We start from the raw sequence: 103,876 nt of genomic DNA on the forward strand, positions 1-103,876 counted from the left end.
ATTAACACAGAGATTATAGCAACAAATCACAAGGATCATGCACTATGACCAGGTGAGATTTATACCAGGAATGCAGGACTGGTTCAGTATTTGGAAAACTATCAGTATAAGTGACCATATCAATAACAAAACTAATGAAAACCATATGATTATCTCAATAGGTGCAAAAAGGCTTTTAACAAAATATAATACCCATTCCTCTATTAAAAACACCAGAGAGCATAGGAATAAATAAAACTTCCTTAAAATGATAAATAAAATCTATCTAAAACCATCAGCAAGCACAAGCTATAATAGGGAAAAACTAAAAGCCTTCCTAATAAGATAGGGGCTGAAACAAAGATGCCCATTATCACTTCTATTATTAAATATTATACTAGAAATACTAGCTATAGCAATAAGAGAAGAAAAAGAAAGTGAAGGAATTAGAATAGGCAATGAAGATACAAAATTATCACTCTTAACAGATGATATGATGATATACTTTGAGAATCCTAGAGAATCCACTAAAAAATTAGTTGAAACAATTAACCACTTAGCAAAGTTGAAGGATATAGAATAAACCAGCATAAATCATCAGCATTTCTATATATTACCAACAAAATGCAACAAGAGATAGAAAAAGAAATTCTGTTTAAATAAATGGTAAATAATATAAAATACAGTCTTGCATTCGTCATCATTGTGATTTAGAAACTGGGTTCCAAGGCAATCAGGAAACATGGATTAAAACATTATCTCTAATACTTAATTCCATGGACAATATTAGCTACATTATTAAATATTAAACCCAGGAAATATATGATCACAATTACAAAAGACATTTCACACAAATAAAGTCAGATTTAAACAAATGGAATAATATTAATTGCTCATAGGAAGGCAGAGGCAATATAATAAAAATGACAATTTTACCCAAATTAATTTATCAATTCAGTGCCATGCCAATCTAACTTCCAAAAAAATTATCTAATAGAGCTAGAAAAAATAATAACAGAATTCATGTGGAAGAACAAAAGGTCAAGAATATCAAGGGAATCAATGAAAAAAAATGAAGGTAGACTAGAAATACCAGATCCCAAACTGTATTGCAAAGCTTTGAGATCTGAGCCAGCAGTCCCTTAGAGGGGAGGGTTCTCTGCCTAAGAGTGACAGTCCAGTCGAATAATGGAGTGAGAGACACTAAATGCTCAATCCCACATGTGTAGGCATCACACAGTGTTCTGCCATGGCACAAGGTTGGTTTATTTTATAGGTTCAGTGAGTACATGCTTTTCTGGCACATAAATCAATTTTCTTCATATATGTTTCCATAGAACTTAACAACAGACATTAAGCCCAAGGAGAGAGTCAATGAAACATTGTTGCTACAACAGAGATGGAGATAAATGACATAAGTAGGGTGATTTGGAGCTTAATCCCTCTTGACCTAAGGAGAATTACTGTTACTTTTGGTCAGTTTTCACAATCAATCACAATTACTTAGGAGATAGGTAACAAAGCATTTCATAGCTAGGTACAGGTTTAGAAGGTAATTTGAGACAGACCAGATTTGGGGGTTTTCTCAATTTACAAGTTCTATTTTTCTTGTATTACTTTAAAGTGCTTGGCAATGTTGCCTGGTTTCTGTCTGCAGTAGAGTGTGTCTTGAAGGTGATTGATGTTCTTGGCTTGCCTGGCTTGTAATTGAAGTGAATGTGACTCTGTGGAGAGGGAAAGGAAGGGGGTAATGGGTAGTGATCTTTAGGTTTGAATTCTGTGAATGTAATCTTTTAGGGTAATAATCTGGGGAGATTAAGATGGGATATATGTTTATTTTATAAATCTTTGCTCTTATATCATTTCTTTTGTGTTGGAGAGAGAACAATAATCATCCATTAGTGAGGGAAGTTAAAGAGAGAGAAGTCACAGAGGGGGATCAGTGGAGGCCTCATTTCCCATTTCCCAAACTTTCACTTTGTCAGCCATTGGGGGTTTGATGGTTCCCAACAGTAATGGTTCCCAACAGATGGTTCCCAAAGCAGTAATCACTAGAAAAATCTGGTAGTGATTAAGAAACAGAGAGGTGGATCAACAGAATATATTAGCTACACAATACCTAATAATAAATTATCATAGTAATTTGGTTTCATAAATCAAAAGATCCAAGCTTCTGGGACAAGAACTCACTATTTGACAAAAACTATTGGGAAAATTGGAAAATAATATGGCAGACTGGGGATAGATCATATCTCATACAATATACCAAAATTAGATCAACATGGACATGATTTAGACATCAAGGGTACCATAAACAAATTCAGAGAACATGGAATAGTTTATCTGTCAGATCTATGAACAAGGTGTGAAATTGGAATCTTTTACCCTAAAAACTATGATTCCCAGGAAAACTACAATTCCCAGGAACCCACTCACTTCCTGTCCTTACATGCTGACCATAGACAGGAGATAAGTTAGGTGGAGTTCCCTGCCTAGCCCTCTTTCCTTCCTGTTGGCAGCTTTGGTGGAGCAGGGATTTTTGAACAGGTAGAAAACTTAGTCATGTGGTTCTATTTTGTCAGATAAAAAAAATTATAAAAATAATACTTGAAGTATTAGCTATTAATTTAACTCTTACAAAGGGAAGAATTTAGGATCAAATAAGAGAGATTATAGGATGTAAAATGGGTAATTTTGGTTATATTAAATTTAAAAGATTTTGTACAAATAAATCCAATGCAATCAAAATTAGAAGAAAGCTAGGTAAAATTCTTTTACAGGAAGTATCTCTGGCAAAGGTCTTATTTCTCAGGTATATAGAGAACTAAGTTAAATTTATAAAAATATGTTATTCTCCAATTGATAGTAAAAGAATATGAATAGGCAGTTTTGAGATGAAGGAATCAAAGCTATATAGTCATATAAAAATCATTTTTAAAAAAAACCCTTTATCTTTCATCTTAGAATCAATACTTATTGGTTGCAAGGCAGAAGAGCAGTAAGGGCTAGGCAATGGGGTTAAGGGACTTGCCCAGGGTTATACAACTAGAAAGTATCTGAGGCCAATTTTGAACCCAGGACCTTCTATCCCTCGGCCTGCCTTTCTAATCACTGCAGCCACCTAGCTGCCCCATATAAATCACTTTTTATTAGAGAAATGCAAATTAAAACAACTCTGTGATATGACCTCCCTCCTATCAAATTTTCCAGTATGCTAGTAAAGGAAAATGAGAAATTTGTAAGGGATGTGTGAAAATTGGAGCACTAAGGCAGTTGCTGATGGAGTTGAGATATGACCCAATCATTCTGGAAAGCAATTTGGAACAATTCTCAAAGGGCTCTGAAACTGTGCATATCCCTTGATCTAGCAATACCACTACTGAATCCCAAAGAGATTTTAAAAAGGGGAGGAAGGATATATTTGTACAAAAATATTTATTGCAGCTTTTTTTGTGTGATATCAAAGAATTGGAAGTTGAGAGATTGTCCATTAATTGAAGATGATTTCTGAAAAACCTGGAAAGACTTACACAAATTGATGCAAAGTTAAATGAGCAGCACCAGAACATTGTACACAGTAACAGCAATATTTTTTGATGAGCAACTGGGAATGACCTAATATATGACTGAAAATCTGTTACCCTAAAAAAAGAACTACATATCCCAAGAGCCCACTGACTTCCTGTCATTCTGGACTTCCTGTAGACAGAGGATAAAGGGAGTGGGCTTTGAAGTCTCCCTCTCTCTGATGTAGAATCAGCATTGATGGTGGTGAGTGGGGTTGACTAAAAAGTGGCTATAACCAGCCATGGGCAGTGGTCTTTATTTTGTATCTTCTTTATTCCTTGATTTCTAATGATCATTAATAAATCTCTTAAAATATAATATTGTTATTGGAGATTTAATTTTAACTTTTACACTAGTTAGTCTCAGCAATAGTGATCCAAGACAATCCCAGAGACTCATGATAAAAAATGCCATCTACCTTCAGAGAAAGAAGTGATGGAGTTTGAATGCAGATCAAAACATATATTTCACTTTCTTTTTTCCCCTCTTTTTTTTTAACATTTAAGATCTCTTCCACAAAATAATATGGAAAAATGTTTTATATGAAGGCATATGCAAAATCTATTTCATATTACTTACTGTCTCAGGGAGGGGGAGGGATGTAAGGAAATGAGGGAAAGTGGGAAGAAGGGAAAGAATTTGGAACAAATTGTTTTAAATGAATGATAAAAATTGTTTTTTATATGTAATTTGGGGAAAACAAGATAATACAAAAAAATAAATGGACGGACACATTGATGTGTGTTGGTGGAGTAATGAATTGTTATAGCAATCATGGAGAACAAGGTGTAACTATGCTTCCAAAGTTACTAAACTCTGTATGCCTTTCACCCAGCAATACTCTCTACTAAGTCTATACCTCCAAAAATAGCCCCCCAAAAGTGGAAAATCCACTATATATAAATATTTACTATAGCTCTTTTTATAGTGGTAAAGAACTAGAAACTGAGACAGGGCCCATCAGTTGGGAAATAGTTGATCAAATTATGGTATATAGATATGATGGAATGATATTGTGCTATAAGAGAAATGAAAAGACTTTCAGAGAAAACTGGGAGTATTTTTGTGAAATGATACCAAGTCAAGTAAGCAGCACAAGAACAATTTATATTATACCAACATCATAAAAATGAACAAGACTTTAAGAACTCTGATCAACATAATGATCAACTATGTATGATTCCAAAGGATCCATGATGCAACATGCTACCCAGCTCTGATAGAGGTGATGAATCAAATACATAGTATAAGACACATCTTTTTTGGACATGAACATAATGGACTTTTTTTGGACTATGTACATTTGGTTGTTTTTTTTAAATCTTTGCCTTGTCTTAGAATCATTACTAAGTATCTGATTCCAAAGCACTGTTATAATTAAAATTAATATATCTATCAGTTATTATGTTTCCTAAAGTTTATTAATAGAAAAGGTAGATAAGCACAGAATTAAATCTTTCTTACTCTAAGTTCTCAGACCACATGTTGCCTATTCTATAAGAATCTTTCTCTACTCTCTCTCAGAATCTGTCCCCCAAGTCCCCCAAAAGACCTTCCCCCTTTCTTTTATTGACATTCAGGATGTATTTGGTATTTGTGGTATGATGATCTACTAGTCAGCCCTTCAGGAGGGGGAGGGAATGAATTTCCCTCACCACAAATTTCCCTGTGATCCTTTCGGAGACCAGTATCCCCAATGGATCATTTAAACATAACCATCTTATATCACTATATATCTTCTAGCTAAAAGTACACACAATATTGCATTTTTCTAAGAGGAAGTTACAATAGTTAGAGATGAAAGGGAAATATGAGAAGAAAAATAAAAAAACTGATTGATAGACACATTGACAAAATGCCAATTAGAGGGCAGTCCCCATTGGTATAACAGTTTGCATTCAGAATAAGTATGTACAATCCCCTTCAGTTCAGTTCATTATATCCCAAAGTTCATTCTGGATCTTTTGATGCAGTATGTGGCTTCTGCAGGTATCTTTTTAGCACCTTCTCCAAATGAATCCACTTTCTTGATTTGGGATGTTGGCATTTTCTTTTTCTGAAATTTTTCCAAAAGGTTTTAAAGCTTGGATTTTAGGATAATTACAAACAGTATAAGAACAATGAGCCAGATAACCTTTAGTTATATAAGCATTATGTGACTTACCCAAAGTCACTCAGCTAGGAAGTATCTGAGGTCATATTTGAACCCAGGACCTTGTCTCCAGGTCTGGCTCTCTATCCATTAAGCTACCTACCTGCCTTTTGATTAAGCATATTTGTTATAGGGGCTTTCTTTTTTTTTTCCTCAGTGGGAAAGAGATAAGAAAAAAAATAAATGCCTGATAATGGGGAAAAGGGGTAATTTTTAAAGAAATAACAAAGGACTTTAAAATTTTATTTTTCCCAAATACTCATAAAAACCATTTTAAAATTTTTGAAAATTTTCAAGTCTCAAATTCTCTCTCTCCTTTCCTCCCTCTTCTTTCCCCTCCCTGAGATGGTAAACAACCTGATATAGTTTTTATATGTGCAATCATGTAAAACATTTTTCCATATTAGTCATTTTGTGGAAGAAAACCAAACAAAAAATAAAAACAAAAAAATGAAGGAAATGAAATATAGTGTGCTTTGATGTGGAATCTCATTTGGCTCAATTGGTACTTTCTCTGGAGGCAGATGGCATTTTTTATCACGAGACCTTTGGAATAGTATTAGATCACTGTATTGCTGAGAAAAGTTAAGTCCAGAGTTGATAATTGTACAATACTGCTGTTACTATATACAATATTTTCCTGGTTCTTCTCTCTTCGCTCTTCATCAGTTCATGTCTTTCCAGATGTTTCTAAAATCATCCTGCTTGTTATTTCTTATAGCACCATAGTATTCAGTTATAAGCATATATCACTACTTGTTCAGCCATTCCCCAAATGATAGCTATTCTCTCATAATTCTTTGCCACCACAAAAAGAGCTGCTATAAGTTTTTTTGTATAAATGTCATTTTTGTTTTTCATCTCTTTGGAATGCAGACTTAGTAGTGGCATTGCTGGGTCAGAGTATGCAGAGTTTCATGATCCTTTGGGCATAATTCCAAATTGCTTTCCAGAATGACTAAATTAATTCACAACTCCCCCAACAGAGCACTAGTGTCTCAATTTTCCTATATCCCCTCCATTTTCCTTTTCTGTAATAATAGCCAATTCATTAGGGGGGAAAGGTTTTGCTTTGCATTTCTCTAATCAATAAGTGATTTAGAGCATTTTTTTTATGACTATAAAAGAGCATTGATTACTTCATCTGAAAATGACATATTCATATCCTTTGACCATTTATCAGTTGGGGAATTATTTGTGTTCTTATACATTTGACTATTTTCTCTATGTGTTTGAGAAATATATTGTAAATTTTTTCATAGACATTACTTTGGTTTTCTTTCCATCCTTTTTACCCCCTTTATCTTATCCTTTCACCCTGTTCGTCCTAAAAAATGTTTTGCTTTAGACCACTGCCTCCCCCAATCTGCAATTCCTTCTGTTGAACCCCCTTATCTTATCCCCTTCCCTCCCAATGCAGTGTGTATACTATTCCTTCTTTGAGCCAACTCCAATGAGAGTAAGATTCAAGTGCTCTCCTCCCACATCTTCCCCTACACTGTAAAAGTTCTTTCATACTTCTTTTATGAAATAATTTAGCCCATTCTGCCTCTCCCTTCCCCCTTCTCAGTGCATTCCTCTTAATTTTTTTTTTTTAGTATCATACCATCATGTTCAACTCACACCCAATGCTCTCAATGAGTATTCCTTCTAACTGCCCTAACTTTTCAGGAGTTATAGGTTATCGTCTTCTATCCATAATGGAGTTGGTCACCCACTATGTTAGCCAGCACATACTGGCAGTTGGAGAGAAGCTGAGAAACAATTTCCTATTTCCTTTTACTGACTTGGATCTATCCAAACAGCCTTTATCTATTTCATTATTAAAGTTATCAATAAAAGTTGGCCCCATCTTAAATCCCTTGCTGATCTTTAGTGATCAACCTGTCCATAAAATCCTAATGGATCTCTGAGCTTACACTTATCCTTCATGGCAAATTTTGAAATATTTTAAAATATAAGCTTCTTTTAATTCTCATTAAGGAGAAAGCCCAAACAATTTTCCTTTTAACAACCTATACTCTAAACTATGGTAAAATGTATACTTAAAAGTAAGAATAACCCATATAAGGAATATATATTTGACCAAAAGCACAGATTTGTGGTTCTCCATTTTTTTCACCTGAAAACCATTTAGAGATGAAAACAAAGTTGGTATAGAGCCATTATCCATCCTACTTGCCTAGTCACCACCTGGCCTTTCACAAGCATCACCAGCAGCAGAATCTTAAAAGGGTCTTTGAGCTTACATTTACATCCTCTATGGCAAATCATATGTATGGGAGCAAAAGAATCATGTATAAAAATGTGCAAATCACATTGTTCACATAGTTAACTCAGGTTTGATTAAAAGCACATACAGATATTTTAGACATGACTTCCACAATAGAACTTCATACCACTTATAAGAAATTCAGCATAGACATTAGGTTCAAAATCCCAGCATGTAAAATAATTTTTATAACAAATCTCAAGAAATACGTGATACATAGCACATATAATAAAGTTGTTTACAGTGAAAAAATAGAGTATATGCATGACATTCGATATCTGAAGGGAAGGGGAAAAGAACAAGCACTTAAGCCCTACCAAAGTTTGGGAATGCAAAGGCAAAAAAAGTCCCTGCTACTCATTCATCCAGCGTCACTGGCCTCTAGGCTGTTGTCCCCTAGGACCAGAATGTTCTTTTCCCTGTTCTATCCAACTGACCTCTCAGTCTTTAAGACCCAACTAAAATCCAATCTTTTCCTGGAAGCCTTCCCCAACTCCTTTTAATTCTTGTACCTTCCCTCTATGAAGTATTTCCCATTTATCCAGTCCATAGCTTGATTTGTATATATTTGTTTACATGTCACCAGGATTAGATGGAAAGCTCCTTCAAGGTAGACTCTTGCTTCTTTTTTATCTTCAGTGCTGTCAGTGGACTGATGTAATCTCTCTATTGAGTTCCTTAAGTACAGATTCTGTTTCATTTTGCTATTACTTTCCCTCTATTATCCTCAATTTATCCAGTATATATCTTGTTTACACGCTGTCTCCCTCAATTAGACTGTGAGCTCTTTGAGGGCTAAGGGGGTATTTTTGCCTTTCCAACCTCATTTTATCGCAGTGTCCTACACATGGGAATAAGCACTTTAAAAAATGCTGGTTGAGTTAGAAATTAGCTCCTACCACTAAAGATCGAGAAGTGAAACTGATGGCTGGGGCAGCCTCAGCACAACTTCCCCCGCCTTCCCTGCCTCCCCTCACCACCACCCCCGTCTCCCACGCTGGGGATTTAAGTTTTTATCGGCTCCCCGGTACTGTTTCGTTTCCTAATTCAAAGGAAGTCTCCCCGGTAGAAACCCTTTCTCCTCATCTCCTCTTCGAGAGGGGAGGTAGAGGTTACAGGAAGATTCTGACGCCATCGCTGCCCGGCCAGATTAGCGCGTGCCCAAGCCCCGCCTCGCTTTACTCCCCTCCATCCCGAAACCCCTGCTAAAGAGCCTGGGAGGCCCTAACCCAAGCCGCTCAGCTGGCACGAAGGTGCCCGCCTACGCCAGGGAGCGTCCTTCCTCTGCCCCCTTCTCCTCCTGGCTACCCCTACCCGTAGAAACCCCAGCGAAGGAACCAAAGAAACCTTGACTCCCCGGGGCACGAAGGGGCTCCGCCCTTGCCTTAAGCGCACTCCCTTTCCTCCCCAGCCTCGGGCCGAAGACGAACCCAGGCCCCGGGCCCGAACACCCATGACAAGAGCGGGGCTACCCTCTCCGCTTCGGAGCGCGCACCGGGCCCCTCCGCGCCTGCCTCGGCCTTGGCTTCGGCTGGCTCGGAAGTTCGGACAGCCGTACGAGCGGGAAGAGGCCAAGAAGGAGAGGCCCAAGTTAGGCTGGGATGGCCGCAGCCGCAGCCGGAGCCCGAGGCGTCCGAGAGTGGGGCCTGTGGCTTCTCCGAGCGCCTCCGAAACCGATCTCATGACGGAACCCATTGTGATTTCGGATGACAGCGATGACGAGCCTGACGGGCCTGGCAGAATCGCCGCTGGCGGTGACCAAGCCTGCATGTCCCGGAAGACCCGACCCCAAAACGGACACGGGACCCGAGGAGCTGTTGCAGTGGTGAGTCCGTACCCCTTCCCCACCCGCTGGCTCACTTGCTTCCCTCCCTTGCCCCTTTTCCCTCCTCCTCCCTCCAGGCCACCCGTCCCCCTCCCTCCTCCCCCACTCCATCCTTTTTTCTTTTCTCCCTCCTCCCCACTTCATTTACCTCTCTCCTCCTCTTGCCCCTCCTTTTGCCTTTTCTGCCTCCTCCCCCTCCTCCACCCTCCCTCCTGTGTATATATTCTTTCCTCTAAGGGTTTTTGTGTCATTATGCTCTCTAGATCTCCCCTTACCTGTCTGGTCATTTATTCTCAGCCGCCTTTGCTGGATCATCTTTTATCACATTCTTATCAAACTGGCTTGCTAACCAAGTCCTTGTCCTGGGTCTTCTTCGCTATATTTTCTCTTCTAGTGACTCTAGTAGATTATTTTAATTGTCATTCCTATACATATGACTCCCAGATCATCATATCTTGCCTTGGTCTCTTTCCTGAGCTGCAGGCCCTCATCATCAGCTGCCTATTGGACATTTCTAATTGCCTGACTTGTAGGTATTTCAAATTAAGCATATCCAAATTTAGTTAATTCCAGGTTAATAGAAGGAATGATTTCTTGGTAGTTAAGAATAATACCAAATCTTTAATAAACTAGTTTTAAGGCAGTGAAGTGCGTGTTCTCTCACTGGATAGCTTCAGGAGACAGTTGGATGACCCCTTGTTTAGGCATACTATAAAAGGCATTCCTGCCTAGTCAATGATTAAATAACTTCTTAAACCTCACTCTCAACTGAACTGGTAAAAGAAGGAAGAACACACACACACACACACACACACACACACACACACACAGAGTATAGAAACACATTTCACTCATTGGGGAAATTGGAGGGAATGGATGGGAGAGGGAATTAAGAGGGAGGATAGATTAAGGGAGGGATTAGTCCTAAACAAAATAAGCTCTAAGGATATATAAAGAGAATTATAAGTTGTTGTTTTTTTGAGATGGCAAAAAATGGGAATCCAAAGGGGCTCCCCCCAGGTGGGGAATTAATAATGAAGGTATGTCATGTAAATGTGATCAAATACTATTGTACTATAAGAAATGATGAAAAGGATGGTTTCAGAGAAATGTAGGAAGATTTGTATGAAACTCACACCGTGAAATGAACAGAACCAGGAAAACTATATACAGTGTCAACAATGTGGTAAAGATAAACAACTATGAAAGAATTAGAAAATCTAACATAATGACCAACCAAAGTTACAGAAGACCAATGTTGAAACATGTTTGTCTCCTAATACAGAGCCAAGGACTCAGAGTAAAGAATGAGACATATTTTGTTTGGACATAGCCATTCTGGACATTTGTTTTGCTTGTCTATACACATTTACAACAGGGATTTTCAATTTTTTTCATTCTCAAATGGGGGGGGGTATTGGGGAGAGAGTAGGGTTGAGTTGGGAGGGGGGAAAGGATTTTTTGCTATTTAAAAATGTAAGATGTAACATATATATATGTGTGTGTGTGTATATATATATATTGTATATATACAAAATTCATCCTATTCTCTATGGGCACTCCATCCATTACCGCCTAGCTGCCTAGATAAATACAATGGGAGCATAATAAACTAGATTATGGATAACAGTATAGGTCAGAGAAAAAGGACTGCTCAACCAAAGAATTGATTTTTTTAAACCAGAAGACTTGATTTTTGCTCCCTTTGGAAGATCCAGACCAGTTGCTAGTTCTGTTTCCAAGGCCAAATCTTAGCCAACAAAATATCAGAATAAAGTAGCAACATTTTTTGTTTGACAGGTTTGGACATGATATTGTAGTGGAAGCTTTTCTGGGAACTATAAAATGAAGGGATTTGAACTACATACTCTTTTAGGTACCTTTTGCTCTAAATCTTCTTAACTTTTACTTCATCCCCTCTAATCTTCAACTTCCTAGCTAGTAGTTCCTTTCCTGCTGTCTACAAACCCAAAAAAGTTTCTCTCATCCTTAAAATAGAACACTAAATCTAACCATCCTCTGAGATTAGGTCTTATATCTATCTTCTCCCTTTCCCAACCAAATTCCTAGGAAAAACTGAGAATACACACTGGCCTCCAGTTCCTTTCCACTAACCTACTTTTCAATCCTTTGCAATAGGAGCCTCATCAACTCACCTACACCTGTTCCCTTCCAAAGAGCTCTTAAATGTTAAACCCAACCCTTTTCTCAGTTCTCAACCTTCTTGATTCCTCTGTAACTTCTGACACTTTAAGTATATCATGTTCCAGTTTCTGTCATCTCATTTTAATTTTTTTTTTAAAACCCTTACCTTCCATCTTGGAATCAATACTGTGTATTGGCTCCAAGGCAGAAGAGTGGTAAGGGCTGGGCAATGGGGGTCAAGTGACTTGCCCAGGGTCACACAGCTGGGAAGTGTCTGAGGCCAGATTTGAACCCAGGACCTCCCATCTCTAAGCCTGGCTCTCAATCCACTGAGCTACCCAGCTGTCCCTTCATTTTAATTTTTAGAATTTTATGTAATTAAAATTTATAGTTTTCTTCTTGTAGTTTTATGTTGCCTACTTATAAAATAATCTCTTCTGAAGTTTTGAAGTTTAATATTGATATATCTAGGTGAGTTGAATTTGAAGTTTCTTGCAAATTATGTTTATTTACAGTCTTTCCCCCTTTTTTCCATATCTCTGGGAAATTTTTCTAGATGATTTTGTAAAACATAATTATCAGATTCTTTTCTTCATTTTTTATGAAACCCAGAACTTAAATTTTCTTTCTTTTTTTACTTGTCAGATCTGCTAGTTTTGCCTACAAAAATTCCAAATGTTTTCCCAATTGTGTGATTTCCTGGTTTCCTTTTCTGATTTTTCTTTTTATACTATTATGCCCTCCATTTAATTAAATATTTTGAGTCTATTTGCCTTGTTTGTATTTTCCATGGATGTTTTCCAATCAAGTTTCATTGTCATTTTGTCTTGAGATTTCTTAATTGCCTACACTTTCTTCTTAATTTCATCTTATTGTGTTTTTGCAAATTTTATTTCCTTCATATTTTTCATTGTGTCCATTATCCAGGTGGCCTGATGAAATTCTAATTTCCTTTCTGATGCTTCAAGATTTAGAGCCAGATGGGACCTTATTTTTATACATTTTACATTTATACATACCAATACTAATTTTTTATACATTTTCCTAATAATACCCTTTACTCACATATTGTGTGTGTATGTGTGTGTGTGTGTGTGTGTGTGTTGGGCTCTTATTTTATTTTTTTTTTTTACACCCTTACCTTCCATCTTGGAATCAATACTCTGTATTGGCTCCAAGGCAGAAGAGTGGTAAGGGCTAGGCAATGGGGGTCAAGTGACTTGCCCAGGGTCACACAGCTGGGAAGTGTCTGAGGCCAGATTTGAACCTAGGCCCTCCCATCTCTAGGCCTGGCTCTCAATCCACTGAGCTACCCAGCTGCCCCCTGGGCTCTTATTTGATATAAGTTTTCTTTTACAACCTGACCAAAATGGAAATACATTTTGTATAATTATACATGTAATTAGAAACCTAGATCTAATTACTTACCATCTCGGGGAGGGAAGAGATAAAAGTGGGTGGAAGAGAATTTGCATCTCAAAATTTTGGAAAACATGTTTTTAAATATTATAATATGTAAATGTGGAAAATAAAATATATTTTTTAAAATATCCTTCACGCTTGTTCTTTGAAGTTCCTTATTGGTCATATATTACAGTCTGCCACCATATCCCTTCCTATATCTATGTAATACATGTTTTCAGTTCTTTGAAGACTGTATTATCTTCTATTTCTTGAAACCATTTAAGTATATTGGTTATTAGTAGTATATTGGTATTAATAATAAATAGGGATGGGGCATCTGGGTAGCACAGTGAATAGAGCTCCGGGCCTGGAGTCAGAAGGACCTGAGTTCAACTCTGGCCTCAGATATTTCCTAGCTGTATGAGCCTGGGTAATAGCTTAATCCCAGTTGCTGATAGCCCTTACTGCTCTTCCACCTCAGAATTGATTCTAAAACAGAAGGTAAGGGTTCAAAAAAGATAAGATTTTGTAGAAATTTAGTTATTAAAATGACACTATAATTCCTCAAGGGCAATCTATCCTATTATCTCTCATGTTTAATTCTAGTCCCAACTCAATGTCCATTTTGGCTTTTTTAATTTATCTAGGCAATTAATATTCTTCATCTACTTGTTTTTTTCCTATGTAGTTCATTAGGTTAAAACTTAAATAGTTATAGATCTCTTCCAGGAGGGTCTGCTGTGTTTTAATATTTTATACAACTGGTAGAATTTCATCCCCAAATTTATCATTTAATTACTAGAGGGATGATGGTAAGGTTAATTCAACAAACATTTTTAAAAGACCTATAATTCTGTGCAAGGCACTGTTATAAAAGGAACACAATAGTAGTAGTCAACATGGTGACTAAGAACTAATGTTCTTCACAAGGTAAGGTTTAGAATTATTAGTTTAGCTAATATTTCATTTCTCTTCTTCCCTCAACAGGATTTCATAGATTTAACCAAAGACACTGACCCAGTAGAGAAGACCTCCCCCAATGAACACAGTGTGATAGACCTGACAGGGATGGAGGAAGAGAAGACTCTCTTTAACTCAGCTTTTGTGAACAGTATGAATCTACATCTGGATCTCTTCTCTTGTTCCCAAAAGAAGCATCATTCCCTTTCTGTGGCAAATGACAACCATCCCATAAAATGTGAGGTGGCGCAACAGATTGAAGAAGGATATCAATTCCTGGAGGAGGAAGTGTGTAACAGCCTAATTTCTCAGGGCCCAGTTGACAGCACTGAATTTGAAGATGGCCTCTCTCCAGTATCCAGTGGTGAGGATTCTTTGTGTAGCTCAGAGAAGAACTGTAGTACAACTACCTTCAACAGTGATCTGGGCTCTTTGGCAAGTTTACAGATCTCCTCAGATGTTTTCTCACTCTCTCCAAACAGCAATAGCAGTGATAGCAATACCCAAAATGTATCAGTACCCTTCATCCTGGAAAGTTCATCTGACTCATGTTCTAGAGACTGGCAGAATAAAAATAACTCTATTGATAGAGCTAGTCTACTCCCAAAAGACTCTTCTCTCCTTTCACAGTCTTCCTCCTCAGAGCAAGTTACCAGGGTTCCTGTCCTAGAGACCCAAGACATGGCAGAGAAGCCCATGCCAGTGGCTGCAACCCCAGAGCTTGTAGCAAGAAACCCACCACTGGTGGACTTACCCAGTAAACCATGTCTGCCCAGATTAAGATTTTTCCTTAGACCTCCAGTGCATCACCTCTTCTTTCAGGCATTGATACAGGACAAAGACATCAAAGAGGTAACAGGGCAAATGTCCTTTTCTACCAATATAACCACTATGTGAGACTTATCAATTCCAAATGAAGAGGAATTGGGTATAGTGGCTGTAGCCTAACTTTGGGGTAGTATAACTATGAATTTTAGATTTATTTACCCCTTACATAACTGAAGTATTAGCAAGGTGGTGGGAAAAATGATATTTTCTGTTCTATATGGGCCTCTGTCCTTCGATGCACCTATTTCCACCTAAACCTTCATTATGCCTTTTAGTTGCACAAAACTACTGATGTTTTGACCTCTCTTAAAGCAAGATCTGAATTTTCAGAAGGATATTATAGTGGCTGAAAGCAAGTCACCTACAATAAGTTTCCATCTCTATAAAATAGAGATAATACTTTTTATGCTACTTCTCTTAAAAGGTTACTACTAAGAAAGTGATTGATAAACTTTAAAGGCAAGTTGCCACATTAGTTCCTTGACTCTGCTGGTCAAGGCAGACCAATTAGTAATAACCTTTTCCTCCTTGTCATTTTGGTCCCAAATACTTAGTACTTGGTGCACCTCTAAGGTACTTCCTATCTATCATTGTGTATAATAGTTATATGTATGTGTTTCCTGCTCTCTTCTAGACTATACCCTGTATGAAGGGTGGGGCCCTATCATGCCTAACCTTTCTTTGTCACCTTTCCCCTAGTATTAATGCCTTCACAGAATAAATACTTAATAATTGTGGGTAGAAACTTGTGGTGTATTGATGTGAGGTTGTTTCCATTCCCTCTACCAACTGATATCAGCATTCAGAAAAATGATAGAAAGTGACTTACTCAAATGGTCTGAAAATTCACTTCAACAAATGCTTATTTTTTTTTACCTTTATATGTTAACTCTGATCATAGTGACAAAGAAAAGCTAACAAGGTTTAAGCATCATGGTCTCTAAGACCTCTTCATCAATTAAAATGGCCCAGATCAGTGCAACTGAGCAAGAATAAGGAATTCATAATGATTCTCAGATATCTATTTTACCATTATCCCAGCTAACCTCAAATTCCACACCATCATTTATCTTTTCCTTTTACATGTCCTAACTCAATTTTGTTTCAGTCACCTGTAGCTTTCCATCTTGTAATACGACTGGCATTGGGAGCTTGGAGAAACCTTGAATCCTGAGAGGCTAGAGTTATGTGTGCATTGTAGATTTACAGGTGTGGGGGGAAGCTATCTGGGAAATTGGTAGGAAGAAATAGTCCATTTTCAGGGGTTTTGATGTAGACATTACTTGTGTTTTTCTTTTTTTTGTAACTTTTTAAAAATTGTTGATACTTTATACCAGTGATGGCAAACATATGGCATGAGTACCAAAGATGGCACACAGAGAGCTCTCTGTGGGTACATAGGCCACCCTCCCCCCTCTATCCAGTTCATTACTTAGAAAGGCAGAGGGACCCAGGTGGAGCTTCTCCCTTCCCCTCTCCATCAAGCTTGACAACATTTTTTTACATCATCCACCCCTCCAGCTAGCAGTCCTATGGGAACGCTTCCTCCCTCCCCTGTCTGGGACACAGTTTTGGCAGGGGGTGTGGGGGTGTGGTGTGGGATGAGGTGGGTCATGGCACTCAGTCTCTGGTGAGGAGGCTGGCACAACACTTGGTCTAGGGTGGTGGCAGGGCCTGGCACTCCATCTTTAAAAGGTTCACCATTACTGTTCCATAACTTTTATTTCCTACATAGATTCCTCCCCCTTATTCCACTCATTGAACCAACCATTTCTTGTAAGAGTTTTATTTAAAAAAAGACAGTTCAAACCAACTGACATATATTAGCCAAGTCTGACAGTATAAACAATATTCAACACCTATAAACCTCCATTTCTGCAACGGAATATACCAGTAAAAGCATTAAACACAGGGGCTACAAATAGAAAAATGAGACAATCCCTGCTCTCAAGCAACTCACCCTGTGATGTTGGTTAGCCACACAGAAGGCAGAATTCATGCATGGCAAATTGAAAAGGCAGGTGGTACTTAGGGTCTTACAGAGAAAGTAGCAGGAGAAATGGCAAGGCCTTAAGGACCTTGGCAAATAATGTCAAGGCAGATGATCTCTGATCAAGAGAATAATAGGTCTAAAAGTCATAGTGCAATGGAGTTCTTGGATACCTGTAGCCAAAGTTAGGGATGGAACAGTGAGCATCTAGTTATGGACACCCAGCTCCTGTTGAGTATTGGCCAATGGGACAATGAGTGTTGGAATGGGGAAGCAGAAGGTAAAATGCAAGGAAGAGAGGGAAGTGAAGTGCCATAAATAAGTCTTACTTTAAAGCTTCTAGCAATTTAGGCCTGATAATACTAGGAATCAAAAATATGGCTACCCCAGAGTGGCTTTCAAAAAATCTTCAAGATCTTAAAATCTTGCAAACATTTGTAAGCACCTAGTTATGTGCCAGGCACACTGTCTATTCTAAACAATCTAGATACAAAATGAAAAATAGTCTTTATCCTCATAGAAATTACCTTTCTACCTTTTTAAAGATAGGCCCACCATGCCCATTTTCTTGAGAGGTATCCTTGGCTTTATACTTCTACCTCCTCAGCTATGACCAGAAACCCTACTGCTTTTTACTAAATGTAACTTACTATAATTGATTTTAAAATAAAAATACTCTACATGATCCAAAAAAAATCCACTATAGAGGAGGAAGACTCACAGGTTCTCTAGTGTCTAGTGGTACTTATTCTTCCAGTAGTCTTTTAACCTTTGGTCCAGTTGCCCGAATCAGTCTTAGAATAATGAATGGGCTTTGCCTTGATTTTGTTTTTCAACAAGCCTAACATGTTACCTTCCATTTACTCTTGTCTCCTTTCATAGAAGAGCTCAGTTCAGTCAAAGAATATGAACTTAAGAAACACAACTCAGAACAGGGGAAAGAACATTGCCTTTAGAGCCAAAACACTTGAATTCCTAAGGTCATGACTTTGTGATTCAATATCTATGTTTTCTTGGGCCAGTACCTATGGTATCTTTATGAGCCTGTTCTCTCTTCTATAAAATTGGGATAGTAATTTATATTGTTTATATGATACTATGGGGAGAAAGGATTCTAAATTATATTATTTGTAGTCATAAATATTTGCTATTATTAATCTTTTCTGGCCCTCGTTTAATTTTTCCCTTAGGCACTGAATAATTCCTAGTTGACTCCATTTTTTTCTTCTTTATTAGAATCAATACTAAGTATCAGTTCTAAGGCAAAAGAACAATCATTTCTAGGCAGTTGAGATTAAATGACTTGCCCAAGGTTACACAGATAGTCCAAGGCCAGATTTGACCCCAGGTCCTCCCAACTCCAGGCCTGTTCGTCTATCCACCATGCCACCTACCTGCTTCTTTCCAGTTTAAATCACTTTTAGCATTAGTACAGGACTCATTTCCATTTATGGATAGGATATGGGTACAGAGAGATTTGGTGACACCACCATGGCTACATGGCTATACCAGAAATCAGAAGCAGAGCAAGACTTGCAATTGGGTATCTTGCTTGACAATATAGTCCAGTACTTTATATGGATGAAATAGAACTCTTTGACAACAGATACTATTTCATTTTTTGTTCACAGTGCCTGGAACATAAATGCTTAATAAATGCTTGTTGACTGATTGATCTCAGCTTAGTGTATTGAAAAGAACATTAAACTTGAGGAAGGAGACCTGGGTTTAATTTCTAGTTCTGCTACTTAGTAGCTGTGTGACTCTAGGTAAGGTACTCACCTTCTCAGCTTTTTCTCTTATTTTGTTTTTTAATTGTTTTATTATGAATGTAACAAGAATCAAATATGAACATTTTAATCAAAATATTTTTTTATCAAAGAACAGAAATAGAAGATTATAATATGAAATTTTGAATTCCTGTTGAACAGCTTTTTAGTGTATAGTTTAACAGAACTCTTCCCTGCTTGCCTCTAATCCATTCTGTTTTCTTCTGTGTGTTTTTTAAATAACTTTTTATGTCATTTTAATATCATTATAATTTACCTAGTATCCTTTCCATATAACAATAAATTTATTTTTAAAACCATTTACTTCTGTCAAGTATTGGTTCCAAAGCAGAAGAGCAATAAGGATTGGGGGTTCAGTGATTTTTTTCAGGGTCACACAGCTAGAAAGTATTTAAGGTCAAATTTGAATCTAGGACCTCCTGTTTCTAGGCTTGGCTATCTACTGAGCCAACTGGCTGCTCCCATATAACTATTTCTAAAGCCAAAGAAAAAGGGGGGAAATCAGCACAACTGATTTTTATACCAAAAAAGTCATAAAATATATATACGTTGTACCCACACTTATATAACTCTCACCTTTGGAAAGGGGTGGGATTATCATCTTATATCTCTTCTTTTGAGTCATGCTTGTTCCCAAACATTCATTTTTGTGTTTTGTGTATGTTGTTATATCTATTTACATTGTTATAGTTGTTATGTATATTATTTTCTTGTCTTTGCTTGCTTTACTCTTCATCAGTTCATCTAGATCTTCCCCTTCTTCTCTATATTCATCACATTTGCTATTTCTTATAACACAGTAATATTCCACTCCATTCATGTGCCACAAGTGATTAATCCATTTCCCAGTTAATCATCTCCTAATTTTTAAAGTACCTAGCACAGTGCCTGGCACATAATAGATGCTTAATAAGTGATTCTTTCCTTTTCTTCTGTAGATGCTTAGTAGGAGCTCTCAGGTGGCTAGAACCTACTGAACATTCATCTAAATATTAATCTACTCATCGTTAAAGTTACAGTATTCCTATTGGTTGTAGTACAGCTTGGGATTGGAAGAAGACACTTCTAAGTTGTTCTTTCTTCAGAATGTCCTGACTCTCTTGTTTTTGTCTGCCTTGGAAACTACCCACACTGTCATTTTCCATTGTCTCTACAGAAAAAAGAACAAAAGAGAGAACCTATTCCCCAACGAAGACTGCGAATGGTGTTTAGCACCATTGAAGAGAACGTCCCACAAGAGACTTTGCAATTCCTCATGGACTTTGTGTCCCCCCAACATTATCCTCCCAAGGAGATTGTGTCACATGTCATCAAGAATATCCTACTAGGTTCCAGAAGTATGACTGTCATGAAAGAGGCCTACATGCTTCTAATGAAAATTCAACAGTAGGAATTTTTGCAGATTACTTTGCATCTCTTCCAGGGGTCTAAATTTTGGTTCACTTGTCTTTGCATAGAATTTGTTGATATACCCATCCAAATAGTTAGCATAAATAGAGATGTAGTTTTAGATCCAGGGAGGAGGATAAGAGTTGGGGAAACAAAAAAGAAAGTGTTATTGGAGATTAATGGGAGAGCCCTGAGATTAAGTAGAAGAGCTGATTCTTTCCTCACAAAATCTTTTAGGTTTCTTCTGTTAAGAAAGTTTTCCAAAAATCTAATGAACATTAATTATGATTTTTAGGCTACATCCAGCCAATATTGCCTCTGTGGAGTGGGACTGGAAGCTGCTCACATATGTCATGGAAAAACAGGTACATGACAACTTATGTGGAAATATCTCAATACATAGAGCATTTGATGTAGAGTCAGAGACCCTTGGAGTCCTACCTTGGCCACTTATTATCTATTGTGCCCATAGGCATGTTATTTAATGTCACTAGGCTTTAGTTTTCCTCTTCTATAAAATGAGGGTATGGGACTAACTTGACTTCTAAGTTCCCTTTTGATTTTCTATTTTTCTCTGGTTAAACTATTCCCTGGTCCCTAAATTTCTTTGTTAGATTTTTGTCCTGCTACTGGGCTTCAATTACTCTGGAAGAGAAATTGAGGCCAATGATTTTTTGCAACTCTACCTCACTTAAATCCAATTAATGCTCCTGTCATAAGACATCACCAGTGTTGCCATTTTTATCCTCTTCTATTATGAAGGACAGTAACCAACTACAGAACTCTGAAATGAATCACAGAATTTCAGAGTTGAAAGAGATCTTTTAAGTTATTTCTTATGGCCTGTAGGCTTGGTTCTTGTCCTTTGTAGATACTGGGCCTGAAAATGAGTTTCCAACTCCTTATCAAGAGGCCCCTTTAATCTACCAGAATAAGGAGGATAATATACCATCCAAGTTTGAAATCAGGGTGGCCCACTAGAACAGCCTTGCCATTTACACAGTTGCATTCTTGTAAATCTGCACATTCCACACCATTGTTTACCTTTCCCACACAAGTCCTGGCATAGAGCCCCAAACTTAACAATAGCACCAGAATACAGAGTAGAGAGAGTTTAGCTATCAAGAACTGGGAGGGGTGAAATACTTAACTGGGAGGCAGAAATATTTAACAACTTCTTTTTTGTGAACAAGGAATGAATTTCTTAGAACTGTCTTACTGTAAATTGGGAGTCAGGGCATGTGGGTAGCTCAGTGGATTGAGAGCCAGGCCTAAAGACAGGAGGTCCTGGGTTCAAATCTAAACTCAGACACTTCCCAGCTATGTGACCCTAGACAAGTCACTTAACCCCCCTTGCCTAGCCCTCACCACCCCTCTGCCTTGGAACCAATACATTAGTATTGATTCTAAGACAGAAGGTAAAGGTTTAAAAAAAATAAAAAACATTTTTTTAAAAATAGGAGATCTTTAGCAGCAGTCCCACTGGTCTTTCTAATAAAGTTCTCCTTTGATGACATCTTATGAAAGGACCTTTGAACTCCAGTCTTTCCAAAGCTATGTCAATAGAAAAATTCTGGCCCATTTGTCAAGTCACAAAGGTACAGGCTCAGAGAAAGAGTAGTTTAAGTGAGGACCACCTTAGCTAAGTGAAAAAAAAGTACCAAGTGATCAGCAATTTAAGAAACTGTCAGCTAAAATGTGGAGATGCTATGATTTCTAGGGATGGAGGGAGTATTTAACACCAATTAAAATTAGAAGCTTTTTTTTTAATAGACAGGAAAATAAGTTCAGCTTTTTTTCCTTTTTCTATTAAAAAAAAAAGGCCCTGGTTGATAATTGTCCTCAACCAAGAGAAACTATATTCCTACTTTTGCCACACCAGGGCTCTGTGACCCAGCCAGATCACTTCTCAGTGCCCCCAGGCTGTAAGCAGCAGAAGTGATAGTCAGTCTGCATGGTGGAGGAAGACCCTCCCTGAAAGTTCCCTACATTGATGCCCAAATAAACCTGCTCAGCTAAAGACCTGGCTCTCCCACCTGGGTGAGATTTAGCTGATGATATCTTCTTTGTCTGCTTTATAAGCACCTTACCTGACCTCAGACATCTTGAAGCCCTGGCTTATGATTTGTTTTTTTTTTCATCTTATAAGCAAGGAATAGCTCTCATCCTACAAGTTCACCACAAGCTTTCCCTACAGGAGGAAGAGATGCCTGGCCGAATATTCTTTTTGCGCTATGTAGTGCAGACCTTGGAAGATGATTTTCAGCAGGTCCTGAGGCATCAACAGCATCACCTACAACAATCCATTGCATGTACTATGCTCTCCTGTGATAAGCAGCCCCAGAACATCAGGTAATTAGCCTCCTTTGTGATTCAGGAGTAGCCATTAGGAGGATAGGAGATGGGATATAGAAGAACAGCCACAGAGAGGGAACTTAATTCGTGGAGGCTTCTGAATCGTTCACAGAGGGAATTACTTCATTTTAGAGATGTTCAGAATCTATAGATGTCAAATTGTACAGTCAGATCTGCTTCTTTCTCCTTTGTAGATATTAGTAACCTAAGAAAAACTAGGTCTCTTCTAGGATTTAAGTCTCATTCATTAGTACTAAAAAGTGGGTCAATGACAGGGTAGATACCCACTGCTTACTGGATGAACCAGAGGAAACTTGAGTATAACAGGCAATCTTTGTATAAAACTGAGTCCTAGACCTTCTAGTGCCTTCAGATAAGGGATCATATCAACATTTTCACTTAACTTTAACCCTACTCTTTATTAGCAGCAAGACAAAAGAAACTGTCCATTTGTGTCTATGTAAATACATTCTTTTGGTGTTATAGATGGAAATGTAACCTGATAAACACGTCAGATATTCTGTATTCATTTGTTTTATATTTGCCCCTGCTAGATAAACTTATATGTGGATGGTAGCCTTGACTTATTTTCTCTGTCTTTGCCCATAGTACTTAGCACAGTGCTTACTTTCAAAAGACATACAATTTTTATTTGCCAAGTCTTGGCATTTCCAAGTGCAAGGAATGGCATGAGTAAAGGCAGATAGGTGAGAAAAGCACAGGTATGTTAGAGGGGGGAGAGTAGTTAGTCTATTTTTGCCTAGAGTATAATAATTTATAGAACAGTGAAATGAAAGGTAATGAGGTATGTGAAGGGCTTTGACTACCAGGGTTAAGAGTGCCAAGTCAACTGAGATTTGGACTAAAGGAAAATAATCATCTCATAGTCCAGTCCATGCCAGAGGTTTGTGACATCCATGACATTAATAGATTTTGACATGTATTTACCCTCAGTTTATCAACATTTTTGTTGAGTCCTTGCCTGAACTGAAAGAATGGTGTTCCAACAAGACCATAGACCTGGATATTAGCACATTTCAGAATATAATTTTACCCCGTAGCTGACAGGATACTTTAAAATATAGTCATGATATGTTTTGCTGGATAATACATGTATAGTCCAGATTGAATTGCTTGTCAATTCCAGGAGGGGGAAAGGAGACAACATGAATCATATAACTTTGGAAAACTTATGTGGAAATTTTTTAAAGATAAACACAAGAAAATAAAATATAGTCCTGTACACACTTCAGAACTTCTTTTGGTAATTAGTACTGATGGGGAAGGGACAACTAGATGGTGCAGAGGATGGGGTGCCAGGCCTGGAGTTAGGAGTTAGGAAGAGACTCATCTTTTAGAGTTCAAATCTGGCCCTCAGGCACTTACTAGCCATGTGACCCTGGGTAGGTCACTTAAAAACCCTGTTTGTCTCAGATAATGAGCTGAAGAAGGAAGTAGGCAAACTACTCCAATAACTCTGCCCAGAAAACCCAAATGGGGTCACAAGGAGTTGAAAATGACTACAACATCAACAAATAAAGGAAAAGTAATCTGGAAATCTCAGAATTTGGAAGGAGCCTTAAAAGTTGTCTGCCATATGACTCTGCACAAGTCTCTTAACCCTGTTTGGCTATCCCTTGCCTGCTTTTTTTTTCTTTTTTTACCCTTATTTTCTGTCTTAAAATTGATACCAGGGGCAGCTGGATGACTCAGTGGATTGAGAGTCAGGTCCAGAGGTGGGAGGTCCTAAGTTCAAACTGGCCTTAAACACTTCCTAAGCTGTGTGACCCTGGACAAGTCACTTAACCCCCATTGCCTAGCCCTCACCATTCTTCTGCCTTGGAGCCAATATTGATTCCAAGACAGAAGGTAAGGGTTTAAAAAAAATTGATACTAAGTATTGGTTCCAAGGCAGAAGAGTGGTAAGGGCTAGGCAATGGGGGTTAAGTGACTTGCCCAGGGTCACACAGCTTAGGAAGTGTCTAAGGCCAGTTTGAACCCAGGACCTCCCATCTTCAGGCTCGATTTGCATCACTGTCACCTAGCTGCTCTAACTTTCTGTCTTAGATTGTTAATGGGACAGAGAAGAGGTTTTGTTTTGTTTTTGTTTTTTAAGTAATCTAGTCCAAGCTAATAATTCAGTTGTTATGGGCCTGCAAAATGCCCATTTGTGGGTTCTCAAAAAGAGTAAAATGAGAGTTTGGGGAGAGCTCCACCTCTGTCTAGTCGCTGCTGCATAGGTTGGCTGGGAGTCGGGTTTCAGTTCATCCCTGCAAGCTAGAACTTGGAGTAAGAGGGTGGCAGGCTGTGAACTTAAAGGGACAGAGCAGAGAGAGACAGAAACAGAGCAAGAACACAGAGAGACATGCTGAGTCTATTCAGGTGCAATTGAGTCAAGGATTATGGGAACCTAGGGGACTTGTGAGTGGATCACAGATTCCAATTTATTGGGCACATATAGGCACAATATTTATACAGTTTCTACACACTTATGATCAAAGGAAAATTATATATCAAAAAGAGGGTAACATGTAAGAAACATACATTCTTCAGTGCCAACTAGAGTACACAACTGCATAAAGGAGTGCATATAATTCATCATTAGCAATCTTCAAAGCTTCTTTTGGTCTGTTATCACTGACATAAGAATTTCTTTAGAAGTACAAGGTACCAGGATATAGCTGATATGTAGAAGGCCATTTTGTCCGTGGGATAGAGCCCAAGGTCTGTGATTAGCTAGTCAGGGTATTCTGAGCCAATTAAGAAAGCCAGATGTTTTTAGATATTGATTTGTAGACCTGCAAGGTCAAGACCGATCCTTGCCAGGGTCTGAGGCAGATTCGAAAAGGTGTCTTTTCTGGCTGCTTTTGCCTCAATGAGCCTTAGAATATCTTTATGGCTTGTGCATTTCCTCAAAAATATCCTTGATAAATGATTATCTGGGCTCCACTTTAATACGTCAGTGATTCCTACTCCCTACCTCATGAGGCTATTCTATTAGATTGTTTGGCAGGTGTTAGAAAATCCTTCCTTATATTTAACTAAAGTCTATATAATATGAAATTTCAGAGTTGGAAGGGGCCTTGGAGGTCTTTTAATAGAACTCCCAAGTCTAATTCTAATATAATGAAAACAGTATCTTGGAATGGAAAGAGGACCCGAGCTTTATCTTGATTTTATCACCTACTGAGTTTGTAACCTTGAACATGTCACTCAATTTCATTTCTTTATTTTTCCCATTTCACCTCAATACTTAATTTTTTTATATCTTTATATCTTTGATGATGACTTCTATACCATGCCATTTCTCTACCAAATCATATTACCTAGGGACTAATTTTGTAAAAGTAATAATAGCTGACATTTATACACTTTAAGGTTTGCAAACACTTTATGTGCATCATCTCAGTTAACTGTCACCAGCATACGAGTTAAGTTTGTATTTCCAGGTGGTATCATCCCCATTTTATAGAGAAGGAAACTGACTCAGAATCACATAACTTGTAAGGATCAGAGGCATGATTTGAACTGTTTTCTCCTGACTACAAGTCTAGTGATCTTTACTATCATATCATGCTACTACTTCCTAAGACTGACAATCTGATCAGTTTTTCTTGCAATAATAGTACCAATAACAATAGTTCCTATTTATATTGTACTTTACAGTTTACAGCATGTTTTCTTCATTAAAGTGTAAAGTGAGGGAGGTATTTTCTAGATAAAGAAGTGGGCTTAAAAAACTGAGTTACCCGAGGCTAGTTTGCAGAGCTGTGATTCAAACAAAAGTTTCCTTATTCTTGAGCACAGTGATTTTTCTTTCTATTATATCACATATAATTCTTATATACTTAGCATAAATTCTTATTTATATGCTAAAGTTGTAATCTATATCTATTCAAAACTGCGTTTCAGCCTTCTTTGTTGCCCTCTTCCCCTTCAGTACTTTTCAAAGTGGAATGGGTTGCTTCTGGACTGTCCAGGTATTTCCTCATGTAAAGACCTTCAAGTGCCTGATAAATGAGGCATTTAATAAATGCACTCATTCACTGATGTGTTATGTTCCTAATAGAGTATAATATCTTGAGGACTTGTGAAAACATGCCTTACTTCTCTTTGAGTCTCTACCAGCACATAGTGACTGCCCTTTTTTTGTTTTAACCTGCAATTTCATTGGCATAGGGAACTCTCACTGAGGAAACTCCCTCTAGCAATGCAAATTGGCAACCATTTTTCAATTTACAACCTTGAAGAGCTGCCTGAGAAACTGAGACTAACATTAAATGACTTGCCAACCACTATGTGTCAGACTCAGGTTTAGAACCCAGGTTTTCCAGCTCCTTTCATCAGAAATGTCAAACTCACAGCCCACTAACAAAATCCCAAAGTGTGCCCAAATCAAATTTAAATGTAATTGGAAATATGAATTGAAAATCTGGCAACTTATGAAAGGAATTTTTAAAAATGTAATTGGAAAATATTTAACAAAATAAATACAATTCTTAGCATGGAGAATTTTAACTTATGGTTTCCTATGTCAACATGTGGTTTGGGGGCCAGTTTCTATTTGGCACCACTGTTTTTATACCATACTGCCTCTCCAGATGCTTATTATGTATAATATTAGTTTCGTTGAGTCACATCTGGAATGGTCTTTGGCAAAATTGTGTAGCAAATTGGTCCTCAATTCTCCCCCATTCCCTTTTTCCTAAGAATGAGAAGTTCAGAAGCAGTTCAGCAATAGAATAGATTGCCTTTGGAAGTCTCAGATTACCTCATAAAAGGCCTTGAGGCAGAAAATCGATGACTACACTTTGGGGATGTTTTAAAAGGGATTCTTGGTGAAGAACTAGTTAAAGGCAGATGGTCTTTACTATTTTTTTTCCAGTTCAAAAATTCTCTGTGATTCTTATATCATCTTCGGCATAAAATAATTTACCTAAGGTCATAGGGCAATTAAGTAAAAAAGGGAGAACTCAGGATTGGGCCTTCTGACTTCCAGTCCAGAGTCCCCACAAGCAGTTCTTTTAATGTGTATTCTGAAACCCTCCTCCAGTCATATCATTTGCTAAAATAACTACTTTTCTTCCATTTCAGGGACATCATCCAGTGGCTAGTTGGTGCTGTGACTAAGGGTGGGTTCCAGAAGGAAAACTATCAACAGATCTTTTCAGGAAGCCCCCAGGTCAAGAGTGGCAACCACCTACACCCACCTTTCCCTGGAAAGAGCAACATTCAATTGTAAGGAGAAGAAAGGCACTCTTTCCTGGGCTAGTGGGGAGGTATTGCTGAAACTATCTGCTTTCTCCCACACAAGGAGACTGATAAAAGATTTTTTTTAAACAAATCCTTTAAATTATTCAAGTCATCCCAGTGGTTGGTATAGTGGAAAGACTATTAAAGATGGAGTCAGAAAACCTGAATTCAAATTCCACATGTGCTACTTAATAGCTTTGTGACTTTGGGCAAGTTACTTTACCTCTCTAAGCCTCTGTCTACTCTATAAAACATAAGAGCTTAGACAAGGTAATGTTAACATTTTCCCCCCTCTCTAAATTCTATGATCTAAGTGGGGTTGTGGCTATACATATAATACCACATCTTAAGCTTCCCAAAGAGACTTTTAAAAAAATTAGTTCTTGTAAAAATTAAATTAGTCTCTAGTAATAGAAGTATTATATTTTATGAGGTTTATTAAAGATTATTAGAAATCAAGGATACAAAATAATAAACCATGATTAGCCCATTCACAGCTTATTTACTACATCTTGCAATGGCCAAGTAGAGCATAGAAGAGGAAGAAGTCCAGGTAGGTGTTACGCCAGTTTAAATACTAATTGTGATCTTGCCCAGGTGGGGACTCAGGTGAGATTATAGGGAATTCTGGGAAGTACCAAGGACTTCTGGGGATTGAAGCCTAGGGTTCAAATCTCCATTTTACATTCTATGATTAATAACCATTCATCCTTGAAGTGCCTGGTGCTACAACTACCAGCTCTTGAACAACAGTAGTATTAATCTATATTCCCATTACTCTTTAAAGTTTACTAAGTCCTTGCCTCATAGTAATCTTATCAGGTAGTCAGTGTCAGTATTATCTTCATTGTACAAATGAAGAAACAAGCCAAAATAGTTGCAGTGACTTGCCCAGGGTCACACAGCCAGGAAATGCAAGAACTAGGATCAAAACTTAGGTCTCCCAACTTCAAGTCTAGTGTTATTTGCACTCTACCACCACATGTACTTGGAGTTATATACTTCCCTATAATTAGCATTCTAACATTTTTTCTCCAAAAAGAATGAATCTCTCTGTCTCTGTCTCTGCCTGCCTGCCTTTCTCTGTCTGTCTGTCTGTCTGTCTGTCTGTCTCTGTCTCTCTCATACACACACACACAGAGTTTTATTTTTCACTCAGTCTTTTAGCTCTCAGGAGGTATGTACTATATTTGATAATTATTCCTCTAGAATCATTGCTCCTTAAGTCGAGTTCCTAATTCTTTTAAAGTTGTTTGTGTTTACCCCATTGCCATTGTATAAATTGTTCTCCTGGTTCTGTTTACTCTGTATCAGTTCATACAAGATTTCCAGGTTTATCTGAAACCATCACCATCATTTCTTACAATCCATTCTATCACATTTATATATTGTACCTTGTTTAGCCTCCTTTAATCTGCCCTCCATTTCCCCCTTCTACCATCTCCCTCCTGTTTCCCTACTGAACAAAATGTATTTCCTCAGTTCAGATGACAGAATCAATAGCCATTTTCACCCCTTCTTTCTCATTAGTATAGTTGTTCTGGAATGATGTTTGCCTTCATATCCCACAAAATAGGCAGATAACTTGATTCCTAGAAGTACTTATTTGCTGTTAGTCCTGGCATGGTTAGTCATTCAACACATTTATTAAGGTTCTTCTAATATGCAAAAGACATGCTAGGAAAATTACAAAAATTAGCTAAGACATGATCCCTGTCATCATGAAACTTGGTGTAGTTGAAAATGAAACATTAAGGGGGCAGCTGGGTGGCTCAGTGGATTGAGAGCCAGACCTAGAGATGGGAGGTTCTGGGTTCAAATCTGGCCTCAGACACTTCCCAGCTGTGTGACCCTGGGCAAGTCACTTAACCCCCACTGCCTAGATGTGACCACTCTTCTGCCTTGGAGCCAATACACAGTATTGACTCCAAGATGGAAGGTGAGGGTTTAAAAAAAAAATAAAGAAAATGAAACATTCAAACAAAGCTAGAGTATATATGATAGGTATATTAGTTGCAAAAGGAAATAAGCAAAAGGACATGAGAGAAAGCCTCTAGGAAAAAAATGGCATTTGAATGGGGTTTTAGAGGGATTCAGAGGAATTCATCAGAAGAAAAGAATTAAGGTCAAGGACATATCAAGAATAGGGGATTGTAATGAGCAGAAATAAAAGGCTGAAAGATACAGGGTGGTTAGTGTTGTTCTTTTAAGTTTTTCTTTTTCAGGGACAGACAATAAACCTGAAAATTTGAATATAATATTGAGTTCATAGAATTTAGAACTGGAAAGGGATTATTATGAGAGTGCTAGAAAATAGGATAGTAAAACTTATGGAGGGTCTTGAATAACAATAATGGCTCTCTCACTTGAGGTATACAAACACTTTACTCAATACAACCCACTGAGATAGTTTGTCCCAAAACTGTTTTCTTCATTTTACAGATGAAGAAACTGAGTCTCAGGCTCAGGTTGCTTCTTGCTTATACTCAAAAAGCCAGTAAGTGTTGGAATCACAATTTTAATCCATGTTTGTCTGAACTCTAGGTCCAGTGTTCTTTCTATTATACCATGCTATCTTTCTCTGTGAAGGAGGAACAAAAGAGTTTGAATTTTACTTGGGAAGAAGCAGGAAGACATTGAACATTTTTAAGCAGATATGACCAGATAATGAAGGAATTAGTCTGTGGTATATATTTTTTTAATGGATGGATAGGAAGTTGGGGGTTGGTTTGAGGAGAAAGTAGTGGTTGGAAGACTATTAGGAATTTCATGCAGTAGTTGAGGTAAGTAGTGATGAGGGCCCATACTAGGGTGGTAATGGAAGGAACAAGTGTGGAAGATGCTATGGATGTGTAATTAAAAGGACTTAGTGACTAATTGGATACCAACAGTGAGAAAGAGAGAGTCATTGTGGTATAATAGAAAGATGTGCTCTTAGAGAAAGATCTTTGTTTAATTCCTAGCTCTGACACTTACTAGCTATGGGGTGTTGTCTTATCTATGAAAGAGTTTTTAAAAATTCTTTATCTACATTCCAGGATTGTGGTGAGTAAAATATTTTGTAAACTTTAAATACAAATGTGAATTTTTATTTTCTCAAGGTTTTAAACCTGGAAGACTAGGTGAATGGTGATGCCACAGACAGGAATAGTGAAATCTGGAGGAGCAGATTTAGGAAAAAAGATGAATAAATTGGATAAGTTGAGTTTGAGACTTACTAGTAAACTTCAACCTGTGGCTTTGCCCTACCCCACCCCACCCCTGGCTGATATCTCCTAATTGCCCTATCCTTTGAACCCAGGGTAATTTTACATCTTCAGAAGATGCTGTCTCTGGCTGTTGAGGTTGACAGGACCCCAACCTGCAGCTCAAATAAGATTGCAGAGATGATGTTCAGATTCGTGCTAAATATTCCTGAAAGGAGCCAGAGGTGAGGATTTTTTTAAAAAATAATTCTGGAACCACACTTTTCTTGGGTTGATTTCCTTTACCTAATCTACTGTAGAAAGGAAAAAGGTACCAAACAGTATTAAAATGAACATTTCTGTCATGTTTTAAATTTTATAAGAGCCGTATATGATGGATAACAAGTATTATTCTCATTTTATAGATGTGTAAACAGAGGCTCAAGAAAGGAAAGTAATTTGTCCAGGGTCACATAAAAGTTAGATCTCTAACTGTAGGTCCAGCATTCTTTTAACTCCACCGTGCCACTTCTGGCCCATTCTTCCAATAGAGAGAATTAGGAGGGACCCATTTCCCATTCAAAATGTCTTCATGAAGCTCACAGTTTAATGGTGCAGACATGCAAACAACCATGTACAAACATGAATACAGAAAGGATGAAAATTCAACAGAAGGAAAGCACAGAATTTAGAGGGTTTGAGAAAGACTTCCTATAGAAAGTGGTATTTTAGCTAGGACTTGAAGAAAGCCAGGAGGCAGAGATGAAGAGGGAGAGCATTCCAGGCATAGGGAACAATTTATGAAAATTTAAGAGTCAGAAGATGGAATGTCTAGTTTGAGAAATGGCAAAGACCCAGAGTCACTGGGGTATAGGGAGAAAGAGGCTGGGAGAATTGTGAAGGGCATTGCATGCCAAATAGAAGTTTATATTTGATCCTGGAGATGAAAGGAAGTCACTGAAATTCATTGAGAGGGGGATTTACATAGACCTGGGCTTCAGGAAGATCACCTTTACAGATGGACTGGAGTGGCAATAGACTTATGACAGGCAGAATAGCCAGCAGGCTACTGTAGTAGCCTAGGCAGGAGACAATGAGACCTGCACCAGGATGGTGACAATGTCAGAAGAGAGATATTATTAAGGTAACATCAACCAATTTTGCCAGCAGATTAGATATGAGGGATAAGGTTTCAAGCCTGAAGGATGGTGGGAGAATAAGGAAGTTTAGAGGAGAAAGAAAAGTCCGGGTTCCTTCAATGGTTCTCACAAGACATATTCCCTAGGCCTTTTACCACTTGCTTAGCTATTTTTTGACATATTCCATGTTGTTAGTTTATTTCCTAAAAGTGGTTCCTCAGAACCAACATAGTTCTCCAAATGCTGTAAAACCAGGGTAGAGGATACAGTGCTGTCATCTTTCTTATTGGCCATTGTCACCCATCTCACCACTCTGATATGTCAAAACTAAAGCAAGACTTTTTCATTGGCTGACATTGGTCTCACTTTGTTTCATTATTTAAGTGTGATCTATGCTGAAAGCCTTATATTTTGGCGTTTGGCAAATGAAGATGAACAATGACCCAGTCCCTGCACTCCCAGAGCTTTTGAGATCAAGAATGAAGCTGCCTAGTAGCTTAGGGGGTAGAGAACAAAGTTTACCCTGTTTTCAAGCAGTCCTTGACTTAGTTTCATCTTTGCTAATTGAGTCTTTTCAGATCTGATCTTCCCTTATCTCACCCCTTTTTCTTTTCTCTTTTTCCTATTTTCTCTATATCCCTCTGTGCAGGGAAGTCTTCTTTACAACCATGGAGAGCCATCTCTTGCGCTGCAAAGTACTAGAGGTTCTGTTCCTCCACAGCTGTGAAAAGCCTACTTCCCTCCCACTGTCTCTCGCCCAGACCCTTCATTTCCTCAACCATTCAACATCATTGCTCAAGAATCAGGTACCTCTGCCTGATCACTGCTCAAGAATCAGTGATCTCTCTGCCTTTTTATTTTAAATTTTTTACCAATTACATGTAATAACAGATTTCCATAAAGGTTTTCCTAAGTTATATGAACAGACTTATCTCCCTTTCTTCTCTTACCTTTCCTGGTGCTGGCAGGTTATACATGTATCATCATGTATATCGTATTTCCATATTATTTATTTTTGTAAGTGAATAATTTTATAAAAACAAAACCCCAAAACATATACCCAAATAAACAAGTGATAAATCATATGCTTTCATCTGCATTTCTACTCCAAAAGTTCTTTCTCTAAAGGTGGATAGCATTCTTTGTCATAAATCCCTCAGAACTGTCCTAGATCCATGATGGTAAACCTATGGCATGAATGCTAAAGATAGCACACAGAGACCGCTCATTGGCCACACAAAGGCCCTTGGCTTAACTGGCTAAGAACCTGATCTCACCCCTGAACAGAGGGAATGGGGCATTCTAGCCTCCCTCCCTCCACCATCTCAAGAGCTGAGTGCAGACAATCTGCCCACCTCCAAAGCAGCCCCAGTAGCCCTGCCCCCAAACAAAGGGGTGGGTGGAACACTGAATGCATGGGGAGGAGGGGCAAACAGTTGAGGATGGGGCATGGCAGGCAACGGGGGTTGGCATGGGCATGTAGTCTAGGGGAGTAGGAATGGCATGGCATGGGGTCCCCAAAAGGTTCACCATCACTGTCCTAGATCATTGCATTGCTGATAGCTCAGTCTATCACATTTGATCACCCCACAATACTGCAGTTATTGTGTATAATGTTCTCCTGGTTCTGCTTATTTCATTCTGCATCAGTTCATGTAGGTCTTTCCAGCTCTTTCTGAAATCATCCTGTTCATCATTTCTTACAGCATAATGGTGTTCCATCATTGTCATATGCCACAATTTGTTCATCAATTCCCCAGTTGAGGGACATCCCTTTAGTTTCCAGTTCTTTGTCACCACAAAAAGTACAGCTATAAATGTTTTTGTATGAATAGGTCCTTTCCTATTTTTAAAAATTCTTTGGGATACACTTCTAGTAGTGGGCTAGAATGCCCCACTATCTTTGGGATACAGAATCAAAAGGTATTCATTATTTTATAGCCCTTTGGACATGGGTTCCAAATTGCCCTCCAGAATGGTCGGATAAGTTCACAACTCCACCAGCAATGCATTAGTGTCCCAATTTTGTCACGTCCCCTCTGACATTTATCACTTTCTTTTACTATCATATTGGCCAATCTGGTAGGTGTGTGGTGGTACCTCAGAGTTGCATTTCTTGAATCAAAAGGATCCCTCTGACTCCGCCCAGTTATTACCTGGACACTGGATGAGTTTATTGCCTATGATAACATGAAATAGCAGTACTAAAAGCAGCCTGAGGTCAGCAGATTTAACTTTTGCCTGATACACTACAACATTCTGATTGTTATCTATTGATGAGGGTCTCAAAGTATTAGGCAACTCTTAATAGTTAAAGTTTTCCTTCCTGTTGAGTCAAAATCTGTTTTCCTATAACTTTCAGCCATTGGTCCTAGTTCTGTACTATGGAGCCAATCAAGCCAAAGGTAATTCTTTTTTTTTTTTAAACTTAAAACCCTTTCCATGTCTTAAGTATTGATTCCAAGGCAAAAGAGTCAAAGGACTAGGTAATTGGGGCCCGAGGTCACACAGCTAGAATATCTGAGGCCACATTTGAACCCAGGAGCTCCATCTCCAGGCCTGGCTCTCAATCCACTTATCCCTAATTCTTCTAACATATGATAACTCTTCTCTAGTTTCCCATCTACCCTCAACCCATTCCCCTATCTTAAGTAACTTTCAAAGCGCTTTGAAAGATGAAGCACTGAATGATCATAAAGGATTTATGTAATTAATGGCTCTTAATTATTTCTTTCAGGCTGATAAAAGCAATTGGCAGAGTTGGGATGAACTGGTTGAACAGCTGCAATTTCTCTTATCTAGTTATCAGCATGTGTTGACAGGTAAGCAGCCCAATTTGTACATTGGAGGAGAGCCTAGGGCCTGCAGAAGGGAAAATCTGAGTTTAAATGTGACCTGAGACACTTAATAGATCTTAGAGAACATCTAATCTTTTTCTTCCCTCTTTCTTACCCCTTATTTTACAGATAAGGAAACTAAGACCAACTGGGACTTGGCCTTCAAAACCTTTCCTTCAAATCATGTTTTTGTTATCCCCCAAACTTTGACTCCTCTTTACCTAAATTCAGATGCTTTAGCCTTTGCTTTCAAAGACCCTCACAAGTTTGAGCAGATCCTAACTTTCAACTTGTCCCTTCTCCCCAATGTGACTCCTCTACTACATCAAAGCTGACTTCCATGTTAAGAATTGGGTAGAACAAAGCATTTAACAGACTTGGACTTTAAAATTTATTAGCTGTGTGACATTGAGGGTGTCACTTTTACCTCTCTGAGCCTTAGTTTCCTTAGGTAAAATGAAGATAACTTAGGAGAACAATCACAGGACTGTTATAAGTACCTTACAAACTTTGTCACACTAGTGAATCTACTTAAGCTTCATTTCTCTCCAAACCAATAAGTGCTTAAATTAACAAATTTATAACAAATATTTAATTTGTTGAAAGAATGCAGGGGCACGTAGGGTGGCATAGTGGACTGAGCCAGGCTTATAGCCGGGAGGTCCTGGGTTCAAATGTGGCTCCAGATACTTCTTAGGTGTGTGACCCTGGACAAGTCAGTTAACCCCAATTGCCCAAAGAATGAGTCTGCCCACATTTTCCCCACCTGGTAACGTCAAATTCTATCATTCAAGTCCCATTGCTCTCTCAATGTCTTTTCTTAACACATTAGCCCATCTTCTTGTAATTCCTAGTCTTTATAGGCTAAATTGAGTTATTGTCTCAGACAGCTCATCCCTCATCTATTTGAAATGTTTGTCTTATTTCCCCAACTAGTTTGAAGCCAACAGATATGTGGTAAGAGGGAAATAATTTCTTAACTTGGATGAAACAAATAGGTATGATATAGTTATATTAGGAATGACACTGGAGTTAGCGCCAAACACCAGTGTCAGCAGTTACTGGTGTCTTAACAGTGAGCTCAGACAAGCACCAGGGAAAGAACTATACTATAACTTGTGAATTGTAATTAAATGAAATGGATAGGTTTCAGCTACAAGTAGGAAGTGAGGTTTCATGGGTCTTTAGTGTGCAAGCAAAGTATCTTTAATGCCATTTCCACTGATATATCAGTTTCTGAAGTTGAACCATTGGACAATGCCAAAGATTTGACTTTTCCTCCCTGGTTCTATGTTGCAGTTGTGTTTGCAGCATCTGAAAAAGTAGTTACTAACTCATACTTAATGTTGGCTCAGAGGTTTGAAAAGTTGGTGGAAGATCCTACCCAGTCCCAGGGCTATTGGAGTTACCTTTGTATAGATTGCAAATGGAAGGATTCCCAAATGCTTGTTTATAGAAAATACGGTGCTGCTATCATTGAACCCTCCCATTTCACAGGGAAGAAAGTTTGAGATACTTGCCCTTAGGCATACAGCTACACCCTTATCTTCTTAGAATCAATACCATGTACTGGTTCCAAGGCACAAGGGCAGTAAGGGCTAGGCAATGGGGGTTATGACTTGTCCAGGGTCACAAAGCTAGAGGACCTCCCATCTCTAGGCCTGGCTTGCAATCCAGAACCACTCGGCTGCCCCTACTCTTATCTTCTGATTATAGGTCCAGTGTTCTTTTATCTTTGACCCAAGCAAGGTATGCAAAGAGCAAGAATGAGTCTGGGCCAAAGTTTTGACACTCATTCTCTCCCTCCCCAATTTGGCTTTGGTGCTTTATGGTATTCGGCACACCATTATTGAATTAATTTGAGGGAAATTACATTGTTTATAAAAGTTGGTGCCAGCAAGCTATTACAAATGTCTTGTAAACTCTGAACCCAGTAATACACATATGCTAAAATTTTTTTCCCTTATTTAGAAAAGGAATACAGAGGGAGGCAAAAGACCTTGGGGAAAGGTCTTAAGTGTCAGTCTAAGGCATTTAAATATTTAGGTAATAGGGACCCATAGAATATGTAAGGGGGAAACAACCAACCTTTTTGCTAATAGTGTCCTTACCTTCCAGACATATCTTGATTTGAATGTCCAGTAGACACTTAATAGGTGGCTTAATGATAAGAGAGCCAATGGATAGAGATGGGCGATCTTGGGTTCAAATGTGGCCTCAGACACTTCCTAGCTATGTGACCCTGGGCAAGTCACTTCACCCAAATTCCCTAGCCCTTACCACTCTTCTGCCCTAGGAATGATACTAGAATCAATTCTAATACAGAAAGTATGGGTTAAAAAAAAACCCTAAACATGTCTAAAATGAAACTAATCTTCCTTCCCTCTCCCCCTTCTAGTATTATAGAAAGCAGTATCATCCTCCCAGTCTCTCAGGCTCACCACCAAGAAGTCATCCTGAGTTCTTCCACACTCTTCACACCCTTGTCCCCTAACACCCATATCCATCCAAAGAGTCTGTTGCCTAGGCTTGTTTCCACCTTTGCAACATCTCTTGTCCCTTCTTTTTGATGCCTTTCTTAATTCTGGCCCTCATGCTTGGAGTATTCCAATAGCCCATTGATGAGTCTGCCTGCCTGGTCTTTCCCCTTTCCAGCCCATCCTCCAGTCACTAAAGTGATTATCTAAAGCACATGTCTAACCGTGTGACACCCCATCCCACTCAATAAATTGCTTTGGCTCCTTTCCACCTCCAGGATCAAATACATCATCTGGCATTCAAAGCCATTTATAACTTACCTCTTCCTACCTTCACAATCTTTGTACTCTTTGATCCAGTGACACTATTGCTGGGGATTTTCTCGGGCTGTCCCCCATGCCCAGAATCTTCTCTTCCCACATCCACTCTTTCCCAGGCTTCCTTCAAGTCTCAACTAAAATCTCATCTTTTGCAGGAAGCCTTTCCCAACCTCTTAATTCTGGTACCTCACGAGGTCAGGGGCTGTCTTTTATCACATTTTGTATCTCTAATATTTAGCACAGTACACATTAAGTCCTTAGTGAATATTTCCTTAAGGCAGAGAACAAAGTATTTGCCCTAGACTACCTGAGAAGTTATACTTTTATTATAATGTTCACCTACACAGTGCTAGGTACAGAAGTGCATGGTGTGAATGACCCTGCACTATGCCCTTATGAAATCCCAGTGATACAGATGCTTTCAAGAGAAGACAGATGGAAGTTTTGGTGAGAACTTCTACATTCTTCTTAATTTCTGGTGGTCTGAGGAACCAGACAACCTAGGCCAGGACAAGCAACATATATCTTCAGCAAATTACTCTGCTTCCTACATGTTGGTTTTGGGATCAGAAATGTTACCCAGTGATGGCCTTAAGGACAATTCCAATCCTAAAGCAAATACAAACAATTTTGAGCTATCTAAAATGATCTAGCTTCCTTTATCATCTCTTAAGATGAGGCCATATTTTAGAAATTTAAAGGCCATCAGAGATTGTTGAAACACTGAATTTATTTCTCTTTCCAGAACACCTGAGGACCTCAGTAATTGAAAGGAAGGATCTGATTATCAAAAGGACTAGGCCCCTCCTACAGGAGGGTGATGATATCACTTCCCTGGATGTTGAAGTAAAATTTGAGGCTTTCCAAGTGCGACTAGCAGAAGAGCTTGGTGAGCCTCTAGTACCCCAGCTCCAAGAGAAGGTATTCCTGCTCAAACTACTACTCCTTTGTGCAACCAACAGGAACTCCATGCTTGAAAATGGGCTCCAGTAGGGTAATGGCTGAGATCTGCCAGAGTGATTGTTACTTACCTTTAGTGGCTTTTGCAGAAAAGGAATTTAGTAGGTTACTAAAACCAATACTGTCCACTTTCTTAATGTTAATAACTCATGAACCTTTATAGAAAATTCATTTTATAGTGAATTCATGATAGATACCCCCCCAAATGTGACTTTAATATACAAATTATATTTTATAATAAATTATTTCTCATATTTGAAAAGAATCTTTTTAAGGAACCTTACTATGCTAAAGCCTTCTTAGCACTAATCCTGCTAGCTGGTTTCTTAGGGATGAAAATCCTCTTCCCTGCCTCCTGCCATTCATATGTCTCCCTAGATTTGCTACCTTGTAGGACTTCAAACAAGTCATTCTCCTTTCCAGAGGCCTTTATTCCCTGTAAATTGAGTGGAATAAATGATCAGAGCAGTCCTTTGCAACTCTAAAGTATACTATCCCCTTATATAAATTTTGCTTCATCTTTACTACCAGTCTTAAACAATATGTACTACTATTACTAAGACTGAAAAGAAGGAAAAGGCAGAGTAGAGTGAGGAGAGCTCTAGATTAGTCAGAGGATTGTGATTGGCATAGCTCTTGAAGGCTATATGCCAATAAAATATGAACTGCCAGGCCCTACCTAGAGTGAAAGCATCCAAGTTTGGGCCTCATCATTAAGTTGTCTACCAACTGAAGCTACATAATCATGAAGTAGGATACCTCTCATGAAAACCAGTCACCAAGGTTTAAGAATCTTAGATCTTAACTCAGATCCTCCACAAGCACAAATGGATGGGAGTAAAATGACCAAGTTCTTCTAGATTCCAGCCTCCTTTAATTCCATGATCCAGGATGTGTTCTATCTGTATAGCTTCCAAACCTTTCCGGGCTATAGGTGACCATTTTCTTAAGTTGAAATGTACCTTTCACATCCCTCCCCCTTGCCAAAAAAGTTTTTTCCTTGTTCACCTTTAGTGCTGAGCTTCATCAGATTTGGCTAAGTTATTGTACTTATAATCCTTTATACTTAGATTACCCCCCTTTAATGTATGTAGCAGTCCATATCCAGGTCCCAGGAGTGGCAGCTATAGGCCAAAGAACCACAGAAAATAAAAGATTTAATCTGAAGACTATGGGCCAGTTATTTCTTAAATAAGGGGGGGGTTAGATCAATCTTAAGGTGCTCCAATGTACATCCTAAATTCCCCACTATTCTCTGGCACAAAGAAATTATGAAGTAATGGGTCACCATCTTCCCTTATTACTACCCTTTTTCCCCCCTTTCAAAAACCTACAATCCAGAGGATTTTATTCTCAAATCAAGATCAGCACATAAATAAAGAGTACTATATACACATGAAATACAAGGGCCTGAGCCTTCTTAGGTACTATGTTTCTTTCAACAGAAACATCATTTGGGGGAACACTAAAAAAAAAAAAGCAAGTAGGAGATAATGATATCATGCTTCCAGGAACGAGAGCACTTGGATATAAGAGTAATAAAATTATTACTTCAAACACATGGGGGGGGGGGGGACAGGGGGGGCACACACTACAGTTAAAGGGATGATTGTTTTGGGTTTTTTTTTTTAAATTCTCAATTTCCTCTCATCAGCTCATACTTTTCTACCAAGAAAGGATTCAGGCCAATACAAAGAGTGTAAAGGGGCAGTGTGGGGGTAAAAGTCACAAGATGATTTACCTCAGATCACTGAAAAACTATACTGAACTTACTTCAAGTTTTTAAAACTCTTAACAGCACAAAACATTGCACAGAATCTCCCTTAATAACAGAATCAGTTGCTAGTCATATTGCCAAAGTGAACAATGATCACATATTTTTTTTACTAGAAGCAGCAAAGATTTCACCATTCAGTCACAAATCAGAATGTAAGAGGGTTCCCAAAAAAAAAAAAAGCCCACTTTTGTAAGGGGCAGGGTAGACCAGATCTCCTGCTTCAAGTCTTTAATCAAAGGATTGATGATACCTTTTAAAGATCTTTGACATGTTAGTGTCAAAGGACAGCAGCAGTCTCCATTTCCAATAGACATTCCCCAAAAAGGACCAGGACACAAGGCTCCTGAACCACTGCTTTGATTCTAGACCAGCTTTGATTCTCTAAAGAAGCATACAATGTCTAAGCTGGAAAATGTGAATATTACTTATCAAGGAAAAGAACCACCAAAACAAATATATTTATCTTGGATAAATATGTAGAACAAAGTCTACCAGATTTTAATTATTCCCCTTATCCCTTGCAATCTAGTTCTATAGATTGGTAGTTGGATGTGGTTGACTGTTGTGAGAAGTTATTCAGATCAATTTTGGGTCATTACAAAATAGGTCTTCTAGTATTAGAAGAATCAAGTTTTGCTACAAATATTTAAAGAAACAGTCACTACCTCCCCAGGAATACTATCTTCATCAGCAGAATTGTAAATGGATGACATCTTTCCTAGGTCAAGTACAAGGTGGATAGGAAGACGGAAAAGACTGTCTATAAGACCCTCTCTACATAACTGTGGGTCAGCAGGAAAAGCAAATGAAAAGGGAGCTTTAGAACCCTGTGGGAGTCAACACATTCATGTCTCTTGGTTTGAGGTTATGGACCCGTGGAGCTGGTTTCTTTCCTTCCATTCCTGGAAGGTCCATCTTAGGTGGTTTGAAGGCTGCTGGGTCTTCTGCAATTCTAGTAGCCTGAGCCCGAATGAGCTCCACTGGTAATGGTTTCTGTGTACCTCTGTAGGACTGGATACTGAAACCTAAGTGAAGAAAGTAAAGCCACTAAAACAGATTATTTCCATTTCGGGGGTTGGATTCTAACACAAAAGCAATTTATAATATGCAACAAAGCAACATACATAATGTCACAAGTTTAATTTAGGGAACTAATTCAGAAATCATCCTGGAAAGCCCATGAGAAGCTCAGAGCTAAAAGGGATGTTGGAGATGATTTTTACAGCAAGGTGAAAAATCCCCACCACCTTAGAAAGAAAGATGTGTTTCATGGTGGGGAAGAAGGGTCAGGAAGTAGCCTCCCCCCCCCCCAAGCAGTGATGACTAAATTTAAATAGGAAATAATATCCTAGGCCAAGGATGGAAAAACCTATGGCATGGGTGCCAAAGATGGCACACACAGCACTCTCTGTGGGCACATGGCCACCCAGCCATTCCCACCTCCCTCCCACCCCCATCCCCAGTCATTACTAAAAAGGCAGAGAAGCTCTCCTCCCCTTCTCCACTGTGCCTGAATTTTTTTTCACATCACCCACCCCTCTGCCCAGCAGCCCAATGGGAGTACTTTCTCACTACCCTGTGTGGAGTAAATAAAAAAAAAAAGGGGGGGGGAGAAGACACCCACATGGCACTCCCATCTATAAAAGGTTCACCATCACTGTCTTAGGCATTATTTCCTACCTACTTCCCATTTGTTAAAGGATATATATATACCACTAGACCCACCACTGTTGAGGAAGTATTATTACATTAATAACCCTGAAATCAGGGACGGTGGGGAATTTCCCCTTTGACTAAGAGCAAGGAATGATCTGCCCAAGGCCATAACTAATTGGTATAGGTCAGAACAGAAGACTATATTCCCAACTCAAATTCTACTGCCCCATTCCATGGCATACTGATTAGTGGAAAGAGCACTGTCTTTTGAAGTCAGGAGACCTGAGCAGACTGCCTTGACTAACATTAGCTCTAAGACTGTGGATCAAGTTATTTTATCTCTGGTTCTCAATTTTCTAAGCTATAAAATGGGAATGCTATTTATACTAATACAATATAGCAGTGAACAAATCATACTATAAAAACCTAAAACCCCAAAAGAAATTATTTGATTTTTAAATTTATTTTATATAACAATAGCTTTTATAAGCAGTTGACATCTACCTCTTTATAACGCCTGTCAAGGTAAGCAATAACAGTAGTATCCTAGGATTTCAAGGTTACTGAATGACTTAGTGGATACAATGCCTGACTATGAGTCAGGAAGCCCTAAATTCAAACTTGGCCTCAGGAACTTACTAGCAGGGAACAGTTGGACTGAACCAGGCCTAGAGACAGGGAGGTCCTAGGTTGAAATCTTGCCTCAGACGATTCCGAGCTATGTGACCCTGGGCAAGTCACTTAACCCCCACTGCCTAGATGTGACCACTCTTCTGCCTTAGAATCAATACTGTGTATTGATTCTAAGGCAGAAGGTAAGGGTTTAAAAAAAAAAAAGAAACTTACTAGCTATTGACTGTGGGCAATTCACTTAAACTCTGCCTGTTTCCTCAACTATAAAATGGAGATAATAGCAGCACTCATTTTTCAAGGAGTTGTGAGGATCAAATGAGACTATAAAGTGCTTAGCACAGTGCCTGACATGCCATTCCCCTTTCAGAAACAAAACTGTTTCAAAACAAATTTCCATACTTAACACCTTCCCTTCTCTACCACTCCCAATGATTTCTGGACCTGTTTTAAACAATCTAAAAATCACTGGAACCTAGAATTCAAGTACATTTAGCTATGCTATTAAGTAACTAATTAGTTAATGTTACTGTCAATACTAATGAGAGACATTAAGCATTGTTGGAATGGGAACCATGGAGAGAGCTAGTCCAAACCCTCAGCTATGTAGGTTTCCTCTTTCTTATTCCAAAACAACTCTTTAAACAGGTTACTTCCCCTCAACACAATACCTGAATCGGATTTCTGAAGGGTTCTTGGTCCAAAAAGGCTCCATTTTTCAGATGAGGGTTTGTCTCTATCTCCATTTCCAGAGTCCATATTGCTGATGTCTAGGCCCGGTAAAGAATTAGAAGATCCATGAGCAAACCAACCTCTGGAAGAAAAAGGAACAAGCAAAATCCATAAAGCACAAAAGAACCACTACATAAAAACCTCTAAAATCATTCCTTTAGTGACCAATAGCATCAAAAGAAAAAACTCTCAAGTGAAGAATCAGAATTGGAATATGAAAATCATGGCTCAGTGCCACCTTTCAATTACATGGGTACCCTTAATGTCCATTCTTATGAATCCTTATGGGGTCCAAATCATCACGTAATAAGCCTCCCTATACTTACCTAGAATATAACAGACATCATATTCCATCGAGGTCAAACAACTTGGTAGCCTAACTAATAAAAGCTTATGAATTTCTGGAACAATCCAGGTACATCAGCAGAAGAATCAGAAGATGTATGATCAATATATAACCCCAGAAGTTAAGAAAGTATGCCATTTCGGTATTCCTGCAACGCTACTCCCCTGCTAACAATCTATACTGGATTTTCAAAAGATCTAATTAAATACTTAAGCAGAGTATACCTGGACACACATTCTTTTATCATAAAGCTACACACCTACAGTTCCAAATGTATAGGAGTACGTGTGTGTGTCTACACATTTTTATATATGTGTGCATTCATATGGGTATATATAGCAGCTACATGTCAATATGGATAATGCCAGGTCTGAAGTCAGGAAGACTCATCCTCAAATTTGGCTTCAGACACTTAGTAGCTGTGTGAGAAGGAAATAACAAATCAGTCAATATTTTTGCCAAGAAAACCCCAAAAGGGGTCATAAAAGAGTTGCATACAACTGAACAACAATACTGGAGTATGTAAACCCAATGCTAAGTTAAAAAAACATGACCCATCTTGTCAAATGAGGTAGATTTAGATGTCAGCTAGATGGCATAGTGGATTATTCAGGAAGATGAGTATACATTTATAAATAAAGCTATTAAAAACTTTCTCATTTCAGGAATGGAATAAAAGGCACCTACTTCAGAATCTGAGTTGTTGAGAAGGTCCATAAGAATGTATAAATGTTTTATAAACTTCGAAGTGCTATATAAATAATAACCACTATGGTTTTTAGCAAGCTCTAAAGAGTCCAAATTTAGATTATTTCTACCTCTGAAACCTTTGGTGATATTTTGAGAAAAGGTCCTAGGGAATCATACCTGGGCTTTTGCCTGGGAGAAGAATGGGGTGTACTACTTGGAGTGGACTGGGCTGAAACAGTCAATCTATCATCTTTTGTTATTTCTCCATTTTGCAACTTCAATTTCTGTTTGAAAGAAAGGGGGGGAAAGCATTAGAAAAAGACAAGACCTTGAAAGGAATTTATACCTATTTAAAAAACTTATTAGAGAGGTATAAGTTAACACTTGGTTCAAGTTCACATGGGGGGTGTTGGAAGAGAATTCCCCTCTCCATTAATGTTGCTTTGTTTTACATCACCTCTCAGTGACCAGAAGATCAAAGACCACTGAGATATGCAAATATAGATAGGCCCTCAGAGAAAAAGTTAGAGAACCCCAAGAAGCAATGGACAGTGTAAAAATAGGATTAACTCTCCCCTTATCTATTTTAAGCTAATCAAGAACTTAAAGTACCCCTACTTGACACTAAGTAAGAGAGTTCACAAGTCACTAGAGTAAGCTCACACCTCTAAAGGTCACTGGTCCCTCCCTTGGGCAGTGCTAGGCAAATTGAAAGACTGTGATTGGTTCCCATAAAGTGGGACCATAAGTGACATGGAGAAAACAGCTTTTAAAAGGCCAGCCAGGAGGATTCAGTTATTCACTCTGCATCAGTAAGCAGGACTAGAGGAAGAGACTCTTTCTTTGGACCCTGTGATGGTGAGTGGAGTGATTCTTTCCTTGGTTCCTCTCTGCTCTGTTGGCACTTCAGTGGGACACTTCATTCAGCATGAGTTCTGAGATATTTGGTGGTCTTAGTCTTGTGTGCACTGAAGGTTCTTGGCTTCTTCAGCTTCCTATTTAGGACTCTGGATTCTGGTGAGATTCGCTTTTACAATCTGGTGACATTAGGATTAAACTTGGGGTATCTGTAGCTAGGCAGTACTTTGTCTCTATCTACATGTTTCCACTTTCACTCTTTCCACCTCTTTGTAAATAAAGCTGCTAAAAGTCCTTTTGACTTAAACTGTAATATTTTTAAATCAGCGACCACAATATTACTTTAGAACTTTCATATAAGTATAAAAACCTAAATTAAATTCTTACAACAGGAAGCTGATTCCACAGGCACTGCCCACCTGGGCAGCCCAGGCAAATTAAGAAACTAAGGTTCCTGAGATGTGACGTGTAAGAGTTAGCAGGTAGAGAAAAGAGCTTATAAGGTCAGACCAGGAGCCTGTTCGAGGGTCTTCTGGCTGGAGTTTGGATCCTGAAGGAACTCTTGTCAGTGGCGATCTTCAATCCATCATGGCAGCCAATAGAGTAGTAAGCTAAGTTATTCTCTACCTCTCTTCTACCTTTCCCTTTCTTTACTACTGCTACTTTATTGTAATAAAGTTATTAAAGCTACTAGCAGCCTCATAATTTACCTTTAATTACAGGAGAATTTCCTTGCTTAATCTTCACCCCCTACTCATCTTAGATTGATGGAATAAGAGCAAGAATACTGAACTGCAAAGCAAAGAACCAAGGTTGCACTCCATAGGACCCTAGGATTCAGGAGTGACCGAGTTCTAAGATCTTCAAATCCAAATCCAAATCAAGAAAGTAAGGCTATGAGAAGTGAAATGATCTACCAAGAATCATATATGACTCCAAATCCATTCCTTTTTATGCTACATATTCTGACTCTGAATCTCTACTTCCTTATCCATAAAATGGGGATCCTCGTATAGTACCTATGTCTAGGATTTTGTAAAGAATCGATTTGTAATGAAGTGATACAAAATGAAATAAGCAGTCAAAAAAATGATACACACAGTCAATACAATATTAACAGAGCATACTCAAACAATGAAAATGAATGTTCAAAGTTTTGAATGTTGCAAAGTTACAAAGTACAAGATTGGCCCCAAAGAAGATACATGAGGAGACAATTCTCTCTGCTCCTTTTGCAGAGATGACACATCCTTGAGTGTCTAATACTGTATGTAAGGTCAAGTTTTTTTCCCCCGATACATTAATCAGTTTTGCTGATTTTTTTTCGTCTTTAAAAATTTTTCTACTTTTTAACCACCAGGATTTCCCCCAGCACTCCTCCCTCTTACCCTATCTCAGCCCATCTCATTAAACATTTTTTTAAAAAAGGAAGTGGGGAAACAATTGGTTATTAATTAATTTCTAATGAGAAATGCCTGAATATATGTACGTGCAGCTAGGTAGCTCAGTGGATAGAAAACCAGTCCTGGGTTTAAATCTGACTTCAGACACTTCCCAGCTGTGACCCTGGGCAAGTCAACTTCAACTTGAAGACAACTTCAGTTGTCTAGTCCTTGTTGCTCTTCTGCCTTGGAACCAATATTTAATTTTAAGGCTGAAGGTAAGGGTTTTTTAAAAATAAATTTTATAATACATATAATGTTCTACATTATTTGCAAAGAATAAAAGGTAAGGATGACTTTTTAATCTTCTTTCTCCTCTGCAGAGGAAGTAGTGTCTTCTCATCTTGTTCCTTTTTAAAAAAAAAAAAATCTTGGTTAGATGGGATGGCCCTCTGGGAGAAGAATGGGAAGGGTATATTGGGAAATTTAGGCACTTTAAAACAAAATATGTCAATAATTTTTTAAAATTTAAAGTATAGTTTAAGAACTTGCACAACTAGTAAGAGGCACAGATGCAATGTGAGTGTAGCACTCACATTTATAAGTTTGCACCATATTGTTTTTATACAAAGGTTTAGAGAATGAGTTGAAATATAATGTTTGAGGAACTCTATAAAAGGCTGGTCCTGAACCATTCCTGTGCTAGTAAAGGTTTTATAACTGCCTCTGCAAAAACAAAGGAATGAATGACCAAATAAATGAATGAATGTATGTTTGAAAAAAAAATAATTTTTAAAAATTTATTTAAAACAAGAATCATTTTGTAAGTTTTAACAGAAATGAGGGTTATCATTAAATATGCCAGTCAATTTCATCATTCTTTGCAAAAGCAATATTTAAAACATTAAACAATAAAAAATGATGTTTTAAATCTTATAAAATAAAATCTGGTACTGCCACAGAAGCAATTATCCAACATCCAGGTGCAAATAGCAAGTTTCTTAACTGTACAGTTGCATACATATAATTTACTGAAATAGTTGGAATAGAAAATGAAAGGTAGATTAAGGCAAGCAGCTATTCAAAACAGAATACTTGACACTAATATAAAGTAGCAAAGACATTCTAAGGATGAAAGCAAACATCTGTGAGAAGTACCCAATAAACTTGAAGAAAACCAGATGAAAAGTGTGAGGGGCAAGATAGGGTAATTGAGAATGAAGGTTCAGATTTACATCACAATTTAGGAGACCTGAGTAAAAAATGTATACAATCCAAATGGGAAAGTATTTTTAAAAAAGAAAATGCTTAGATCTAAGTTCAAGTGAAAAGGATTCTGAGAAAGCATTTCCCAAGAACATTTATTTATTAAGAAAACAGGATTACAAAAGGCAACATAATTATTTTAAACCCTTACCTTCCATCTTAGAATCAATATTGGGTATTGGTTTTAAGGCAGAAGAGTGGTAAGGGCTAGGCAATGAGGGTCAAATGACTTGCCCAGGGTCACACAGCTAGGAAGTGTCTGAGGCCAGATTTAAACCCAGGATCTAGGCCTGACTCTCAATCCACTGAGCTACCCAACTGACCCCTACATAGTTTTTAGAGTCCTGGACTTGAAGTCATGAAGCATGAGATGAAGTCCTTATAAGTTGTTTGAATTTAGGAAAATCACTTTCAATTTCCTCTAAGATAAGGATAATGTTTGCATATCACAAGTTTATTTCAAAGAAACAGTTTTATAAATTTGAAAAGAGCTACTATTATGTGTCCCACCCCCCCAAGGCTAAGGCTTTCTGACTAATTCATTTATGTACAATAACGTGGCTAAATGGTAGGGGACATTACTCTTAGGCATGTGTTTAGTTCTTCAGAATGAAAAAACACAAAAAATTTTCTTATAACCAGTCACTATGAACAGTATATGCACACCATTAATGAATAGTAATGGAACCAAAAGAAACAATGAGAAATTGAGAAAGATGGCAAGTTGTATGAAATGACAAAAAAAAAACTCATACAGAATCAATCAAAACAGAAAATAATGTATATGACTACAACAAACAAAAACAATCAAATAAGACTATGAATGCTTTGTCCAAAGAAGATGTGAGAATACCTAGCTCTCCCTGTATCAGATGTGTAGAACACTGCATAAATTGTCAAAAGTTATTGATGTGTAGCTGAATTTTAAAATCTTTTTTAAAAGGGAAGACTCACTGAATATATTTTAAGATGAATGATAAAAATCAAGCAAAGGCACTGATTTCTAATGTACTGTACAGTAGCAATGGCACTGGAGTTGGAGTTCAAACAGCTATATTCAGAGTCCGACTCTACTTACTACATATGTAACCCTAAGCAAGTTCCTTAACCTCTTCGGGTGCCTATTCCTATATCTTTTTTGTAAAATAAGGAAGTTGGGCTGCATGATCTCCAAGGTCCCTTCTAGTTCTAGATCCTATGCATTTTCAGAATAAAATGTTACTTTAAGTGATCTCATGAAAATAACTCTTTGCTCTTAGCAATAATTAAATATTATTACTGTATGAGTAACAGATTACACAACTATGAAGGGGCACTTGTGGCTAACAAAGTACTATTTATGAGGAAGGAAATAAATAGACATAACAGCTGATCTTGGGACCAAGGTGAAGGGGTGAAATGTTTGACTGAATGCCAAAGTGCCAGCTCACACAGTCCTACAAACTGGCTAAGAACTAAAGCACCAACTAATATTGTAAAAAGGTAACTTGTCATAATGGATAAAGAGCTGTCTTCAAAGCCAAAAAAGGTCATGATTCCTATGCTACCTCTGACACATACTGGCTATATGACCCTGGATTAATTACTTAAGGCACCGGACAATCCTCTGTAATGTTGCAAATAACAGTCTGAACTAATAGCAGTTAGCAGAAGTTTCTTATACCTAATAAAATAACTTATTTTAAGAAGGGAAAGAGATAAGTTCAATTATGTACCTTGGGAAAACCTGTGTGGAGATGTTATTACATGTAATTGGTAAAAAATAAAAATATGGGGAGCAGCTGGGTAGCCCAGTGGATTGAGAGCCAGGTCTACAGATGGCCTCAGACACTTCCCAGCTGTGTGTCCCTGGGCAAGTCACTTAACCCCCATTACCTAGCCCTTACCACTCTTCTTCCTTGTAACCAACACACAGTATTGATTCTAAGATGGAAGGTGAGGGCTTAAATAAACAAATAAACATATAAATAAATATATGAATATAAAAATTGTTTAAAGCTGTTGAAGCCAGAACTTCACTTGAGTACCAATTTTTAAATGGGGGGGGGGGGGGGGAGAGTTGGTTTAGAAACAGAGGACACAGCTATTTGATTTTTCACTTCATGTCTCCTATGGACTTGAAGTATTTATTACAATAGGTTCCATGACAACAATTTTGCTCAATGATCTTCAGCACCCAACATGTCATAAAATAGGGAAATAAATGCTCACCAAAGATGTACACCACTGTCATAGAGGATATCCTCCATAAAGTCCACAAAGAAGTATAGGGGTCCTTCTATATCATACCCTTGCCACATGGAGAATCTGCATAAAATTTTTTGGTTCACCCATCATAACCAGAGAACAAGTATGACATTTTTCTTTTTTCTTTTGTGGGGTGTTTATAGTAAAAGTTGTATATATTTATGGTTTTAAAACATAAAAAAATTTATGTATGATATTTGATATCATGCATATATTATTTTATGCATTTCTGAGTTTCTATGATTTCTTTGTGTGATGTGCTGGCCTTTGCCTGTCATCTACAGCTTCCACAAAGCCCCACAAGAAAATTCCCATTAATTTCTTATGCCAATCCACAACATCTCAAAACTGCAATGGGGAAAGTCATAATGTGGAAGGGATACCTATATTTAACATAGACTGTTACAAATACCTCAACAAGATCCACTCAAAGACGACCCTAACAATTCAGATAGTAAAAAATGCAATTGCACATTGCCTAGATTGATATGCAATGAGATGATCAGTGCATTAGTGGATGGATGGATAGATACGTGTATATGTGCATGTATGCCCCCATTCACATATATTCTGCGATGAACTTATAAAAGACTAGGCTAGATTTCACTTTACAAATAAACAGAGGAGCCAAGATGGCAGAGAAAAGGCAGGGACCTGAACCAAATTCCCCTCCAAACAACTTCAAATGAATTCTGGAGTGGCAAAACCCACAAAAGGACAAAGTGAAACATTTTTTCAGCCCAAGACAACTTACAAGAGCTCAGGAAGAACACCAGTGTGAGAACAGATCATAGTCCAACATGGACAATACCCAGCAAACCAGCAGTAGGCCTTGGGGACTTCCAGAGCTCTCTGCCCAACGATGGCAAAGGGGTCATACAACTGGCCAGAAGGAAATTCAAGAGATCCCTCTGCTAGCACTGGGTGCAGGATTATGTTGCACAGTTCTGGGTTACAATGTCAGGGTAATAAGAAACCAGTAGCACATAAAGAGTTTGCAGCAGCAATGGAGCAGGGATCCTTGCTCATTTGCAGGAGCAATGGAGCAACAGACCAGAGCACAGGCCAACAGAGTAATAATAAGAACTCTCCTCCTTGGATCATAGCACCTTGGAAGAACTAAACACTTGCAGATCACCTGCCAGAACCAGTTCTAAAAAAAAAAAAGCTACACCCAAAAAAAAGGCTGGAAAAATGAACTAAAAATAACCTGACCACCTGACCATATAAAGTTATTATGGTGACAGGAAATATCAAAGCAAATTCAGAAGAAAATAACAAAATCAAAATTAGAACATCTAAACCTCAAGGAAAAATATGAATTGGTCTCAAACCTAAAAGAAAGAGCACCAAAAGGATTTTAAAAATCAAATAAGAGAGGTAGAGGAAAATTTGGGAAAATAAGAGTGATGCAAGAAAATCATAAAAAAAAGTCAACAGCATGGTAAAGGGAGTCACCAAAAAATACTGAAAAAAAGAATGCCTTACAAAATAGAATAGCCCAAAAGGTAAAAGAGACACAAAAATTCACTGAAAAGAATAAAGCTTAAAAAGCAAAAGTGACCAGATGGAAAAAGATATACAAAAATTCATTGGAGAGACATAAAATACCTTCAATGACTGCAAGCTGCTCCCTACCACAAAAGCATCTTTAACATACTGTCCTGATGCTGCTATAATTGGAAATCATGAATTATTTAAAGAAGCAAAATTAAGAGGAAACAAATGCTATCAATATTTGTGCTTGAGAAATGCCATAAATAACATCTAGGACATCTGACCAAAAAAAATGGTCCTGACAGAGAGATGATTAACTTAATATACAGAAGGAAATATAACTATTTGGACATAGCCAATATGAAAATATTGTCTTGTTTGGATATGCACATCTTTTTTCATTCTCCCCAAAGTATTAACAAGGGTAGGAAAAGAGAAAAAATAGGTTTTTAAAAATAATAATTCACAATTCATAGATTTCTAAAGAAATCTAATGGAAACTTTGCAATGCACTTAGAAGTCAACAAGCATTTATTATTCTTAAATAATATTTTTTTAAATCAATGAAAACCTACCTTCAATCCTACCCCCACTGAGAAAGAAATATTTATACTCTGTGTGTGTGTGCACATGCACGCACACAAACACAATATGTACACAAAATACAATACATAGTCAAGCAAAATAAATGTCTACATTGGCCATATCCAAAAAGAAAAATGTCTCAAACTGCAATGAGTTCATTATCTGACAGGAAGTGAATTTCAGCAAGAATCTAAAACTGTGATTGGTTTATGTTGATCAGAATTCCTAATTCTGAATTGTCTTTAAAAAACTTTACCACCGATGAAAAGCAACTGCTTGACTACAGGGGTGGAGGGGATATGACTGAGGAGAGACTCTAAATGAACACTAATGCAAATACCAACAACATGGAAATGGGTTTGAATCAAGAACACATGTGATACCCAGTGGAATTGTGCGTGGGCTATGGGAGAGGTGGTGGGAGGGGGGAGGGAAGAAAAGAAAATGATCTTTGTTTCCAATGAATAATGTTTGGAAATGACCAAATAAAATAAAAAAAAAACTTTACATATTGTTATACAAAAAGTTCTCTAAGTTTGTTTACTTCACTCTGCATCATTTATTCTCAAGTTTTTCTGAAACAGTACCCTTTGTCATTTCTTACAGCAAAACAGTATTCTATTACATTCATATTCTATAATTTTTTTTCACTATATTGTTCTCATTTTATTTATAAAAACATTTTCTAGCCTTTTTATTTTAAACTCCTTTTTAATCTGTTCCTGGCTATTTTGTTTTGGGCCTTATTGTATTCGACAACAGAAGCAAGTTGGAGCTAGGTGGCTCTGATTCAAGGAAGAGAGCTATTGTCTCAATTCTGATCTCCAGCCCAGTTTAAATATGTCCTCTGTGTAAAGTCCTGTACTGGTACTTGGGACACATAGAAAAAGAAAGTCCCCTTGTCTTCAAAGGTTTTTAATTCCTCTAGAATGTAATACACCTCATGCATATATATGTATGTAAATACGAAGTAATCTGAGGAAGGAGAGCCCATTTCCAAGGCTTAATAAGAAGCTTTATGCAAAAGATAGAACCTGAGTCTTTAAAAAAAAAAAAGCTAAGAATTGAGTTTAATAGGAGTGAAGAAGAAATGCATTATAGGCATCAGGGACAGCCTATGCAAAAGCAAAGAAGTGTGGGATCAAAGACATAAGAAGGGAGTAACGGAAGGGCATATAGCCTCCATATCATCCAAGAGTCTAGATATTTATGACTAAATATTACAAGACAAAAGAAAATGAATCAAAAGGCAGGACTCTATGGACAATGAGAAAGAAAATTTTCAGAGTTCTGGTAGGGTATTGTTACAGACAAAAGAGTGGTTGCCATAAACTGATCGTGAAAATGTGGGTTCGACTGTGAATTGCCCAAACTGTAAAGATAATTTTTAGTGTCTTGATTTAAATCAAAAATTAAGTGGTCACCATGGGAAAAATTCCCAAATATGAAATACCCAAGTCAGCTGGGTTTTATGGAGATTTTAATTAATATAAATGAAGGAATTAAGGAAAGGGAGACAGAGTAAGAGGAAATAACAGGAAAAGGCTAGGGCCTAGGCTCTTTAAGAGAGAAACTAAGTCAGTCTTAATCACTCACCACAAGATTTTGTCCCAGGCAAAACTCTAGTGTTCAGAGAGACCCTCCAGTTTAGCTCCTGAGCTCAACTAAATTCAGCCACAAAGAGACCCAGCTCTTAGCTCCTGACCTCCTTTTAAAGAGAATTTTCTCTTATGTCACCTCCCCTAAATTTTGCCATCTACCAATCACAGTAGACGTTTTCCAAAGGACCGACCATTCTTAATTCACATCTTGTTATCTATCACCTTCTATAATTCACATCTCTTTCCTAAGCTTGCCCTTTTAGTGATTAATTTGACCTTCATAGGTACTTAGCACCCTTTTGTATTAGATCTAAAAATAGACCTAGCTTAAGGGCTTTTGCCTCACTATAAGTATGGGTTAAGTACTTTTTCATTGTTCAGTAAGGAGTTTTACAACTTTATCTTCCCCTTAAGGTATGCCTAAATATAGGTGGAGTAAGATTAAGTTCTCAATACATTCCTGACCAAGTACCTCCATTGTTTAAATGGGAATAGCCTTAACCAAATGTTTTAAGGTAGAGTTTGAGAAGTTTTAAGATTCACATTATAGGTAGTACAATTATGGGAGAAAATGAGATCTAATGTATAGCACTACCACTGTAAATGGATGAATAAAAATTAAAGTGTAAATCATAGAACCTGAGGAGGCTGAGGGTGCTAAGAAATAGGTTATTTGAGGGACTGCTCACAAGTCTACTAAAATCTTAAAGCAAGAAGGTTTAATTTGGGGTAGAGAAAAGATTTCTTGTTCTCTCATATAGAAAGGATGACTAGAACTAGGTTCAAAACTGGAGATAACTGCAATTAGAAATGGGATATAATGATGTTGATGGATGAAATAACCTAAAGGAATAGAAACTGATTTGATTTTTGGCGATTAAAAGATGATCTTAAGGGGCAGTAAGGAACAACAAGTATTTCTCCTCTCCTAAAACGTTAAGAATGAAAGAAAATAAAGCTAGTAGAATAATGCAATATTTTCTGTAAAAAGCAAGGCTAGATAAGAGACAATATCACCAACTCTATACCTGAAGCAAGCTTCATTAGATGTGCCTATCTGTAATGCTCTGTCACTACATTTAAAATTCTGGAATCATCTCTATAACCCAATGAGAGATTAGAGAAGGAATAGATGGGGTTAATGCCCCTTGAAGTCATAATGGAAAATGGAAAATATTTGTATTTTTTAAGTAGATAAGTTAAAATGATTATAGTGGGGTATGTTGAGCATATTTATCTGTATGTAGCTCTAAATTAATTTCTCCCCTACATCAGTCATACTCAATGAGAAAAAAAAGTTCTCTAGCTTCTGCTCTAGACAATCAGTTTGAAGTCATGCAAGAACAGCCTTCTTTGCTTAACTGCTGAAATTATGCATGGAAATCTGGAGGCATTTCAGAGCTTGATGGCCAAGAGTCAAATATCAGAATATATTTGTGCAGAGTAGGTAAGTGGCTCAGTGGACTAAGAATCAGGCCTATGAGACCTTCAAAAATCTGGTCTCAGACAGTACTTAGTATATGATCTTGGTCAAGTCACTTAACTCCCATTACATAGCCCTTACTGCTCTTTTGCTTGGAACCCATATACAGTATTGAAAGACAGAAGGGTAAGGGTTAAAAAAAAAATACATTTGTGGTGAGATCAAATATTGAGTTATTTGAGCCCTTTTATTCCTAGACAAAGACTTGCTTGGAGCCTTCCTGCTCAAACATAAGAAATAAAACTTTTTACAAAGATCTAACATTATTTCTTTTTCCAAAAGAGAATTTTTCATTTTCTTTGGTCCCACTCCCAAACACTGTGCCACCAAATCTGGAGCCACCACTGTGCTCTACATATAAATCCCCTCTCCTCACCAAGTATTATGGGAAACTCCAAAGTATACAATACTTTTATCTAAGATTTGTAATCCCTAAATCTGTTTTTTAACAATGTATTCAGTTATTTTAAATTACCCAGTTAACCTATGAATTCATGACATTGCACTGTCAAAGATGACAAAGTAGCTGTAGACAATTAACCTTTATATCAAGTCACATAATGATAAGAACAAAGACTAAAAAAGAATTTAATTTAGAAAGAGATGAGATGTGAGCAAACAGATTCTTTGAAATTTCAACAAATTAAATCTGAAAGGAAAAGATAGAAAAAAAAAATAATTGCCTCTTGACCTCAAGCCAGTCTGCATTCTGCAGAATAAATGCAAGAATACTATAATACATAAAATGAGAATGATTATTTTACCAACTTCCTCACAAGATAGTTATTAGGAAAGGCCTAAAACAATCTAGAAATGAGAGCTTTTATTATGTGAAATATCTACTGCATTTTTTATGTTAAGTTTCTATAAGTGACATTTTCTAAATCCTTCAAGCTACTATGTGCTCACATGGACAGCCTCCGCCACACGATGGTACTTGGCTTCTTCTGTGGTGAGGCCTTTATGGGGAGTATATCCTGCGTCTCTCAGCCCTGCTTGCTGTTCAAAGCGTTGGATGCTCTCTTGTGTCTGTTCTGAAACAGAAGACAGGTTTTCACATACATAGATAGAAAGCAGAGATGCTCCACACATTAGACCTGGGATGAGTGATTAATGAAAAAAGTTCTAGAATTGTGGATGAGTCAGGCTGCCCCAGCTGTTCTACTATTATCAACAAGGAAACTAAAACTAATTTAATACCAAGAGCAGAGAGGTAGTTCTAGATAGACCAGGGAAAAAAATTCCCAAAGGATAGCTTATCAAATAAAAATTCAATTCTACTTCTAGAGTACTTGAAATTAAAAGGCTTCTTTAGCACCCACCAATTAGGCAGCATGAAGAGAAAGCCAATTTCCCAGCAAAGCAGTGAAATTCTCAGACTAAAGATCAAGCAATTCAATGAGATGGGGGAAGGGGAGAGTAAATACACCATCATGGCAGGTGTTTAGAATTGCACACATTTAGAGTGATGGGGTAGGGGTTTCTGTTGAATTTTAATGGGCATTCTTGTATAATTTTTTTTAAACCTTTACCTTCTGTCTCAGAATCAATTATTAAGTGTTGGTTCCAAAGCAGAAGAGTGGTAAGGGCTAAGCAATGGGGGTCAAGTGACTTGCCCATGGTCACACAGCTAGGAAGTGTCTGAAGTCACATTTGAACCCAGGACCTCCTGTGTCTAGGTCTGGCTCTCAATTCACTGAGCCACCCAGCTGCCCCCATTCCTGTAGAATTTTTATTATAAATCTTTTTTATTTGATTAATAATTTCCCCCATGGGTATTGAAAACCATATTAAATAATTCTTAATATCCTTAATTAAAAAAAAAAGAAATCCAGTGAGAAACTACTGTGACAGATCAGCCAGAAGCCCAAGGATAATAGGACAAAGAAACCTCTCCAGCACCAAGATGGTATAGTCTTCCAGCACAATTAGAGATGTCATAGGCAGCAAGAACAGAGGTCTTTAAGAACTCAGAGAAAGCCCCACTTTAGGATGGAGCCCTCATAAGTACCTACAGACCCAAAGGCTCTTAAGCTCCTAACACTCTGTCCTGAGACCCTGGGGAGCCTGAAGTTCCAACACTATGAACCTAAAAAATCCAAGCAGGCCTAACCCAGAAGACTAGTGCAAGAATACAGGGTCCCAAGCAAGATCAAGCAGGACTAACAACTCCCCTCAGAATCACAACCAAAGTGGAGTCTGGACCTAGCACAAAGTCTCAGTTCAGGAATTAAAGTTAAGACAGATAAGAAAATAAAACACCAGCCAATATCAGAAATAATTGCAAATCTAAAGATCCCCAAGAAGAATAGAAAAACTCTGTTAACAACTGCAAAGAATGATAAATCAAAGGAAAATCTGGTTTTTCTACAAAGGTTACATGAATACCTAGGAGAAATTAAGCAAAAGATAAAAAAATGAAATAAAATAAAAGCTCTTGGGGAAAAACTTAAAGAATGAATAGCTTAGAAGAGAAAGTACTAAAAAAAATGGACCCTCTGAAACCTAAACTAAACCAAAGAGATACCAATAGCTCCACAACATAGCAAAAAATATTAAAAACAAAATCAAAATATTGAGAAAATAAAATATAAAATCTGATGTCAAAAACAACTGTCCTAGAAAACAGGTCAAAGAGAAGTACCTAAGGAATCAGTCACTGAACTCCCTGAAAACTTCAATTTAAAGGGGAAAAAACAAACAAGACACCATAATTAAAGAATTCATGAAAACTTTCCATAACCAATAGAACTAGAAGTCAAAATGAAGACATAAGGACTTCACTTTGGAACCATAGCTCAGCTGCCTTATCCTTCAGTTTCTGAGGCCTCGGGTCTCCTCAAAGCCTACAGTTAGGAGAGGGGCCCAAACTAGAACAGTCCTTTCCCTCCTGGCTCTAATGCTCTGCTTCTGACATTCCAAACTTCAACACCATTCTCCCCCACACCGTGCAGGTATCTACCCCACTTCTTTCCAGCTCGCTTTTATGTCCTGTCTTCTCCTGTTGGAAATGTAAACTCCTTGTATCCCCAGGGCTTAAGACAGTGCCTGGCACATAGTAAGAGCTTAATAAATGGTTGGTGCCTATTTGCACAAAATTAGTTCCAGGAACATTATGGCCAAAATCCAGAGCTCCCCATATCAAAGAAAAAAATACTGCAAGCATCCAGAAAGAAATAGTTCAAGAACCAAGGAATCATATTCAGGTTCACACAAGACCTCACAGTTTCAATTTTTAAAATGAGATTTTTGGGGGGCAGCTGGGTAGCTCTGTGGATTGAGAGCCAGGCCTAGAGATGGGAGATGCTAGGTTCAAATCTGGCCTCAGACACTTCTCAGCTCTGTGGCAAGTCACTTAACCCCCACTGCCTAGCCATTATGTGACAAGGAAATCACTTTAAAAGACTGATATATATTAATTTAAGGTCGCCAAGGAATTCAGCTATGTAATTCCTAAATGAAAACTCAAGTCAGCCGTCAGTCTTTTATAGAGTTTAATTACAAACAGGAGGAAGAAAGGAATTAGAGAGAGAGAGAGAGAGAGAGAGAAAGGGGAGAGAAGGGAATAGGGCTTAAATACCCCCTCTGTTTAGGCTGGGCCAAAAGGCCCAAGCCCTTAGATAGCTGGGGCAAAGAAAGGAGATCAGTCCCTATTACTCACGTGACCAAAATGGAGAAACAGTCTCAGAGGCCCCCACCTCCAGCTTCCTTCAGAGCAAGCTTCTCAGAGCACCTCTCCAACCACTCAGAGCCAAAACTCTCCAACCACCCCTCAGTCCTCAGACCCCTCTATCTTTAAGGAAACCATCCAAGTTCCCTCCCCTCAGTTCTCACATCTACCAATCCCTGTCCATCATTTTCCCTGTGCCAATGGTGGCTCTAGCTTAACCCAGGACCTCCCAGAGGTCTGTGGCTTTGCACATGTCTGTTGGAGGTCATATTCTCAAATAATTAAATCTTGATCTTTTGCTACAGCCCTTCCTAAATCCTGTTACCCTGAGTAGGGTAGAGACTGGAATAATTAAATTTTGATCTATGCTGCAGCCCTTCCTAAATCCTGTTAGGACTGAGTAGGGTGGAGATTGCAATTTCCAAGACTTGGTTCTGTCATTCCAAGTATCTCCATTGTATCAATTCTAAAATCAATCATGACTCAAAGAAATTCCTGTTCTATGCTTAAGCATAGGTCAAAGTCCTTTCCATTGTTCAGCAAAAGGTTTCTGTCCTAAAGTAATTTTAAGGGAGGAGGAGGAACCTCCCATGCCAATGGGGTTCACATTCCAATAGCCAAGACCCACTATCAATAGGAAATTTATCAAGTATAAAATTTCCCAATGGTGAAATTTCCAACATTTATAAGTCTAAGAAATTTTAAGGTTTACAATTATCACAATTCTGCCTTCAAACCAATACAAAGTATTGATTCCAAGATGGAAGGTAAGGGTTTTATATATATATATATATACATATATATAAATAAAATGAGATTTTTGAATACTGCAAAAAGCAAAGAAAGTATTACAACCAAGAATAATCTGCTCTACAAAGCTGAGTATGATGGTAAAGGGGGGGGGGGGGGGGACTTTTAATGGAATTAAGAGCCATCAAGAATTCAGATGAAAAGCTCAAAGCTAAGTAGGAACTGGGATACAAACACAAGAAACCAGAGAAATATAGAAAGGAAAGTTTAATAATGAGAAGGAACGATATAATGATGTAATACTACCACCCTAGGGCAGGGAAAAACCTGTTTCTTTAGAATCTTAAAAATTAAGGGAGTTTAAGAAAAAGAGAAAAAATATGGCCCTGTGGCTAGATTTAGACCATTCTGAAGGTAAGAGTCATTTGTCCCCACTACCTAGTTCTTACAGCTCTTCAGTACTGATTGGGGATTTTTCTTTCAATTTTGGATGCATAAGAAGAGTGTACAAAACATGAAGAGAGGAGCAAGGAAAATAGGCATCAGATAAACATCTCTCTTATCTGAAATAAAAGAAGTCCGAACTCTCTTTCTCACACATAAACACACACAGAGTTTGGTGTAGAAATACAACAAACAACCAGTAAACAATTTCAAACCCTCTTAATTCTAGTTTCTTCTCCCGCTGATTATTTCAAGTTTACACTACATAACTTATAGGTAACATTTTTGTACAGTTATTTACATGTTGTCTGTGCCACAAAGACTAAGAATTCCTTGAAAGTAGAAACTACTTTTTACCGTTTTTTTTTTAATCGTCAGAGCTTACACAGTGCCTGATACATAGTAAGTGCTGAATAAAGGCTTGTTAACTGACTGACTTTCCTTATTATCAGTCAGACCCTGAAAAAGTCCCTCTGCCCCTCAGGGCCTCTGTTTCCTTATCTATAATAGGAAGGGGGTGAACCAGATTATCTTTTAAGATTCAAAACCATGATTCTAATATATGAATTAAATAAACCTATCATTGCATGTATTTCATTGGCCTTAAGAGTCAAATGAGGTTTAAGCCTTACTTATGATAGACACTGGTTATGTCATCATGAACAAGTCACTTACTCTGAGGGTCCCTGACAACTTTAAGACTGGAAGTTGTGGCAGGGTTACTATCTGAATCAGTGGAAGAAGTTTCCATCCCAATAGTTCTTACCTGAATGGAATCACAAGTATGGTCCAAAAACAAAAAAAAATCTTCCCCCAAAAAAGTCATGTACACACAATAGTGTTAAGTACATATGAAACTAAGAATATTTAATTAACAAGAGCAACTTTTAAAAGAGCAGGAAAATAACCTAATAGACAAACAGTTCCCACCAAGGTCAAACATTTCAATATTTTGGGACACTAAAGATTTCTGTCACATTCTACAACGTAACTCTGGCAAAGGCTGGGTCTTCTTGAAATATCTTGAAACACATTCTCTCAAAAGCACTAAAACAAACTAGAGAAATTAGCTAGACATTAGCCAGCCTGACTACAAGTTTTCAACCAGGCAAATGTTCCATGACATTCACCTTAAAGATAGTCGATGATTCCAAATTTGTAGGAATATGCAGTTAAGAATAAAACTCACTAAAACTGCCTTTCTACTTTCACATAAGCTTCCTGATCATGATATTTAACAACAAGACCTTTTTCCCCCCCTTTTAAACAGAGACACAAACTATACTTGCTATTTCAAACCTAGGAAACCAAAGTTCATGGCAATGTGATGGTTGATTCTGAACTATCTTTCTAAAAATTAAAACTACTTCTACTGTATCTGATGCCTCACTCTGTGCTCTATGATCTTCAAGCCACTTTATTTCTCTGGGTCTCAGTTTTCTATTCTGAAAAATGAGGGCACTGAACTAGATCAATGCTTTCTCCAAAGTAATTTTATGCTTGAAATAAAGTATTGGGAGACACACAGGTCCAGAGTCAAATCCATGGGGCCTCCCAAGAAGCAAGAACATTTGTCAATATTTTAACACTAGCTCCTACTGAGGGCAGGTGTTTATAATTTTAAATCATATGGGAGAAGGAATGGTTGCAGAGGCAGCTGTGTGGCTCAATGGATAGGGTCAGGAAGACCCTATTTCAAATCCAGCCTCAGCCTTTAATTAGCTGTGTGACTCTAGGCAAATCACTTAACCTCTGTTTGCCTTAATCCACTGGAAAAGGAAATGACAAACTACTCCTGTAACTTTGCCAAGAAAACTCCATTAACATTGGTGTGCTGTGTTCCACAGGGTCATGAAGAGCCAGATACGACTGAATGACTCAACAACAACTACCTCACATTTCAGCTTATGTACATGCATATGTATAACAAAGTTGGACTTTCAGGGTCAGATACAAGGACAGGCAGGGATGAAGAGTACTGACTTGTCTAAAAACATCAGACCCTATGGGAGTAGATACAAAAGTTAGAGCAGAGGAGGGAGACTAAAAGTCTAGTATAAAATACTCCAAATCAGAGGACCCTGCCAGCTAAGCTGGAAGAAGAAAGCAAGCCCTTCTAAAGGGCTCATTAGTATGGATATGCTCATTCACCTCCCTATTCATGATGTAGAGACATCAAGATTCTGTGCAACAGTTTGAAAAACAGTAGACTAGATGATTCTTAGCTACTTCTTTGACAAAAAAAAAATTCCTGTCATTCTAATCATAGCATCATAGTATAATAGAAAGAATATTAGAGTCACAAGTCCTAGGTTCAGATCCAAACTTGGCTATTTAGTCCCTGAAAGGCCATTTAATTTCCAGAAAGGCCATTTAATCGTTGTGGTCCTCAGCTTCCTAGGCCAAAAACTGATAGTGTTAGAGGCCACTTTCAGCTCAAAATCCTATGACACTAAACTCCAAAAAGTCTATTAGGAATAATTAGCAAGATCTACTTAACCATTCATTGCACTGTACACAGGTCCAGTTTCCCAGGGAAATATTTCATAATACCAACATTAGAACCTTATCTACTAGATATATACTATACACACTGTGCTAAACTGCTACTGTTCTTCCAACACTGAAACAGCCTTCAGAATTTTTCAAAACAAAGCAATCGCTCATTTGCAAAGAGACTTTAGGCCCGAGTTGTCAACCTGCATGATTTAAAATGCTGACATGGCCCCTGAACACTTTGACCAGCTCTTTAGATAATTTTCAAATCACTGTTACCATCCCTGATGTTGGTTTCCTAAACCTGGTTAAACAAGTGTTTCTGACCTTGGAAAGCCATTGTACAAATCAGGGAGTGGAAAGCATTCCCTAGTACCTTCCAATGGCTTCAGAAAAGCAGCTGACAAAGCTCTAAGCCAAGTCTATGCAAATAAACAAAACATCAAAAACAGAACAGGGAAAGAAGTTTCATTCCAATAATTACTGACTTCTCCCAAGCTACCAGATCTACCTTAAGTAACTTAATAAAATATAAAAAAGTAAGCCATTTAAGCTTGAATTTCTTAAAAAGCTAAGACCTCTAACTAGGTTACAACTGCAAACCACAGATAAATAAATCAGCATGTATCCAGTAATTAATTAACTTTAGTGCAAACCTACCTCCCCTGACCACCAACCTGAAAACTAATCTTAATGTCAGAAAAACTGCATTCAATCCCAGGATCCCCTCTTATTACCTGTGTGATGTCAGGCAAATTACTCCCTTTCTCTGTGCATTTGTATCCTACACTATACAATAAAGGGCTTAGGATCTTTTCCTACTCTAAATCCTATTGTTCCAAGATTCAACTCTTTATCTCTGCCCAATGGATAAGAAGGCACAATTTTTAAAAAATTCTTACATTCTGTCTTAGTATCAATTCTAAGACAGAAGAGCAGCAAGGGCTAGAAAATTGGATTGTCCAGAGTCACACAGCTAGGAAGTATCTGAGGCGAGACTTGAACCCAATCCTGGCAAGCCTAACACTCTATCCACTGTGCTACACAGTTGCTCCAAAAGCCACAATTTTAAAACACTTTCTTTTTCCTGAAAGGAAAAATTAAATTCAAATAAACATTTTCTTAAAACCATATATGTTAGCTAGGCTGCAGAACCAAATACAAATCTGGTACATCAACTAAGATGCTAGAAACTAGGTTTGGGAGATGCCAACTCAAAGCCAACCTTCCATAAAATATAACAGTTTCTTTTCTGTAACAACCAAATCAGGAAGTTCAAGCATTGAGTGAAATTTTGAGGTATAGCATCTGAAAGTTCATTTCAGGCATCTTGACTTCCAACTACCACCCCCACCCTCCAACTCAACTTTTATAAAAGGTTAAGGGTGCTTGCTTACTTGTAATTAGAGAATTCATGATGACATGCGTAGCTTTGGCCTTCACCACTGGGACCTTGTTCATTTGGTCACTGGAAGCTGAGGGGGTTATGGAAGGAGAGGACAAACTAGTTTCACCATCCTCAACCTGTGCAGGAAGGGTGAGGAACACTTTTGAAATGGACAGGGAAGAAAATTACATCACAAATTCTGTTTGCAATGTCTACTAAAATGTACCTGTTCTACTTCAAAAGTACAAAAACAAAACTAGAAGAGGGTTTTGAACAAATGAAGTTATTTGTGTTTTGTTAAAATATATATATTTTTCAAAATGTAAATAGTTTTAATTTTAGGTCTTTATTTGTAAATTCACTACCTAATAGAAATATTAGTATATGTGCAAAGACCTAAGTCAACTGCAAATATCCATTTATATGTTCTGATTATCTTAAGTCTTATCTTATGGATAATTTCCAACATTTCTGGAAGTGAATTGCAAGGAAGATGGGCAGGTAGTAGAAAACAGCAAAAGAAAATCAGTCAGCTAATTTGCCCACATCCAATTATTAAGGAATTTTGAGAGAGGTCAATAAATAAGAGACATAAATAGTGAAGTACATTATAGGCTTGGGTACCTATAAAACCATTAAGAATACTAATTTAAGATGTTTTAAATGAAGGACTCAATTACAAAGCTAAGAAGAGTGGACTGGCAATCAGAAAACTAGTTCTATCTCTCCCCCTTTGTATGACACTAAGCAAACCACTTAGGTTCATCTGTAGAACAAGGAGGCTACACAAAGTTATATACCTAAAATTCTTTCCAGTTCTAAATCCCAGTCTTTTCATCTTTAAACAATAAAGTGTGGATTAATTTCCATATTCCAAGTATTTTTTTCAATGCTCAAATCTTTGGGGAGAAAGTGGTAGGAAAATAAAGGGTTAATTCTCTCCTTTCTCATAAAACTCAAAAGACAAAGAAGAGGGAAGGAAAGAAAGAAGGCAGAAAAAGAGGTAGTCAGCATTCCAAAGTTCTTCTCATTCTCAAAGGATTAAAGTTGTCCTCACCCAAACTGGTGTGACTATACTGCCTCTTCCCATCCACTCATCTGCTGGATCAAGCCTTGACCTTACCTTAAAAATGCTTGATTTATACTCAAGAAACAAAGGGGTAATCTATCCTCAGACATTTTTCTGCTCTGCTTCCACACATCTAATCTCTTTTTATAAAAGTCTGGAAAGGCTTCCAACGACCATAAAGGCAGCTGACATCCAGTAAGTAGAAAAAGTTTTTTCTTGTACTTCTAGTGTATTTGACACAAAACTTGTTTAACACAAAATATTTCCCTTGTGGTCAGGTCTGACTCTTGTAGACTCCTTAGTCTCATTGCTCATTTTTGAAATGCAGATATAACACTTGCCTAGGATTTAGCAAAGATAAAGACTAGATTTATATACAGCAAGGAAGAAATAGAAAGGAAAAAGCTAATCTGCAGATCATCTAGCCTCCACTTCACCAACTGACTATAGAAAATGAGTCAGGCCTATATTCTTCTTTATCTCCTCATGGCTTATCAAGCCTCAAAGAAACTCCTCTGACTGGCATTGAAGGTCATTCTCAACTTTCTAAAATTTCTTAAACTATTCTCCCCTCCTTGCAATTAGCTCCTACTACTTTCTATTCCCTAAACATGACCTAACCTCTACTGCCTCTGTACCTTTGCTCAAACTGTGTCCCAAGTATACAATGAACTACTTTAATCCTTTTAAATCTATTAAGTTCCTAGTCATCTTTATTTAAAATTCACCTCAATGCTGCTTCTTCCAGGAAGGCTTCCCTGATTCCCCAGGTTTGGGACCAATCTCCACCCTCAGACCAAAGAGCATTTTGTTTTATACCTTAGCCACCTGAGACTATAAGTGTTAAAGGATTGCTTAACTAAACTTTGTATCGACATTAATGCCCTGCACAGTGTTTTACACACAAAGTGATTCATGTTTGTCCTAAGTGTTATGATGTCACTTCCCAATTATTCTAACTCTCAAATTTCTCCCCTTCTTAAAAGGATAAAAAAGTGTTATGTTCTATATAAAACAACAGCTATTAAATACCTTGGAAAGCTGTTGGTACTTCCGATCTGGGATGACCGGCTTTTTCCATAGAACCTTACTGCACATGTCTGATGAAGGCGGAGTCATCGGTGTGGGATCCTCCAGGACATCATCATAACTGAATGCCCGACGATGCATTCCAATTGGTAGGGACATCTTGCCTAGAAGCCCACCTGCACTGTGCTCAATGGCTAAGAACAAAGATGTCCATAATGAAGAATACATGTAGTGAAAAAATGTAATATATTGATTCTCCCTCTAGTCAAAATAGGGGAGAGAAAAATAGAATTCCAAATGTTACTGCTACAAAGTAAAAGCACCAGCATGTAAAGACCAAGGGATTTAGAGGATTTACGGGATATTACTTATATAACCTAAGACAAAACCCCTTCTCCTCTCTGGGCCCTGGTTCCTCATCTGTAAAATGATTTTGGTGATGGACTAGATGATTTCATTAAGGTCCCTTCTAGCTCTAAATCTCATCACCCTAAGTGTGTGATACACATAACAATTTGTCAAGAAGAAAAACTTCTGTGACAGGTGATCTAGAATGACCTCTTCAAAGATCACTAGTTCCAAATGTAGGTGACTTTCCAATTCCACCACTACTACAAATACTTCTCTAGGGCTATCAAAGCTGCATTAAGAATTCCTAAAAATTGACATCTATCTTCAATGAATTATCTCCAATAAGTATTCACATGATCTGTAACAAAATCTTTTTCAAATATAACAATGTGTTGTCTAGTTTTAAGTGTTCAGAATTATCCCTGCAGAACATATTTCATTGCCATTCAGCATTCACTTCCATCAACAAAAGCTATTCTACTTTTACACTGCAAACTGATTTGGCTTAGTCTGGAGGAATCTTTTGTTATATCTGAACTTTGCAAGGCTGAGATAAAGCAATACTGTTACCTAACTTCGAGGTTATTCCCAGGTGACAGTTTCCTCTTTCATGCTTCAGTAGGGTTTCAAATAAGACTGCTAGCCAGGGATACAAGGTTCATTTAACTAGCTTACTCTTCATATTAAGATTGTTTGTCTAGATTCTACATTAAAAGATGACATTTGCTTAATCTGGTTAATTAAAAGTCTGGTTAATTTTTATTTTTATAAGAGATATAAGACATGGCATATCTAGATACACAATATATATCTATACAATAATCCTGGTAAAGTGTTTGCTTTTCAGTCCACAGAGCACAATAACTGCAGCAGCATCAATCAGTAATCATAAGGGCTAGAAGAAAGGTGACTCAGTTTCCTTATGTCTAGAAGGAAGACACTGAGTTCTTAACAAGCTGTGAGTCTATGAAGCAGTCAGTATAAATTAGGGTATCCATAGAGGAAATAGTCAATAAGAATTAGGGTAATCACAGGGACAATGAGTGAAAAAAATACTGCCAGTCTAAATTGATATAATCTAGAATTTTAAGCTGATTCCATAGTACAGAAATAGCCCTTGCCACTCTGTTTTAGAACTGATACTAAGAGAGAAGATAAGGGTTTAAAAAAGTTTTTTAAATAAAAAAATAAAAACTCTAAACCTACAACAAACACAAATACACACACTTGCTTTCTCTCTCTCTGATCCCATGACATTGGCCTCTCCTTGCTGTTTTTCTCATAAGACACTCCATTTTCCAAATGTCTCCTAGCTGTCTCCCTCATGGCAGGAAATTTTCTTTCTTGATTATCTCTAACTCCTGGTTTCCTTAAAATCTTACTTTTTACAAAAAGGCTCTCCCAATCACCTTTAAAGTTGTGCCTTTTCTGTTTGTTATCTACAACTTATTCTGTATACATTTTGTTTGGAGATAGTTATTTTCATATCGTCTTCCCTACTGCTATCTGTGAGATCCTGAGGAGGAGAGATTATTTTTAACCTTTCTTGAATCCCCAATACTAAACACTTGGTTAGTTGACTTGATAACAAAGGGAAATATGTTGACATCAAACACCAAGAAGTTAATTATTGGTCTAAGATAGATCCAGAAATCACAATAAAAAATCCAATTATCATCTCAACTAAAGTAGCTAATTCCTAACCAATCATTAGGTCAAAAATTGCATTTGTGAATTTGATTATGAATGATTAGGTTTAATAATACTCTAGAATTAGCAAATACTATATTTCTAAATGAATCTTTATGAAACAAGTTTTAGCAGTCACAAATCCTCTCTTCTTCTGTGTTGGATAAACCTCTAAGATCTCCCTACTAAACCAATGCAAGAGGTTTATTTTAAGAGTTCATTTTATTCATCTTCCTGACTTTGAATAGGCGTATTTATTCACAATCTTGCCCAAACATGGATTATTCCTAATGACAGGGGCAACTTGTTCTAGTGTTCCCCATACCTCATTACCTGTCAGTTCTCCCTCAGGTCTGACCTCAGTCCTTGCTACTGCTTATTCTGTGCTCAGAAGCTCATAGTGGACTGGCAAAGAACAACCTTTCAGTGCTTGGATTTCTCCCCTTTTTTAAGGAATACAGAAGCCTTGAGGGCAAGAATTGGTTAACTAGATTTTCTACAAAACCTAGTGTAAATAACAAGCAAATATAAATTAAGAAAGGAAAGCTTCCTGATTTGGTGGAAAATGATAGTTGAAAGCCTTAGCTAGTCACTAGGGATATATTCTTAGGCAGGTAATACCCCTACCTAGGCCTCAATTCCTAAAAGAAAGGTGGGATTTGGACTAGCTAGTGCCAAGGTCCCTTCCTGCTCTAACATTATGTGAGTCTGTGAGAGTACAAATCACTGTGGTGATTTTCTGTGGGTAAGACAATTATAAATGTATCAGTCTATCAAATCTAAAAACAGTTTACAAAAAAACCCTTGGCTTCAAATGAAGTTTCCTTCCATAATAACTTAAACAACTAAAAAAAACAAAATATGACTTTACTAGATAGAATTAAGTTTACCAGGCACATCTGGTTCTCTGGATGCCATGAAAGACTGTGATCCAAGTGTTTCTCTAGATATGAAGAACTCTGATTCCCTGTCACCAAATAAAAATAATAAAGCTCATTTTCATATACTGAAAGCTGAGGAAACTAAAAAATACTACCATTACCACTGAAACTTCAACAAATATAGATGAGTTTGGAAGTTAAGTAGCACATGGCAAACACACCATTGGTGGATAATTCCCTGAAAAAATAGTAAAACATCTACTAGAAATATAAGTTAAAGCCCTCCTTTGATGCCTTATCATGAAAAAGAAGTGACTAAGTTCTTAAATAACATAATCTATGGCAGATAGATTTAGAGCTAATAAATGCAATACTCACATTAAGAGGTAAGCTCTTACCCAGCCTATGCATACTCTTAAGACTTCGGTTCTTAACTTTTTTTTGTATCAATAAACCCCTCTGACAGTCTGGTTTAACTGAAGAATCCCTTCTCAGAATAATGTTTTAACTAGATAAAATATATAGGATTATCCAAACACTGGAGTAGAGTAATTGAAATACTTAAAGTTCAATGGCTGACATCTGCTGTCCTGCCCAGATTAAGTTCAGAGAGGCTCATCAACCTATTGTCAGAAAAGGTGATAATTTTTTGGCCAAAAATAACTCAGAGATCATCCCACAGAGGAAATCATGAGCCCTTGAACAAAATCTAAAGCCTAACCTTATTGGTTCCCCCCTACATTAAAACAGAATGTTGTAAATAGTTAAAGAGAACATCTGCTTACCACAGTGAAAGCCTGTAGAAGTTATGCAGATAGGACAAAGATGTCAAAGGGGAACATTCTGCAGCTAGTGATATACTAGCAGAGTTTCAAGAAGCTCTCAGGCAGAGGCTCTGACTAGAATTAAGCAAAACAAAAGTCTTTTACTAAATTTCCTTACCTCCCCATTGAGTCCCTCCCCACAAAACAAGGCCTTCTGACATTGCACCCCCTAAATACAAAATTCAATGACACTAGTATTGTTTTCTTTTTCATGTGTAATTATTTATTGTACTTTGTAGTTTTTCTACATCTTATCAAATCCCCTCCCCCCATAAGCTTCCACAGGATACATACATACTTCTGAGCCTACTACATATGTTCAAGTGAAACTTGTTTCCCTAAAGTTGCAAGTCTCTGAAAAGTGTTCTAACACACTTTAACTACAGAACTCATTAAAACAGATGCTGAAACAGATTTCACTGAAGCTCAAAATACCCAGACTTTGGACTTCCCTAAGGTACAAGAATCACATAATAAAGTATCATCATCTCCCAGGCCATTACAACCATATGAGCCACCAGTAATTAAACTATCCTAGTGTGGATGTACCATAAGGAAGAATTTCTGACAGTACTTGAGATACCTTTTTAAAAATGGTCTGGGCTTGGTCTGTGACAACAGAAGGGCTCAAGACTTCCACACTAAAAAGGTTTCAATTCCATTCCTTTTTCTAAGCCTAAGACTTATCCCAGTTGTAAGCATGGACTAACTTCCCAAACCCCTAGGAAATAGAGTAAACTTGGGAAGACGAACAAAACCACCCGTTTATTCCATATCACTAACCAAACTTTTCTAAAATAGCATAGGCTTTCAAAGGCCCATCCCCAGCCTATTCCTCCTACTGCCCCTCCCTCGACCCTCTACACATCCCTCAACTCATAGCACTTCCCCCACCTTCTTATATACACCTTCATAAAACCTTGCCTCCTCATTTATACTCTTTATCAATCTCACGCATATGAAACCCAGGACGACCCCCCACGGTCACGGGGCACTCTCAAAACACAAATATTCCAATGCCTCCCCTACCCACACACCTGAAGCCCCTCAAACCCTCTAGTCCCAGGCAGGACCCTTCAAGAGGAAGCTCCATGGGCATCCGTAGTTCCCCACCCCCCAGTCACACTCCAGTCCAGCTGACTTTTCCCCAAAGGCCCCCAAATCCCCCCCCCGCCCCTCCTTCACCTTTCCCACTGACATCTCCCCCAACCAGTCCTTCTACCCCACCACCACCACCACCACACACCCCCACCAGTCTTGGCTCTCTTACCAGCTGGGTCTCCGTGGGGAGGAAGAAAGGGGTGAAGGGGGAAGCGGGGAAGAAGAGACAGTCCGCAGCCCGAGGCTTCGCCACGGACAGGAAGTTCAGACTAACAAGGCTCTAGGCCCCCGTCGCTCTCTAAGCGCCGAAGCAAGAAGCGAACCGAGGCCATGACGCAAGTTGCGCCAAGACCTAAACGGACGCAGCTGAGAAATGATAAGTGAAGCGAGGTTGAATCCACAACCTGCCCTTATAAAAGCCGTAGAGATCGCGAGACTTGGGCGAGAGATGAAATTGTCGGCTGTCCTCCGAAGGAGGGGAAGAGAGGGAAATGGAAGAGAGGAAGTGATACGTATGGACCAGGACACCCGCCCGAGGCCCTCTGGGAAATGTAGTTCCAAATGAAATGAGCCCAACCCTGGTCTTGCAGTTGACTATTTAGTTTGGATCTTTAGAACCCCTGGCAGATGTAGAAAATCACGACTTTCATCTGCTTTTGCCTTCTATCGCCATCTCCTTACCCCTTCCCTCAAAATTTTATCTTCATTTTCATTAATTCAATAAGCATTTTTAAGTACCTACTATAAACCTTAAAAAAATAACCCATAACTACCAGAATAGTTATATTAGAAGAGTTCTTTAATCAGGATGAGGGTGACAGTGATCACAACCATCAACACAGAGCCAAACATTCTGGGACAACACTGTCTGGGGAATAATGCCAATAATGGGAATTTCCACTAAACTAAAGAACTTGGGGTCATAGATATACTACAGGGACTATATGAAAGAAAGGACAATTGACTTGTTATATCAAGGCTTGGGAAAGAGGATGTGTGTAGCCAGGAGTTAGGGTACCTGGGAGCACTCTAGTTACAACAGGAGAAACTAGGAAGACAAAAAGGATATTTACATCTTGCTATTCAGATATAAGGTGATCAAGGTGTGCTTGAGGTTTATTCTTCAGTTTGGGACAAGGGTCAGCCTAAGAGTTTCTTGAAGACAGGTTATCGGAGTCAAGGGTCAATTTGGAGTTTCAGAAAACAAGGGTGTCACTACTTGTCTGGAATTGTGCTAAGCATGGGATACAAAAACAGGCAAAGAACAGCTTATATCCACATTTTACATCTCAAAAATTCAGTTACATTCCATTTGGTGGGCAAGGTGAAATTAGGTGAAAATAGACGGTTTCAGTGCTAAGAAAACAAGCTTTATTATAAGAGTAACAGAGTATTATCATAATCATAATAGAGTAGCTAGTAAGAAGAAACAAGTAAGTAAGGGAGGTAAGTAAGGTAAGATAAGGGGAAGGTAAGAGGTTTTCAGGAATGCTTTTTTTTATCTTTACTAGTTACTAAGGAAGAGGTCATTTGTTTGAGTGGTTATTGCTCTCTGTTCCCAAGGAACTAATGTCACTTCCTCAAAATTGTAAATCTAAACAATTCATATGTCTTATCTGAAAAGTAGGTCCATACTAATCATCTAGTTATTGTTCATATATTTTTTGATTGTTTACAGCTACTTGGTAGGGTTTGTGGGACATTTCAGCCCCCAACACATTCAACTATCACTTCGTAAATACTCTGTGTCCTTCCTTTCCTATACACCTCTAAAGTAAATACAGGACCTCCAGTTCTTTTAGTTCAGTGGAAATTCTTAATAAATTGATTACAGGATGTCTTTCCCAAGACAGTGGTTGTCCCAGAGTGGTTGACTATGTGTGATAGCTGTGATCATTTTCTTCCTGGGCCCTATTAAAGACTTGTTCTTAAAAGAATCAAGTAGGTATGAAAATGAATACTAGCCTGTACCCTTTTCTTTAATACCCCAAAATTAACTTTGTATTATTAAAAGGTTTGCTAAAACCTGCACAGCAGAACATCACATGGTGTCACAGGGTACTTTTTAAGTTGACATGATAGTTATATGTTAAACCTCCAGAAAATGAAGCTTTGCCACCAAGATGTGTCTTTAATACAGTTAAATTAAATTGTACTTACTTCATTACTATAAGATGATTTGTAAACATTTCCTCTCTGACTAATTGAGAAGTTAATTATTCCAACCCTAAATCTTATAGCTGTCAGATTTAAGCATTATAGAACCATATACCACATCTATAGCAGAGGTGATACAAACTTATAACTGTGTAGCAAGTTCCAAACATCTTATCAGATATTTTTTAAAAAACAAAGAAATCTTTGAAAGCATTATTATAATCCTAATAAAACAAAATACACTTAACAGATTAGTTAACAAGTTTTAGACAAGTCTCTGACAGCTAAGTTTTGACAACCTTGCTTTCTGTAACTCCCAGTTTGACCCCTGTCCCCAATAACCTGTCTTTGAAAAACCCCAAGATTGACCTATGTCCTATACTGAACAGATAGATTGAAGTGACTATGAATAGGTTTTGCCTAGCTCCTGTTAAAAGGGAATTCTTTGTTCTCTTTGTCTATTCTGAGTTTACACTTGTGAATGAGAATCTTTTATTCCCTTTGTCTATTTTGGTTAACCTTTAGTTAACAATAATTTAAGTACCCCTACTTAGTACCTCACCAGATTATGAAGACAGGATTAACTCCCCTTTGTCTACTTTTGAATTTAATCAACAAAAGCTTGAATACCCTATTTAGCACTAGGTGGAGGAACTAAAAAACCACTTAGAGAATTCAAACCCTCAGAAACTCAGTCAGGAATCTGTGAACCCTTTTGATGAGTATTCATTCCTCCAGAAGGTGAGAACTGGTTCCCACAAACACTGCCCCCTAAACTAGACAATTTTGCTGTTATTGGCCCCTGTGAAGAGGGGAAGGGACAATAAGTCACCATTAAAGCCATGAATCCTTCAGCTTGGGGGAGGGTGGTCAAGATAGTTTCCTGGTACTGCCTCCTGGAGATTGTCTTCTAGGATGGTCTTCTGGAGATGATTGGCTTGAGATTAGTTTCAGAAGAAGGTTGACTTAAGAGATGATTCAGCTTGAGTTGTCCTCCACAGATCAGTGCCTTCAGCTCTAGTCATTGTCTTGATCTACCCCTTTGAGGGAACTTGGGTGAGTGAATAGCTAGCTGTCTTTTCCTGACTCTTGGAGAGAGCTTAATTCTGATTGAAGGTCAGCAAATCCTGGCTGAGTCAAGCACCAGAGCAATATTTAGTTAGAAAGGCTAAATATCTTTTCTACCTTTTGTATTTCTCTACTTTCACTCTTTCTACCTCTTTTGTAATAAAAAGCTATTAAAAGTCATTTCAACTTTGAGCAATAATACATTAAAACAATGACATCATATTATTTCTAATTTTCATATATTTTAGTCAAATTCTTAATTTTAATTCCTACACTCCTGGAAATTATACTCTATCCTAAAGAACTGAATTTGTAAAGAGGTTCCTACCTCTTAAGCATATCTTTATCTCCCTTAGACAGTATTACTTTATACAATATAATCTTAAATACCTTTTTTGTCCTCTTGGTCTCTCCTTTAGAATCTAGTTTGCTATCAAGTATCTAGACTCTTGCTATTGCATCATGGTAGCTCTGTGTTTTTCTTTAGTTTGGCATATTTGGAGGTCCTATCAAGATGTCAAGACCTATCAAAGTCTTTCACCAGGTTGCCTGGTGAAGTGACTCTCAGATAAGTGGCAGCAGGAACTCATTGTGTTCCAGTCCAAATTCAACTCAGCGGATCAGCTTAAAGCAGCGGTTCTCAACCTGTGGGTTGCAACCCAGGGGTCACCTAAAGCCATCAGAAAATACATATTTCCGATGGCTTCAGCCACTGAGAAATCGCGCTACTTTACAGCAAGATCTCGGAAAGAATGAGGACCCTGCTGCCTGCACATTGTACTAATATTAGTTACCTATCAGCAGCCCTCCCCCTATTAAGGGCTATGGATTTACCCTGTTGCCTGGAGACCAGACTCAAACAGAGACCCAGAGAGAGCACCAGGCACTGGCTCTGGAGGGGTTAAGAACAAGTCCTGGAGCAGATAACTCCTGGAGTTGATAACAGAGCTGAGTAACCCCAGCAAAGTGAAGCCTCAGCTCACTATGGAAGGAGATGACAGGAAGAAGAAGGCAGCATCTGTGGACCCCTTCCCCAGGCAGGACTTATCTCCTACCACAGCGCTCAGGCTGCCTCCTGCTGGATTAATATCTCTCAATATATATAATTAAATATTGTTTTTGTGATTAATCACTATGTTTAAATTATGTTTGATTTATAGCAATGAGAATACATAATGCATATCAGGTATTTACATTCTGAATCATAACTGTAGCAAAATTATAGTTTTGAAGTAGCCACCAAAATAATTTTTTGGTTTGGGTCACCGTAACATGAGGAACTGTATTGCAGGGTCATGGCATTAGAAAGGTTGAGAACCACTAGCTTAGAGGAATGAGCTCTCAAAGTTTGATTTTAAAAAGCCTGTTTAGCTAAAGTTCTTCTTGGCTTTTTGATAGATCACAGAAAGACCCGTGGGCAACTTCTGGGTCCATCATAACAAAATGAGTCCTTGAGGAGGCAGATGTTCGGAATACATCTTTAGATTATGGCCTGGATGTTGCTGTATAGATGGGAAATGCAAAAAGCAGCATGAGAGAATCAGTTTGAATGGCTAGTTAAAGTTTTAAAAAGGAAGTTGATAAATTATGTTTAATCTAAGTACAGGTAATTGCTTGGACCAGTTAGACTAGAGAAAAGTTCCTCATGGTATAAAATGTTATAAATTGACTTTTTTTGTGATAATAGTTTATAAAAAAACTTTTGCTTATAGAATTTTGAGAATGCAAATTCTAGGGTTTGTCTACATTGTATTTCTCATGTACTTCTGTGATATGGAAATCACTTTAAAAGACTGATATATATTAATTTAAGGTCACCAAGGAATTCAGCTATGTAATTGCTAAATGAAAACTCAAGTCAGCTGTCAACCTTTTTATGGTGTTTTATTTACAAACAGGTGGAAGAAAAGTATTAGAGGGAAAGAGAGAGAGAGAGAAAAGGGAGAGAAGGAAATAGGGCTTAAATACCCACTCTGCTTAAGCTGAGCCAAAGGCCCAAGGCCCTGAATAGCTGAGGCAAAGAAAAGAGATCAGTCCCTATTACTCACATGACCAAAATGGAGAACAGTCTGTGGGCTCCTCCTCTCCAAGCACCAGGCTCCAACAACTTCTCTCCCTCCTCACAGGAAGTCCCGAGAACTCCTGAGCTGTCCTCTACCTCACTTTCTGTGTCTCACATGTGCCAATGGTGGCTCTAGCTTGAACTAGGATCGCCCAGAGGTCTATCCTTTTTGCACTTGTCTGTTGAAGGCCATATTCTCAAATAATTAAATCTTGAGTTTTGCTGCAGCCCTTCCTAATCTTGTTACCCTGAGTAGGGTGGAGGTTGTAGTTTCCAAGACCTGATTCTATTATTCCAAGTATCTCTATTGTTATTGATCAGGAAATAGCTAAATCCCATCTTCTAAAGAATGATCTGAATAGGGTTGAGTAGTTTTGAAATTCACAATTTCTTAGATGGAGATTTCTTTATAACAAACTTATATGACATCCATTTAAATGTTAGCCACTAATGAACAAAATTATACTAACTATTGATTACCCAATAGTAGAGAATATAGAACTTTTATGATCCAAGTATCAGAATCTCCAGCAGGGAAGACCTTGAATTTATATTTAGCATTATCTTTATAGTTTCTGGCACTGTGAATATGAAAAATATTGTATATAGTGCAGTTGATTTTTTAATAACAGTAGTAATGTGATGCATTTTTATCCTGTTACTAACTCTTCATTTGATTTAAATACTGTGATTTCAACATTTTTAAGCTATTACTTATTTCGTGTAGAAAACCTACTGCTTTTCTGATTAATAGTGTGTGGAGTGGAAGTTGAGGGGACCTTGGAAATTTCAAAATTCATCCTATTTTACCACTTATTAAAAATATATATCACTAGGGAAATTAATCATTTAAAATATGCTTTATTGAAAGAGAGAGAGAGAGAGAGAGAGAGAGAGAGAGAGAGAGAGAATGGTGGGGAGGGGCACTGTCTAAAGTCATGCACCCAAGACAGATGCCACCAAGGGATTATAGAGAAAATGTGGGGCACTGCCTCAAATTATTGACCAAGACAAATGCCCAAAAATTCACAGAAAAATCCCTTACTTATAGGAGAATCTTGATGTAATCTAGTCTCCCATAAGGGATTATCACATTTTAAAATAATTGGAGAGAGAGTGTTGAATATGGCTTTCTAATGAATAAATTTAAACTAATTCATAGCCATAGATCCAGCCATAGCACTGCTGGGTTTGTACCCCAAAGAGATAATAATGTGTGAATTTTAGATTTACTCCACCCTGCGTAGTCTAACAAAATGGGAATGACTACACCCCTACTTAAGGATTAAGTATTGAGAAGGATGGCCTATGACAGACATGTTATAGAAATATGACAAATCAGAAACAACTGACAGACCCCTGGGCTGTCTTAATTCAAGATTAAGCTACCATTGGTACATGTGAGATGCAGGAAGTGATATAAAAACTGTCTATATATTTCATGTCACTTCCTCTCTCTGGTCACTTTTCGTGGAGAGGTGGCTCTGGCGGCAGAGAGGTGGCTGGTGTCAGCGTGCTGAGCATCTTGGCATCTTTCCATGGCTGCAGCTATTGTCCGGCTTTGGCAGTGAGAGTCCTTGATACAATACTCGGGGAAGCTTAGTAGCCTAGTTCAGGTGAGGTGCCTTCACTGAGCTCTCTCAGAGTTTAGACTGATTCCTTTTTCCTTTACCTTCCAAAACACTATCCTTTTAGGAAGCCCCTAATCTTCTGAGGAGGCCTTGTGGCAGAGGTCTTTGAACACCCCTGGCACAAGCTAGGCCAGAGAAATCTTATACCCTTTTCCCTCTCTCTTCTTCTTAATTCCTTCCCTCTATATTAATTAAACCACCATAAAATTTTCAAACTGACTTGAGTATTTTATTTGGGTTTTGAATTAAATGCCTGGTGACCAATTAAATTTATATTCAGTCTCAACCCTAAATTTACCCTTACAGTCTGGCTAATCCATGAAGGGTATGACCAGGATCCTCAAATTTCTGTGAAACCTCTTCCTTTCTCTCCTTATTACTTCCTCAAATCAGTCTTTTAAGCATCTGACTTAGCAGTTCGAAACACAGCTGTGAGATCAGGTGAGTATAAAACATTTTTTTTGTCTTTTATCCTTAATTTGAATTGAACACAGCCAGGTTTTTTTAAAACCTAAAGCTGCAGGACTGGGGAATCTGTTTACCTACCAATCCCCCCTTCCCCTAGGGAACAAACAACCAAATTAGGCAACCCTCACTGACAATACTGCCTAGATTACTCTTAACTAGCAGTGAGAGAAACCTGGAGAAAGTTTTGGCCTTGTCCTGCTCCCCATCTGTCTCTAGTTTTAAAATTAAGTGAGGAGTAAAAAAAACCTGTGAGGCCCACTAGAAAAAGCAGAGGCTTTACTCAAAGAGAGAAACTGTTTTACCCTGAAGATAAAGTAGAGGAGGCTTGTGACCCCTCCCAAATCAAACAAAAACACAGTCTTAGCCTCAGGCAAAAGACTTTGTTTTCTGTCTCCTTTTGGCCTAGGGAATTTTATTGGATTAAAAGGCTCTTTAAAAAAAGGCCACTACACCCAAATCTTTTGTTTTCTGTCTCTGATTTTAACCCCTATCCAGTAGCAACATCTACTGACTAAAACAAAAAATTTAAATAATTTAAATATATATATATATATATATATATATATATATATATATATATATATATATATATATATATATATAAATGAATACTACATTCTATGACATTTGTATTGAGGTTGAAGAATTAGGGACATTTAAGATTCCAGAATACCTCCAATTTCTTATGTTATTAGGTAATTTCATTTTTATACTCCTAAATACTATGATGAGAAATGCTACCTTGAAAAAATTTGAAGTTAAAATGCAGGAAAACATGTAAAACCAATTGGATAATTTAAAATGCTTCTTACAGGATCATTTGGCAAATACTGATCCCACCAAAATTATGTCTGACCCTGACAAACCTGTTTCTGAACCTCTAAATGAGGAAATTGCCTCCCCTGAAATGGAGATAGAAAGCACCTCTCATATAGCTCAGCTAACAGACTGGTTCTCTTGTGGTCTGCAAATCTTGGCTGAACTTAATTCCCAAGACCCTTCTCCTGAAACCCAAACTTCTGAAATCCCAGTTTCTCCTGTTCCTTCTCCTACCCAAAAACCAATTTCAGCCCCAAGGAAATCTCTTCCTGCTAAGGAAAATCTTTTTTGTCAAACTGACTCACAGGTACCAAATTCAAGTAGAGTCCTTTTTCCTCTAAGATGCAAGGATAATTTTAGTGTTTTGAATAAAATCTAAACAATTGGTCACCAGGGAAAATTACCAAATAATAAAATACCAAGTCAGATGGGAATTATGGAGATTTTAATTAAGAGAGAGAGAAGGAATTAAGGAAAGAGAGAGAGACAGAGACAGAGAGACAGACAAACAGAGACAGAGAGAGAATTAATAATTAATTTTAACTGCTCAGGCTCAGGCTGAGCCAGGCAGTAGTTAAAGGCCTTGGCCAAAGTGGCCTCCCTGAGCCTAAGTAAGGGAGTCAGTCTTATCACTCACCACAAGACCATCTCCAAGCTGGGTTCCAGTCCTCCACTGTACTCAATCTCCTGAACTGAGTTCAGAATCATCTCTTGAAGTGACTTTTAGCCTTCTTTTAAAGAGAATTTTCTCTTATGTTACCTCCCCTAAATTTTTATGTCTACCAATCACAGTAGATGCTTTTTTCCGGGACTGCCCATTCTTAGTTCTCACCACTCTTTAGTTCTCACCTTCTCTGGTTAGATTATATCTTCTGAGGTACTTCACACTTCTTTGTTAAGCTTGCCTTTTGTGAGTTACTTGACCTTTTTGTGATTAATTTAACCTTTACAGGTACTTAACACCTTTTTGTATTAGATCTAAAAATAGACCTAGCTCAAGGTTCTAGCTTCACTATAAGGTATGAGTTAAGTACCTTCATTGTTCAATCAGGAGTTTACAATTTTATCTTCCCCTAAAGTATGTCTAATTAGGGTGGAGTAATTTTTAAAGTTCCCAATACATTCCTGATTCTTGTTACACCAAGTATCTCCATTGTTGCAATAAGGAAATAGCTAAAATCAAATCTTCTAAAGTACAGTCTGAGTAGTTTTTAAGATCCATAAGAGAAGTACTTGAAATAGGATGCAATGGGGATATGGTGACTCTAAGGCACAATATACCATTTACTCCCCAAGAAATAAGTGAATTCACATGAAATGTTCCCACATATGAACAAGATCCCTTTCTGGTAACGAAAAAGATGACAGACATATTTTTTCAGTATAATCCTTCTTACAAAGACATTGAAAACTTGCTACAGGCTTTTTTAACTGAACATGAGAAAAATAAAATAATTTCTCATGTCAATAAAACCTAGGGACTCCATGCAGCACACTGGCCATCTCAGGATCCCAAATGGGACTATAACAACTCTGAGGATTATTTACAACTATACCATTGTATGGAGGCCATCTTAACAGCCATGGGAGAGTGTGCAGACAATACAGATAAGTGGACAGAATTTGATAGAATTAAGCAAAATGGGGAAGAGACACAATCCAGATTCATGGACAGAATAATTCAGTTTGGGGCTCAATACCTGGATTTTGAAAACCTTTCTCAGGAAAATTGCATAAGACAAGTTAGAAGGCACTTTGTCAATAACTCTTGCAAAGTGATTAGTGATTATTTTAGAACACATTGCCCAAGATGGCCACAGATGGATCTTGAAGAATTACAGAAAACTGCTCTTTATGTTTCAAAGGGAAACAAAGAAAAGGAGGAAGAGACTATTGATCTCAGGAAGAAAATTGAGAAACGATTGCCATATTTAACAGATAAGATTGCTAAACTGGAAAAAGGGCATGCAATGGCACTTACCCCTCTCCAAGAATCTAATTATCGATCCATTACCTGCCAATTCTGTGAGAAGAAGGGCCACAGAATGATAGAGTGTAGAACTTTATTCAAGGCAATCAGAAAGAATATGCAGTTTAATAACAACTATAGAAATGTTAATTATAGAAATAATTATAATAATGATAATGGAAACCACAACTTTAGGAATAATAACCATAGGAATAAATATTGGGAAAATGTTAACTCATACCAAATAACTCCACAACAACATAACTTAAGTGGTGGTCGTCCAAAAATTACTCGGGGTGCTAATGCCCCTCAGGGGGATGCCCAAAAAACTTCCCAAATACTATGAAGGTGTGGGGAGGGGGGCTTGGGCACAGGAATCAGAGGATACAACCTTTGATTTTCTGGACCCGTATGTCCTACTACCCATTGTCCCTATCCACTGCCCTCCCCATACTGATGAGCCCCATGTTACAGTAAAGGTGGTTAACACCTATTATGACTGTCTTTTGGATACTGGAGCTTCCAGATCTGAATTAAAGAGTACACCTAATTTACATTGCTATTCCATTGACTCAGAGTGTGTAATGGGAGTGTCAGGGATACCCCAAAGAGTTAAAAAGCTTTCCCCTAGAATGGTGTCTGTAGGACCCCTAGAAGGACAACATTCTGTCGTTTTGATGACTGACTCCTCTCTAAATTTTCTGGGGAGAGACCTTCTATGCAAACTCAGAGCCACAATAACTTACTCCACAGATGGTTCCTTATCATAGGAAGTACCTAAGGAATCTTTAAAATTACTCCCTGTACTTCTCTCAGAGAGTCAGGAGGGGAAAGAGCATCCCACTTTTGTAATACCTGCAGATATACCAGAATCTCTTTTGGCCACATCTTCTTCCGATGTAGGCTTACTTAATTTGGCATTCCTGTGCAGATAAAAACTAAATCTAGCCCACCTCCTTCCATTCCTCAATATCCCCTCTCAAAAGAGGCACTATGGAACTATGCCCAAAGGGCAATAAAAGACTGTCTGCCCTTTGATCCAGCCATAGCACTGCTGGGATTGTACCCCAAAGAGATAATAATAAAGAAAAAGACTTGTACAAGAATATTTATAGCTGTGCTCTTTGTGGTGGCAAAAACTGGAAAATGAGGGGATGCCCTTCAATAGGGGAATGGCTGAACAAATTGTGGTATATGTTGGTGATGGAATACTATTGTGCTCAAAGGAATAATAAAGTGGAGGCATGCCATGGAGACTGGAACAACCTCCAGGAAGTGATGCAGAGCAAAAGGAGCAGAACCAAGAAAACATTGTACACAGAGACTGATACACTGTGGTTCAATCGAACCTAATGGACTTCTCCATTAATGTCAATGCAATGTCCCTGAACAATCTGCAGGGATCTTAGAGAAAAAACACTATCCACAAACAGAGGACAAACTGTGGGAGTAAAAACACTGAGGAAAAGCAACTGCTTGACTACAGGGGTTGAAGGGATATGATTGAGGAGAGACTCTAAATGAATACCCTAATGCAAATACCAACAACATGGAAATGGGTTTGAATCAAGGACACATGTGATACCTAGTGGAAGTGCTCGCTGGTTATGGGGGGGAGGAAAAGAAAATGGTCTTTTTTTTCCCAATAAATAATGTTTGAAAATGACCAAATAAAATAATGTTTAAAAGGGTGGGGGGGGAAGAGGCATTAGGATCAGAAGCACGGGTGGTATGTGAACTTAGAGTGGATTGTGTAGGATTGGAAGCAAGGGTGGGGTGTGTACTTAGAGTTGAGGGTGTGGGATGGAAAGCATGAGTAGTGGGAGGAATGGGTTGGTTAGAACTAGGGTTTTCTGAGGCTGGTGGGGCAGGGGGAGGGGTGGGTTGGTTAAGAGCAATGGGTTCTAAGGCAGAGTTGGCAGGAGGAACAGTGGGTTGGCTAGGAGGCTTAATGTCCAGAGTTTCTGATAATGTTCTTTTAATGTTTTTTTATTGTTCCTCTTTTAATGTTCCTCATAAAAGCTATGATCTCCCCCAAACTTTCCTCCATAAGCTCAAGCCGAGTATTTAGTTCTGCATTTTGTTGAATAGTAGAAGGAACACTCGGTTGAGTTGACTGAGAAGTGGGTTTTTTAAGGAAATACAATATTACAGCTATAACAATCAAAATCCCAAGGGGGAGTACTGTGTTGATTATACTTTGCCATAAGGCCCATGGTATGAGAAATTTCAGAGAGACAATGAATGTGAATTTTACAAGGTTGGTCATGGATCTGAATAGCCAGTTGTTAAATATGTTGTGAACTGGCTGTAACCACATAGTTCTAAAGTAAACACGTGGGGAGCAAGACAAGGCCAAAACTTTCCCCAGGTTTGTCTTAATCTTAATTTAGGCAGTTGTTCCCTAAAGGAAGGAGAATCAAAATGTTTTTTTTACTCACCCGCTCTTGCAGCTGTGTTCTGAAGCCGAGTTAGCAACGTTTAAAAAAAAACAAAATGATTGATAGAGCAAGTAATAAAGAGAGAAAGGAAAGAGATTTCACAGAAATTTTTTGACGGTTTTTCCACCAACTTTGTGGTCAGCCATAAACTGTAATGATTAAAATAGTTGGAGCCATAAACTGTGGCAGATAAAAGAGTGGTTGGCTTAAATCGTGACCACGGAAATATGGTTTCAAGATATTGTCTTGAGTTAAATCAAATATAAAGTGGTCACCAGGGGAAAATTCCCAAATATTAAATATACCCAAGTCAGATGGGTTTTATAGAGATTTTAATTAATACAAATGAGGAATTAATGAAAGGGAGAGAGAGAGAGAAAGGAAATAATGAGAAAAGGGCTAGACCAGCCTAGGCCAGCATGAGCCAGCCTAGGTTGAAAACCCTAAGAGAGAGATCAGTCAGTCTTTTATCCACTCACCACAAGATTTGTCCAAGCAAGATTCTAGTGTTCAGAGAGACACCAGTTCAGCTTTGGCCAGCTCAATCTCCAGAGAGAGTTCTCTGAGAGGGAGTCTTGAGAGAGAGTCCCTTGCTCTCAGCTTATCATTTCCTTCTGAAGAGAATTTTCTCCTATGTCACCTCCCCTAAGTTCTTACATCTACCAATCACAGTAGACGATTTCCAAAGGACAGACCATTCTTAATTCACACCTGAGTAGACTAAACTTTTGAGTAATTCACACCTGAGTAGACTAAAAACCTCTGAGTAAGTTCTCACCTCTTTGCCCTTTGCAAGTTCACAAGTTGCCTGACCTTTATAGGTACTTAGCACCCTTTTGTATTAGATCTAAAAAATAGGCACAGCTTAAGAACTTTTGCCTTACTATAAGTATGGGTTAAGTATTTTTCATTGTTCAACAAGGAGTTTACAACTTTATCTTCCCCTAAGGCATGCTTAAGTATGAGTGAAGTAGAGTTCCCACATTCCTGATCAAGTACCTTCATTGTTTAAATGGGGAATGGTCTTAACCAAATCTTCTGAAGTAGGGTCTGAGATTTGTTAACATTCACAAGTCTGAGAAATTTTAAGATTCACAGGTTGTTAAATAAGTAGTTAGAGTGAATTGGAAGGATGTTGTTTTTAGATCCTCAGCAAATCATTCTATTCAACAAAATATAGTGGCTCTTTATTATATCCAGATCCAAATATAAAATCATGTTTGGCATTTAAACCCCTTTTCCATCTGACCACTTCCTATCTTTTCATCCTCAAAAAACTTTTGTTTGATCCTTCCATCCCTGCTAACTATTATCCTATATCTTTTGTCCTTTGCTGCTAAACAGTGTCTCAAATTTCTCTCCTTTCACTCTTTTCTTAATTCCAAATTCATCATTTCCACCAAAACCGTGCCCTCCAAAGTTACTAATGATCTCATAATTGCCAAATCCAATGGTCTTTTCTCAAACCTCATTCTCGGTTTCCTTTCTGTGGCCTTTCACGACGTCTTCACTTTGACACCCATTTCTCCTCAATATAACTTTTCCCTCTATGTTTTCTAGACACTACTAAGTGTTCTGATTCTCCCTATTACCTACCAGACTTCTTTTCATTATCCTTCCCCCTAGATCTTCACCATTTAAAAATTTCTCTATTACTATCAAAGGCACCATTGTCTTTCCATTCCCACATGCTCAAACCTAGCTCTCTCTCTCTTACCGCCCCCTCCCCCCATATCTAATCTATGCCAAGGTCCATCCTTTTGACCTTTGGAACATCTCTCAAATATACCCACTTCTCATGTTATACTGCCACAATTCTAATATAGTCCCTCATTACCTCAAGCTTAGACTACTACAAATGAACTGTTGGTGGGTCTGCCCATCACAGTTCTTTGTCCACTCCAAACCATCCTTCATTCAGTCACGAAAGTGTTTTTCCTAAAGTACATGTTCATCCTTATCAATCTTCAACAGTTCCCACTCACCTCCAGGATTAAATAAGAAATCCTCTATTTGGCATTCAAAACTCTTCATAAAGCAACTCACCCTTCCTACCACTACCTTTCCAGTCTTCTACACGCCTCACTCCCAAATACAATACTCACTGATCCAGTGATGCTGGCCTCCTTGCTACTCCATGAACAGAACACTCAGTCTCTAAGCTTTGGACATTCTCTCTGGCTGTCCTGGGGTCTACAATCCCCTCCCTCTTTATCTCTGCCTCTGGGCTTCCTTCTTAACCAAAATCACTTTCTACAGGAAGCCTTTGTCAATATTCCTGTATTCTAATGCCTTCCCTCATTAATTATTTCTTATTTCTCCTACAGAAATCTTACTTATACATATTTGTTTATCTCCTCCATTATATTCTGAGACGACTATCAAAGGGAAGAAAGTGATCAACAACAAGAAAGGTTTTAGAAAGAGGGATGAGAATGAGAAAAGGTCATTAGATTTGGCAGTTAAGAAATCAAGAGTAGCTTTGGAAAAGTGAAGTTTTGGTGGAAGGATGAAGGTGGAAGTCCGACTAGAGACTGAAGAAGAGAATGGAGGTATTCAGAGAAAGAACTATGGGAGTAGAGACACAAAAGACAAACATATGTTTGATTACATGGTTCGATGGATATATGATTGGGATTTTGGTTTAGAAGAACACTACTACAAATTTGAATAATATGGAAACATGTATAGCTCAGAGGAATTGCTTATCAGCTCCGGGAGTGGGGAGGGAAAAGGGGAGAGAAAGAACATGAATCATGTAACCATAGAAAAATATTCTAAATAAAATTTTTTAAAAGCTAAAAAAGAGAGGGCACCTGGGTGGCTCAGTGGATTGAGAGCCAGGTCTAGAGACAGGAATTCCTGGGTTCAAATTTGTCCTCAGACACTTTCTAGTTGGGTAATCCTGGGCAAGTCATTTAATCCCCCTTGCCTAGCCTTTACTACTCTTATGTCTAATACTAATGGATAGTATTAATTCTAAGATGGAAGGTAGGGGATTAAAAAAAGTAATTAGTAAAGAAGGAGTAATTTGAAGATGGCTAAAGAGTCTAGGCTAGACTTTATGAGTGGATATATTATACTTGGTCTAATGTAAGCATGCCCATGGATTTTGAAGCTTTATTCTATGACTGTTTGGTGTTCTCTTGCCTTATAATAAAGAAAAATCCATTTTGTTGTCTGCTGAGACTGAGCTGAGTGTGTATTCCAAAGGGCACTAAGCAAAGCACCCCTCTTTCCTGGGTTGCTGCATTTGAGTGAAGAGGCAATAACTGCTTTGAAGCCTCCTGGTTGGAAGAACACAGGCAGCCTAATCTCCTCACCCTAATTTACACGAAGTCATGAGCACATGGCCCTGCTACTGCTTCTATTTATGTTGTGTCCATTATTTCCTGATTTAGATAAAGGAGAATTGGAGGTAGAACTGAATAGGTTTCCAATTTGTAATCTGGAAAGCAACAGGGATCTGGGAACTAGAGTCTAAAGTTTACCAACAGCTTAGTCCAGTGAGATATGGGCTAAAATACCATCATCCCTCTGTGTTCCAGATTCTCAAATTCCTCCTTATCCTTGACTTTTCTCTAAATTTACATTGTTCTCTACAGTTAATAATCTCCCAAATGCATGCTTGATCTTTTTTTTTTTAATTCATACCTTTTGTCTTTGAATCAATAGTAAGAATAAGAAAAAGAATCAATAATAAGTGTTGGTCCCAAGGTAGAAGAGGCATAAAGACTAGGCAATTGGGAATAAATGACTTGCCCAGGGTCAAGTAGCTAGGAAATGTCTGAGGTCAGATTTGAACCTAGGACCGCCCAACTCTAGACCTGGCTTTCTATTCACTGAGCTACCCAGCTGCTCCATACTTGATCTTTAATGGCTCTCTGGCAGCCAATAGGAGATTACTTATCCATTCATGAAGTATTTTGAAGACAATTCAGCAAAGTGAATATTTTATAACATATTTTATGTTTAAGCACCCTCTCCCCAAGGACTGAAAAAGTACCTAGGAGAAGTGTGCCCCTAAGTAGGATAAATGTGTTTCTATTTCTGTTCTTGTAAAGTCTCTTCATAGATATCCTTTTGTGAAAACTAATTAGTTAAATGATACTGGGTGCTAATCACGGCAGCAATCAATGACATAGGAGAGATTATAGAACTGGTGATTGATATTGTAGAGAACATATAAGAATGGAGATTCCAGTAAATAGCGTAGGAAAGACACCTTCAATTCCTCGGGGTTACTCCCCCCCCCAAGAAAATTAAAGAGGATATATAATTAGCCTTGATTCAAGGGAGGGACTTGATTCTCCCGTGCCACTGGGAGTTGCGATAAGGACTCCCCAGCGTTTATATAGCCTACACACTGAAGAAAATAAAAATTCAAAAGTGTCCAAGGAAATTTAGCTGCTTCTACTACTTTGTTAAATTTTATACCTAAACAACTCCCCCCAAACTACTTATTTTTAGTTTATAATTTCCCATAAGATCCTTATTCATATATTGAAATGTTCACATTTTTGGTAAGTTATAAAAGTTTAAATATAATTTTTTTGAGTTTATCATTTCAAATGTCTTTGTTATAGGTAGAGCTACCCTGATTCTGGATTCTGGAGGATTTCCCACCTAAAGAATTATAAAGGCATCTCAATAAAGTTAGAAAGGTTTATTAGGGAGATTGATGGCCAGGAGGCAGCTCCCCAGTGGGAGTCTGCCTGCCTCAAGTAACAAAAAGTGGAGTTTTTATTTGTTTTACAGTTGGGCTGAGTACTGGACAAACAAGGGGACAGGAGACATGGAACTTTTAGGTGACTTTGGGGGAGAGGGCTGGAGGTCATGACGTCAGTGACTTTGAACGGGCTTGGAGTCCTCATGTGACCTCAAGGATGGGTATTTTGGGGGGAGGGAAGGGAGGCCTTAGGTTGACATTGTGACTGTAAAGGACAGGTGGACTGGAAGGGAAGGCCTGAGGTTGAAGAAATTATTTATCAGGATACAATGTAGATCTCAAAAGGGTGGAATACATATGCCCTCTTGGTCTTCAGAAATGGTCTCCTCTGGTCATATCTGTTTAGGGGAATCCTGCATTTGTCCCCTTCAACTTCTGGGTTTTCTGGTCTGATCCATTTCCCTCTCTTTTTATTTTTGGGTTCCACTACATTCCCTTATTCCTTACATTTTAAACAATATTTTCGATCACCTTTGCCAACATGCTCAAATTTCTATTTTCTATTTTCCTGTCTTCCAGTCTTTAATCTCCATTTTATCATCTTTCTTGTTTCCTTATTCAGCAATGGAAAATCCTTTACCTAAAATGCAACATAATTAAAATTCACCTCATTAGAGGGAAGATGTTAAAGAGGAAAAAAACTTTTAGATTTGCAACCCAAAGATGAGCATTCATTTGGGATCTCTGAGTCTGTTGCTATCTGTGTGCAGTTGGGCAAATTGATTAATTTCTCTGGGCCTTGGTTTCTCATCTATAAAATGAGGGACCTGGCAATGAATAATAATCAAAGGATATAAACATTCTGAAAAGAGTTGCTTGCATGCAATGAACAATCATATCAATTGCTTCAAATCATTACTAATAAGGGGAATTCAAACAAAAACCACTCCAAAATTTCATCTCACACCCAGCATATTAACAAGAAAGAAAAATTACAAAATACACAGGATTAACACTTCTTGTTCAATCATTCCAGCTCTTTGTGACCCGTAGCTCACGGCTCACTAGGAGCTCAAATCATTGCCACAAAATCGCCAAGTTGATTTATAGGTGTGACACAGAGTTGCTTCCTTGCTTGTGTGACAAGGAAATCACTTTAAAAGACTGATATATATTAATTTAAGGTCGCCAAAGAATTCAGCTATGTAATTCCTAAATGAAAACTCAAGTCAGCAGTCAACCTTTTATGGAGTTTTTAATTACAAACAGGAGGTATTAGAGAGAGAGAGAGAGAGAGAGAGAGAGAGAGAGAGAGAGAGAGAGAGAGAGAGAGAGAGAAAGGGGAGAGAAGGGAATAGGGCTTAAATACCCCCTCTGTTTAGGCTGGGCCAAAGGCCCAAGCCCTTAGATAGCTGAGGCAAAGAAAAGAGATCAGTCCCTATCACTCATGTGACCAAAATGGAGAAACAGTCTCAGGGGCCTCCACCTCCAGCCTCCTTCAGAGCAAGCTTCTCAGAGCACAACCTCTCAGAGCAAAACCTCTTGAACCCTCCCCTCAGTCCTCAGACCCCACTATCTTTAAGGAAACCATCTAAATTCCCTCCCCTCAGTTCTCACATCTACCAATCACTGTCCATGTCTCCCCTGTGCCAATGGTGGCTCTAGCTTAACCCAGGACCGTCCAGAGGTCTGCCCCCCTTTGCACATGTCTGTTGAAGGTCATATTCTCAATAATTAAATTTTGATCTATGCTGCAGCCCTTCCTAAATCCTGTTAGGCTGAGTAGGGTGGAGATTATAAGTTCCAAGACCTGGTTCTGTCATTCCAAGTATCTCTATTGTATCAATTCTAAAATCAATCATGACTCAAAGAACTTCCTGTTCTATGCTTAAGCATAGGTCAAAGCCCTTTCCATTGTTCAGCAAAAGGTTTCTGTCCTAAAGCAGTCCCAAGTAGGGAGGAGAAGGAACCTCCCATGCCAAGGGGGTTCACATTCCAATAGAGTTCCCACTATCAGTAGGAAATTCCCTCCAAGCATGAAACCTTCCAATGGTGAAATTTCCAACATTCACAAGTCTAAGAAATTTTAAGGTTTACACTTGCTAGATATGATGATCAAGCAGCCAGGTCAATCTATTGCTGACTTGTTCAAACTGGTTGCTTCCGGACTAGCTGCTCACAAGATTCATATGCTGCTGCTATCAACTTGGATTGCAAAGGAAACTTGGATGATACTTCCAACTCTTCAAAGCTTACAAGGTCATAACACATTCCATTCCATCTCTGACACCTAATCACTTGGGATCAGGAAAAAATGAAACACATCAGAGATAGAAGTACTATGTATTCATGGCCATGTGGAGGCTGGGTGCGAAACTTCCAACACTGCTACTTCCAAACCCCAAACTAACACCAATTCTTGTCTTAAATAACCACAGGAAAGAGAAAGAATTTTTTTCTCAAGATTTTTTGTCAACATGGAGTAAGCTGACAAGAAAGGCAGAGAATACCTGTGCATTTTCTGAATCAGGGAGAGCAATGGTACCTCTGACATGGGACCAGGGTTTCCCTCTGAACATTCCAAACTCCAGAAGTGTTCAGGACAAAAAGAACCAAGGAAAGGATCCCTGACAGAAACATCCCCCCTTGGTCTTCCCCCTAGATCTTCAATTAATATAAATATGCACCTCACAGTTCCACTCTGATAGGCATTGGTTGGTATGTAATCTAATCATCCCTTGAATTCCACAGATCATCCCTTATACCACCCAAGGCAGTGAATTATCTCATTCCTAATTCCCTCCCCAATTACTCCCTCTTATCTTGCATTAAATATTAAATTATGTGTGTCAACTGGGTTTTTTGAGAATCTCAATTTTGCCCCTGTCCCCTGAGAACTCATCCAGAGGGCCAGTCTCACCCATTTCAGACTGAACACTAGACCTTAAGGTACTTATTTGTCCCCATTCATTCAGGTGGTACTAGTGTATTTAATCAAATGCTAAGTATATTTTTGTTCTAGTAGTTTCTCCCATGGTATCAAAGTCCTCTCCTACTTGGCCCAGCCCTTCATTGGACCCTTCTGTTTTGTATCCATTGTAAAGCATCAATCTCTCCCAGATAATCCTGTCTTGGACTTCTCATTTCTTTATAGCCATGGTAATGCCAATCAAACTTCCTGGTTGAATGGTATATGTTTCCCAAATTCTATTGTTCTTTGGAGAATCTTCTAGGGGGTTAATCCTCCCAGAGATACTGTCCCCAGAGCCCCAGGGTTTTGACTCAGTATAGTTTTTGGTGTTTGGCTCTGTGATAGTGGCTGATTATATTGGACCTATCTCTTTCCTGATTAAAGACTTGGTTTTTCTGACTACTATAGTAGTTCTGTGTTTTTCTAAGTTGACACTTGTAATCTCAGTTGTCAAAATGGTATAAAAACCCCGACACCATCTTCTCAGGGAGTCAGTGTTCCACCTGTACACCATCTCCCAACCATTCAACATTGCTTCCAAATTAATAAATTTCCCTTTATTTTTAAGCTAATTTTTGGAGTTGCATTCTTGCAAAAGAGTACCTGTCCTGAACCTAGAGTTTCACCTCAAAGCTCTCCCACAACATCTCTATTATGTATTTCAGGAAACAAGCTTGCCAAGCTTTTATATAAATTGCAGCAGGAAGAACATATAGTACAATTTAAGGGATGAACACTCCTTGGCCAGTACCCCCAGGCAAATGTAACAGAATATAACTCTCCTGTAAGAAACAAATAAGAATTCAGGAAAGCATAGCAAGTTCATTATATGAACTGTTACAGAGTGGAGGAAGCTGAACCAGGAAAAACTATATACAATTTCTATAACAATGTAAATGGAAAAAGAGATAAAATGTTCTATAATTATAACCAAGTTTATTATAGGAAAGTCATTGGTCAAGAAACATTTATTAAGACTTATTCTGAAGGGGCAGCTGGGTAGCTCAGTGAATTGAGAACCAGGCATAGAGATGGAGGTCCTAGGTTCAAATTGCTTCAGATGCTTACAGCTGTGTGACCCTGGGCAAGTCACTTGACCCCCATTGCCCAGCCCTTACCACTCCTCTGCCTTGGAACCAATACACAGTATTGACTCCAAGACGGAAGATAAAGGGTTAAAAAAAAAAAGACGTATTCAGTACCAGGAACTGTGTTAAACACTGAGAAGAACTGAAAAAATTCATTTCCCTGCCCTCTTTGCAGAGCTGATATATTATTTATATTGTTGGACATAATTGATGAACTGATTGGTTTTCCACTTTTTTAATCTTTGTTATAAGGGATTGCTTGCTGTGAATGGGTAAGGGACAGGGGTATATATTTGGAAGTTAAGATGATTTAAAAAGTAAATTATATCCATAAAATTAGATTTAAAATTAGTAGCAGATTAAATGATCCCTAAATTCCAGTCAAGACTTCAATTCAATGGTACTATGATATTATATCTTATTGACTGTTCCCTGATACCAGAATCCATAAAATAACCTACTCTTCCTGACCTCGCTGGTTCTATGAATGGAATCACCTTGGTCCCAATTTCCTCTGACTCTTTTCTCCTTTATACCTTTTCAACCTTGCTCCATTCTCAAGATAATCCATAAGTCCTATCAATTTTTTCCTTTTGATCTTTTTTCTCCCTTCTATCAGACCATTCGTTATTTAGGATTTCAATGTTAAATCTCTTTTTTGGGTTTGTATCTTTTGTATGTATTTCCTGAACAGATTTCTATTTTTATTATAATGTGATCTGTAAATTATTGTGTTTACTATTTCTGCCTTTTTACATTTGTTTGCAGAATCTCTTTGTCCTAATACAGAGTTAGTTTTTGTAAAATAACTGTGGTTGTAACAAAAATGTTTTCTCTCTGTCAGTCCCATTTAGAAGTTGCCATAAATCATTTAGCTTTAGTTTCTCTAACAATTTGTATGATTCCTTATTTTTCTTTGTTTACGTTTCTATTTGACTTATCCAAAACTGTGAGACATTGAATCTCCTGCTACTATTACATTGCTGTTTGTCTTCTAGTTCAGTTAATTTTTTTGTTGATCAATTTATGATAAGGCATTTGAAGCATTTAAGTTTAATAATGGTATTGGCTTATTGTTTATGGTTCCTCTCACTATAATATACATTTCTTGTTTATCTCATTTCATGCTGTGTACATTTGCTTTTGCTTTGCCTGATAGTAGAATTGTAACTCCTGGTTTGTTTGTTTTTTTATCTGATGCTGAATTCTATTCATCTGATAGTAAATTTCTTCCAGTACTCTATTAAAAAAAAAAAAAACTGTCTTAGAATCAATACTATGTATTGGTTCCAAGCCAGAAGAGTGATAAAGGCTAGGCAATTGCGAGGTGAATGACTTACCCAGGGTCACACAGTTAAGAAATGCCTGAGATCAAATTGGAACCCAGGACCTCCTTTCTCTGGGCCTGGCTCTCAATCTATTGAGCCACCTAGTTGTTCCCTTCCATTTTTATACTGTGTATGTCTTTGTTTATCAGATTTTTTTTTTGTAGACAATAGATTTAAAATATTTTTTTTCCGACTATATGTAATAACAAATTTTCACACAAGTTTTAGGCAATAGATTTTAAAGCTTTATTACTTATCCAATCTGTCATCTTATTTATTGAATTTTTAAAATATGTATGTTAAAATTTTGAGTTAGGTTTAAATTTTCCTTTGCTTTCTTCTACGATTGTTCATCCCTCCCAAATTAGTGTTTTCCTCACCTCTTCTGTTACTATAGTACTTTATCTTCTTCTTTTTAGCTTAATCTGCTTTTAAGGTAGTCCTATTCTCACTGACTCTTACCCCTTCTTATTTGTTACCCATTCCCTAGTTAGAGAGTTTTGCTTACTTACTAGTTATTTTCTTACTTCCTTTTAATTGGTTATTTAATTTTTCTTTTTTTTTCTTCCCCTTAGTTAAATATTCAAGTAAAATTCCCCTTTCTCTCCTCATCTGCAACATTTTGGTAGTTTTAAATTTTTTATTTTTTGTACTCTTTTCCTTTTTACAAATATTTATTCACTCAAAGGTATAATTGCATACTTCCTTATTCCCCTATGTGGGAGCCATAATCCTCTTCCTTTTGTACCATCTCAGTCTCTGGGGAGGGAAAGGAGATTAGTCACAATTTAGATTGGTTGCCATAGTCCTGATTCCAAATTCAAAAGTTACCTGAGGCTTGAGACCCAGACACCCAGGCTTCTCAGAGTTTCTATGCTGGGTTGGGCTGGCTCCAACATCCCTATGGCTCAGACTCCTATTCCCATGGGGATTACCTCCAGCACCTGAAACTGGGGAGAACAACAGACATAGAACAGAAACAAGCATCCTTAGTTAGGTCCAACTCAGAGCCAGGTCAAAAGAGATTTCCTTTATTCTTTTTATTTTTTATCTTCCCTTTTTATCTGTTCTAGACTTTTATTCTTTGATATGATGATCTTATACTTATGTGATTCTTCTTTAGTCTCTGTATTTATCACAGAATTAAAGCCTTTTAGTATCTGTTTTGGGTTCTTCTAAATAGTATTATTGTGGGAGAGCTTCAGAAAAACCCTGGAGCAGGAAGGATGCTCCCTGAAGGATGACAGGTTCCAATGATTATCTTTAAAAATAGAAAAATTTATAAAGTTGAATGTAAGTTGAATTATTGAGTTGAATGCAAATTGAATGACTGAGAGGCAGGTGCAGGTGGAGGTTTGCCTCCTAGAAGAAATGGGGTTTAGGAGTCTCATATCTTTTTTGACAAAAGGGACTATGTGACCAGAAATGGGGTGGTGGGTTGGGAAGGATATGCTATGCCCCAAAGGCAATGATGGGTGAACTGTACAATTCAGCGAATTAAATATCTGATATAAAAACAAATGCTTATCAGAAGAAAACTGGGAGGTACATATCTGTGCTCAACAAAAAGTTAGGGGAGAAGTCAAAGAGCATGTCTTTCTCAGAAATCTTTTCTTGTCATATAGTCTCTGTTGCTCAACTCTACAGTCAATCCTACAGAGGTGTAAGGAAAAGGAATTCTTTATGTACTCTTTGACCTAGGATACTTCTGGGGTTATGGGGTGTCCAGGGAAAACCTGCACTCCCATATCAGTATCTGTGTCATTGTTTTGGAGATCATGTACCCTAATTCACTTTTCTGTTGTGTCTCATTCTTAAAAATAAGAAATATCAAGGGAAAGAACCTTCTGGTACAAAAATATTTAAAACAGTTCTTTTTGTGGTGGCAAAGAATTGGAAATTGAAGGGATGTTCTCAATTGGAGGAATGACTGCGGTATATGTTGGTGATGGAATGCTTTTGTGTTATAAGAAATGATAAGCAGGATGATTTTGGAAGAAGCTAGAAAGATCAACATGAACCAACTGATGCAGAGTGAAATAAGCAGAACCAGGAAAACATCACACACAGTAACACAGTATTGTATGATGATCTGCTGTGAAAATCTTAGCTAATCTCAGTAATAGATGATCTGGGACAATTCTGAAGGACTTATATCAAAGAATACTATCCACCTCCAGAGAAAGTATTGTGTCATTCAGATGTATATCAAAGAATAGTATCTTTTGCATTAATTTATTTATAGTCTTATTTTGGAGTTTTGCTTTTAAATAAATATTCTCTTAAAACAATGACCCTTATGGAAGTAAGTTTTTGCATGATAATACATGAATAACCCAGATTAAGTTGCTTACCAGCTCAGAGAGGGGTGAGGGAAGAGAAAGAGGGAAATAATTTGGATCTTATAATTTTGGAAAACATGTTGAAAATCGTTATTATGTTTAATTGGGAAAATGAAATATCTTTGAATTTTAAAAAATGAGAAATACTGCATCCAATGGGGATAGAAAAGATATTTCCCTATGGGGGGAAATTTCTTATTTTCCTGATTGTTCAGTTCATTATTAATCTTTGCTCTCCCTGTGGTTAGTTTTTTTCTCATTTGCCAAGAAATCTCTTTTAGGGGTCTATGCACTCATATTTTTCTAGATGCCAGTTGCCTCTGGGAACTCCTTTTGAGGGCAGAATAAATGGTCTCTTGAAACACCAATCTCTGCAGATTATGTACATTTAAAATTCACCATCTCTCTTTATAGGTTATCTCTCTTCTGCTATAGGAGCATTCATCAGTAATCCCCCTTCCCACAAGTGAAAAAAAGAGTCCTTCCTTTCTTTTCCCTTACTTCAGTTCCTCTCTGTGTCTCCCCAGCTATTCTCTTGTAATCTTTCATTTTCCTGAGAGACTACAGGAGTTATTTCCCCTTCATTGCTAACCTTTGATTTGATAAGGATACAGAATAAATTCCCATTTTCTTCCTTTCCTCTCCCCTTGTGCTCTTCTATTCTGAAATTTAGTCCCACAAAATCATTGATTCACCTGTAGCAAGGATGACATATGTTTTAGTCCATGATATTTTTCTTCATCATTATTTCTATTAGACTTTTCTGCTTTAGCTCTTTTATTCTTCTGTACTTTAAAAAAAAAATCTTTTAATGGTCTCTCTTATCTTAATCTCTGATTATCCTTTGTTGCTATATTTGTTTACCTTTCTTGATTTCTGTTGTCTAGGTGTTTGAGAAGCAAATCATTTGCTTAGGTCTGGTTTTCTTTCTAGAAATGTTTTGCATACCCCCTTATTAACTGAATGTTTATCTTTTCTCATTAAGGGCTAGGCTTAGATTTGCATTTTGGGACTTCATTGCTTTTGAAACACATTATTCCATTCTCTAATTCAGTTTTTGGTAGGTGCAGAATTGTTGGGTAATTTGAATTCCTTTATATTTGAAGATGTTTCTTCTGGTTGCTTACAAAATGTGTTGCATGTCATTGAAATTATTAAATTTAATCACTATGTGTCATGGAATTTGCAGCATATAGGGTTGTTTTTTGGAAGTGATCTTGGATTCTTTCTATTGACACTGTGAAAGAGAATTCTTTCTTCTCTTTGTCTATTTTGAATTAACACTTGGTTAATATTAACTTAAGTACCTCTACTTAGTACCTCACCAGACACTAAGTAAGTGTTTGCAAGTCATTTGCTAAAGTGGGTAACAACTCAATCAGTCAGAAAATTGTGAATCCTTTTGATAAGAGTTTATACCTTCAGAGGATAAGTGGATTCCTCAAGACACTGCCCCACTGGGCAGTGCTAGACAATTTGAAAGTTGTAATTGGCCCCTGTTAAGAGAGTAAGGGACAAGAAGTCACTATAAAAGCCCTGAATTTCTGGGGTTAGAATTGACTTCAAGAGTTGTTGCTGACAGGTTGTAGTCTTCAGCTCAAACTGCCTCTTGGAGGGAACCTGGGTGAGTGAATAGCTGGCTTTCCTTTCCTGACTTCTGGAGAGAGATTAATTCAGGTTGAGGGTTAACAAGTTGTGCCAGGCTGAGTTGAGCACTGGAGCAATATTCAGTGTGATAGGCTAAATATCTTCTCTACCCTCTTTTTGTATTTCTCAACTTTCACTCACTCCACCTTTTTTGTAAGTAAAAACTATTGAAAGTCATTTTGACTTGAATGATAATAGTTTAAATGGATGACCACCATATTATTTATAATTTTCACGTATTTTAGTCAAAACCTTAATTTTAATTCTTTACAACACTTTGTTTTCTGGGTTCAGAAGTTCTAAGTAGTTTACTTGTTTTTCCTTGCATTGTGGCATTTAGGGTTTTTTTGACTTGTCATTCTGGGAGACTTAGAATCCTTAAGATGTTTTTACATAGGGATAGCTAGATGGCTCAGTGGATTGAGAGCCATGACCAGAGATGGGAGGTACTGGGTTCAAATGTAACCTCATGCATTTCCTTGCTATGTAACCCTGGGCAAATCACTCCCAGCCTCCATCTTCCTCTGCCCCTCCATTGCCTAGCCCTTACTGTTCTTCTGCCAATATACAATATTGATTCTAAAACAGAAAATAAGAATCTAAAAATATATATATATATGTTTCTATATATCTTATTTTTAAGATCAATGTGTTGCTTATATGGAGATTACAGTTTTCTTTTTAATGTTATTATTTTTGCTTTTCTTCTTCCAGATTATTTTTACTTCTATGTGTTTCCATTCCCACTCAGTTATTCCCTCTTTTGTTTCATTAGTGAGACTTGCCACTATGTATTCAAGTTTTTCTGGTCTGCTAATTATTTCTACCGTGCAGGCCATAAAATCTGCTTTCACAATTTATTTCTCTTTTAAACCATTCAGGAATATCTGTGGTAATTCTGTACTCTTATGGGAATCCACAGGCTCCTCTGCCTCATAAGATAGTGATTCATTTCTCTTTGTCCTGTAGTATTTATTCAAAAATATCTAGACTCATTTAACTGAAGTCATATTCTCTTCTGCTACTAATAACTTCCCTCTTGGTTTATCTGCTTATGGCCAAGCCTTTAACTGAGTTTTCTTCTGAGATCTTTGTTAATGTAAGCAACTTCCCCTTATTTTCCCCTAATAGTCACCTTGAACTTCTTCCTTTGTGATGGCAATCTCCCTGAGGTCTGGCTTCCAAAGCCATATTAGCCTCCATTGAATCTTTTCATCATTGAATTTTTCATCAGCCTCAGTTTCTGCCTTCAGTGACTTCTGAGGGGACCAAACCAGTCCCAGATGAATTCTGGTCTCTTTCCCTTAGACTTAGTAGAGCATGTGCCACACTCTACTAAGCATTACCATGCTCCAAAATCTTGACCAGAAAAATTTTTTGCTTTTTGATTTTCCATAGCACTTGGAAGAGGGATATGGTTGAGTTCTGTTGCATTGGTTGGCTTATATCATGCTGCCTTGTGTAAAAATGGAGATTTGAACCCCAGAATTCAATTCCCAGGAGTCCTTGGAAACTCCCAGAGTTCCCCATAATACCAGGTGAGGTCATCACCTGGGCTGTGAGGAGAGAGGGGTTTTTAAACTGACTCCGCCTTCTTCTTCTTCTCTCTCTCTCTCTCTCTCTCTCTCTCTCTCTCTCTCTCTCTCTCTCTCTTCTCTCTCTCTCTCTCTCTCGGCTTCTGCTTCTAGGGACAGGAGGCTCTCTCTACCAGGCAGGCAAGGTGTAGAGTGAGCAGTTGTGAATGGGTTCTCTGGACCTAGGCACGTGCTTTCTTATTTTGTATTTTCTTTATTTCTAAATCTTTAATAAACCTCTAAAATTATAATACTTTCAGCAGAGAAACTAAATTTTAATTTAACAGTTTGGCAACCACAAAGGGACAAAAGAACTTCTCAAAAATTTTTTTTTAAAGATATCCTAGATAATGATTTCTAAGCCGTATTTCTCCAAGCCTTTTGAGCAAGCCTCTTGACTTATCTTGCACCTGCCTGCAATCCGGCAAGATATTGTTCTCACCTGGTCTCAGTCCTGCCTGCCCTTCCCACCCAGCCAGCTCAGCTCCGCTGTTGCCTGCTTCTGCCTGCCTGCAATCCAGACCTGTGATCTTGATCACCTGGTGACCAGCCCCAGCAGACTCTAGCCTTGGAGCAGATAGCTCATCACCCCAGGACTCACTTCCACTGGCAAAAATGGGGATGTCTATTTCCTTAGGCTACAATTAGCTTCCATGTGGACTGGGGACAGGGGATCACAGGGAGGGAAAAAGAAAGAAAAGAAGGTAAAAGCTTTCCAAACAGGAACTTACAAGCATGGCTACTTTAAGAGGATATCTTTTGACTGTATTGATCCTTTCATTTATATCACCTGAGTGCCAGGGGAAAAATTCAGCTCCCTGCAACATTTTAGCCAAATTTGAGATTCCTCACTATGGGGAAGCAACTCAGTGGCTCAGTGGCCCAGTGGCTTGAAAGCCAAGTCTAGAGACAGGAGGTCTTTGGTTGAAATCTGGCCTCAGGCACTTCCTGCCAGTGTGGCCCTGGACAAGTCATTTAACCCCCATTGCCTACCCATTACCAATCTTCTGTCTTCTGACAATATGCATCTAAATGAATTAAAAAAACCCCAAGGAACTTTAAAGAGACTGGAGATTATATTTTTAAGGCATTTCAGACTCCAATGTTTTATAAAAATCTCTGTATTCTATTGCATCTGCTGATTGTTTTGTTTAAGGTTTAACTTTGTGGTTTTAAGTTCATATATTACTGCATTCAATACTATTCTGTTACACTGAATCATTTTAATGTACTGGGTTTTAACTACTGTTAAATTCTGTTGCTTTTCCCCTATAACTACACTGAACAAACATTATTGAGTAAGCCCATATAAAAAACAGCTTTTCTATTTTTGACTTTGTAAATTGTCACATAGAGGAAAGATGGACTCCATTAGAACATTGCTATAACAACCTTTGAAAATTTTAAGGTGCTAAATATCTCAATTGATTTTAAGGGTTCTTTAGACATGATTTTTAGAATTTTCCTTAACAATCTCTGGTCATTTTTGCCTGCCCCTCACACGAGGTAAGGCCCATTCTAGTAGCTGAAGTGAAATACAATTATAACTCCCAATCTCCCGCATTTCTAAAAATGTGAATGGAAGCTGGGCAGTTAATCCCAGGGCATGTACCCCTAGAAGCCTCCCAAAGGAAAAAAAAGGGAGCATCTCTCATTTATACTCTTCAGCTCATTTTACTTCCACCAGAATATCTAGAATTCTTGATATTCAAAACCCAAAATAAGTTTTACTTTGTTTAAAAATATATTTACCAAGGTTGAAAGATTTGCTATGATTGTAAAAAATTGTGACAAATATCCATCAGTTCATAGGCTTTTAAAAATGCCATATAGCAACTTATGTGAAATATGATAGTGTGTTTGTTTGCTATTGTACTTAGTTAGGCTATTGAGAATTTTGGGGATACTGATATCTACATATTTATACTACTGTTCTTTATAAAAAAAAAAACTGTTACCTTGTGAAATTCACAGTGGATCATGGCCAGATATGAAGAGGAAATCTTCATATTTTAAAGTGACAGCCTTTCCATCTATGCTATGTTCCCAAGGAAAAGCCTTCCATCTTGCTGTTCCCCCTGTACTATCCTCCTGGCCATTCTCAACATTACTTTCTAAATTAATAAATTTCTCTTTTTATTTTTAAGCTATGTTTTGGAGTCTTTCATTCTTGCAGAAAGGTATCCTTCCCGAACCCAAGGGATACACCTCTTCACCCCCACAACACTTTTCATTTTTTTTCCTCAAGCATTTTACTTATAAAAAGTTAAAAAAATTTTTTTTAACTCTGGCCTATTCCTGAATCCTGCACAATATCAAGACATTGTCTTTTTGTCCCACACAGTCTCCTGCCACACTGGAATACTTAGCAGGGTGTTTTGTTTTTGTGTAGACTCAATCCCCTGTATTAGTTCACCTCTATGTCCATATCCCTGGCAGCTCTGCTGAACTCTCTCTCATGTTTCCCATTCTATTGATTCCTTCCATTTTCTTCTACACAATTCCCATTCTGTTGTTAACAAACAATTCTTTATATTTTTCTTCCTCTCATTTGTCCAGGAAAAATTTAGATGACTCAGTTTACCCCTGTCCTTTGAGAAACCTCAGTACCAAGCACCCTGGTTTTGGGATTGAACTATGAACTTTAGGGCTGTTTGGGAACCCTTAGCATAGGTGGGATTTGTGGACACAGCTAATGTTAAGTGCCTTTTATTTGTTTTGGAGGCTTTCCTTATCATGTTAAGTCCCCTTTCAGTAGTCCAGCACCTGAGTTTGACCCTTGCCTTTGATGTGATATAGCTGACCCCTAGGTGACACCCCTGAGACTGGCTGCTCCCTTGATCCTGAAGGCTATTATTTGTAGGCTTCGTCATTCCTTCCATTATTCTTTCTCCTTTCTGAAGAGGTTCAAGTAGCTGGCACACAGTTTTCCCATCCAGTCTACCCCATTCCTAACCTCAGACTTCAGAACTTTAATTGACAAGTTAATGTCCCCTGCTTCCTGTGACATCATCCTTCTTAACTCCTATGAGATGTACTTCCTCTACCTCATCTATACACAGGGATCAGGGATAGTTATTTCCTTAATTTGATCAACATCATCCACAAGTGTTCTGCTTTTATAATCTGTAACTCTAAAACTGCTCTCCTACAAACAGGGTTGTCTTGTTATTACCTTTAAAAATTGGATACATACTTTTAAAAAAATCAAGTTATGCAGATGAAATTTGCAATTTTGAATTGAAATTGAAATGTACTATTGAAATATATAATTGATAATTAAGATCATAATAAAAAAGGAACTTTTAAAAAATTCCTCTTTAAAAAGGTTTTTGTGCCTCTTTTGTACCTCTCATCTTATTAAATGAACACTTTGTCCTCGTTGCAACCTTCAGTCACTTCATTCCATCCTGCTTTCCTAGTCTATCACATCTGTTTTGGCTTCTCATCCCTCTCTTCAAATTCCTCTCCTCATATTCCTTCTTTTTCTCTTGACCTTTTTGTTTCCCAGTTCAGTGTTATGCTGTCTTCTGCCCTTGGGTAGAACTGGCCTATAAGAGCCATCTTAGAAAATATGTATCCCTGGAAACTTACAGGATCTCCAAGAATATAGTGACTCAATTCTCTGGTGTTTTGCGTTTGATGAGCTTGCTGGATACTTCTGGCCATGTGGTGGACCAGTACCAAAAGGAGAAATATTAAAGATGGAGAAGTAGATCTCAGAAGCATTGACATAGAAATGATCATTTAAACCATAGAAGCTAAGATCAACAAGTAAAATAGAACAAAAAGGAGATGAGAAAAGGACCCAGGTTAGAGCCTTAGGAGACATCCAAAATTAGTAGGTATATCCTGGATAAAAATTCATTAAAGAACCCAGAGTAGGGAGAGCAGGGTCATAAAAACTTAAGAGAGAAGAGTATTAAGGTTAAAAGGGTTATCAGCACCGTCAAAGGCTGCAGAAAGGTCAAAAAGAATGAGTGTGAAAAGGCCATTAAAGTTAACAATTAAAAGATCATTAATAACTAGAGTTTTGGATGAATATTGAGATCGGAAACCAGACTGCAAAGAGTGAAGAAGAGAATGAATCATGTCTGACATACAGAGTCTTCTTGGGTTTTTAGAAAGACTTCCAGTTACTGCAGAAAGAGGTGACCTGGATTCAAATCTTGAGTATATCACTGGGTGACCTTCGGCAAGTGACTTCCTCTGTCTGGCCAACAACTTTCTATATAAATTGGGTCTTCTGAGACACTACCAACCTCACCGTTATTGTGAAGAAAGTTCTTAGAGAACACTGAAGCTTTATAGCTTTATATGGAGCTACATAATAGCTAGAAACGGGAGCTATTATTCTATTCCTAGCTCCGAAA

The 103,876-nt window shown here is 37.9% G+C and overlaps 2 protein-coding genes across 7 annotated transcripts; one reads left to right on the plus strand and one right to left on the minus strand.

Annotated features, from left to right (window-relative positions):
- Positions 1 to 8,990: 8,990 nt before the first annotated feature.
- SIMC1 (SUMO interacting motifs containing 1) lies at positions 8,991 to 39,995 on the plus strand. Of its 3 annotated transcripts, none has more exons than XM_007474103.3 (10): positions 8,991 to 9,795; positions 14,332 to 15,156; positions 20,069 to 20,298; positions 20,597 to 20,666; positions 22,451 to 22,653; positions 27,751 to 27,894; positions 31,211 to 31,339; positions 32,883 to 33,039; positions 34,971 to 35,055; positions 38,614 to 39,995. In XM_007474103.3, exons 1-10 carry the CDS (start codon positions 9,424 to 9,426, stop codon positions 38,859 to 38,861), a joined length of 2,463 nt encoding a protein of 820 aa, XP_007474165.1. In that variant the 5' UTR covers positions 8,991 to 9,423; the 3' UTR covers positions 38,862 to 39,995. The 3 variants fall into 3 exon arrangements, with proteins under 3 accessions (XP_007474165.1, XP_007474166.1, XP_007474167.1); XM_007474104.3 differs by having other exon boundaries at positions 22,499 to 22,653; XM_007474105.3 differs by lacking the exon at positions 32,883 to 33,039 and having other exon boundaries at positions 38,614 to 38,750.
- A 684-nt stretch (positions 39,996 to 40,679) lies between these two features.
- On the minus strand, positions 40,680 to 71,760 carry KIAA1191 (KIAA1191 ortholog). 4 transcript variants are annotated; one of them, XM_056811630.1, is made up of 8 exons: positions 71,439 to 71,760; positions 69,354 to 69,430; positions 66,427 to 66,617; positions 64,336 to 64,462; positions 56,488 to 56,612; positions 44,837 to 44,943; positions 43,563 to 43,705; positions 40,680 to 41,630 (listed from the first exon to the last, which is right to left on the minus strand). In XM_056811630.1, the coding sequence occupies exons 2-8, from the start codon at positions 69,379 to 69,381 to the stop codon at positions 41,425 to 41,427; spliced, it is 927 nt and encodes a 308-aa protein (XP_056667608.1). In that variant the 5' UTR covers positions 69,382 to 69,430; positions 71,439 to 71,760; the 3' UTR covers positions 40,680 to 41,424. The 4 variants fall into 4 exon arrangements, with proteins under 4 accessions (XP_056667608.1, XP_056667607.1, XP_056667609.1 ...); XM_056811629.1 differs by lacking the exon at positions 71,439 to 71,760 and adding an exon at positions 70,130 to 70,243; XM_056811631.1 differs by lacking the exon at positions 69,354 to 69,430.
- Positions 71,761 to 103,876: the final 32,116 nt, after the last annotated feature.

This window comes from Monodelphis domestica, chromosome 1, assembly GCF_027887165.1.
Source record: "Monodelphis domestica isolate mMonDom1 chromosome 1, mMonDom1.pri, whole genome shotgun sequence".
NCBI lineage: Eukaryota > Metazoa > Chordata > Mammalia > Didelphimorphia > Didelphidae > Monodelphis > Monodelphis domestica.

Bases quoted from the DNA above. Each gene is read 5' to 3' on its own strand.
- SIMC1 (XM_007474103.3), top strand. From the start codon at position 9,424: ATGACAAGAGCGGGGCTACCCTCTCCGCTTCGGAGCGCGCACCGGGCC. The intron at 22,654-27,750 runs GTAATTAGCCTC...CTTCCATTTCAG, and splicing joins AAGCAGCCCCAGAACATCAG to GGACATCATCCAGTGGCTAG. The intron at 33,040-34,970 runs GTACCTCTGCCT...TATTTCTTTCAG, and splicing joins CATCATTGCTCAAGAATCAG to GCTGATAAAAGCAATTGGCA.
- KIAA1191 (XM_056811630.1), bottom strand. From the start codon at position 69,381: ATGGCATCCAGAGAACCAGATGTGCCTG. The intron at 64,463-66,426 runs GTATTTAATAGC...CTTCCTGCACAG, and splicing joins AGTACCAACAGCTTTCCAAG to GTTGAGGATGGTGAAACTAG. The intron at 43,706-44,836 runs GTATGATTCCCT...TTTTTCTTCCAG, and splicing joins TCTCCCAGGCAAAAGCCCAG to AGGTTGGTTTGCTCATGGAT.